The 121,896-nt window shown below is 25.7% G+C and overlaps 4 protein-coding genes across 14 annotated transcripts; 1 reads left to right on the plus strand and 3 right to left on the minus strand.

Moving 5' to 3' along the window:
• Positions 1–18,907: 18,907 nt before the first annotated feature.
• Positions 18,908–33,784, minus strand: LOC113556125 (protein BCL9 homolog). 3 transcript variants are annotated; one of them, XM_026960892.1, is made up of 10 exons: positions 33,103–33,784; positions 26,948–27,290; positions 26,783–26,875; positions 26,416–26,729; positions 26,070–26,333; positions 24,035–24,248; positions 23,482–23,967; positions 22,011–22,799; positions 21,750–21,948; positions 19,586–21,197 (listed from the first exon to the last, which is right to left on the minus strand). In XM_026960892.1, the coding sequence occupies exons 2-10, from the start codon at positions 27,252–27,254 to the stop codon at positions 19,586–19,588; spliced, it is 4,278 nt and encodes a 1,425-aa protein (XP_026816693.1). In that variant the 5' UTR covers positions 27,255–27,290; positions 33,103–33,784. The 3 variants fall into 3 exon arrangements, with proteins under 3 accessions (XP_026816695.1, XP_026816693.1, XP_026816694.1); XM_026960893.1 differs by having other exon boundaries at positions 33,093–33,784; XM_026960894.1 differs by lacking the exon at positions 33,103–33,784 and having other exon boundaries at positions 18,908–21,197; positions 26,948–27,254.
• Positions 33,785–47,257: 13,473 nt separating this feature from the next.
• LOC113559327 lies at positions 47,258–86,380 on the minus strand. Of its 3 annotated transcripts, none has more exons than XM_026965013.1 (43): positions 86,262–86,380; positions 85,994–86,149; positions 85,532–85,882; positions 85,382–85,459; positions 85,225–85,320; positions 85,037–85,162; positions 83,677–83,866; positions 82,583–82,943; positions 81,141–81,264; positions 80,767–81,040; positions 79,998–80,685; positions 79,628–79,936; positions 79,443–79,566; positions 79,160–79,380; positions 78,761–79,078; positions 77,999–78,080; positions 76,980–77,369; positions 62,184–62,445; positions 61,380–62,108; positions 61,140–61,321; positions 60,543–60,725; positions 60,278–60,482; positions 59,595–59,814; positions 59,441–59,534; positions 59,144–59,344; positions 57,704–58,032; positions 57,458–57,639; positions 56,576–56,810; positions 56,317–56,509; positions 55,235–55,358; positions 54,997–55,163; positions 54,376–54,769; positions 54,054–54,300; positions 52,525–52,955; positions 51,742–52,338; positions 51,151–51,283; positions 50,873–51,076; positions 50,618–50,807; positions 49,858–50,161; positions 49,584–49,792; positions 49,257–49,516; positions 47,949–48,387; positions 47,258–47,878 (listed from the first exon to the last, which is right to left on the minus strand). In XM_026965013.1, exons 2-43 carry the CDS (start codon positions 86,108–86,110, stop codon positions 47,414–47,416), a joined length of 11,028 nt encoding a protein of 3,675 aa, XP_026820814.1. In that variant the 5' UTR covers positions 86,111–86,149; positions 86,262–86,380; the 3' UTR covers positions 47,258–47,413. The 3 variants fall into 3 exon arrangements, with proteins under 3 accessions (XP_026820814.1, XP_026820812.1, XP_026820813.1); XM_026965011.1 differs by having other exon boundaries at positions 56,311–56,509; XM_026965012.1 differs by having other exon boundaries at positions 56,311–56,509; positions 85,994–86,348.
• A 16,219-nt stretch (positions 86,381–102,599) lies between these two features.
• Positions 102,600–107,594, minus strand: LOC113556863 (U3 small nucleolar RNA-associated protein 6 homolog). Of its 2 annotated transcripts, XM_026962062.1 has the most exons (11): positions 107,281–107,594; positions 107,011–107,195; positions 106,795–106,921; positions 106,586–106,738; positions 105,355–105,719; positions 105,163–105,294; positions 104,882–105,104; positions 104,593–104,817; positions 103,626–103,899; positions 103,417–103,564; positions 103,264–103,315 (listed from the first exon to the last, which is right to left on the minus strand). In XM_026962062.1, the coding sequence occupies exons 2-11, from the start codon at positions 107,082–107,084 to the stop codon at positions 103,264–103,266; spliced, it is 1,773 nt and encodes a 590-aa protein (XP_026817863.1). In that variant the 5' UTR covers positions 107,085–107,195; positions 107,281–107,594. The 2 variants fall into 2 exon arrangements, with proteins under 2 accessions (XP_026817864.1, XP_026817863.1); XM_026962063.1 differs by lacking the exon at positions 107,281–107,594 and having other exon boundaries at positions 102,600–103,315; positions 107,011–107,084.
• A 4,623-nt stretch (positions 107,595–112,217) lies between these two features.
• Positions 112,218–120,722, plus strand: LOC113556205 (dual specificity protein phosphatase CDC14C-like). 6 transcript variants are annotated; one of them, XM_026961020.1, is made up of 13 exons: positions 112,218–112,317; positions 112,748–112,791; positions 112,891–113,070; positions 113,129–113,337; positions 114,945–115,028; positions 115,091–115,170; positions 115,232–115,364; positions 115,429–115,516; positions 116,345–116,686; positions 116,748–116,886; positions 117,001–117,229; positions 117,290–117,654; positions 118,566–120,722. In XM_026961020.1, exons 3-13 carry the CDS (start codon positions 112,989–112,991, stop codon positions 118,663–118,665), a joined length of 1,851 nt encoding a protein of 616 aa, XP_026816821.1. In that variant the 5' UTR covers positions 112,218–112,317; positions 112,748–112,791; positions 112,891–112,988; the 3' UTR covers positions 118,666–120,722. The 6 variants fall into 6 exon arrangements, with proteins under 6 accessions (XP_026816821.1, XP_026816820.1, XP_026816822.1 ...); XM_026961019.1 differs by having other exon boundaries at positions 112,271–112,317; positions 112,888–113,070; XM_026961021.1 differs by lacking the exon at positions 112,218–112,317 and adding an exon at positions 112,329–112,628 and having other exon boundaries at positions 112,748–112,795; positions 112,888–113,070.
• Positions 120,723–121,896: the final 1,174 nt, after the last annotated feature.

Consider the following 121,896-nt stretch of genomic DNA (forward strand, 5'->3'; position numbering starts at 1 on the left):
CGTTTTTCGTTTTGTTTTACTCACAACTTCCATTTTATACAGAGAGACAGAGAGACAGAAAGGGAAATAATTGGTTAATGAATGTTTTACTTCTGTGCAAACAAGTTTTGGGAAAAAAACCACGTAAAAAATTATGCGTAATCAATGTAAACCCAATAGGAATCCGTAGAACTGAGTTCGTCATTATGCTCATAAAGTAATAACCAAATTAAGATACAAATTAAACCAATAGTAAGTGGCATAGCGAAATTTCGTTCATTAGAAATCGATTATGTGTTATTAATTTTAGTAATAGAATGGGGCCTATTATTAAATTTGATAGCATGGCCAACATAATATGTGCTTAAACGTTGGGTTTTTCGATATTTTAAATTTTAAGCTAGATATGAGTAAATAAAAAATCACAAATTAAATATGAGTATGTAAATGAGCGTCTTCAAATGCCAACTAAATTATTTCATAATAAAAATACCGATCCGCGTACACAAATCTATCAGTCTATCTTTGAATACAATGCTGAAGTCATGTATTACAAGAAAAATAAATTATAAAATCTATTTATATAATTTAAATCGTTTCATTTTGTATTTACGGACACGTTGAGTTTTCTGATCTATAGTCGACCAGACATAAATCACCATTATTTGTTCGTTATTAGCCATGTTTATTGTAATTTGTATCAAAAATGGTATTACTTTCATATAAACGTACGATATCGTGATAAACAAAAAACAATTTTAAAAATTTTAAAACATAAAAATATATTATGACAGATAATAAATTGACAAGCTCACAAATTTACTGCACGTGCAGTTATCTTTAATATAATGACTGCACATTGAATAAATCAATAAACTCTATGCTATTATATTACAGCAGCCCAGAAGCCAGTATTATATATTATATATACGTTCAGTGGCGATAGCGCGACGCATCAGCTAGGGGATGATGTATACAGACATAATTGGCTCTCCCAAAAAATCGAAGTATATTGTACCACTTTTAAAACAGAAGGTATCTTTGTTTTCCACATAAATTTTCATTTAAAATCGTATCGAACGAATTCATAGGTAAAAAAATAAATAACCTATTACTATTGAGTAAGTATACATATATATATTATTGTAGTATCAGTGTTATGTCTTACGCGTGGGTTCTATATAATATAATACTATACCATCCGGACCTTTATTATACCTATATTAATACTATATACTATGCTTACTTGGAAACAATCTGCAGTCAATAAATAAAATAAACTTTAACCCCACCCCCACAAACATTCTCTTAAAATGTCCGAAACATTTTATAAATGTATATATATAGGCATCATCTATAGTAATAAGCAGGCAATAATAGTCGATTTTGCAGCAAATATAATTCAATGTTATCACGAATTTCTGGATTATTTCGTGATACCTATTGAGCGACGCGAGAGAAACATAAACGCAGCGCACGGAGTTGGGTATTTCGGACACGTCTTGTCCGTCATCTGCGAAATTTCAGTCGGTTATAATATAGCGCGTGCGTTATTTACACAAGCGAACAGTATTCATAAATATACAATCATTTTATTTTCTGACGTTGTAAAAATGATGGTCGTGTTGAATTTCATAATATTTACTTTGGGCACAACTATAAGATAATTAAGTAAATAAAAATTAAATCAATAACCCTAATAAAATAAAATAAACATTATTTTAAGTCACACATCAATCTTTATGTATGAAGTATGAACGTCTTCGATGAAATTATCATCTCTGTGGTGCAATTTTCTCATGCCACAACTGTTAAATAACTAAATAAGACATCACATACCCGAAACTCGAATTTTCTCATTTGTAGTATTATCTACAATATTACCAGGATAGCTGAAAAATAACTAATTTGGAGTGTTATGAGAAACTTAATGATTGGTACATTACAACAAAAGCTTATTTTATCATTTCAAAATAGCCAAATCGTTTAATAATATGTAACTGTAGATTAGAAATAAGTAAAAAATATATAAATAATGTATAAATAAAAACTCCAAAGTCCAAAGTATAAAATTGATTTGGGGTTGAAAAACTATATTTAGTTATATACAATAGGAAACACAAAGAAAAATATAATTTACCGAACTGTTTTTAAATTATATAATATAACTTATTTAAGTGTCTACCTCGGCTACAATCATTGTTTCAAAAACTTAAACATTTTGAAAGTATTATTTTTGAATTATAACCATTGTTTTTACATAATTTTGAAGTCATAGAAAAACAAAATTTTTGAAATTAAAAAAACTAAAAAAAAATTAATTTAAATTTAATTTATCATTTATGAACTTATGATTGATATTATTTTTTAAGTTTTTACTTTTTTGACAACATTCATTTTTAATTTAATAATCCTAAGCAAATTATTTTTCGAAGTATTTCTGTACATAAAACTCGAATTTCGTACGAGGAATTCAATAAATAGGGTTAGGGTTATATAATATGCACCAAATATGCTAATAAAAATGATTTTTAAGAAAATAAAAATAAAAATAACTGTTTTTAAATTAATAAAAAATAAGTTACAACAATATTAATTTATTCATTTATTATTGTATACTTACCTGATTATAATCTCCTAAAAAATTATATAAAAATAACAGTAAAATTCATAATTAACATCATTTGGTATAAAATAATAATTGAGTATAAATAAACTTTGAATTTATGTATTTCCTTCAACTGACAAAACTATACTTACATTAGTTACATTTTTTACTTTAGTTATGAAGTAGAGTAATACAGCATAAAACAGGTCAAATATGATCTTAAAATTGTAAAATATGTTATAAAAACTACATCATTTTAAAATATGCATTATTAATAATATGCTCTAAGAAAAAAATCGTATTTTCAATCACACTTTCATGGCACATATTTTGTTCTTACTTAGCATATAGTATGAGACCTGTATAAGTATAAGTATGCAAATCCGTACAAATCCAAGCCCTAGTCATAAGTATTTAAAATTTAAATGACTAAAGTAAAGTGTCACGATGATAGATGTCTCGCAAAGTATGTTTCATGAAAATGTGATTGAAAATACGAATTTTTTAGAGCATATTATTATAATATATGTTTAAATATTTTACAATTTTGAATCAAATTTAAATACTCAAAAAATATTCTACTTGGGAATATAACATTAAAAAAAGTGAAAGTAGGTGACTACGAGGTTGATAAATAATTACATAGGAAAAACGATTCTGCGCGAAGGAAATCTGTCAGCCTATATAACTATATGATACATTTCTTATTTCTCGTATTGCTAGGTATATTAAATAATGTATTTTACTATTTTTTACTATTAATAATACTGCAAATTAAATTGATTTTTGCCAAAAACATTTGAAAATGTCAATATGTGTGTAATATATTAAAATATAAATTATATAATAATATACTTTATAAGTTTCAAGTAATCGTGAATTATATTTTTTAATTAAGTATAATAGAACAACTAAAATTGGCATTATTTGTATAAATATCTAATTTCGTTCAAATTTTAACTTGTGTTAATATATTTTTTTGGATTTTTTTGTTATAATTTAAATTTATTATGTAGTACTAATAGGAAATGGGAACATGGACGTTTGACGAAAATTTGATTTATGTATTATTATAATTCATTTTTAAATTATAACAAAATTAGAAAATTGTTTGATGAGAAATTTATATAAAGTACTTTTAAATAATTAGTCATACTTATACTATTTTTATATTTATTAGTTATATTATATATTGAGCTAAATATGCATGAAAGGGAGACCGCTTAAACATTAAGTACCTTGATATTATATCAATTTAGTTACCTTCAGTCAATAATTAACAGAGATTTACCCTTTATTAATTTCACAAAAAGTTTAAATACAAATTCCAATTTTTGTTTATTTCACCGATGGTCTGACTAAAGTTATTATTGCCTATTACATAGACCCTAGCTAATACATGGTATACAACTAAAACATGTTTAATTACAGTGGTAGAGCTATGTAGATATATCATATAAGTGGTTTACATCGATACAAATATTTAGTTAAAATAAATTGTGATATTTCCAATTTCCAAAAAAAAACATCATGGTGAACTACATTAAATATTTTTTGATATTTTTAATGGAAAAGGTTTTTCTAGATAAGCAGATGATAGGCACGATTTAAACATTAGTGACATGAACTACTTTAAACGTGTACCAATTACTTCAGTCAGAAAAGTTTTTCCGCATTTAACCACATTTAAGAACCTTCTAACTGATTGACGTTGCCATATTTTGTTCAAAAACTTAGATGAATAATAGTAAGAGGATAAAAACAATTTCTTTTTATATAAGTTCTAAAATGTATGAATAGTTTGTTATAATTAAAAATATATTTTCTGAAAGAAGTGCATAAGAAATTTGAAAATAAAACTTATAATTAAAAAGTGAGTACCGTTCTGCTGTACATTAGGTGACGTGGATATAATTATAATAGATAGATTTGTTAAATTTAAATTCAATGATATATTATTCTTTTTTGCAGGATGATCAGAACGTATTAAAACTTGTGGTGGTCACTATCAAATAATTTACACTACAGAATATCTATTAGAAACACAGACAATTGATGACAAAGGTTTTGTTAAATTATTTATAAAATTTAAAAATAGATCAACTCATTGAAAATAAAATATGTGTGTGTGTAATAACCACACTTTAAAGTGCTAATATTATAGGTATGTACAACAATAAACCAATAAAACCATTGAAAAACTTAAATTAATATTCAAGTATGAAATATTCACAAATCGTTCAGAAAAATATATTAAAGTTTTATAATATACATACAAACATTTTATTACTTTAACTGTGTACACCACGAGAAAGTTGCCTATATAACTTACTATATTGTTTATAGTTTTCTTTAAAAAACTTAAAATCACACTATATTTAATTTTAGATTCTAAAAGTTATACTTTCGTGACGCTTATACACGTTGTTGTACAAAAAATATATTAACTATAATAGGGTATATCAGTTGTAAAAATGTAATTAAACATTTTTAAATACGTTTTCCAAGTCAAAATAAGTATTGGTAGAATAATATTTGTATACGGTAGTGACAGGCATATTATTATTGTTGTACATATAGTGCTGCTGCACTTTACTGAAATCTAATAATTTTCTGAAAATTCCATAGGTACTGTTATATATTTTAAGTGGAAGTGGTCGATAGTTTAAAATTATTGTTCTCAACATTTTACATTTACACATATGCATGTAATGGAAACGACAACGACTATATCAGCTGGATTAAGTGCCTTTCTGAAGTCGTGGCACGGGTGACGGGAGCTAATAACGTTAGAGCAACTATATGCCATCCTATCGTCTGCATCAGACGGTAATATTGATCCACTGCAAGTTATTATTATATACAGGTACATTTCATGTATAGCTTTAATTACATCAACGGTGTGACATAGAATAATTGTGTATAATATGATTATACATTTACTTAGAAATATTCGCGCATAATAATAATACAATTATATTAAACTATCTCACTTTCTCACGAACATGTCACACCTAAAATCAACAATTGTACTATTTTATGCAAATGTGAGTACACTTATATTTACGCCAATCGGTGGGCGGAATACGTACACGTGTACGAGTACTCGATGGTGAGGCACTGGTGTGCCGCTTATACTTGTTACCGACAATAGTATAAAGTGACGAATGTTATCTGCATCAGATTTCAAAAATATTTTATGTTACCAGAGGTTTTTTTAAATAAAATTTTTTTTCCATAATTTATCGCTTCACGTGTCAACGTATCATTTCGAAATTGCGATCAATCTCGATATTATTATACAAGCATAAACATAAATGGATTCCTCTGAGACAAAAAAATATATAAATATTAAAATTATTATCAGAATGAATAACTTGGGTCTTGGGTAATATTATAAATGAATGAGCTTTAATTGATTGCAGTCGGGTCTTAGAAAAAAATTGTAACATCATATGATATAAATTCGTGACAAAAAATTATCCAAATCAGATATCTATTTATATGTAGGTATACAGACAACAGAGACTGCATGTAGTTTGGTATTAATATAATAAAATCTCTTACATATATATTAGTATTTGCCATTAAGCACGTGTAAAAACCAGGGCAGGATATAGTGATGTACACTGTTTAAAATTTGAAATTCATGATAAATCATTGCGATTGAAAAATGATTCCGAGCCGGCTCAGTTTACCATATTATAATGTTTATACGACGTTTCGAAAATTTTAAATTGCGTACAAAAAATTAAATTACCAAGATTTTTGCAAAATGTTTACAATATATTATATCGTACAATGTATACAATAATGAATAGGATATTATACTACAGTAACCTTGCAGTGTTTGTATACAGTCAGTAGTCTTGAAAGCAAAAATCAAACATTACATCATACCTAGATATTATATGGATATGATATTATTTTTTAAAAAAATGTGAGTATATATTTGTATTTATTATTTAGTCATAATATATTGTGATAATATAATCATTTCCGCTTTTATTCAAACTTAAAACTCTAATACAATATCTTAACTAAACGCAATCAAATGATTACGAAATTAAGTAGTTAATTTAAAAATCATATAGTTAACTATGAAAATAATTGAATTTAATATAAAATTTTTAATTACGTCTACATAAATATTGTTGACTAATGATCTTTAGAATCCCCACGTACGTATGTATATACCTAATAATATAGTTATAGAATATCATATGAAAAATATGTATATTTTACATTTATGAGATAAAAATGTAAATGGTCAATTTTTTGGAAATAAATCTGATTAATCTAAATGAAGACAACCCGTTTATTTAATTTTTGAAAATATTTTTTTGACATTATTTAAAATTATTTCGCACCTCACAGTGAAATATCTAATAGAAGCAAAAATGTGAGTTTTTATAGAATTATTATTATTTTTTCTAACTAAAATAAAATGACCAAAATTGATCCTGTTAAAACGGGTTGACTGTATATAAATGTCACAAGTTTTTCGCAATTTGTCGGTAGTTTTCCCTTACACGTTCAGTGAAGCTACACTGAAAAATGACCTCGCCAAAGTACCATCTAAATTAAATTTGCCATCTAAAAAGTTGCCACATAAAACTTTTGGAGCACTACTCCTTCTGCCCTAATTCCTAAATAGTATATTATAGTGGTCTATGCGATGCTACTACAGTACTACGCGCATTGTATATGCATAATTAATTACTCGACTGACTAAAAAATGCATGCACACACAAACACGCTCAAGTACATTACCCGCTCCCTCGAGAATGTAAAAAAATTTATCCTAAATACCTATTACTCAATAATTAATTAAATGTAATTTGTATTAATAAATAAATAAAATAAATTGTATTGCGCTGCAGCGCTTTAACTTAACCGACATACTGTGCAATACATGAATCGTAAGATATTTACCATTTAGTTGCTGATTTTCCAAGTCACTTAGATTGTATGATTTACATTTTATTATTCTGTTGTCTATACATAATCCAATAATCGTAACAGTTTAATAGCAATTTAACTTATTTCACTGTCGCGCACAGCTGCGCAGTATTATATATATATATATATATATATATATATAAATTTGACGGGGGACATTATTATTTTTTGTATCGATAAATTCGTTCATCAGCTTGTACAACAAAATAGAGTTAAATTTGAAGGCAAAATAAAAACCTAAGTATCTGTAACAACAAAATAAATTGGCAGTTTTTAAAAACGTAAAAATAAGTCACCTCTCAGTTCAGTTCTCTTGAGCCATCCAATTAGTTCGTAATTATTTTTTTTTAAAACATTTATCAGGCACCTATTAAAATATAACACGCTGCACAGTATCCAAATAATAAAATAGCCAGTAGGTATAAGTACTTGTCACTCATAATAATATATGTGTGCATTATTTAGTGAATTTAAACGATCGTAGACAGTCGTTTGTGAACAGACATAATATAATGTCTCCTTACAAGTAATTATATTGCAGTGAATCACTAAAAGTTTCATTATTATTATTTTTTTTTAGACATTTTCCACTCAGTTATTTTTATTTATAACTAAACTTTTAACATTTTTAAAATCAATTATCTTGTATAATCATTATTTTTATAGGTTTTAAGCTATAGTGACCTACTCCAAAAACTATGAATATTGCTACTGCAGAATACTTATATCTAATAATTAATATTAAGTTTATTTTATAAAAACTTATTTACCAACTAAAATAATTAAAACTATACGAGTAGTTGTTGAAATTAAAAACTAAATAATTAAGCAAATGGATATTTTTAAATTATAAACAAATTATGTCAATAAAAGAGTAGAAGTACCTACCTACCTAATACATTTAAAAATAATCTATACATTTTGTGCTTTGAAATTTTGGATGATAAATAACTAATATATTTTGTATTTTTCTGTAAAAAAAAATATTATTTAATATTTTTCTTGTTTTTCTATGTATAAACATAATATCTAATAACATATGAATATATTTCCAAAAATGAATGAATGATATTTACAAATTAATAATGTTTTTACACTCATAATTCAATTTTTTTTTATCAAAAATATTTTAAAATAATTTTTTATATTGTCATAATTTAATTTTTCTTCCAAAAAAGGCGATGACAAAGGCTTGGATCATTAAAATTTAAAATTATTATATATTTACAAAAGAAGTAACATAAAATATTAATAACTTATTTTAATGAAAACATTGTAATAAAAAAACACCTATATATTATTTCATAAGGATATTTGAAAAAAATTAATTTTTAGTTTCTTCACCTATAGCTAGGTGGCAATGTAACACGAGGTTTATTCCGGATAAAAATACAAATTTTGGATCTTTGTTACAACCCGAATACCTGTCTATTAGATATAAATTATTATACACAGACTATACATTTTTTAATCTTTTTTCGTATTTTACAAGAAGTATTCTGCGTCAAGAATAAAACGTGAATAAAAAGTATTATAACAAACGTAATATTTTTCTGAAAATAAAAACAGATTACCCGTAAAATATGTATCAAGGCTTATCTCAGAAGTCAGAATACCACAATGGAGGAGGTTAAATTATTATAGGTAATTTTTATAACTATTTTTTTATAGGTAATTATTATTGCCCTAAATAAACAATAATTATTAATTACCTAGTACCTATATACCTATATTATATACCTGTATTATTTAATTTTAATTTAGTGCTGATCTAATGAACTGACAATGTTATTCATTTATTGAATATTACAAATCAAAGTTGATGATATGATTGATGAACTTGCAAAAAAAAAAAAACAGGAAATTACAAAAATTCTTATTACGGATTAAATAAATATTAATTTATAAAAATTAAAAATTGACTTGTTTAAGCGATTTTTTTACTCGATTTTAATTTTCTTTATACATTGAACAACATTCAATTATTATTTAATATCAGCTGTTCCTTTGGCGCCAAGTCCTGAATACGCCATTGTAATAATTTACCGTACGGTCCGCAGTCCCATAGTAAATACGGACAATGGTTAATAATAACGATGGCAGCGGCGAACGGTGTGCGCAACCGATGGCGTGTTTATGCGTACGGAGTTGCGAGCAATCAGCGCCGGCGCTGGGAAAATTAAACCAAAAGAATAAAACCAATTGGTGTTATACAACAGAGAAAGCGTCCCGGGTAAGTAAATCGGACCGGGTGCATGACAATTCTGCCGATTACTTTTAACCTTTTTTCGTATAAATTCCAATTTTATTCCGTTTTTACACATAAATAATAAATGTAAACTTTTATTTATAAATTATTTTTTTTAGAATCAAATTGATTTGACCAGAAGACACTACGAGACGGTTCACATTAACTTCAAAAAACTTTAAATATTTTATCAACTTTTACGAGCAAATTTATTATAGATGCATATATAGTTGTAATATTTTACAGTAATTTAATAAAAAAATGACAACGATTATGAATTGATAATTGAATAAAATTAAAAATGTAGATTTACAACGATGAGATGCAGATTAACAGATTAATCGAATCGTATCACGATATTTTTGTAAAGTTATATCGTACGATTGTATACGGAACTAATAACAATTCTGGACACTTTTTATTTTCGTAACACCGCTTTTCTTCGCCGAACTTTTAGTTCGTTTCATACTTTCATCGTTTATATTTGAAACTTAAAAGTTATTTTAACAAAGCAAAACTATCCCGCGTTCTCTGACTATTCGTTTAATGCATTCGCCTTGAATTGTTCTACGAATAACGAACTAAAATTACTACCTAGTGAATAATAATTTTTCATAAACGTTCGCGGTATCGCGTTTGACATTTATCAGTCGGCAATCACAGTGGCGGTTCTGAGGTGAAAATCGCCTACCTGAAAATCGATGGAATTTACAATTACCCATAGAGCCATCGAGACACGCGCAAATACGTCGTATATAGGAGGGATGAGGGTATATATTCTCAGTTCTCACGAAACCCTAACCGAACGGTGTAATAATTATAAGTATTATACCTAACTCACTATTTAAAAACAACCGATGTCGCATATTATTATATGGTTTCCGGGTGTATATATACGTGCGCGCCACGGAAAATCGATGAAGTGTGACCGTCGATATACTGTTACGTTATTTGTATGAATAATAAACTATTCCATTGTTCAATTGTTGTTATACACAACCATTACCGCGTTAAAAACGGGGTTGGAACAAGTGGTTTTGTTTAAAACATTTGATACCTAAGCAGCGCATAAACGTGAAAAACTATTTTCCTTGATTGGCTCGACAATAATTTTTCATACGCCTCGAGACTCGCCGGTCATCAACCTAATATTGATGCCGCTAACACTGCACACACGAGCAACTTACAGAATATTATATAATAAAATCAAATTGGAGAATCCGTGCTTTCGTTAGATACTTATACAGGCCAACAGCGCAACCAAGATTTATTTAAGAGGGATAAGAAGAAGGCTTGAATGGGCCTATACGTGAAAATGTCTTCCACCAACGCCCGTATACTATTGGACGGTACCTATCTAAATTAAATATAATAATATTACTAATTAGTAGGGTTCGGATTTATAGGTGATATTATTAATAAAAAAAAGCATTTAAAATATCAAAAAAGGCAAAAAAATATTAAATATTTAAATAATAAAATGTAGGTAATAAAAAAAAAATTCGAATTACCATTTTTTTTTTTTTACATTTTGAAGATATGATTTAAGGTGTCCGGATCCACACCATGTTATTCTGTCTCATTGGCAGCTCTTATTAAGGTGTAAAGAAGAAAAGTTGGAAGCAGTTGTATTACCTTACATAGACCGCACAAGACCAAAGTAAATTATTTTTGTTGAATTTTCAATGTCAATGATAACTACCAAATGACACTATACTGAGTATACTGCCTAGTGCCCATTAACTTTGAAACGGTCAGTTTCCAGCATTACAAAATTGAAAATTATTTAATTTATTATATGTTAATACAGTACTTTAAATCTGCCAATAGATGTAATATTGAACTATAATTCTTATTATAAAAGTTAAAATATTAAAATTTAAAAAACATTTTCCTTATAATATAAAAAGTACAATACATTTTCAGTAATTTAAAGAAATGTTTCGACCTCATTTGTGTAATGTAAATATAACAATCTTGTAAAATTTCAATCATAACGAATAGTATATATTCATTTTGAAATTTCACTCAAATAATGTATGAAAATTAAATTATGATACGAGACGTGAAAAAAGTGTTCAGAACGAATACTTATTAATAATTGTAATAAAGAATTATTTTATTTTATTTAATACTATAAAACGAGCCAATGAAAAATGTATAATTAGCACATTATACAAGTTAAGATAAGTATATCATTTATTATGTACAAAATAATAATTTTTTAATACATTCATTTATGCAATAGATTACAACATGAGAATGGATTAAATATTGCCGATGATATTGTGTCCTATACAGGTATCACGGGGCAAAATATAAAAGTTAAACATTTTTATTTTTTACACAGAAGATTTTGCATGTACGAATAGGTTAGGTACCTAGTGAAATACCTAGTGAACGCAATGAACGCTGCATATTGGACTTAAAGTTGCCTGTGAAAATCGGTTATAACTTATAAGACTCAAATTTTGTAAGAAAAATGGTATTAAATAAACTTGTTTGGTAAAAATTGGATTTGAAAAATTAAAAATTTGTACTTATTTTAATATATATCAACATGTCGAGTACGAACAGTTTATTTCCGGAATCAATGTCTAATTGAAATTCAAAAAAACAAACGAAAATAACTCATTTTTTTCTTAATAAATATGTAATATTAATTAAATTATAAATTAAAATAATTATAAAATTAAAATCGTAATAAATTGTGTTACCCACACATCTGATTTATATTTATAATAAGTTAAAAATTTAAAATATTAATAAAAGTTCTGTAATAATATTCATGTATAATTATATTTATTTATTAATATTTACGTAAGTAGTAAAAGCAAAATAAAATTAGTAATCAATATAGTCAATACAGAGTTTTGTTAGTTTTTTCCTCACTTCGCCTTTAAGATTCATTCGATACACGAATCACTTTGTGAATCATAAGATTAAGCGGGCCAGAGGCGTCCACTGTAATAACTAGGGCTCGGATTTATATGTATTTATGAAACCAAAATACGTATTTACGTTAGCAAAATATGGACATAAATATGTGCTAAAAAATCAAAATATGTATTTTACTAATATGATTTATTTATTAATATTTAATTATATAATATATCCATATGAGTTTCTAATGAAACAAATTATATTTCAAATAGTAAAATTATTTAAAAAAAGGTGTTACAAATTATAAAATAGAAATAAAAAAGTGGGTATCGCTCTGCTGTACAGTAGAGATAGAGAGTAGGTCACTGGTCACTATAATGGATGACGTGTTAAATTTGAATGCAATGACGGGTACGAAAAACGATTCTGAACGGAGATGATTTGTCAGTTAATGATAATCAGTTTGATATATTATATTATTACCTATATTTAAATTGAAATATATTGTTATTTTACGCGACTTCGTAAAAAAATTATGGCAAAATATGTAAAAATATGTAAAATAAAATACAGTTTATTTCATTGGAAATCTTTTGAAACGAATTTATCACTCACTTAAATTAATTTATCAAGTCACAGTAAAAATATGTATTTACATATATATCCGAGCCCTAGTAAAAACATTTTCAAACATTTAATTCATACTTGTAAATTTGCGATTTAGATTCAAGAAAACATGGTTTTATCATGAAATCTTTTCAATTTGTTCTTATATAGTTGATTTATGAAAGATTTAGTAACACTATTGAGGCATTTACTGATAACAATACGATGCAGTTAATAAATAATACATATTATTTTTTGTTTTACGCATTTATATATTTTATAAAAATAAAATTTCCGATTTTGACTATCAATATTTCTATGAAATGCGATTTTAGTTTTTTTCGTTCCAATAATATATCAGTAATGTAACTAAACAACATTCTCAATTAATTTTTTTCTGGAAATTTTTTTTCTTCTGGTTTTGACGCTGTATGTAAAAATATATATTAATTGAAAAAAGAAATGATGAATTATTTTTATGCAATGCTCATCGTGCTAAAACGTATAGGTTAATTACCATTTGAATAATTAGTGAGCTCAATGTAAATAGGATAAGATGATCAGGTCCGGAAATAAAACATTCTAAAAAAACTTGGCTAAGATGCGTTAAACATTTGACCGCTCTATCGTTAGTTTCCGTAAGTAATTACTCACCCATCAGCCAAAGATTTTGTACCTAATATATTTAATATTGGCTCATATTATAAACAAGCGGTTCGTGATCAATATTTGATATAGGTACCGTCGTACAAAGCGTTTCTGAAATAAACGAGGTCATTAGTATAAATGTACTTGTGGTCCAAAGAAGATTTTTTTGGATATTTTTCTATCCCCAAAATCTAGTTGTGTGTAAATTATTGTTAGAAAAATATCGTTCATATAAAAATAAACATTAAAATGGTATTTTTTGTAATTCTTACACAAATCGAGATGTCATCGTTATTGAGCTCGACGATTAAAAAAAAAATAGTAGTGTGATACATCGACTAGTATGAAAAATCTGCAATATAAACAGATATATCCTACATCGGTGAAATGCACTCTTTATAATTTAACATGCATGAATAATTAAATTGTCAAATATTAATATAATAAATTGTTTACAATAAAAAAAGATGAAATACAATTAATACATCAATAAATAGTAAAATAATTATAGTGTTAAAGGTAGATTTTTAAAACTAAAAATTTTAACTTTTTTTTTTAATTTTCGCAAAATTAAAATAGATATCCAAGTTATTTAATTTTGTAATTTTGGTTTGTATACATTTTTTTTGGTTATTTCCCGAGAAGTATTAACTATAGATTGAATTTTTATTTCATCATTTATTTGGCATTGTTTCAAAATTTCCAAAACTTCTAAAAATTGAAATATACTTGGATGTGAAGTACCTATAAAATAGTAAATAGAATTTTGAATGAAAACGTACACACGCATTCGTTGTCAAATACATGCTGGAACTACAAGTAGCCCATATTTAAGGTGAAAAATCAGAATTCGTCATAAATATATAATATAATATTAATAATATAGCCAGGTAGGTGTCTACTAAATAATCACAAAATATTTGTATTTTAGCCGTTGAAGGTTGTACAGAAGTTAAATCTATGGCAGCACCAAATTACCACGTCGAATATTGGTGATCGTGTGAATCGTTTATAACCAATAGTTATAACTTATAATTATATCAAAATACGTATCGTACGCAATCTGGATATTTATTTAGTTTTGATAACAACTTAAATAGTATTTCCTACCTACTATGTACGGGCCGCAATCGGGATTGGTGAAAAGGTTACTTTTGGCCGCAATCGGGTGACGCCCATTAAAACAATGTTTTATATTCTTAACTAGTAAAAGTAATGAAATAATAATTAAATAAATTAAGAATAGATATTGAAATGTTAGGATTTATTGATATACATTTAAGGTGTGTTTTAGCTTTATTGTTTTCTGTGTTTAATAAAATGTGGAAACTTCTTTACGTAATATCATAAGTTAGAGATAAAAATAACTATTTGCTTATTTATACTGGAATTTAAGTAATTTTATTATTAAAGTAACATAATTATTTTGACTAGATAAGATAAATATTTTATTTTATATTTATTATTAGTATGCTATGATACTTTTATAATTAATATTGAATTCGCCGTACTTCATAAATAAACAATATTAATATTAACTTGATTTTATTAAAGATCAGTCCGACACATATACCTATATTGAACATTTTAAATTTATTTTTAAAATCTAAGTTTTTTTGTTTAATATAAACCTATTCAATTGCATCAGTTATTAACGGGAATCGTATTAAAAATAATTCTTACTGTAGATAAAGACTGATTTTCAAAACAAAGTGTATTTATTTGATTATGATTATTTTCCAATGTAAAGCACTGTGTTAATTAATCATGTATGTTAAATTACAACAAATACATTTCACTATCGATTATCTTGCAGTTTTCAATGTGCTACCTACACCACTTTTTTTAGCTGTCGACTTGAGTGTGAAAAACGCTCGACAAGCTCAAAAACGGTGTCACAACTCACAGCAGGTGTTAAGTATGTACAATTCAATGATGTTAATATGTTTTCTTTTGTAAATTATTTTCCAATTTGAAATAATTATTATCAAAAGTTGATTTACAATTTATACTTAGTTTCCCCAAATATTTTAGATTTGTAATATTGGATGAAAATATTTAAACGAATATGTAAACATAATTTATTTGTAAGTAGGTACCTACACTACATCACTATAATTAACCCTAGGGTTATCATAATCATGACAATTTACATAATTGTTTTTTATTTTTGTTATATTAAAAGTATAACTGTCCTAGCACAGAATAAATTAAATTAATTTCAATTTTGTAACAGAGGCGGCTCCAACAACTTGGTTAGGGGGGGGGCTTAATTTTAATTTTTCTTATTACTATATGTTTTTCATAATATACATAATATAGATAGCAGGTACATACCGTCATATCTACATACTTGTACGTGTCTATGATAGTCGATAGTATATGTTTTTAGCTTATAATTTTTTTTTCAACAATATACAATTTTTTAGAATTATAGGCCTAGGGGGGTGGCCCTTAGGGCCCCCTTGCTTTGTAATAAGTCGTTTTAAAACTATTGGGTAGTTGTGCCATCTGCTAGTTATTGTCCAAGTGGCTAAGTATCTATTAAATCTAAAATAAAAGGCTCCTTTAAAGAATCTGAGGCGGTCTAAAGCGGCATACCGGGTGTCCCGTGAAAATTTCGGTATCACCTGAAATAATAGAGATATTATAATTTTGATTTTTTAATACAATTCACAGGGACATAAAAACTGCAAATATTTCATGTTTTAATATATTTTAATGTTTTGGTAAAAAAGTTTAAAAATATATTTTTTTATTTAATTATTTTCAAAAAAATTGAAGATGGCCACTTTGTAGAGTTAATATTTTTGAAAATATTGATGTTTCAACATTTTAATTTCATTAATCTCCTGATTTTTAATATTTTTTCTAGTTTCGAGAAAAACTGTGAATTACACTGAAAGCGTTCACCAGCCGTACGAGCACGCGGGCCACATGTTTGATACATTGATACCACTATTCGCAGTTTTTTTCGAAACTAGAAAAAATATTAAAAATCTAGAGATAATGAAATTAAAATGTTGAAACATCAATATTTTCAAAAATATTAACTCTTCAAAGTGGTCATCTTCAATTCTTTTGAAAATAATTAAATAAAAAAATATATTTTTAAACTTTTTTACCAAAACATTAAAATATATTAAAACATGAAATATTTGCAGTTTTTATGTCCCTGTGAATTGTATTAAAAAATCAAAATTATGATATCTCCATTATTTCAGAAGATACCGCAATGGGTAAATCCTCACAGGACACCCTGTGTATAGTGACGATGATGTTATAACAATGCTTGATGTTTGTGGGGGCAATCATAACAACGATGTAGAATTATTGTGAAATCGCCAAATATTCATAGTTCAAAAAGAAAATTAAAATATTATCTGTGGTAAATTGTTTTGAAAAATAATAAATTGATTCTCAATATTTTATTATACAAAAAATATAATATTAACATATAAAACTCACTAACAAAAATTTGTCACACTTAAGCAGGATTTTATTCTATTTTAATTATGAAAATTTAGTGATTTTTGTACTGTCGAAGTTTCTATGGTATATAGAATATAATACAAAATACAGGTGGATAAAATAGTTTAATTAGATTAATTTTTAAAGATTGTCATTTCTGTATTGAAATATACATTATGTATGTAGTTATTATATTACGATAAGATAATTTTAATTATGAGTAGATTGTATAATTTAATAATATAGATAAATAAGTAATAATTTTGAGAGAATAAAAAATTAAATATCAGGTGTTGTTATTGTGACTTATTACTGCTTAAATTAAATTTAGTTATAATAATGCATACCAAATACATGTACTTTCAACATAGTTATAAAATTGAATGTTTAAATATTTAAAACAGAGCATTTGCAATTTAATAAAAATATTTTCAAAACGTTTACATTTGTAAAACGATAAATTTGTTGTTTCAGAAATTAATATTAAGTATGTGCTTATTTCGGTAAGTTGAGATACCGTACTACATTATACAGTTCTTACTAACAAGCATGACACTATTTACAATAAATCAAGACAGTATAATATATTATGATTGATATTATACATGACAGTAAATAACAAGATGCTGTGAACATTTATTTGTTTTAATGTGTTCAAGAAATACTAGCTATTCTCATTTGAATACTATAGTTACCACTTAAAAAATAAGACTTTCATTTTGCACTTTTAATTTTGTTTTAGTATAATAAAAATTATAGTTTTTTTTAAATAATATCTGAAGTTACAGTTTTAAACATTGTAATACATATTTATTTAAGATTTTATGAATAAAATAATAATTCATAAGCATTTAATAAATTTTTTTAAATACAAATGAAGAGTAAATCCTAAGTCAAACTACAAAATTAATTATCATTACTTGCAATTAAATGTTTAACATTCAATTTGAATACAATAAATTAATGAGTTAAGTATGATATTTTATCAATGCTATAGCAATGAGAATCAGAATCAAAATAATAAGAAATACTCAACTATTAAAAAAAAATCAAACATTTTAAAACAAATGTGTAATTGAACAATAATTAAGTATGTAATAAACAAATAAGGTAACTTGTTTTACCTTCTGATAACATTTTTATAGTTACGTAATATACCGTCTGTGAATATAGAGTATATATTATAAACATTTATTAATATTTAGTAGCCATAAAAAATTAACACTTAGTAAAGAACATATTAACTAAATAGTTAACTAATATTTCTGATTATTAAATAACTACCATTTATTTTTATCACAAATACTTAGCACTAAGTTTTTGACAATTCTTGATTATTGATCATTATTTTTTTCAATGTTTCTCAAAAAACGCACTATTTATAAATATTTATTGTTATGATCATAACCATGGTAATATAAAGGCCATTATTGCAGTTTTAAATTTATTATACTGGAAATGTATTCAATTATTACTAATAGATCAAAAAATTAACCACAAAAATTATTCAACACATGTTATAATATTATAATAATCATTTATATTACATTGGAGTGGCGTATCATCATAATAATCATAATAATAAAATGTACAAAAAAAATATATATCATTGAAGTTACACACTTACTCCTTCATTATTGCTGCTGTTGTGTTCAAGTTGGTGTACAAAATAAATCATTTACGATAATTTTATATTAATAATAATATAATCATATAATAATGTAATAATAATAATAATAATAATAATAATAAAAAATAATAATAATGATCATAATAATAATAAATTATTAAATTGTAGTACGTGGTGATGGAGATGAAACATTCTTTATTTTTCAATTATAAATGGTCACGTCTATACAGTTTTAGTATATAAATGTATATTATATACATATATATTTTAATAATACTTACATTGTATACACGCACAAATTAACTATTTTTTTTTTTTTTTTACATTATTTTCAAACTTAAATTTCTGGGTGTTATTTGAAAACAAATTGAATACACATAAAAATAATTATCTTTAAGGATTATCAGTCTGCTGTTAATCTTATACAATTGGGAGGCAGCTTAAAAAAATATAATTAAAAAAAAAAAAAGGAGAGGATTAATAATACAACACACATAATTTGATAATATAAATAATTGTTATTGCTTTGGAAAAGTCAAATTATTGTTATTTACTTGGAGACAAAAAATTGTTGAGGCCCTCCTCCGCCAGGTCCTGATGGACCTCCTCCTCCTCCACCTCCACCTCGAGTATTAGTGGCATATAATTGTTGCTGGAAATTATGAAATTGTTGGGCATAATTTGGATCCGCTGTAGTTGGACCAATGAATGAATTTGCTGCAGGTGGACCCCCTCTAAATCCTACAGGACCACCACCGGGTCCTGGACCTCCTCCACCACCCATTGATGGTGGTAAAGGTTGTGTCGCATCTGGAGGACCTGGTCCACCCATCATTCCTCCACCTTTATGTTGCTGAGGCGGAGGACCTCCTGAACCACCTCCCATCATCATCATTTGCTGTTGTTGAGGATGACCTGAAGGTGGATGATGAAGAGGACCACCACCACCACCAAACATGTTATCCGAAGGTCCTCCATTATAGTTACTACCACTCATTCCCATTCCATTGTTGCCACTTCCTAGTCTTATCATACCTGCTGAACTACCACGCATCATTCCTCGGCTATTATTTGGGCCACCAGGTGGCATACCACCCATACTACCTCCTCCGGGAGGACCACCACTACCACACATCATATCATTAATTCCAGCGCCGCCATTACTATTATTATAACCACCACCACCAGAATTTGGAAAATATTGTAAATTATGAGTAGGTACTTTTCCATCAAGATTAGACAATGGATTTCCACCATTACCCGGTCCACCAGAAAACCGTTGCAAAAAATCTAAGCCAGGTTGTTGCTGTTGTTGTTGATTTTGAGGAGGGGGAGGAGCACCTCTAGGACCTCCTCCTCTAGAATTGTTAGGTAAATATTGTATTGTGTTCGGAGCACTAGGTTTTACCTGTATATTAGCACCACCATTATACAATACTCCAGGTCCACCTCCTGCTGGTATTCTAGGCATTAATCTTTGTTGCTGTTGCTGTTGATATTGTTGCTGTTGCATCATTGATGATGATTTTGGTGATAATGGACCACCACTAACACAGGAATTCATCATCATACCACCATTTCTACCTCCACCTATTGGAGGCATTCCCATTGGTAATCCACCTCCTGGTCCCATAGACATTCCACCTCCATTAGGACCCGGTGGTGGTGGTCCTTGTCCAATTCCTGGTCCAGGTCCATACATCATTCGACCACCACTTCCAGGAGGGCCACCCATTCCACTGTCATGCATTCCACCACTACCCATTCCCATTGGACCACACATAGGATCATTATTACTACCCATCATGTGCATTGGTGGACCACCTCCTCCACCGAAAGGTGACATCATTCCACCTCCAGGATGATGATGCCCGGGACCACCAGGGTGGTGTAAAGAAGGTACTCCACCACCATGGTTAACAATCGGAGATGACCCTCCACCAGCCACATTATTAGCTAATTGTTGGTTCATCTGAGCCAAAGAAGATATTGGATCAAAATGTTTCATTGGTTGATGTTGTGATGTTTGAAGACCAGCTGCGACAGCAGCTGCTGCAGCTGCAGAAGGGTTTAAAGGCATATCACCAGGACGAACTATGTTATATGATTTCATATTAGAATCGGTCATTATCATGTCCATATTGTTTTGAGATGTAGGGACTCTAAAACAATAGAAATATAATCATGTTAAAATTATTTACTACAATTATATAATTTGTTTAAAATAATATTGCTAATCATGTAAAATAACAATTAGTTTTATTAGATTTATCAGTTAATAATATAAATTTGCTTCAAGTGTATAAACATTACAAACTTATCTGTGTATATTATTGTTTTACAAAATGTATTTAAATAAATACAAAATAAAGTGATTATAATAATTAATAACTAACAATTAATGCCCTAGCGTTACAATTACATTTTATGGTCTCGAATCCCATTGATAAAAATTTAATTTAAAGTAAATTAAATATTTTTAATAATTATTTTTAAATCTATATCAAATTAACAAGTATTCCAAAATTTTGCATTGGAATTATATAATTCATATATTTCATAATAAAATATGTGAAATAATACACTCAACACTAAGACAAATAAAAAAATAATAATATACCAATTATAGAATTAATTTTAATGAATAATAATTGAACATTTGATATTGTTACAAGGATTTTATATCATAATTAAATTCAACAAGATTGACTTACGAGGGAGACATTGTTGAAGTAGTTGTAGTAGTAGAGGACGATGAATCTTTTAAACCAGTATTAGGTTGTTTTTGAATGGTAAGTTCTTGACCATCGAATGTATTCAGGTACTGAATGTGTTGAGGAGAAGGGACAGGCATTAAATTAGGTTCATCTCCTCTTTTAGATAGCTGTTTATTGCTGTGACAAAATAGTCCATCTAAAAAGTTAATAACAAATAATTAGTTACAAATCAACATTTTATTTAATTGAAGTATATACCAGGAGATTGCTGACCACCACCACTAGGTTGACCTGGAGTAGCAATGTTAGATGAAGGTGAAAATTCATTAGACATCGGTCCTTTTTGTTGTTTCATAGATGAACAAGAATTGTGGCCAGGCGACATATGAACTGGTGTACCTGGATTACTGGATTGTAGTCTTGACCCATTGCTACCAGGAGATCGTACAGCAGTAGGGCTCATATTCGATGATGGTCGACCACCAGCTGGAGAATTGAGTGCTGAACATGTGCGAGGAGATGGCAATGACAAATTGCTATTTGTTACTCCAGTACCATTGCCAGCTAATGGTGAATTAGGGCTACAACTTGGTACAGAAACAATAGGAACACTAGCAGATCGAGCTACTGTTTGATGGTAAGAAGGTGGTGGACCACAACGCCCTCCGTCTTTCTTCTTCTCATCTTCATTGCCAAACATTGATTTTGGCCAATCAGATGAGCATGATGTTGGTGTTTTAGGTGGCAACAAGAGATCACCTGCAGAGCTAGTTACTGCTGCAGCTGTAACAACAGCATCTACATCCAAATCATCGTCAATGGATGGCATTAAGTCGTCCATACCACCACTTCCACTGCAATTATCTAATGGACCTCCAACAGAAGAAGACGATGATGTAACAGGAGGAGGTTGCTGTTGAGAAGTTCCTCCACCACTATTTGAGTTTTCGGGAAATAATACTAGTTGAAGTTTCCGTAAAGTGGCTTGTTGTTCTTCACGATGTTGTCTTTGTTGTGGAGTTAAATTTTCATCAGGTACTTGAACACCTAATAAAATAAAATTTATATAAAATATGTATGTTAAAAAATAAAATAAAAAAGGGTACTTAATAAATTAATTTAAAAAAATTGATTACATAGTTGAAAATAAATTGACTTGCAACAAGGAAAACGAATAAATTACTTAAGAGGATATCAGCGCAACATTTGTTTTCTCTCTCAGATCCACGCGTAACATAGACAAAACGCTTTCACTTAAAATAAAGGATATTTTTGAGAGAATGACATATCAGTTTTATATTTTATTGTTATTTAATTTTGTACTCAACTTTCATAAAAAAAAAAAATGTAAATTTAAATGATATTTAAATTATTCTGAAACAATATTTAGAAAGATCGATAGGACATACTCTCAAAATATTATTCTCTATTGTTTTTGTAATGGGTAATTTTACTCTAAGATAAAAAAATAAATCATTCTGCGTAAATGCATTTTACCTGTTGTGCATGGGCAAAAGAAAAAACAAACAGTTTTAACCTGATATCCTCTTAAAGCTTATTTGTAATATTTTTTCATTATTTTAAATAAATTAATCATCTTATTTTTTAGTAACTTTAAATTCTGGTAAAGCTTTTTGTACTTTGTATTATAAACATAATAATTGTACTATAATGAACTGTAAAATAGTTTTATGCATGTGGTATGTGTAGTTTTTAAAGAAATGCTTACCAGTTAATGAATGGTGCGATGTTGCTCCTAGAGATGAGTTTCCACTACCTATAGGATCATCAAAGTCTAAAGAAGGCATCATAGAGGCTAAAGAATTATGCCCCCCTGGTGAATCACCTGGACCAGAAGGTACTGATACTGGTGGTCCACCAGATGATGACATAAGACTATCCATAGAAGATGGTTGACATTTATTAGGGCCACCCATTGTCATCATGTCAGACATACCATGGTGGTGGGGAGGACCACCCATTCCAAGAGAACCTCTATGGTGAAGTGCACCAGAGGGATGATGAGGAGGTGGATGATGAGGATGATGTGGACCACCACCCATCATTGGTCTATGACCACCATCCATCATATTAGATGGGTGATGTGGATTTGGATGGTGTTGTTGATGATGTGGATTGTGATCCATTAAATCTAAATCCATACCGTTCATGGGCATCCCACCACCGCTACCAGGCCCCATAGAACATAAATTTCCTAAAATTGAAAATAAACAGTAATTTTAGTAAAAACATTTAAATATAAAATAAATTAAAATAAATACCATGTTGATTCATCATTGATCCAGGACCTGCCCCCATCATTGATTGATTTGAATTATTGCTGTTCATTAACATTCCAGGACCCATTGATCCTCCACTACTATGATTTGACATACCCATAATACCATTATTACCAGGACCACACATTGATCCCATCATATTATGATTTGAAGAATGTTGTAGCTGTTGAGGTCCAGAATCATTGATATTATTTCCCTAAAAAATATAATAAAAATTAAATTGTAATTTTTTAGTATTCAATATATGAATAATACAAATCAAGTGGATTATAACATTATTTACAATTTAACAATAATATCTTTCCTAAAATGAGTTAGATATATGAGTTGTTATTCTTTTTATTCATTCAATTATGATTTGTTAGTTATTCAGGTTCATAATAAACCTATAAAATAAGAGATCAGATCATTTAACCTTTCGTGGTCACACATAAAATGTGATTATTGTACATTATATAATATTTATTTTACTTATTTTGGTGTTATGATTTTCTATGTTAAATATTTTTCCTCTACTTTGATATTTTTATCATACATATTTTATTGTTTTTTACAATATTTACTATATATTTATGATATAATATTTTAGAACATTTAAGAGTCATTCGAGTCTCAGTATAGAATTAAATTTCATACTATTAAGTAAATAGCGAAAGAGAAATATCTTGATTTATAATTTATGATACATTCCACCAGTTTACTGGTATACCAGTAAAAGATTAAACACTATTTTAACATTATATTTAACACAATGGATTAAAAAAATTTGTAAGTCACGTGAGATAAGTGTAAGAATAGTTAAATTCCTTAAATTATAAATTCAAGTTAACATATTCAAGACTGTGCAATCTATGCAATAATAAGCCCTACTCTCGCTTATGGTTGTGAGATATGGATAACGACAAGTAGAACAAAACTTAAAACTGTTGAAAACAAAATATGGAGTGGATATTTGGGCCAGTTTATACAGTTACATAATAACTAATTAACGGAGAAAGAAGTTCAATAAGGAAATCTGGAAGGAACTAGGTTTAGCACCAGTTACTAGTTAATAAAGGGACAATGAATATAATGGTTGGATCATACCATGAGAATAGGTCAAGAAGAACTATAAGAACAGTTATGGGATGGGAACTAGAGGGGAAAATATGACTAAACGTAATATAAGAAGACCTTGAGATTGTAAAAAAGCAAGATTAGAAAGAAATAATTTAATATTAAGAGAAATGAAGGGATATAGTGATGGTGGCAAAAATTCTATCATAAAATTAGATAATTATTTTATGATGAATGATAATAAACAAGCCACACCAAAAGTGTTTAGCTAATCCATATTGCCGGTACAAATTAATTTTACCATAAAAAAAAATTACCAATTATGTACATACAATGTTCTAAATCAAAGTTAGTATGAGAAATAAATTACATTACGCTTAAGTGTAAGCAATTGTTGATAATTTTTATTTTTATTATAATTAATATTTTTCCCAGTAATATCTATTATTATTTATTTAATTTATTAGTATAATAATTTAAGATGATTAAAATATGTTTCACAAAATTATTAACAACATTTTAAAATGAATAATCTTGTGGCATACAATATCTATAGCAAATCAGAAGACAGAAAAACGACAATATAAAAAAAAGATATTATTAAGGAGAGTCTTTTGTAAGACATTTTATTTTTATACTGAACTAAAAATATTTATTTTTATGATAGATAGATTCTCTATTTCTAAAAAATAATTTGACAAACATGAGCAAATTGATCCATTATATAGACTTACACAATTCAAAAAAAAAAAAAATGATTTTTCTACAAGAAAATTAAAAGTATTTTAGTTTGCACTTTAAACATTTCTGCGCCCTTAGCAATTGCCTACATTGCCGACTTTTCGATACACACTGCATAAAATATTTATTAGTACCATTATTAAGATACATTCATATTTTTATAAATGTAAATAAACTAAACTATTGCACATAAATTAGATATGCATTATTAAAACTATACCTGGTGATGATTCCACATTGGCATTCTTGCTCCAGGTTGTTGTTGCATAATGGGATTTTCTATTGAGGCACCTGATGGACTATTGCTGTTTTTCATTGATCTTGAATAAGGTGTACCACCCCCATATTTTGGTTGTCCACCATGAGGAGCCATACCTTTGTTAAGTTGTTGTTGATGTTTCATTTGTTGTTGGGATGCAACCACATTATTCATCCATTGTCCAGGATTCTGTCTATTAAACTGGTTTACTTTTAATGGGTGTTTCTAATAAAATTAAAAATGTAAGATTTTATTATTAGATAATTAGGCATTTTCACAGTGAACATTTAAAAATATTTCACTATACCTCTAGGAATTTTTTTGTCCGTGGTTGAGCACAATGATAAGCTATAATAGTAGGATATTGGCCAGCTAATACAGATTCAGCTGATTTATTTGCTAAGCTTGTGGAAAATACAAAAATCTGACTTTGTTGTTGCATGTATTGCTGTTGTTGGGCATCCATATTTCCACTAGTTGTATTTGCTTGTTTGTTGCCAGTAGCATTTGGGCCTAAAACATTGCTCATTAATGGTTGCACTCCACCAGAACCATCAATTAAATCTGATGGCCCTCCACTTCCACTATTCATTGAAGATAAAACAACTCGATCACACGATTCTAAAAAAATATAGTTTAATATTTAAAATTAAATTAAATAAAAAAAGTCATACCAAAGTCAGATTCAACAGTAGTTGTAGTTGTACTTGTAGTATTGTTATCTTCTACTTTAATGCCACTGTTATTACTGGTATCTTCGTGCTTAACTGAAGAACCCAAATAATTATTTTAGAAATGGCATTTTTTTTTTTAGAAAATATTGTAGAATTATAACTCACTTTGACTAAGGCAAATATCATTTGACATTAGCTGTTGTTTTTGGTCAGCGTTAGAAGAACCTGGAGAAGTATTGCTAGTAGCATTTCCACCAACACCACTTTTATTATCAGCTACATCCCCACCAGCATTATCTATTAAAGCTGTCATATCAGATTCGGTTTTGATAATTCTGTCCAAATCGTGATGAAGTTCACCACTATTATTATCTGGTGTTTTGATCATTTGGTTAACATCCCCAATACTAGGGTCCCCTTCACTATTAAATGATGAAGACTTTGTTTCGATGTATTGCTTCTCCTTGATCATCACACGCGTGAGCTTGTGATTATAATTCTTGTGGAGCTGTTTAAATAAAATAATAACTAAATTAATTAAAAAGATAGGTACTAATGATAATTAAACAACCAAAGCTGTTTATGATAATTTAATAATATAATAATTTAGTATATCGATTAATTATATTAAATATTATATTTAGTGAAGTTTGATTCTAAAACCACGCCCATTAAGATAGATTTGAAATTGTACTATTTTTGACCAAATCTTATATTGTAAGAGAATTGATTTTATTCAAAAAAAATGTTTAATGCATATTTTGTTGTTTATATTGCACATTTTTTTGTTTTTAAGCATTTATATATACCATATTTATGTGTACAGAATATACTTATCTCTTAAGTTTATACTAGATAACACTTAACACCATAATAAATCATTATTTATACAATTTAACATGAAGTTATGAACATATTAAAATAATTGATAAGACAAAATATATATTATGAACTTATTATACCATCTATATACATTACTTATTATAAAGTTAAGGTAATGAGGCATTTTGATAATTTATTTATTTAAAGTTTAATGATTCATATTTTAAGTATTCCTGGTTTTTACAATATCTATGAAATTATGTTTAAATTAGAATAAATTATTAGAATAATCCGATAAAAATTATTTATACAATGTATAGATATAAAATAAAGTTTAATAGTTTAATGCATATAACGGGGCAATTATATACAGGTATCAAATATTAAAGCAATTAAACAAATGTATGTGATATGTGCCGGAACTATTTGAAATAAAATCATGATTCACCATAGAATTATTATTCAAAAACACAAATCAAAAAGTGAATTATTAAAAAAAAATCGAGGAATTTTTATATACTACCTAATATAATAATATATAATGTTAGTTTACTTATATATTATAATCAGCTAATTTAATAATCAAATTATGATTATAATGATTAAATATATAGGTTCTTATTAGGGCTTGACTTTATTGCATTTGCAATATTTTAGTACTATGAATTATTACTTTGTAAGTTATAAATGTGTTTTTAAACTTTTTTTTTTATTATCAGGTATTTTATTTTTCTTGTAAATAGTAGTTTAAAATAATAATTTTTGATATTTGTGAATAATATGTTTAGTGTGACAGAGGTTAATTTTTTATTGTTGTTAAATTAATAAGTCAACATTCTATTTACATCCAGTTTCACTGTAAATAGAACAAGGTATAGAATTTTAATTATTTTAATCATCTAAACATTTTAAATAGGTACCAGATGACGTAATGAAACAAATAAAATAAAAACCATGCAATTAATATGTTGTGTCTTAACTACATAAAGTGAAAGTTATTTGTAGATGAAATAAAAAGCTAATTTACAGTTAAATTTAGAATTCATATTATATCTGCTTATATTATTACTATTATTACTATTAATACTATGAGATTTATAGTTTTATTATCATAAGTTAATGGCAAAAAAAATTAACACTCTTTTCCTGCATGCCGTATATTTAGTTAATGGGGGACAATACTTGGGTTCACATACAGTTTTCTATTCTACTGGCACATTTCTAAGGGACATTGGCAGTATGGCACAAATATTTTAATATTATTTTTTTATTTTCATTATTTTTTAATATTTTCATATAAGTACAATATTTATTTTTCAAATAATTTTAATATCTAAAATTATTAATGATAATGAAACAAATAATGAATAACGAGATGAAGTTGACAAACAACGTTAATCCTTTATATTAATTTTTGATAAAATATTACTTATTTTTAAGGATTTTTGTTCATCATTAAAACCAATCTTGCATTATCCACTTATTACGAGAATATATTTTCTAAAATCTAAATATAGTTGGAGAATGATAAAACATGGTAAAGCACATATTGCAGTCGCAATGTTCCCGGTAAAGCGCATATGACGAGATATAGCTTTGGTTATTATTATGTTTGGTAAACATTTAGATAGGCTATTATCAATATATTTAGGATGATTTTACTTTATTTAAAAAGTTATTATCTTGATATATTAAAAATATTTTACTACCAATTTTAAATACTTAAGATTAATTCGTTTTTGAGAATAAAACTGGAAGATAGATAAAGATAAAAATTAGACACTATTTATTGTCTTTACAACAGTTTAATATAATTGTTGAATTTCATTCATAAAAAAATTTACTAAAGTGCTCAATTTTTAATAAACTATCTGCACTTAATATATATATATGATATGTATTGTCCACTTATTAGATATATAATCAGGTAAATCAAAAAAAAATATGCAAATGCATGATTCTTTGTTCTAGTTCAAGTATTTAAAGTTTAGGTAAATGGAGTGGTGGTATGAGAATACTCCACAAAATGTAAATTTTAAATACTTATATAACTCATAAACTACTCGTCCGAATTTCAATTTTTATATATCGATACCCTGAAAATTATTCTGCTTCAGAATATGAAATTAATAAAGGTATGTTGTCATTAAAAAAGGCAAGAACTTAAAATATTATAATGATAAAAATACTGTAAAAATATTTCGACTGGAAATTATGTAAAAATAAAATACTTTCAAAAACGTTTATAGACTAAAATAATGAATGTTCGATTAAAAAAATCATTGAGTATATACAAATATTAATTATTTGTTTACCCAAAATAAGTACATTTATTTATATGTTCATGTAGCAGCATACTCATGGAGAAAAAAGATAGGTCAAATAAGGGATAAATCCATTTGGGCTTTTTTTATTTTTAGCTTATATAATTGCTTGTTATGATATACTTATTGTGGTACTTTCCTGTTATACAAGACTACAGATATTTTTGCGACTACTACCCAAGGATACCTCCATTACCGCAACTACCACAATAAGCTGAACGATATCACAATTGTTATATCCATAATATTGTTATATATATCTATCATTATCTATATTATTAGTTTTTGTAATCTGATGTTTCTTAGGGGACAGAAAGTATTGTTTTGCAGTAATTTCACAGTATTCTAGTCTAATGAAAGTTGTGTGTTTACCATTTAATTAATTTTGATATGGTCTCTACCTAACCATAGCCAGGTGTAGCTGTAGCCCCTGTGGCGTGCGCCGTGTAAAATATATTACAAATGATTACTGGGTAGTTAAATATTTTATATATATAATTTGAATGTGGCCATCCTTGCAATACATACAGATTAAAAAAAATATCAAAGAATTAAATATGATTAAATTGTTAAGAGGACGTTGTACATGCAGGTGCAACGTCCTCTTAATATAAATTAGTCTGTGATAAGAGGAAAGTGTGCAAATTTTAGTAATCTTAAATAAAAGAGGTAGACTTGGGTGGTAGTTACGGTTATAGCAGTAGTCTTGTATAACATTAAAGTACCCTTATTGTTTATTTTATTATACTTTGTACACTTTAAAGAATTAAGTTAATAACTCATATTTTTCTCAATACAGGACTAAATGCACTAGAAGTATGTAATCTAAAGAAGATAAACCTGCATGTGTTTTTTCCGTCTTACAAATGTAAAACATAGCAATAATGTAAATTACAATAGCAATCAATCAATGATGGGGGCAGGTCCTGGTTCAATGATGAATCAGCATGGTATTTATTTTAAATTATTTTATATTTGAATGTTTTTACTAAAATTACTGTTTATTTTCAATTTTAGGAAATTTATGTTCTATGGGGCCTGGTAGCGGTGGTGGGATGCCCATGAACGGTATGGATTTAGATTTAACGAGATAGAGCCACTCAAGCTGTAGTGATAGTTTAAATTCCAAATTGATACACAATATATGTAGTTGAGAACATTATTTGAGAAATATCGTTTTTACTCTTATAATATCAATTATACAAAAAAAGCTCTTATGGTTCAAAAAACCATTATTTTTTTAAATTGAATAACTATTTTGTAGTTCCAATGATAAAAAAATAAAAATCTATTTCACAGCCAAAGTTTTCTTTTTTATGTGATGAAAATTTTATTTCTTAGTTATGAGTTTATGACTGTAACCTTCTAGATTTTTTCCCAGGCAAATAAGTTTTTACTATGTTAAACATTTGTACGACAAAGACAATATATGCGTGTGTAGTCTTCTTAATCAGGACTTAAGACTTCTAACTGTTGCTAACTTATTTGTACATAATAATTTAAAAAAAATTAATTTCAAAAGTTTATAATTCATATTTATATTTAAGAATTTTTACTTTTATTTCTGCTATTTTTTTATTTATATACATTTATTTTAGGTAATTAATAACAATAAAATTATATACTTATTCTATATGTACATAGGCAAATAGCAAGCTTTGTATAAATTACATTTCTATTATGAAAAGTAAAATATTAAACTGTATATACAATTTGCTCAAGCAGGTGTCTGTTATTTTATTTTTAAATTTTATAACTTATAAAATACACTAAGTACCTATACTAAATTATTTTACATTTTTGTAGAACTTATTATAGTACATATTTCATAATTTATTAGTGATTACTTCTACCTATTTATTTTCAATTTTGACTTAACAACTATAACTTTAAATCAAAATTAAACAAATGAAAACCATTGAAAAAAATGCATTAAAAAATGTATTATTTTAAATTTCATACAAGTTTTTAAAAAACAATTTTAAGCATTTTTTGTAACTGGTTAATTTGTATCGTACAATATTTATAAAACTGGCATAAAAGCTAAAACGGAAAAAAAATGCCGTGAAACTGTTTGAAAATAATGGAATTAATACACATAAATAAAAAGTGTAGCAATATTCATGAAACTAAGTTATAGGTTTATTTCTGTCTGATTTCAGCAAAGAAAATAAAAAAGTAAAATATTTATAATTTAAGTATAACATATAATTTGTTGGTGAACATATTAAATATTCACAATCCAAGGTGGTTAATAGCTAACAACTATAAAATTGTTTGTAAAGTCTAATTATGTGTTATATTATATAAGTTATTGAAGTTAAAGATTAAATAGTAAATATTAAAAGAATGTGGTTGATTAGACATGGATAACCCATATCACAAGTAGTCTAGGACTATGGTAGGTATTTAATAATGGTATCAGAGATAACTGATGAGATAATCAATAAGCACCGAATTAAAAAAAATCATCAAAATAAATCAATAATCATTACTACATATTATAATACTGCAATTAGGTACATACATTAAGATAAAATATGAAAAGTAAGCTACCTAATCAAAAATAGAATTAATTAATGTTTAACTAGACTTTAACCTTTGTCCTAACCAATTCTACGAAATAATTCTTGAAGAATAGATACTAAAAAGCTTAGTATAATTGTTATAAAAACAATATTGAAATGATTGCATATTAAATCAACATTATATAGTCTTTATTTTACTTAAATAAAACTAAATATATAAGTACAAACACGGTACATATATTTCTGTTGTCTAAAACTATAAAGTGATCTACATCATTTCTTGAATCATTTAACTTTTCTATAAGATGGTTAAAAATATAAATAGGTAAAATAAGATTTATCAAAGGCTTTAGATTTAATATAGTAAACAAAATGAATGCAACAAAGATAAATAATAGAAATATGCACATTACTTTTTGTCTCTTGGAGGCATAGGGAAGTGAGTAATTTGACAACTAATATTGGACAATGTAATCGAACAACATTCAATTTAAAATATAATTTGGTATGGACACAAGACATTTACAAACGAAAACCGATTAGAACGTATTCAACACAAAGCTAATATAATACACGGCACGCTGTACCAAAATACTGACATGACATAACGCTACTTAGACGGGTGTTAAGACTCACGTGGACCAACCTATAATCACTGCGGTGTTAAGTCGGTACTAGACGATTGCACGGGTAGTCACTATGTGTTATGGGACGGTCCTACGTTTGCTTCGGCCATTTCCATCGCCACCGCCAGTGTCATCCGATTGCAGTTGGGCCGTTTCTTGTGGCATGATCTTCACAGCCAGCCAACTTTGAACGTGCACGTCAAGACTATTAGCAGTGCGGAAACTGGACTAGCAGCACAGAATTGCCTACCTCACTGTAGAACGTGCGCGACGGACATCGAGCACCGATGGGGTCAAGGCGGTGTGCGACGGCGGCTACAGCGTCAGCATGTCGCCGCGAACGTTCGGTGCACGGAGATCGGCGTGCGGTGGACGACAACAAACGGCAACGTAAACGCGCGCGCGCGTCCAATCCAACGTGATCGGAACGAATGACGGTCGCGGGCGCGCGCGCTCGCTCGTTGCAGAGACGGACCGGGAACGCGGGATAACGTACCGACGACGAAACGGTGCGCGAACCGCGGACGACGACGGTTAATGCTGCGGCCTGTTGGTTGCCCGACACCACTGAAAATTAAGCGACGACGACGAAACACAATTTATTACCGGACGAAATGGCACTGATTCTGGATCGACGGCGGTGTGTTGGTTGGTTGATGTCGCTGGTGACAATAATAAAACCCAATGTTACACACACACATATACACACGCGCCCGCGCGGACACACACACAACGCACACGCACGCGCGTACGGGCACGCACGCACGCACGCGCGGCAACTCTCGCGCACACGGACGTACGCACACACGCACACGCGATAATAACACGCGCCGGCACGGTGGACGAGGCGGCGGGTCGGCGATGGGTGAGAGAGGGGCGGCAGAGGATCGGTCTCCGGCGCGGAGTGGGGTAGAGGATAAATAAATAAAAACACGGATACGGCGACGGCGCATCGGCCATTTTGACGGTAACACGGTGCGTGGAGGTGAAAACGGTGCGCCACCGTTCGATGTGCGTATTCGTTACCGTCCGTGGAGGCACACTCCGTAGTCTGTAACCATCACCGTCATATCGCGTTCTGTACGACAAAATTCGACGTGATGAAATGATGTTGGAATAAATTATTAATAAATAGTAAATATGTAGCGATATTCAAATCACGAAACTATAATACTCTGTATTTTAATGATGGCCACAGTGCTATATTTTAACAATATTGTTATGGGTTTTATATTTTGTATATATTAATTATTGTTTTAAATCTGCACGATATTAATCTTTCGTACGCACGATACGTAACAGTGGTAACACGTAAGCACCGACCCAACAACATTATGAATGATGTGTTGCACGATAAATTACTATTTTCATTTATTGGCCGAGTATATTAAACAATCAAAACATTTTTCATCGTTACCTAATGGCCAGTGGCCCTTTAAATTTCCTTCAGTGCATAGAGTAATTTTAAATGCTAACCGATATGCATAACCGCGTTTATACCTGTACTTTGGTACCTACTGATTACTGATAAGAAGCGGTTTCGAATTCCGATAACTTAGAATAATAGGACAAATAGGACATAGCCACATAGGTACGATTATGGTATTATACAATGCGTCAGTATAATTTATTGCAACTATTAGCTAAATCAAATAATAAATGATAGGTAGTTTTTATTAAACCCTTTTGAAATAAATAGAAAATCATTTCCTAAACGATTAGGAATGTCTATTCAATAGGTATTTTTTCTAAACATTAATATGTTTTTACGTCAAATTGTTTATACAATATTTATATTTTAACTACCCATATTATAATTAAATAGGTGGAGATAATAATAACCAGTTATGACTTAAAACATGATCTGTTTACATAAACTTGACAGAATAAAATTAAAAATAGTTTTTTCAAATCACTACTTTGGAAACTTACAAACTGCTCTAAATATGTTTTTTTATTTTATCAAAAGTATCTAATATAGTAATATCTATATTCTACATTAAACATATTACTATATTCTATAACAGTTAAACCTTAACCCACGTAAAATAAACTAACAATAATTAAGTAAAATTTTTTTGAAACAAAATGAAATCAAAAATGTTTTTAATAGCTTTTTAGATTTTGAGCCGAGTGATAATAAATGTATTGATTTTACAATGTACCTATGTGTGTGTGTATTTTTTATTGGAGTGATGCAGTAAAAACACTTTGATTTTCAATATTAAAAGTTATATTATAGTTCCTAGTAAAAAATTGAATTTAGTTGCTACTTTGAGTGTAAAAGGTTAAAAAATCTTAGCACTTTTATAAATATCTAAAAGGGATAAGGGAAAAATAAATAAGGAAAATCCGGAATACAATCAGTGTTCGACAAAATTGATTTTGTTTTTTTTTTGTTGCTGTAATACAAAAAAAAAATCATAGGGATTTAAAATTTTCATTAAATATAAGTATTATAGTTTTCTATGTGAACATAATATTTTTAATCTTTTAGGATATTAACCTATATGGCTTATATATATTTAAAATGTTCACTTGGTCAAAAACTTTGAAAATGTAATATGAAGTTTTTATTAATAATACTAAAAAAAAAAGTTAAGTGTTTAAAGTTAAAGTTTTCACAAATGTCGTGAAAATCATAAAAATTAGCAAATTATTTTGCAGTTAAAAATTAATAACATTTTAAATGTTTATACCTAATATTTCAAAATTTAAAATTTAATACAATGTTCTTTATAAGTTTTGCACCCATATTTAAAAAAAAATATACAGGAAAATCAGTTTAATTTTTTGTGAGCATCTGAAGCTTACATTTTTACGGCATTTGATATTAACCTGTAAAATAACTATTTCTCCTCAAACATTTGTTATTTGTTATTTATTTATTTAAAAATTAATAAATATATAGTTGATATTATTTTAAAAACTTAAACGTCATCAACTATAAGTAGGTATATCTATTAAAAATTACTATTATTATTAGAGATATTCCGGGTAGGTATTAGATAATTTGTTATAAACTTATAAACCGGGTACCGAATACTGGCCGAGTAAAAATGCAAATTATTAATTCTAATTAGAATCTAATAATTTATTAACCCGTTATTTCTGACATGTGTATAGCTTGCTCATAGTTGTATTTCCCCCAAATTCATAGTACCTCATACGGAAATAATTAAAAATAGATTTATCGATAAACAGCCACTTTACTATTCCGATAAGGAAAAATATTGCATTGCGAAAATTAGTTGTGTCGTAATGTCGTGTGCACGAATCTCTCTATCGAGTCTACCGAGTAAGAGCCGGGTAAAAATGTAAGTATTACGCCGGTACCGAGTAAATGCCAGGTAAAAATTTAGTATTACGACGGCTACCGGGTAAGAGCCGAGTTTTAAATGTGATATCGAGTAATTGCCGGGTACTAGTAACATCTCTAATTATTATTATTATTATTATTCATACAGTAAAAACTCTTTATAACGAAACTCGTTACAACTAAAAACTCTATATAACGTAAATAATACATTATAATGGTTGGTTTGATTCATAACTTAGTATATAATTTTTATACCCTTTCTATTACATAAGAATTCTTTTGGTCCCTTCAAATTCGTTATAGAGAGTTTTCACTGTATAAATATAATGTAAGTAGGTACTAAGTTTTAAGTTTGTAACATTCAGACATCAGGACACATTGGAATTAAAGTGTAATTAAATGTGCAATAGCTTATCAAGTTTATTTTAAATGTATAGGTAGTTTAACAGTTTTATAAATCATAATCATTACCTAATCATAATATTAGGATCCTTAATTATAAAATATCAGTTTGTGTAGGTAGTTATATACTACTAGTATACTAGTCGATATTCTGAAAATTTCAAGTATAGAATCTACCTATTACAATTATTATTAAACACCAATACATCATTATAATGAATGTTGTCACAACTCGCAAAGTCGCAATCATCACACATTTCAGTGTAATTAACGTGTGTAATCTTATCTATTAAGAATAACAGTCGGCTATTTTATTGCTATAATAATTATTAAAATTTTAGAATATAGTTTTATAAATAAATATATATTCTATTTCAGATATCAATGTGGTATGATTTATGAGATATTAGGAAAAAAAGTCCCGGTAAAAAATTCGCACGGAAAAAAAGGCTCCAAATTAATATTTGATTTAAATTCAGTCTTTTATCATATAGGTATTTATAATCTATATAGATAGGTACATTATAGGCTATAGGTTACATACATGTTACATATTTTGTTGAAGATAATTAACAAACAACTAAATAAAATAGGCACAATATAATAAAATAATTAAAAATTTAATAAATTATGTCTTATAATATTATTTAAAAAATCTAAAAATGCAATTATTTAGATATATACCCCTCGTTACGAGGGCCTCATAAAATAATGACCGATACATGACATTTTCACCATTATTATTTACGAACATTTTCAGTTTTAAATTCAGTTTTTTTCTTATAAAAATTTAAAGTTCGTATTTTGACATAATTTATAAAATTTAAAAACTATTTTGTGGCTAAAAATTTATAAAATGTTCAACTTTAACAGTTACTTATAAACTACTTATAAATTATTATAATAATAGGTAATGCAAATTACCTTCAATAACAAGTTATTGTAGACTATTTGGTTTTTTCGGGTTTAAACTGCTTCTTTGATTACGAATACTTCTTTTTATTGAATCTTCGGATGGTAATTCAATTAATACCTTCTTTGGTAAACTTTATACAGCTTGGGCAAACATTTGTCCTGGATTGTTACAAGTCTGAAGCAAACATTCCTTTATCTTTTATTTAATTTTCATAGCTCCTATTGCACCTTTATCAGCACTATGACAGTGTTCTTCAAATTATATGATTTTTGTAATTTCCAAATCAGTAATTAATATTGCTGGGCATTTCATGGACGATTTTTTGGAACATTTCCATCGGATTATACTTTGGCATGTCTTTTTTATAGTATAAGTATACCCGGCTAGTGCAATTTTATCATTTTCCTTGTTTGATTTAAGAAGTTCCATGGTTAAACACTTAAACTACTCTCGCGTACAAATTATAACGTATAATAGGTATACCGTATACCTGTATATGGTATTGCCTGTAACTGTCAAACTATAGATTTTGTCAATTAATTTTCATGTACTATCTACAGATAAAATTTGTCAACCCAATTTATTTTATAAATAAAATAACAAATATAATGGAAATATCGTTTTATTTATACTGCAACGGGAGACTTTTTTTCCGGGGACTTTTTATCCGTTTACCGATTTATGATGAAGTTAGCGTTAGCCCCTTCTTATCGCTAAAATAAATCCAAAACAATGAAATTATTATGCAAATTACTACTATATAAGTACCTATATTTTTCAGTTTTATAACATTTTAGCTTGGTTTCATCAAAGATCTAGTATTCAAATCTACAGTTTAAACTTTTGTTTGCTAGAAAATTGTTGTACTGTGTAATTGGTTACATTTTGATTTCTATACATGAGGAATGAGAATAACAGTTTCAGTTTTTTCTCTAGATAGTGGCTAACTGGCTTGTCGCCTTTACTTAAAAAGATATGAGAGGACGACCGGTTCAAAGTAATGATGTTGCAATTGTGCAATGATAAAATTAATCTAAAATAGTACATAATATGTTCAGCAAATGAAATGAAAATAATTGTAAATTACTTTTTAGAATTTGTAAGTCATGCAGTGCTGCAAATTAATTTTTATGTTTAGCGGGAGGCAACTTCACGGAACTCCCATTTTTTCCGATTCGTTTTATAATGGCGTTTAAAAACATTTATAAACTATATAGTACATAGGTCATAGGTACTACATATTCTTCTTCTTCATCTGGCCCTTAATAATCTTTAAGAGTTAATCACCGCCATAGGTACCTACTACATTTTAGAGTTAAAAATTGTAATTTTTTCGAATGTCTTGCTAATTTCTGATAACCTCTCCATCACACTCTATTAGTCTCAAAATTTGTGGATTTCAGTTGATTCACTAAATGTTGTAGAGCGAGGGCCAATTAAAACTGACAAACAATTATTTAAAATTATAATTTTGATTAGCAAATGTCAAAACATAATTAGCTATTATTAGCAATTAATATAGATTAATAGATTAATTTTAGTGATAGGAGGAGATAACTTTATGTCTCTAATAACTTATAACCATTTAGCATATAGATACAAAATAGATATTTATAAATAAATATTAAATTTAATTATCCAAGCAATTATTATAGCAATGAAATAACTGATATTTATTTTTAATATATTTAAAAGAAATTGTACACAAATTAATTGTATTACACTAAAATAGTGATAAAGTTGTGACAACATTCATTATAACTATATTTAATAATTATTATAATGGTATAGTTGACATTTTTTGAATAATATTAATTATCTATATATTTTATAATTTAAATACCTAATTATTATGATAATTAAAATGTTAAACTACATTTATAATAAACTTGATAAGCCATTACACATTAAATTACACTTCAATGTGTGCTGATTGTTACAACTTACTTCGTATTACTGATATAAATATATAATAATATTTAATAATTATTAACATAGTCTGACACATAAATGATAGATAACATATTTAAGATAATATCAACTATATATTTTATAATTTATAATAATTGAGGTAATTATGTTAAATAAACAGTTTAATTTCTAACACATTTGAAAAGATATTATTGGTACATTATATTATTATTTAGTTGGACTGTAATTAATATAAGGTTTAAAATGCGTATAGTCTATATAGTAAGTATATTACATCGGTTTTAGAAAATAAAATATAAAGTCGTATTGTTATTTTTGATTATCCTTAAGAAAGTTTGGAAAGTTTTAAGTTTTAAGTTTTTTAAGTATTCCACATTAGTTTTTTTATAAAATAAACCTTAATTGATTTATATTTATATGAACCATATACGACGGCATTCGTGTAAGGCGTAACTAATAAAATATAAATTATATTCATGAACATTTTTAACAGTAAAAAATAAATATTAATAATTATTCCTTAGTTTTTACGAGGATGTTTTATCCACAGAGAGGGGGATAAATTAGTTATTCTGAAAACGATGAAAACACGCATCATATTTTAGGCGGTACACGGATAAAAGATAATTAGTCAAAACACTCAAAATCACTAATTTTTAGGAAACAAAAAACCTTCGAAATAAAAATTTACAAAATACAAAATCAAATATTTATTAGATAATATAAACATTATAAACTACCTAGGTAGTAGGTACCTATAGAATATATGGTACCATAAAAAAATAACCCCGGAAATTTAGTCCCCGTATGAGGTTTTGTAAGAATTTTGCAAATTAATCTAAATATTAGTATTATGTCATTGTGTATAATACAATTTATAACATATATACGTAAAATTTTGATATCCTCACAAATAATGTTAAATTTGGATTCAATGATAAATTATTGTATATTTAGTACCTACGAATAAACGATTTGGAACACAGTGCCGCGGTCTGTCTGACATATCGATCAGATATATATATATATAATAATTAGACATATTATAAAAGAAATTATTAATTGAAAAAATTGATTATTTGTTAAAAATTATTATATTATTGAAATTGTATTACACATTTATAATTAGATAGAAACAATCATTTTTACTATAGGGCTATTACTTTTTCGGCAAATCAGAATAAATATTGATAGGACATTTTTTTATGAGTAGATTTATTTAATATTGTAGTTATAGCAGTACAGTATATACGTAAGTATCTAATAATCGAAAAATGGCCAAATTAACTTGCTCTTACTTGTACGACTGTACACCGAACACGAATAACATGTATTATAACATTTATTACTCAATATTCGATAAATGACGTGGGTGGTTGATCTGCGTACAATTACGTACAATGTACAAAGTACCTACATTTTTACATAGGTACTATACAATCCATATGTATATCGGGTAGATATATACTTTTCAACTTATAAGAGCCAGATTTAGAGCTATATATGCATTATAAGCAGTAAGCACTAGGTACAACTTATATAGGTAGATATATCATATATTTACACTATAATATACTTTATATATACTATTACAATACAGTGCCTTTCATCATTTTTAAAACTTTAATTATCTATACATACCTATTGTTATATATATTTTATTTTAACGATATTGTATATATTATTCTGTGAGAATTGTGTGTTTCACAAATAATTGTATTCGTACATAATAAAATAGTACGGAGTTGCATATTATATACACGTATATAGATACCCATTTTGCATGTAACAATATAATATAGAAAGGATTATATGAGTCTGCTATAATATATACGTGTGTGACCTCACTACCTACCTCAGCAACGCTAAATTTGAATAACCTTGACGGTCGATTGTACCTTTATGTATGTAAAATGTACATACACATTACCGGTGTGTGTATATTGTGGGTATAGGTATGTATATTATATTATAATCGTACAGTCTATATATTGTACAGCCATCGTAGTCGTCGTAACGATATATAATACATAATAATATCCGTAAACGTGTATATCTGGTAAATTATACACAATACGTATGTGCACACTGTATATATATATATGGTATAATATTTTATTATACACATTTGCATGATATTAAAAAACGAGAAATGCAACCCAACCGCGTGAAATGTGACATTTCCTATATGTATATCTTCACAGTCACGGCGGTTTTGTGGACCTGAATGGTTAACTACACGTTAACACATATAGGTACTCTACTACTTGCACAATAAATTTATGTTAAAATCTATATGTTCAAAAGAAGTGAGTACTATTATATAGCAACATTAATGTGCATCATATTACGTTCATGCATGAGGCGATTTATTTATTTTTATCAGCTTTACAGCAAACAGTGCAGAAAAACATGTCAGCTAAATTATAATATAATATTATTAAAATATTATAATATATACACTATACACTAATGTAGACAGTTAGACTATATCCAATGAAAATTAATTACCGTTCTGCTGTACATTATATAGCTGGTGTCGAGTTGTAACTGTTAATGTAGGTATATGTGTTTATATAGTCTGAATTAAATGATATACCTACTAGGAGTAATATTACATTGTATAGACACGAACAATGACTCTAAGCGAAGAAGATCGGTTAGTCTAGAGCAGCGGTTCTCAAATTGTGCTCCGCGGCTACCTAGGCATATCTGTAATTATTAAATTCAAATTACTATTATATTACTTAGTTATGTCTTAGTTATTGTTGTCTCAAATAGACATTTCTGATTTTTGGAGCTTCGTAATTTTTTTAGGAATATAAGGGCTCCGCGAGAAAAGCTTGAGAACCACTGGTCTAGAGCAATGGTCGGCAACCGGTGGCCCGCGCCGCTAATGGATACGGCCCATTTTACATTATAGAACGACATTTTTTTTACACATTGCATAATTTTAAAGTTTTAATTAGTATTTACTTAGTTATAGTAAATAGATTAAGAATATAAAATTTTTATTTTTATCCGGCCCATAAACTCTTTTTAATTCGTGAATGTCAGAATGTGGCCCGAGAGTCCAAAAAGGTTGCTGACCACTGATCTAGAGTATTTCATGATAATAATATGATTATTGATATTTGATATTGCTATTAAGATGATTTATTTTACAATTTATATAATTATATTAGATACGTTAGGTTGTTGAAAACGTTGCATTTTTTAATTATTATTTATACTACATGTCTACATTGTTAATTAGGACACTTAGGTAGGTACCTATATATTATTAAATATTAATATTGTTATTGTTATTCATTTTTGAGTCAATACCACTGTACTGTAAAACAGTACGAATAGGTTTATGGTAAAATAAATATTATCAATAATGAATAAATTAATCTACATATTTGAAAATTTCATTGCATATAAAATTCATAAAAAGGTATGTACACGTAGAAGTGTCGAGTTCCCACTCCGCGAGTATGGTTTTTGAATTATTATAATAAAATAATTGACATAGTTATTCATCGTTTATTTGTGTAAATATGTGATTTTATATTATATAAATCATTTAATTTATAATAATTAAAGTACCTAATCAGAGACGGATTTACACAACTGCCGCTGCTAGACAAGTTTAATTTTGCCGCCACATTAAATTTATGAATGAAAAAACATATTTTTAAGTATTTATTTTATTATTTTCAAAAATTATCGGTTATGTTCATTAATTGTTTTAATCAAAAAAATAGTATACCAATACAATATTTATTAAAATATTCTCTATCGCCACGTTTTCGAATAAATTTGCTTTACCAATTAAACATAATTATTGTATAGATATAATTAGGTTCCTTAAACTAACTTATATATTCAATCAAATTTAAAAATTCGTACTTATTGTTATTATACAACATATTGTAATGAGTTAAAAATATGGCCTATAATGTTCTATTTTAATATTAGTATATGAAAATTAATATATAGTATATAGATTGAAATTCTTAGCTCATTACTTTATATATAAACGTTAATAAACGTGTAAATTTAATTCGGGGTGTGAATAAGAGAGTTTTTCTTTTATGGAAAAAATGTGTATTTATGAATATGCGTAGAGTATATGTTAATTATAAATATATTAACTTAACTCTTGCAAATCGTGTTGTTCAAACTGATCTTCTAGAGTTTTGAAGAAATTAGGAATTATTGAAATACAAAATTAATTGTGAACAATATTTTAATTTAACAAACTAAATATAATATATGAACTGTGACAGGATATAGACCGGGTATGCGACTGAGCCGTTAGGCCACTGAATGGTGGAGCAACTGAGCACCTTATTTAGTATGTTATGTGCTTTTATATAAGAAATTGTGGGATGCTGTCTATGCTATTAAACAAGGCATCTTACAAAGCATTTATGTATATGACATTTGATATTATATTATTTATCTACTTAATCCTAAATGTAAATGTTAAATTAAGCAATATATAATTTGTACACTTAAATTGTTAAATGTTAAAATAAATTACATTTAATTAATTAATTAATAATGATATATATATATATCATTAAAGCATTTATCTATATGACATTTGATAATATATTATTTATCTACTCAATGCTAAATGTTAAGATTAATATTAGAAAATTTTAAATTAAATTATATATAATTGGTATACTTGAATTGTTAAATGTTAATATAAATTACATTTAATTAATTAATTAATTAATAATGATATATTATATATATATCATTACAATATATAACAAAAAAAGCTATTTTATTTGTTTGTGCCTTACTTTTTTTTCTGCAAAAGTATGTCTTTAATTTATGTATCTTGTGTTATTTCATTTTCAAGAAAAATTGGATATTTTTTTTATTATATATTATAAAATAAAGAAGAAATATTAATTAAATTAACAAAAATGTGTTATGTTTAATTATTTTACATTTTTATTTGCTATTATTCAGAGTAATCTTACCCTACATTACACAATCTAAAAAATCCTAGCATTATCAATAAAATATTAACCTGAAATTACAGCTCCTAAAAATTTGCCACTCTAGACAACTGCCTACTTTGCCTGACGTTTAATCCACCAATGTACTTAATTATAGGAATACAGTAGGTAACTGATTTTCTTTAAGACCATTACACATTTAATACATTGAAATGTGTGTCGATTGTCATGATAACTATTAAGTAGGTTAGTAGGTATATTGATTTTTAAATTTAAACATAAATATAGATTTATTTTCTAAATTATAATCTATAAATGTTTACTTATGTATTATGTATAAAATATAAAGTCGTTGAATTTATTTAATTGGTACATACTTGTTATTTCTACCTACTTTATTTCCCCTCAAATTAGTTATTTTTGATTTTTCAGATTAAATACCTACTTATCTACTTGATTATATATTAACAATATTTAACACTTAATGAGTTTCTATAGAACTATAAGTAATATAACCATAAAAATGTGTAATTGTAAAAAATTTAAATACAAAAATAAATATTTGCATTTATAAAAAATATAATTTTGTTTAAATTAATTATTTATATGAAATATAAACTTATAAACCTCTTTAATTAGAATGTTCAAAAACATACAAAATACAATTTCAGCTTTAAATTTTTGGTGAAAAGTACTCTATACTTTTTACTTTTGAGTTGTTTTTGTCATTTATAGGTTATAATACATTCTGTACAAATATACCTAATAATGGACAAGTTTAAGTACTAAAGTAGCTACCTATCATAAAATGTAATTGTATAATTGTATAATGTTTAATACCAGCAATACAATTAATAAATGTTTAAAAATAATATATACTATACATATTCTATTATAAAAAGGATTATCAAACATCAAACACATAGGTTCAACATGCTTACTCAATCTCTAGAAGAATATTGCCAGAGTATTATACTACTTCTTAAAAGATTTAATGTCATATTCCCTCAATAAAAATACAAATAAAATTTAGTTAATTGTGCTCATACCATCACAATTTATTTTATAATAATATCAATAAAAAATATTAATAGCATTTTTCAAGCTATTTATTATTTTTGGACATAAATGTTAAAGAACTTTAAAAAGAAATAAAGTTATGGAAAAATACTCGTAGTAATTAAAAAAAAAATTATTTTGAGTTCTTTACAATATTATTTACATCTAGAATTTAATAAAAACTAAGCTAATTAAATAAAATATTTTTATTTTTTGGGTAAAAAACATTAGAGTTGAATTTTATAAAAATTATAATTTTGATAAAACAATTTTATAATGCTCGATCATTCTTACGAAATTACAAATTTATTAATAAAAAAGTATACCAAAGTACTGTGTAATTCTGAGATTTTTTCATTTTTTTATCTTTAAAAAAACAAACAAATTATTAATTATTAACACAATAAAATTTATATAAGTATTTAGCAGTTTGAATTGATTGATTTCAACGTTTTTATATGCATCAAAATTGTTAGAGATAATCTTCAAATCACCTTAACCAAAATTATGGTTTGTTGACAAATTTAGGTGACCCTTGGTATTTAGAAGTTTCTCTGAAAAAATATTTAAAAATTATTATTAAATATTTAAATGCTAACAGTGTAACAGTAAAGCTAGGCTCAAAGAAATTATAGTTAGAAAACAAATCTTTCTTACTTAAAATAATAAAAACAACATTAACAATGTTTTGCAATAATTTTATTATAATCTTGCTTTTGTAATAAAATGCTTAACAATCAATGTATTAAAAAAAACAAGGTAAGTTAAAAAATTATTTTAAATAGCACAGTCGGTACATATACCTTGTAATAAATTCTTAAATATAAATAAATTACAGTTTAAGTAATTTGGCTAACTGTTAATTTTTATGTTTTATACAATCAAATTTTGGTATTTGTTATATAATGAGATTGAATTAAAAAACTATAACTTAAATAAAAATATAATAACAAGGTCAGTTCAATAATTATTTATTATAAAAGATAAAACAATAACCATGTCAGTTACATAATATTAATAAATTAAATAACTTAACTAAGTTACAAAAGCTGGTACATTCAAATAAAAAAATCTTACTTAGTACCAATAATTCAACAAAATAATAAAAACAATAACATTGAGCAAAAGTAATTAATTGTAAGATTTGGAATTTACCATTTTATACAAACATTCATATCAATTGGTAACAAAAAGATACAACAAACATAACAAGCAATTTAACTTTATAATATTCAATTTGTGTATCAACAGTCATTTAAAAATAAAATTGTACTATATGTTTGTAAATAATCACGGTTGCATAAAATTAGCAAAATTCAACATTCTTTACATCAGACTTTGAGTAATAATAGGCCTATTCACTTATTATAATAATTTAGAAAAATATAATTATTCTCAAATTATCTTGATTATTAAAATGTAATTTCACACTTAAATTAAAAACATTGTTTTTTTTTTTTTTTGATTACCAAGGAGTATCATGTTTTATTATATAATATAAACTATAATGAAAATTGTTAGAAAAAATTAAGTAAAATAATATTCATTAGTTATTATATATTATTAATTATAATTGGTGTTGACATTTTTGGAAAATTAAATGACTAGACTCAATAATAATATAACTATAAATGGCACAAAATTATAATAGATATAGTTTTATATTACTAACAGATTTGATCTAGAGTATTTAAGATTTTCAACAAGATTGTGTAACAAAACTATAAAAACTCTGATATTTATTTGATTGATTGCCAAATAAGATAACATATGGCATCTCCAACAGTTTCTACTAGAGCAGCCACCTCATCAGATCCACTAACATTTCTTCTAAAAACTATATTTACTAATGAATCGGACGAAGAAACAAGTTTCTCTGTTGAATCAATTCCATTATCAATTATTACAAATGCATCAAATTCATCAAATTCTGTTAGATTTGGTAAGACTACAATGTATTGATTTTCTGATCTATTACTATTATAAATACGACACTGCGGTGGCAATGTGGATGTCGTCTCCAATAATAATGTCGATTGCCCAGAGATCATCTTGTGTAACGAAGTAAACCATTGCGGTTGTTTATGAAGTAGTTTTAATATATGGCGGTAGTTAATGTCATATTCACATAATGATTTTACAAAAACAGCTGTATTCACTAGTTCTTCTAGTTGATTAAATGTAACATCAGTGATCCCAAGTTTCTAAAAAAAATATAAATTTAATTTTAATCCACTTATAATAATAGATCAGTCATCTTTCCTTATTATTTACCTGTTGATCAATTGGTATGCCAAATAATTTCCATAATAAATGTATACGACAACGATTAGCTGCTGTATCTACAGTATGTGCGACCAATTCTGCTGCTTTTTTCTCATAGAATTTTATAAGGTTTCTTTTTTTAATAGTTTGCTGATGATGTTCATTCAAATCATCATAGACATATTCATTATTTTTTTTATATTTTTTTTTGAAATATGGTAAATGATTTGGTGGTAATTCAGACCAATTTTGGAAAGTATTGTTTTCATCCAAACTACCACCACAAGTAGTTGATTCAGATGTTAGAGAATTACCAACACTATTACTAGGTACACTAGCAGACAATAATTGGTTATTAGATTGATTAAATCTACGATCAGATGGACGAATAGGTGTGCTATGCCTTTGTTGCGTATTGTAGATGGTTTTAAGTGAAATAGCTTTTTGTCTAGAATAAAAAATATATACAGAGTAAAAAATGTGTGCATTTAAATATATAATAAAGCATTAGCGGAAAAGTGTAGGTAGAAATAACAGATTAAATTAATTACATTGCCAAGACTTTACATGAAATTAACTCATAGAAAAATTGTCAAAGTATAAATTGTGAGTATTTTAATTTAATCTACTGAACTATACATGAGGCGCATGATGCCAAAACAGATTATTTCAAAAAACTATTATTTTAATTATTTCAAGAAAAAGTATAAAATAAAAAGTAAATACTAGGTAGCTATAATATAATTTAAATATAATGCTTTTTTGTTGACTTGCTTATTTTATATAACAGTGATATGTTAATAGGGTTGGCCGATTAGGTCTAAGCCTGTCTAATTTTTTTGACCAGTTACATATTTGTTTATCACATGCAAATATATATTTGTTAAAATACAACAGATATGGTCAAGGTTTATAGATAATTAATATTTAATAAAAAATAGATTAATGTCTTACTTTTTAAATTATTATTTTATAATTTTGTTACATTTTTTAAGTTGTTTTCTTTAAAATTCTATACATAATAAAGACTTAAGTTATATTTTATTTTCACAAATATTTTAATGACAAAACTAAAAATATTAAATTCTGCTATTTACTTGATATTTTATTTTAGCTTTGCTTTAAAATATTACATTATTTTAAAATGTTTAATGACAGAAGGTTAAATTATTTTTTTGGAGGTTAAGCTATTTTGGCACTATGTGTTTCATATATCTACTACTACATATACTACTTAAAAAATGAGCAATATCAAACATATTATCAACATTAAACACTTAACCACATACATACATAAAAAATAATCATTAAACATACTTTTTCAAATTATAATTTTCATTATTTGTCAACAGCACATAATACGATAAAGTTATTTCATTACTAGTGTCCAATAATAGTTGTTTTACTGATGATAATGTCATAACAAGTGTTGCATCAAATAAACCACATACTTCATACTGATTATCAGTAAAAAAATCATCTGATTCCATTCCCAGTTTACGAGTATTTGAATTATTTTTCAATTCTTGTCTTCGTTGTATATCACTACCAGCCATATGATGAACGAGAATGTAATCCTATAAGAAATTTGTATTATTTAAGTATTAGAATCATCTAAAAAATATAGGTATTTGTTATTCTTACAGTCAAATCATTTCCAAAAATATGTTGAGAATCTAGAAATTCATGATCTTCAAAATCATCAAATAGAGATGCTCCATCATCATCTTCTGCTGATGAACTATCACCTATTTTTAAAACAGCCATCCCTTCACAATCTTCTGAACAGTTTTCAACTAAATATTCATATAATTGGAGGCCGGTAACAGATATTTCACTGCGCTTAATGACACCTACAAATTAAATAAAGTAATTTAACCACTAAATTAATATACATTTGATATATAAGAAGAAGTACCTGCTAGTACTAAACAATTAGAATATAATGGTGGTAAGGTGTAATATTTCAAAAAATCATCTAGAAATCCAGCAATAGCGTTTTTTTTATTGCTATTTCCTGTTTTATTGGCACTATTTTGTATAGAGTTTTTATGATCCAACAACATTAATATATCGCAACCATAATTACATCTTTTTCCAGCCTTTTGTTTTTCTACTAATTTACTTAGTCTATCCGATAGTATCCTTACATGAAAGTCGTATGTAAATGAATGTAAGTGCATATTCTGAATAATGTTTTCAGATTGTTCAAGGAGACAATACTAAAGAAATATAAATTATTTAGTCAGTATTGTTTAATATAAGTAAAATCCAATGCATTCGATTAGTGCCTACGTCATACACGTTATCAAATCTTATATATTTTATCAATTGGACCATTTGGATACAAACAAATTAAGATGCCTATTTAAAATGTATACAAAATTTGATAATTTATTTTGTTTGTTAAAACAATTTAAAACAGTTACGAGCATTTTTTTATTTTGCATTTTTCTTTTGTGAATAGATTTAATAGATTTAGTTGTTTTAAAAGACTAACTAAAGAACTTATTATATTTTAAATGTGTATTTTGTTTTGTTTGAATCCAAAATGAAATTTTGATTAAGTTTGATAACATATATGACGTAATACTAATCTTCCATGTATAAATATAGTTAGTGTAATAATATATTTTTTCTAAAATATATTTGAGATAAATTAATATTTAAATCTTTACCGGTTTGCATTTATCCTTGTAATTTTCTACAAGACTTGTTATTCGAGCTCTTTCAATACAACTAAGCTTAATGTAATAAAATGGCTGACATACTCCAATTTCTATTAAAAGTAATCCTCCAGAAGCTCCGGGTATAGTTTTTTTGTAATAACGAGTTATGGATTTAGTGCAATCCAGATCCATTATCATACTATAGTATAAATAAAATCAATTATTTTAATTATTATAATAGTTTTTTTTAACAGATTAACTCACCCATCATTATATACACGGGATTTACCAATTTGAATTGGTTGAAATCCACTAAAAAGAGGATCAGTCTCAATATATTGGGCATAAGCAACTGTCAATCTAGCACATAATCGTTTGTGCCATTGCGGAGCATGCGAAAAAGTTAAACTTCTTAATTTAGATGCATCCACTAAATGATCTCGGGTAGCAGCTGATTCTAACCGCCACCTAGTAAAATAAAATTATTCATTAAGATATCAAGAAAATTATTTAAAATAACAGTGGTAGGTGTTATTATTTACCAAGGTAAAAATAACAATGGTGTTAAACAATAATGAATTAATCTACTATGTTGATAAAAAGTGCGAAAAGCTTCTTTGGTAACAACTGCATCCACTTGAATCCACATATCATATAACAATTTTTGATACATTTCTGAAATAATTGACACAAAGCATAATTAAATTATAAAATTTTTATTACCATTGAATTTTTATAAACATTGTTAAAAAATAAATAGAATATTAAAATACAAGTTGCTCAAAAAATGTAATTTAAGAAATAAATAAATTTTAATTACTCTGAAAAAAATATTTGTTTCAAAATAACATAATTTAACTAAAATATATTTTAAGTATTTCAATTTACATTTAGAATAAATAATAATCATCAAAATAAGAAAAATTATATTTTTATGGTAAAAACTATATTAGAAACTCTCATAGATTTAAAATAGTCATTATTAATATTTAATTATTATTTAATATTAATAACTCAATAATATATGTATAGTTTAGGATTTGTTAAATTTAGGTAAACCATGAAATATTTTTTTAAAGGATCATGCCTGTTAAAATTCTAAAAATAAAAACCCTTAAGTATATAAGTCTTACCTGTGCGACGTCTTTGTTTACTATTTCTCACCAATCGCTCAATATATGAATCCAAAACATCTTTTTTGTAGTTTAAAGGTTTATTTTTTTTATCTTCAATATCATTATCAAGTGGTTTAGAACCACGATTATTTATTCGAAAGTTTTTTTCAACAAAAATTTTCTCATAAGTTTCATGTTCTCCTACAACAGCAGCATAAGTCTTGTAATCCAATAATAAATCTAGGTTATTATTTATTTTTGATGATTGGTTTTTAATTTGAGTGCTTCCAAATTGGCCATATATTTTTGAATTTCTTAGTCCAATCATGTGATATATAGTTGATGTGAAAGCAATGTTTCGCCATTCTAACCAGCGACTTAAACGTTGGATAGCAATAGGTTGATCTTCATTTTTGTGGCAACTATATGATAATGAATGAACTGATTGACCAGATATAGCCAACAAAAATAATTTACTAATTTTTTCACAAGTATTAACTTTTTGTGGTTTTTGGTATTTATTAGTATCAGTTACGGTGTTTTGTATTACATTTTCATCTCCATCATTGTTTAAAGTCACTGGTTGGTCATCGGTTACTAATGTTTCAACATTATCTGTAAAATATAAATGAATATTAACAAAAGAAATGTATTAAAGCATTTTTTTTATTGGAAACAATTTCTGAACTATATTAAATTAATTATTAAATAATATCATATACCATAATACTTGTACTATAACATTTACTGAAATATTCTTTGAATAATAATAATAATAGATTACTATAAATAACTATTTACCTTCAACAGTATTTATGTTTTCATGATTTTCTGGTACAACAAAACCATTATCAGCATCTGAATCACTATGTTCATTACCCATATTTAGATTTTGTTGTCGTTTACGTTTTTGTTTATTCTTGGTAGAAGTTACAGATACAACTATTAAGACACATGCGGCAGGAGGTGGACATACAAGTGAATCAGTATCTGGTACTTGCCATTCATAAAACATTAAATTATTCAACGAAGAATCATGTTCTTTTTGCAGTTGTAGAGGGTCAGCTGAATCACTTATTACATTGTTACTAACACAATCAACTGATGTCTCGCCGTATTTTGTGCGCGGAATATAAAAGTAACGAACAGAAATGGGCAAATTATTAGATGATGATAACCAAGACCAAGACAAATGAGTCTTAAATTCTCGAAGCACGTGACTTATGTGTATTCTAAAAAAAAGGATTTTAATATTGTTAAAAAAAAAAAATGTAAAGATACATAGAATGTATATTATTAGCAATTGCATCACGTATTGTTATTATTTAAAGTTGATGAGTATTTGGCACTGCTATATATTTAAATATACGCTATATACTGATTAGGAACTATGAAATATACTTCTAAAGAAATATATAAATAATTATATAAATAATTTTGTAACTTTTTTATAAATTATATATAATGCATTTATATAATATATATATATTATACGTAAAATAGAAAATCATAAATTAAGTAAGGTTTTATTTAAATTTTAGTATTTTAGTAGAACATTAAAAATCAGTAAAGCCAGTATGACATGACATTCAAAGAAAAAAAGAAATTAGATTATTTCAATAGTCATTACCTATAACCAAATTTGTCCATTTTTAATCACTAAAATAAAATTAAAATATTGGACGGTGATCGCCGCAATACCGATGCCACGCATGCCCACATAATATTTATTTGATAAATATATTTTTATTATATTTTACGTATATTGCAGAATAAACTTTATTATTTTATATTTATACAATTTATTTTTGAATAATTCTGTTATAATAATTCTCTACGTCATATTGCATAGGATGTATCTCACATTTTTATTATTTTATGCTTAAATTATTATTTAATCTTAAAAATTAAAAAAAATTGGGGGGCTAAAATATATGTTTAGGAGGCTAAGCCCTCCTAAGTACCTCCTAGTTGCGCCAATGATAGTAGCTGTTAACTACTAGTTATAAACTAACTCATATCAAAGCTAGAGTTCAATAGGGATTAGTACGTTTTTTTAGTATATCAAATATGTCATTCATAGAACTTTGAATTTTAACCGATACAATATCAGTATTGATATACTAAATTGTCTTCTTTGATAGCAACCTTCTTTGTTTGCTGATACTAACATATTGCATGATCTACAATTGTCACGCATTTTAGAATGGTGATTTGATAGTAAAGTCTGATAATTCTATAATGAGAGCTATGTGTCACCTGGTATATTTCCTATTGAAGCAGTTTTAAATAAATAATGTTTATACTATATGAGTATAAAATATACTTACCGACATAATATTTTAGAATGGTATGCCAACGGAACTGATTTGTGTGCTCCAAATGCTATCCATTTTGCTAAAAATTGAATGCATAATGGATTCACATATATTTCTGATGGCTGTTCAATTATAAGAGGTTGTTCCCACAGAAATCGTTCAATATAAATATCCCACAAAGAGTAAGTTACGGTGGAAGTCAATTTTTGTTGGAGAACTTCCATATTATCTCGACCACGCCACCATACAAACAATTTAACTAAACATATTAATTAGTAATTACATCAGTTACTTTAAATAAACACAAATACAAATCAAAATTTATAAATCTTACTATAGCCACTATATTCAGTAGTTGATTTCAAATCATCAATACATGTTGCATATGTATGTCTTTCAAATAACTCAGGATCAGTAGGATAGTCATATAAATAATCTATTGAATCATGATCTTCATTTGAATAAATGTCAAATAAAACACATGCTAGACCTCGTTTACCACTTGTAATACGTTTACCACCAATTACACTAGTACCAGCAATTGGCTGATTATACATAAAAAATGAACGAATAATAGGCTTTTTTGTTTCGTTTATCATATCATATGCATAGTTAAATCTGTGATGACGACTTGCATATTGTGGCGGGAATAGCAATAAAGTTGCAGCATTACGTTTTAGATTGTGTATAAACAATTTTGTAATTTTTGTTTCAATTGGCAAAGATAACTAAACAAAAAAAAACAAAATTAAATAAATAATTGTTTTATAAGTAAAGTTAAGTTTAACGTAACCATGTTAGTACCATTTATATTAAATGTTATAAAATATAAAAGAACAAATTGTTAAACTCAATTTATTTTTATAATTTGAAACTTACATGTACTTTTATAAGAAACAATCTATATTATTAAATAAATATAATTAAAATGTGTAATATTAAATGAAATAATTACTTTCATAGTATAATCTGGGTGACCATTACTTGGTTGCACAAAACGTACATCATCTGGATACAATCTACATAACGGATTTCTATATAACATAGTTGTCAGCAATTCTAATACACCATCATTTAAACGGTTCTGTAGAACTCTTACTAAATCAATGCGAATTTCATCACCTAATATAATTAAAATAGTAAATTAAATTCTTTACATTTTTATATTAATTAATTAAATGTATACTACTTACCTACAGGTGATATTCCATGTACTTTTAATGTCAAATCTTCTACGTCTTTTGAATCAACGTCACCCCAATAGCCACCTAAGGAACGCGTTCCAGGATTTTGAATAGATTTATTATTGTCTATGTACTAAATTAAATAATTAAAATTATTAAGTGGTCATGTGGTAATAAATAAATTAATATAAAAATATGTATATATACATATACAAATTCCAAATTATGATTACATATTTAGTTTTTTGTATTGTATATTTTTTTTTACTGTTTACACAATGTACACATTTTGTCTTTGTTTTTAATTAGCTATTGAATATGCAGTTGTACAATATGAGTATTATTCATTCGAAAAAAAAATTGCCGAGTTGAATATATTTGAAAAGCTAAACAATCTGTAGACATAATTTTTAAGTGATAATATGAAGCAGTTTTTAAATGTAATTATTAGATGTACGACAATGTTCTTCTGAACTTTTGCAATCAGTTACATACATTTAATTATTATTTTATTTAAGCCAATTTAGTCCTGCTTTAGTATTCTTTTGATATTTAATCTTATATACAGATAGTTTAATGCTGCCGAATTTAAAAAATGTATAAATGACTAAAATTCAAGATATAGAAATTATTATTATATAAATATACATTACTTTCAAAGTAACGAAATTATATTTGATTTTAAGTTTAGTTTTAAATAATATGGATTTATAATTTTACTATCATTATTTAATGCAAATTTTTATTGCTAATTCATATTCATTCTCATTTAATGTTAGTAATAAAATGAAAAATGTATTATTTCCCGAAGAAATTTTGCAATTTAATAAAATAAAAATAGCTTTAGTTTATTTAATTTTTAATAAATCAAATTACATTATCATCAAAATACATTAACATTTAACCTATATATGAGTCATATTTTAATAATATAGGTTCCCTTTAAATTTGTAATTTGATTTTACTATCACAAATCGTTTATACACTCATCGATTTTTCTAATTTATATATATTTTAGTGATATCTACTGACATATATAATTTGAAAAACTCTGTACATATCATATATATGTATGATGATATTACACAAACATTTATATCCTCAGAGTATTTGCGTGAAAAATTTGATTGGTTAGAAGAAAATATTGTGGATGTAATTGTTGTTGAAGTAGCAGATGAGCATCTTGATATAGTATCATCGTCATCAGAATCATATTGCAATGGATATACTAAATTATTATTAAGTTTTTGGTCTTGTTGCTGTTGACTCGAATTTTCATAGATTCTATAAAGGAAATAATATTATAAACTTAAATTAATTAATTAAATTAATTAAATTTTGAATAATTACCTTAAATAAAACACAGAACCAGACGATTCTTTATAAACAAACATATTTCGACGATTTCGAACAGAAAACCCTTCAAGCATAGTATGTAAAACTTGTATACCAAGTAAACCCATAGCTGTTGCTCGCTGAAGCCTAGGATGTAGTGAAAATCTAGTAGACCATACAACTGGGCACTTAAATTGGCCAAGAGTAAAATAATTTATAATTTTTTTTCCTTCACCAACACCATTTTCATCTATGAAAATATAAAGGTTAGATGTTATTGTAATTACAAAACATCTTGGGTATTAGACTAGTAGGCAGAAGTAGTATAGTATTTATACATTTACATGTATCATTTTTTTTAGATAATATATTTAAAAAGTATTAAATTTTAATTTATTCGGAAAATCATGTATTTATAATATACAGCAATTTTAAGTTAGACTGTAAGTTATTTCTTTATTTGATACAATTTATTTTTTCTTATAATTAATTTAAATTTGTTATTTTTTTATTCCGTTAATATTATTTTATCTTAAACAAAACTATAATAAGATGTAAGAAATATGATTAAATTGTATTAACTTTTTTCAAGAAGGAAAATAATGTATATAAAATATACTATAAATCAAAAGATATGTTTTAAAGATTTATAAAGATTATAGTTAAATTAAGTAATTTATAATCTTTTATTATTTATTTTAATAATTAAACATAAAAAAAGTCAACAAACTTTCTTAAATTACACTAAACGATGAATAGATAAATTATCAATTGATTTATGAATTATTTTACTTTTTACTAAAATAAGTTTGTTAGTTTGGTTACATTTTATTAATTTATCTGTACGTAGAGGTTATACTGTTTTGTTATTATTTATTTTAAACTAAAAAACTTTACCACCATCATCTGAATGATCATGATCTTCAATAATAGGCTCTAATAATGGATCACAAGTCTTTGTTTCATATAAACGACACAATAATATAGTTTGATTAACAACAGTGGCTGCTTGATACACATTTTGTTTTACAATTTCCATTATCGCAGAATATTTTCCTTGTACATTTGATTCAGAAAATCTAAGCAATAGTAATGTGCATTAGAGTTAAGATAATATTCCCATAAATTTAGATATTGATTTACCTGCAATGGAAGTATACATTTACTACTAATGTGTTGACTGTGTTGTTATTGTCAGATTTGTGTTCTTTTTGACATTGTTGATCAGGTTGTATTTTTAGTATGATCCAAAAATTTGGTAATATTGGTTTAGAGTCATTAGTATCACTTAAAAATTCGTCTGAATCAGGACTGTTTTCAAGATCATCACTATTACTTTCAAAAACTGTACTATCAGGACTAGGATGCAGATATTTTTCCACAACATAAAATGTATCTTTTGTGGATTGTTCAAGAGCATAATGTTCACTGCCATTATCATTATCTAATATAATATCAAATTGATCAAGTTTCTAAAATAAACAAACAAACAAGTACACATTATGTAAATTATATAAATTAGGAACATTATGTCAGTTCTAAGATCAAAAAACTATAATAAATTCTAATATAAAAAATAATGTTTTTTATTATAATAGTACATTCAATGTAATTACTTATATAACATACAATCATTATAATGATTTAGATATTCTATATTGATTTGTTCAGAATTATAATTTATTTTAATGTTACAGTCAAACATTTTTTTATTGGCTTCTAGTTTTTATTATGATAGCTTACAATAACATTTATATACTTTATAACTACTCCCCTAAATGTCGATCACCAGGGACTTAAAACTTTTAAATGTAGCTAACTTGTTTGAAAAGGTTGGCAAGGTAAATAACTAGGTTATAGCCTAGGAAATATATTTTATAATAATTATATAACAAATATTACAAGATAAATTTTACAAAAATAATATTTTATGCACATTTTGAATATCAATAAGTTGGTTAATATTTTAATTTATAGGATTTATTTTGCAATTGGTGTAGAGTGGTTAATAATTAAAATGTTCATTTTAAACAATTATGTGTCCAGCACAAAATAATTGAGTAGACTTGTTTTGTTCTGTAATGTGTACAGAAGTGTATTTACAATTTTGGTGTCCTATAGATGCAAAAATATATTGGCGTTCTTTTTCAAACTTAAAAAAAAATTGATCTTAAAAATTTAACTTCTAGCGCGGTACCTCTTTAAGAGGCTTACAATTTGGTGTCCAGGGCGATTGCCCCCTTTCGCCTTTCCCTAAATATGTTTTTGAGTGTGTGTGTTTATAACTATTAGGGAAGATTGGTCCTATCACATGGGACATGGTCTAGTTGGCCTACCATGTAAACACGTCACTGATTTTAAATAGTTGCATTTATTGTGTTTATCAGCTGAAGTTAAATTAATTTAACAGCTTAGTAAAAGTAAATGAAAATATTAACATATAAAAATATGAATTTTCATGATAACAGTTTCTGAATAAATCAATTTATTGAATATCTATCCCGCAAAAATTATTTTGTGTGGTATAACGTCACTTTAAATTAATTTTAAAAAATAAGTAATAACTATTAGATTATAAAATACCTGTAAGAAAAGTGAAACACTATTATATTTAGAAGGACGTGAGGAAGGTACAACAAAATGAACAGGTATTTGTTGGTGATCATTTGATGGAGATTGTGGTGAATTTGTAACATGCTCAATGATCTTTTCTAATGAATTAGTAGTTACAGTTGGATATAGTAAAAGACCGGCTGCCATTTCATCACGCATACACCATTCCACCTATTGCAGAAAAAGTATATAATTATATTACAAAATAAAGAAGTTTAATTATTTTCTAAGTATTATACAAGTATGATAAGTGTTAACTATAATTACCTCAGCTAAAAATGCTGCCAATCCTTGAGCATGTCGAGGTGGTAGAGAAGAACTCAAATAAACAAATGAGTTTTCATGATCATCTGTCTGTTTCCTAAAAATAAAATATACTTAAAAAAATAAATAATTAGTAGATATTTTAAGTTATACTAACGATGATTGTAGTATTGTAGATTTATTATTTATTGGAAAATGTAATTGTTCTGAACTATTCATTGTAGTATATTTATCAACCTCATCGTCATCATCATCATCATCATCGTCATAAACATTAATCGGTAACATTAAACAATACACATCTAATGATACTTTTATGTTACTGAAATCCATATTTTTTGAGGTTTCATCATCATTATCTTGGTTTATTAGTTCAACTATGTACAAATATACATATGATTAAACATAAAATATTTTAGAGAACAAAATAATATCTACAAGAGAAAATTGAAAATCAAACTTATACATTAATCCATATTAATAATGTTCAAATGAGGTATTTCAAATATTGATTATAGAACTTTTTCATTATTTTTATTTTTCGATAAATAATTAAGATGAAATAATAATTGAATTTAATTAAAACCCCCCTACTCTAACCCTTTATTTGCTTAAAAATTAAAATATTGTAAAAAAACTCATGAGAATACATACATGAAGATCTCATCTTTAAGTTTGATCATACTACTATTAAAGCTTATTATATAAAAATGAAGCTGCTTAACATAAATTTGTTTTGTTCTATAATTGTTAGACAGAGACAACACATGAGGTCATACCATACTGCCTACTTAAGTCCCTTTAAGTATGCCACAGATAGTTTATGCTATAAATACTTACGAATACAAGTAGGTAAAGAACGAACAGACTGACTTTTTGTAACAGTATTAGTTTTTATAGTACAGACTAAATGTACAAATAGAGGAAATATATCTTGTTCATCCAATTCATGTGTATCAAAATCTGTTTTATGATAGGTCTCTCCTAGTAAAATATTAGTAAGATATTTTTGTCTTCTATTGCTATTAGTATATTCATCACAGTCCTAAGAAAAATTATAAATTAATTGATAATTCAAATAATTAAACAAAAATAAATTACTCACTAAATCGTCAATTAGATCATAGAAATAATAGTCTTGGTGATTGACTACAGGCTTCAGCATATGGCGATCTAATGTAGCTGAAAATTTAGAGTGTATCATATCATGATGCGATTTTAATGTTGTATTATCAGCAGGACAAATAGAACAGCTATCAGTATTTTTCTTGAAATGATCACATACAACCTGTATAAAATAATAGCCAGTAGTCAGTTGTATTACTTAAGATTCTTATTAGGATAGACGAAATAATAATTGTCTCTCAGATTAATTTTAATTAAGTTATGAAATATTTTTACATTTTTATAATATAAAATATTTAATATTAGATTACTTTAAAATAAATAAATATATATATAAGAAAAGAATGAATATTTATGTATTCATTTAAATAAAAATAAAACGGTATTTTCTATATTACTATATTGTACATTCAAATTTAGTTTAATCTACAACAATTACATATGTAATAGTGTCATGTTACTACAAAGATGTTAAACTAAAAGTTATTACAAAGATAGTGATCAGCAAAGTTTGGTAGCATCTGGTATATAATGTCATAATTTATAATATACTTGTATAATAATAAATTTATTTTACCTTTATGTAATCAGTGATGTCAAATGAAATTAGACGATGCTGACATCTATCGACAGCACGTTGAATGTCTACATACCGAACATTCAATCCCAGGTGTAAAGCTTGAAATACTGTTGTAACTAAGCTGCGATCATATATAACTCGAATTTTGTATAAATATTTTTCCAAGAACATTGGGTCAACTGAAACAAATGTTTTAATTTTAATAATAAATCAATCCTAAAATACATAATAAATTACCTGGTGGGTCATCATAAATTATTTGTTCTCTGTTAGAAATTATATTTTTTTCTTCTACTTCTTCATCACTATTTGTCTCAGTACTATCGTAGGAACTACTTTCTTCTGAATAATCATCAGTTAATGAATGATCAAACGAACTACAGTCAGACATAAGAACATTTTCTACGTCTTCTTGTCGACAATCATAAACATCAATAAACATATGTGTTGGGTAATCTTGTCCATCAGTTCCAATATCACTTAAATAACTGGTATGTTTAATTTCAGCAGTAGAAAAATTTTGTTCAAGCCTGAGTTGAGCCCAAGACAGATCTTCAGAGTCTTTATAGTACGGTTTGGACCCCACAGACATCGTTCGATAGTAATGTGTAGAATTTTCTTGGGACTGTGTACTCAACAATGATTGTCCTGTTCCTCTTTTGGTGTAATGCCATGTATTAGCTCTTGAACGACCAAATGGTTGAAGGTTATCCTCAGATGAGTTATCTGTTATATTACATTTTTCTTCTATAAGGGATGGACCAACAGTTAAAATTAAACGAGTATCATTAACGCGTTTAATGAAACATTGGCCAATTTCTTGATCATTCAATGTCTGATTCATATCTACTGATATATCTGAATCGTTGACATCAAAAGATCTATTATTGTATGTCCGTAAACGTGAGTAAAATGAACGTTCCAATATGTAATTCAATTTTCTTTCATCTTTAGCACTATTTAATTCTGATAAAATTTGATAATTTAAGACAAATAAAAAAATTAATAACTAAATTATTTATTATGGAAAAATATTCTTACCAGTATCATTATGATCTGCAGTGAAAAGATTAAATGTCATTGAAGAATGATGTCTGCATTTAGGTAGTAGGTTTACTAAATTAAATGTAAAAGGCAATTTATATATGCGACCAGCATCAATAATAACAGTTTTACTCTGTCTTCGTTTTTTATTCAAATCTATATCTGGATTAGAAACTAAAATATTTTGATCCATACACATATGTTGCATATGTTGAAATGTAAATAGCGAGCCAATACAATCGGAGTCCACTTGCCACAACTAATAAAAAAAAAAAATTTTTATAGTTTTTATATAATAAAATAAACAATATGTAACCCGAGTTTTATCAGTAAATATTTTTAACATATTAATTAAAATAGGACATAGGTATTAGATAATTGTTTAAAATAAAATGTTAAAATTCAATTTATGGTTATATTACTTTTATATATAAAAAGTTATAGCTGGTGTCTTATCTTAATGTCTATGAATTTTTTCTATAATGTTTTTTATAGATTTGAAATTTTTCTAGTAAGTAATTTAATAAGGGGATTTTTAAATTTTGTAATAGTTTACCTAAATGTAAAAGAAAAATTAATGTTTTTTTTTTTTTTCGAGAAAGGGTTCTTCCAAATGTACAACATAGCAATTTTTGTTCAGCAGTTCCAAATTTCTTTAGGTAATCCTTAAAATACAATTAGTTGACCTCAAACTTAAAAATAAGAAAATTATATGTGTTTTTTCATTAGTTTATTAAGATATTTAAATTTTTAAACAAGTTATGATTGTGTAAAATATTAAAACACATATAATACACTAAGATTTTAAATTATCTTAATAAAAATTACAAGAAAAAACAGATAATTATCTAACTTTCAAGTTTGATAATAAGTCAATTTACTGTGTTATTAAGGTTACATATACAAAATTGGAACTGCTGATCAAAAATGTATGTGTTTGTAAAATGGAGATATGACATATGGGTATATATATTATGATACTATTCATACTCTTAACAAACTTTTTTTTTCATTCAAAACATATAAACCAATGGAAACTGTTTGTCATAATACTGCCACTCACTCTTTACAGTCTATAGCAGTGGTCGCTAACCTTTTGGACCTTACAGACCACTAAAACCTTACTCTAAATTCTGCGGACCACTTATATCTTATAATAGCTTTTTTACATAAATGCCATTCCACTACTGATTAGTCTTATACCAAATTAATATAAAAAAATATACATATAAAACAATAAAAAAGGATTTATATAACAACATAATACAATTATACTTTGTCACAGTGATTATACGACATGCACTCGCTGGAAGATTAATAAAATAATATTGCAAATAATGTTCATATTTTTTTGCGGACCACCGGTTGGTGATCGCTGGTCTATAGCAATTATTAATTAACCACAAAAAGTAGTATGAACATTGACTAAGATTATTAGTATAACAAGTAAAATTGATCACCTTGTGTGAAAAATGAATATTGAAATATAAAACAAATTGAAAACTATGATAACTAAAACCCCGAAGACTCAAATAGATTAGAAATATTCAAATATAGTGCATATTCATACATCTATAATATAGTATATACATTATACAATTGGATTTTAAATTATGAATGGAATAACAAAAATCCTAATAACTCTTTTGATATTTTAAATTATTATAACAATTTATTCAAGTGTTTACAGCTGACAATAAGCTGGTAAAGATATTATACAAAATGTATTTCAAAAATATAAAAAAAATAAAATAAAAAACCTGAACTTTAATAACATTTATTTATATCATATTTATCAAGTTTTAACTAATAAATTGATTGATTTTACTTAATTGAACCATGAATCATGTAATTCGTAACTATAAATAAATGATACATAATTGTATTATTGTAATAAATAAATTCATTAAAAAAAAATTATTGTTATTTAAATAACAAAATTAATTCCTGTAATGATTGTAATATTATTAAATGCATATATAAATAATATTATTTTTTTTTATATAAAATAATAATTTGTGTGTCATATAATAAACAACTAAAAATGTTTGGACTAAAAATTAAAGATTGAATAGTTAGGTTGAGTTCTTGAATAGTTTTATTGTTGATTTTAATATCAAACATTAATAAATTGATAATGAAAGTAAAATAAATAAATAAATAATTATTTTTACACAATTTGCAATAAACTAATTAAACATACTTTTTAAATCACCTTTGATGAGTAATACTTAACAATATAATACACATTATATTTCAAATTTCTATAAAACATATTTGTGTAAACATTATTGTTAACACTATAAAGATGGATGAAAGGATTATACCACGAATTAGATTATGATTTTATTATTTAGGTTTTCAATATTGGTAAACAGGCATTTATTATACTGTACTCATTAAACTAATGAAGCAAATTAAAACCTGTACAAGTCATTTATTTAAATAATCAAATCCTTATTTAATATTCTAGTATATTTTGTATTATAGTCCATAATATTTTGAATAAATCCAAATGATAACAAGAAAACAAATAATTTTAAATTTCAAAAAATTTTACAATCTAAAATAATATTTTTAACATCAACATCATTAAACGATACATTCTATAGTTGGAAAAATCAAATTATTTAAATTACAATACATTTTGATACTAGTTATAATTTATAGTAGGTACTAATTAAGCAGCAGCCATCTCTGTAGATCTTCGAAGTGCGTAGTGACTGAATTAAGTTGGAGGAGTTGAATCTCACTTTGTGCGTATTTGCAAAATATTTTATTATATTTAATAAATATAGTGAACAGACTACTTCTCCACTTAATTCATGAATTCACATGTTCTGTATATAATATGTATTGACACATATATATATATAATTTAGGCCGCTGCTACTATAACTAATTTAAAAATACTTTACAATTTCAGAGCAAACTTATATAAATACTGAGGATGGTACACATTTCATAAACGACTAAAATAAAATAATAATAATAATAGTGATAAAATAAATTCAATTATTAATGAGGAATATGAAAAAAAAACGCTTAAACAATCTTGGCCTGATCTAGATGAATACATTATAATGTCTTCAGGCCAATCTTTTGCGTGAATGAAATGTGTAAAAAAACTATCAAAATATAAATACTTTTTACAAAAATTTCAATACCTAAATGATATGAAATATGATTACATTTATACAGGTTCATTGACACTAAAATATAATATCTATATTATATTCTGTACATTTTTTTTACTCTTATCTGTGAATTCAATTTTATTTAAATTATTATTAACTTGTTCAGTCAAATTTTCAGAATATATTTAACTTTTGATATTGAACTTGAAACGTGAGAATTTTGACTTAAATTAAAACAAATACCAATCAAGGGTTTTATAATTAATTTCATTAAAAATTTTCTGAGAAAAAAACTATTTTAAAATGTTAAATAATCAAATAAGGTATTTTTATAATTTTATAGTTGAAAGATAAAAATTTAAATACCTACTCACCAAATAAAAAATATAAATATTTATATGTACTATTTAAAAAAAAATGTACAAATAAAATATTTACAGTGTTGATGTGTAATTTTGATGTTATACAATTAAGAAATAAAATTTCAATACAACTATTTAAGTAAGAACCATGTACCTATACGTTTTATACAAATATTAGAATTTACATTATAATCAATATAAATATAAACTACATTATTTATTATAATACATATACATTAATGTTTATAATCAAAAATAAATAAATAAAACTAAGACAAGAAATCGATTAAATTTATTGAGATTTGACATTATTTGTGGCTAATAATACAAGAAAAAACCTCACTTTTTGAATTAATACTAAACAGTCGAAATGTACCGAGTCAAATCAGCTGGAAGAGTTAGATCTGGCACAGTATGATATTAAAAAGATAATTTTCTATTTTATACCAAACGTAAAACATAAGACATGCCTTGATCCAAACTTCCAACTGATTGGACAAACGGTTGTTAAACCACATGACAGTGTTGTTGCGACAAACGAACGAAAAAGAAATGGAAACGATTTACACATTACGAAAAAAAACCCGAAAAATCATTTTTACTTCAGAAAATAACTCGCGTCCTCAAAGCAATAAAATCAAAACAGAAAATAAACGACTGAACGCGGTTGGTGTGTGACGATCCGACACCAAATGCGCTATGAATCTACAATTGTTCCGTATGACGTATTTATACCACGAGCGCGCCGTTTCAAGAGCGAGGCTCAAACAAGAGATAACGTACCAACAAATAAAAAAAACACACACCGGTTGAGTAATACGCACGATATTTAAGTAAGTGCCTGCGCGTTATCTTTCGAGTGGTTGCGCTTAGATACAGAGGTAAGGTACGTCGTAGACGAACGCGTATAACGAAATGTACAACCGTGTAATAATAATATAAAACCTTCTACTAAATAACTGATAGCGATTGTAATACTTTGACGAAGAATAAACAAATTATGACGAAATGTAGATAGGTATTAAATATACTCGACAAAAGAACAAATAATATAAAATATTAATATTACACGATCAGAACGCCGGTAAGTCGTTCAAGACAACGTTCGGTACATTAAAATTCCACGAACACGAAAAACATTGGCTCAGATCAAAGGCGATTTAAAGCGCGTGCCTCAAACAAAACACTCGTTTTCCATACACCATACATATATATATATATCACACCAATTAATCGTGCAATAATAACTATAATAATATGATCGTATTGATACGTATTTTATTTTGTACGTTGTATTACTATATGCATATTAGTGAAATAATAACACCTGCTGTATGTTTATGGATATTCGAATTGTATGTATAAATCGGTTTGAAAGACACTATGGCACGATAAAGATACGGATAGATCATCACATAATTATATAAACTCTGATCAGACGATAACGAATAATCATATTTAAAAACAAAAATATTAAAAAATAATAGAAGATTATAACTAATAGCATTTAAACTAATATTATAATACATCGCTATGGATATTCAGATGTCAATATTAAATTTCAAATTTGATAATACATAATATATATTTTATTATTTTAATGTAACACAATACAATTTTAATATTAGTATTTTATGATTAATTAATTGTTTTTTAACTTTTACTAATTGCAATTACTTATCTATTTATATAAATCTAATATATATATATGTGTGTGTGTGTGTGTAATATGTATAAGAAAAGGTGTTAATTCATAAAATATTTGGTTTGTTTGTGCTTAATATTTAATTGTACAACTACATCCTAGATGGCTAGATGATAATACCTATTAACAATGATATTGAATAGGTTGAGATATCATTGAGGTACACTCAATAATTTTTTTTTGCCTACACAGTTATACCTAATTTTATATAGGTAATTAATTTTTTTTGACATAACATTTTATTATTATATTAATTTATCTACAATATAATTAACCTTGAGTGAGTGATTTTTAAAAATATTTTAAATTAACATTTTTATTTATCACAAACCAATCGTAAATCATTATTATATAATATATAAGTATTTACTGTTAATTGTATAATTAACTATATATTTTTCGAATTCTTTCAAATTTAAAAATGGACTGTCTACTAAACATCAAGGTAAAGATAATAATATATTTAATTTTTATTATATTTATCTAAATTATTATTAGAAGTGTATTATATTTTATGTACTATTCTTTATACCATTAGCTACTTAAATATAATATTAAACTTAACGATACATTATATTACCTATTAAAAAAATAATAGTACCTACCTATTTACCTATTTATTAATAATTATTGATTAATGATTTATCTTGTATAAAATGATTATATTATCATTAAAATGTTCTTAATTTATTAGGTTAATCTATTTTTTGTCAAAATACTGATTACAACTAAAACTTAATCACATAAATGAATATATCGAATATATTCGTTATATAATAGTGTAATAAGTTTGTATCTAGGATTAATTTTTTAATATATTAAAATTTTATTGTGTATATAATATAATAATTTTGATTGAAATATTGAAATTTATTTTAAAACATATACAAAATAAACTAAAATCATTTTTTGTTTAATTTTCCAATTTTTTGAAATTAGAATTTTAAACACATTTACATGAAAAATATTATATACTAAGTTGATTTTTTATTGTATGTTTCCTAATAATAGAGAGGAGCAAAAAAAAAAAAAAATGAATATCACTGCTATTTAGTAGATTTTGGGTGGCTCACTGCAATGGATATATTAAATTAGAATTCAATAATATATCATAGTATACGAAAAACGATTTTGAGCGAAGACTGTCGTCAGACCGTCAGTTAATATCACTAAGTGAATTTCATGATATGACGATATGTTGATATGTTATTTGATACAGCTTTTAATGTAACTTATTTCACTACATATTAGTATTACGGTAGGTTAATTCAATTTTTTTCAAAAACAGAATTTATCCATAAAGGATCCTGCAAAAAAACATTCCGTACTTCGCATTTCATCAATGCGTCAACATTTTAACAATGAAGGACTAATTTACCTAGAAATAATATGTTTAAAAATAAGTAATTCAAAATGGCATTGTATTTTTTGTTAACAAAGAAAAGGATTTATCCTGTATCTATGTATGTTTGTTTTTAATTAACTTTTAAAATACGAGAATCTTTTTTTTGGACACTGTATTATTAATATTTAATTAATATAATAATAATAAATAAAATGTATATCATATTATTGTTACCAACTTTTGAGTTAAAACAAACTTATCGTAAACAGTATAAATAGATAGTTTCAAGATAAATATAGATAAGTACTAAGTTGTATCTTAAAATGAATCTAAATATTTTGCAAATGCTAAAGTAAAATAAAACTCATAATATATAAACATTTTAAGTCCATAAGAATGATAGTTTTAAATTATAACAAAATAATCAATATCATTATTCATCATTAAGTATGTAATTTTGTTCAAATTTGTACATAAAATGTTAATAAAAAAATAATTATGTTTAAATATAATTTAGATTTTTTAGTTCTATTGTGAGCTTCTTATGAGGAATATTATATTAAATTTCAAACTTTGACTATAAAAATTGAAGATTTTATAAATTTTTTACTACAAAATAGGTACTTGTAGTTAGGTAGTAATTTCCGTGATTTTAACTTAGAATGCATATAAAAAAAATTACGCCTATAAATATTTATAAAGATATAATAAGAACTTGTATTAAATTTTCGAAAATTTTAACCGAACAAACAATTTTTTTAACAAATTTTATAAAAGAAAATCAAAAATTTCTTATGTTTATAAATAACTAAAAAACGGTAAAAATATTTTGAAAATTATAAATTAATTATTATTAATTTATATATTTATATAAAAAGTACTTAGAATTTTTAAATTTAACCTCCTGAAAGTACTAACTGGATCCTTGGATATTTCATTAAAATTAATAATTAAAGCATTTTGCTATTAGATAAAGTTTCTTTAGACAAAATAAAAAAAAAACCTATAACCTTAAATCAATAGTACATTCAACGCATTAAAGTGATTTACAAGTTAATTTTTAAGTTATTTATTTATTTTATTTACGCAAGTCGATGAATTTTATCACAATAAAAAGTTACTTATTAAAGTGGTTAATTTAATTTTTTCATCTTTTAAGTAACTATAGTTCACTTACAACATATTATCATATGTTATACTTATAACTTATAATACATTATGGATATTATACCTTATTTTTAAATTCGTTAATGCCTATTTCAATATAATAAATTACATTTTATGTTTAAAGGGGAACTATTAATAAATAAGCATTATTGAAGTCTTATACGTAAATAACCTACGTACATATTGTAAATTATTATAAAATATGTCTATACATTTGAACAGTATCTATAAACACCAAATATTTTCATACAATCATAATATTAGGTATATAATAATTTCAATGGCGTTTTCTCTAATCTTATCGCGATATAAATATTTTAAATCGTTATTATTTAGCGTTCATTGTAGTTACAAAATACTAAACATCAAATTAAATTACATGTAAATACTTCGATGATAATAATATGGATACATATAGATTTATATAATTTTTAAATGAGTGAAGCCTTGAGTTTTACAACTAATTTGCAATTTCCTTATGAAAATTGATGAAAAAAAAATTATCACAATCATCGAAACTAGAATAATAGTTTTTATATAATATATAAGTACATAATATGTACTGCTGACTTACCAAATTCTATTTTTTTTCTTTTTTTTTTTTTAATATATTTTACGGAATAAAATATTTTTGTACCAAAATATAGATAAAATGAAATATTTTCGGATATTTTACGCACTCCCATATTTATTTATCCAAGATGGTCTTCGTTTAACTGGTAAATTAGGTTAAATATTTTATAAATGTACCTACTATAAAATAATATACAAAAAAAATTTAATCCTTCATACATACTACATATTTACTATAATTACATAGCAGTCAAAAGTATTTAAATTTAAGCTTATACACACTTTTCTTTTTGTTATAATCCAAAAATGAAAAACTTAATTAATTTCCTCTTATAATTTACTCAACATATATATTTAATGCAGTTACTGTATAAAGATTTAATGGCAAAGTTATCAATTATTAAATATTTAGGTATTATAGTTGTTAATTACTTATCATTTTTCAAGTGTTTTTCTTATTGAATAATAAAATTAATTGAAAATAATACATAATCGAAGAACTTCGTTTTTTTAGTGCTTTATAGCATTTATATTACTACTTAAAAATGTTTTTATGTTTAATTTAATTTTTTACTTTTTATCAAGGTAATCATGCGACGTTTATTTGTTATTTAGTTTAGTCATAATATAGTACCTAAGTACTTAGAAATACATTTTTATGAATAATTCGAGTATAGAACTTATTTACAATCATCTAATCTAAATGGTAAAATGTATAGTGATGGTTTTAATGCTAGTAGGTATACGCGATGGCTGTTCAATTCTTTGTCGGAGTTATATGCAATATTCGTTTTATTATAAACCCATTTCATACATTATTATTATTATGAATAAGTAAAAATTCTCGCACATTTTAGTATACTTACAGGTGCTAAGACTCTAAGAGACATAAAAAAATATATTTTTTGGCCTAGTTTGATTACTTACATGATTTTCGTATAAAATTTAAGTCTAAAATAAAAAAAAATATATGAACAACTTAATGCACTCCTTAATTGTAGCAGTTTTGATTTTACGGATTTTGAAAATAAAAACATCAAGATATTTAAAATATTAAAAATAATTACTAAACTTTTAGATTATAAATCTAAGATCTTATAAAATTATTTTAATGTATAGGAGCTTTTTTTAGGTGATAATTTTTTTTTGCGTTACCTGCTGTAGGTTTTGAATTTTCTCGTCATCGAGGTGTAAGTCACATAATATGTGTTCATAGATAATTCAATTATTACATACGAAAATGGTTCTGACTATAGAGGGCTAGTCTATAATTTATAATATATTTATAATGATATATTAAAATAATTTATTTTACTATTAAATAATATGGTAGGTAGAATACATTTTAGCCGAGTATTGCATTAAAAAATGTTTGAAATTTAAATATAAATGAATTGATAAACGAAAATTAGAAGTTTTTAACAATTATTAATTACAATAATATTATTATAATTTTATCTTATCGTCTATCGAGGTCCACAGTACACACACTGTACCTTTTCTATTTTTTAGTAGGATATCTATATTGCAAGCAGCTATTGTTTTATATATGTTATTAAAAAGAGATTAAAATGCTAGAACGATCGGGTGAATTTCAAAAAATCCTGGATTTATTCACAAAACCTCAGAAATATGGAAAAATTAGAGAATTTTATAAAAATAAATTTCTAAGAAAACCCAAAACTTTCTGTAAATTAAAAAAATGTATTTACACTCAAAATAATTTAAAGGAAAAATCAAAACGTCATTAAAATCAATATAATTTTTAGTAATAAATTAAGATATAATATGATATATAAAAGTATAAAGTACGGTCTAATTAAAAATTCTAAATTCAAATCTAATGAGTATACCTACTACCTATGATAAATATACTATTGTACTGCTGTTCCCAGTAAATTGTAAAAAAAAAGCACTTTCAAATTTCATAATTGAACGTGTTGTAACATGACATACACTTCCATAGCACTCTGCTACATTTTAAATTAATCCATAAAAATAAGCAAATGGTTTAAGTCCCGAGCCCTGCTCATAAGCCATAACATTTCAAAATTAAAATATTAAAAAAGCCTACATGAAGCCCAATTTAATATTTTTAGTTTTAATTTTGGTTAGAAGTAATTTAATTATAATATTAAAAGTGCTAAATTAAAATGAATTATATTTTGAGCGAAAATTTTCTACTTTATGCGTTTTTATAACAGGAACACAACACATGATGGTATGACGTCATCTTAAATATTATTTTAATACTATTTAATCGATTTATTTTACTTTTTTAAATGAAAATTAATTTGGAATTAAGAAATATAATAACTACACAGTACTAGACAAATGAACCATTTTAGAATTTTGTCAATATATCCTTAAGTATCGATGAGTATTGATGAGATGAGTCAAAACTCGAAAACTATGGAAATTCATCTATGACATAAATATTACCAATGAATAAACTACCTAAAGTGAGAATACAAAAATCTTTTTATAGAACATACTCAAAAATATTTATAAACAATGTACATAATATGATATATTTTGATGAACATATTTTGGTATTATTTCATCAGTGTAATATTCAAGTTTTTATTTTTTCACATATTATCTGTAAGTGATATATATTCTAACACACGCGTGGATGACGGAGTTTATACACAGCAAACAAGCAGTTATCCAATATCGCACCTCAGTAGGAGGGTCGAAAACCTGGTATTGTTATCGATGAATAAATATTTGTTTATTTGTTTAGTTATAGAGATAATAACGCGATGACAAAAAAAAAATAAGGTGGATTAATGAAATATATCTTCCTTCCTCTTTCGTACTATTAGATACACAGCTTATTATAATCTATTTCAAAATTGCTATTAATATCAGATGATATAATATATTATATATATATACATAGGAGTATATGTATTATATATTTACATCTACCTATTATCGATTTATATTAATTCCCGTTTAGTGATTAGTACATTTGTCCATGTTTTTTTATATAATCCTGCATATCAACTCATTTTTATAGGTAGGACTAGGTATTATAAATAATAACTTAATCAACAACCATATAAAACATATGTGCAGACAGGTTTTAAATCCTCAAAACAATATATCTGTTTTCTTATATTATATCCTACAGTTCTATACAAGTTATAAATATATGATCACATTATCTATGTCTAAATGTCTTAGACACACAAACAATGTTTACAAAGCACTTCTAATGTGTTATCGTTTAAAATGAATATAATAGTAAATATGTAAATCTATTGATGATGTTGTAACTATATAGGCTATATTATATTAAATGATTAGATATTAAATTTATTTTTTACTATTACTAGGTAACCATATATTACAATACGATAATAATAGTTTTTTTAAATAATAATATATATATTTTAGTATATTTAGTTTATTTTGAATACCAAAATGATAAAATGTAATTTATAACAATATTTCACAAATTTAGGTACATCCATAGGCGTGCACACGGGGGGTTCCGAGTGTTCCTGGGCACCTCCCAACATGTAATTGGTGCCCTAAAATTTAAGTCTATAGCATATACATAGGTCCGTAATTTAACTTATGTTACTAGAATAAAAATAATATATTTTTCTAAAATATGTTGTAAAAAATTATGTTTTGAGATAAAAAAAAATTATACAACATGGGTCACCAAATGGCGGCACATGGGCCGCATACGGCCCGCCACCACATTTTATCCGGCCCGCAGACAAAGAATAAATAACACATATTACAACAAAATTATATGTGTTATGATTGTAAATTATTATTTTTGTTAAATATTATTGGTTTTTAAATAATGTAAATATGTACTTAGGATCTTGATGGCCTACAAAAAATTTTTAGAATCCTTATGTGGTCCTTCAAAAATATTAATTGTTGACCCCTATTATACAACTTAAAATATTTTAAATTTGCGTGGTAAAACTTATTATGATTATAAAAGCTAGATATTATTGACTACAAAAGTAAAAATAATAAATAAAATATATTGCAATTATCTTGAAAATAGATTTTAGATCCAACTATCTAATGAAATATTATATAACTTGGCCCAAATTCAGGTCTGCGCGCGCCTATGGGTACATCTTATAGTTTTTAATTCTAATTGTATTCAAATCCTTAATAATATTTATAAATAAATATTATACTAATATAATATTTATATTTATATAATATAATTGATTATAAATAAATTAATCTATAGTTAATCTGTGTTTTTAAAAATGATTTTTTTGCTTGTAAGGTTCCTTATCAATACATTGTTTCAAATATTAATTCATTCACTAATTGATAAAAAAATATATGACCATTTGATAACACTATAAAATTTTCTAATATTGATTTTATTACTATTAATAATATGTGTTGTATGTTGTATGTAGAGCAATGAAACAAAGAATAATCATTAATAAGAATGCTGAGCTGGATCTATGGAATAATTAGAAAGGATAAATTAAAAAAATAATTAATTAAGGATGTAGCCGTTTAGGAGTAATATAGGAATAGCATAAACTAATGATGAAAAAGATATGGTTTGGTCATGTTTTGAAGAAAGATGAATTAGAAGCAATGAGAGTAAAAAATTAATATAAATGTAAAAAGGGAAAGTAAGATCAAAGATGAGATGGATAGACAGAATGGTGAATGACACAAAAATAATTGTTATGAGTAAAGAAGTAGGAAACTATAGAAGTCTAAAACAAGGGTGGCCAACCACATATAGTTGGGAACGAAAAGTGAATAAAAAAGTAGAAAAAGAATAGTGTGGCACATATAAATGTATAATATATTCACCTACAATTTTACAGTGGATTATTTATTATTTATGCGTACTGAAAAAAATACAAACTAAATACGTTTTTAATTCTTAAAAATTGAATGCAGAATTATTGAGAAAAATGTATATACTTCAACAATAATATAATAGACCTATAGATCATAAAACATACATACTTTTAAAATAAATGTTTTCATATTTTTAACTATGATATTATTATAACTCATTATAAATTATAATATATTATATTACCCAATAATTTATGTAAAAATGATATAATTAGTGGTTTTATATATTTAATATCAAAATTACTATCAAGGACATCACAAATACACATATACTACTGCTACTTAAAACCAACCATGGCCAGATTGGTCTGGCGAGCTACTGAGGAAAACTCAGTGGGCCGCTCAAAATATGGGCTGGTTTTGAGTGTTTGGTCATATTTTTTTTTATTTTTGTGATAAATTAGTACAACCATTGGTAGAAAATATAATTGATTTGAATTATTTTAACCATACAGTAGTTGTAGCTGTAATCAAACGTTAGAAATTCCTAAAACTCGGTAGGCTGATAGCTTGTTAATTAACGGTGCAACCAACAGTGACATATGTAAGTAAAACAGGGTATTACTCAATAGCTAAATTTTGTGAGAAAAATGTATTAATATTTGAACAAAAAGTACTCTAGAATATATGGGCCAAGCTTCAACTGACAGACAAATATACATGAGAGAAGAAAATAATAATTGTAAAAATTATATAATACAGTAAAACTTCCATAAGACAGAATTTCGGTAAAATGGATACCCTGATAATACAGAAAATTTCTTTGGTGCTTTTTTCAAATTTCATTTTTATGAACCCTGTCAAAACGGAAAAAGTGTAAATTGAAAATATAAATAGACTCAGTGGATCACAATGGATCAATGTACTTGCAGATCTATCTGAGAACAATTGACCAGAATATGACCTATAAGTCAACTTTTAATACAAGATGACGGAGAAACTTTTTAAAAGCATCAATAAATCCTTAATCGATAAGCTAAGAAAAACAAGTATCCACACTGCATGCAGATACATCAATACATGTTTATATCTTATGGCATTATTTATTAATTTTTTTTTTTTTTTTGGTGAAGAGTAGTACTAGTTTCGTTCATGACTTCATGGTAAAGCTATCTGTTTCTTACAAAAATCAGAATGATCCCCAGCTATTCTATGTACATGTTAATATTCAATATAATAATTTTATTTTAAGAGGACTTAAATATCATATTTAAAGTTTATTATTCCCCACATGTAAAAATTATAACGACTTTTAAAATTAATAAAATTAACACTTCTTTATGTGCGGCCTCTTCCATGAGCAAACATACCTATTTAGCTATATAATCAAGTTACAAAATTTAAATCATAATAATTCAAAAACCTTAATAACTCAAATATGCTCTTGATGTGTTAATAAGTTATACTTAAGGTATATTGTATAATTAAAAAAATACAATAAAATGTATGGTAATTTACTAATTTATCCCCCTAAGATTTTAGTTATTGATACTTGACTATACATTTTTATTATTTTAATATAAACTATTAACGTGAAATTTATTAAAAATAATAGTTTGTAATTCTATCTACTCAAATGAAAATAAATCAATAATTATAAAATTAAATAAACAATTATTATTTACTTACCGCATCTGCTAGTTGTTCATACATCAATCCAGACATATAATTATAATTTTGTTTTTCATTAACTACCACTGTTCCATGTTGTGGCTCAATCCAACATTCTGTTATTAATTGGTATTCGTCTTCCATTTTATGTTTTGGGCAACAATCATTATTATCACCAGCAAAAGAAACTATATGTCTCCCTTGTTTTTGACGCTTATCAAATTTTTGTTGCTCTTCAACTGACATTATTGATGAACTTTCATCGTCATTATTTTCCATGTTTAATTGATCAAAAACACTATTATACTCATAAGTTTTTGGTTGTTGTTTTTGTAGTTTGTTAGGCGGAAATAAAACATACTGGATAACACAATGACTTGTGGGCGTACTAGGACAATGTGGTGATCCCTAAAATATTATTATTATTATTATTTTTATTCATTTACTTTTTATAAAATACAAAATTAAATTTTAAAATCTTTAACTATTATTATTTTTATAAGGTTAATATAATATAATTAGATCGCTGAAATTATTTATTATCAAAATTTGATATAAGTAATAAAAAGTCATTGAGTATACAATGCACTTAATTTTTCTTATTACATATACCTAACCTATACATTTTTGTATTAGAATTAATTATAATTGTATAAGACAAATTTTCACAATATTAGAAAATTATAATCGAATTCCAGAAACAACTTGACTCATAATTCTAAAAGATTCAAAAATATTACAAAATAATCTAATTAACACAAATTATACTAATATTCAATAAGCAAAATATACATTTTTTAAAACCTTTATCTATACTGAAAAAAAATTATCTTATGTTTAAAAGTTTTTACTGAAATGTATTATACACTTAAATATATAACTGTTAAAACCAATATAAATGCATAATAAAATGTTTTTCACTTATTAAATTATTGTGTACTCAATTACACTTTAACTCTACATTAATTGATGAGTAAAATAAAATTGTTTTGTTATTTTAATTAACAGAAAATTGTTATGAAAATATGTATACTAACTTCTATCATGTCTACTTCTAAAACCATGTTTATAATACCAGCAGATGAATGTGCAAATTTGAAACCTTCTCTCAATCGTATTCTAAAAATTAAATTAATAACAAATTAAAAATATCTTAAAAAGATACTTAACAAAAATATTTATTATTATATATGTATATGCATTAAAGTCTAAGTGTTAATAACAAAAGAAATTATCAAGTATGTATGATAAATACTTCCTTATCAACTGAAGTAATATGAAGAAAAAATATTTTATAACTTTTAAAACATTTAATCAGATAGAATAATTCTTCAAAAGAGACAAAAAGGTAAATATCTGATGTGAATTACAAATTACAATGAAAAGACCAATAAAAATTGTCTAAGATATTTATTTATATTAATTATAAAAACAATGTTTAAAAAATAAAAATAACTTTTTGAGTACAACTTCAAGCTTATAAGTTTTAATGTTTTCAAAATAAAATTAAATTCTTTTAACAAAGATTATATAAATAATACATTTAACACAAAATTAAAATCTAGAATATATTTTGTAAAAATAACGTATTTTAATTGATAAAAAGATGTAATTTACAATTTCTATGAAATCTTGGATTTTTTTTTTATGCGGAAATTTATGTAATAAGACCCGAATTTTATTAGATTTTCTTATCTTAAATGATCATTGAAATAATAAATGCATCAAGTGATTATCATTTTATGCAATATTTATTACATAACGATAACTAATAAATCTTAATAATATTTATACTATACCTTGTCAACACTGATAGAGTACGTGCTAATTGCAGTTGTAATTGTAATTTTTGAGACACACTATTACTACATTGACTATAGCGACTACATCCACTACTCCATATCCACCGTTTATGATACAAGTAACGTGAAAGAGTAGTAGTGGTTGATACAGGTTTTGATTCTACTCCAGTTGATGACTCATGAACAGTATCATGAGGAAGTCCAATGTTTAATTTAGACCTTGACTTTTGTATATTTATTGTTGTTATAGCAGAAGAGGGTTGTGAACCATCAGGGAATATAACAGTGGTGAATTCTGAAGGAATCCGCTCATATCTTAAAATTAAGTAAAATTTAAAAATATATTCCAATTCTGAACATAAAAATGTATTAAAATATTTTAATTTATCACTTTACCTAATTAAAATCTTTTCCAGAGGTTTATCCATTAAATACACATATCTTTGATGTTTTGAAGGTTTATTTGGTGCTAAAGATTCTTCAATAGTAATTGTTTTAACTTTTTTCTTGTTATTTTCTTGATCTTCAGTAACCTGATTGTTATCTTCAAAAGAAAACTGTTCTACTGCAGTAATTGAATCCAATAGTTCAATATTTTTCTTTAAATCATCCATAATCTAAGAATAAAAATAAATGTAATTAACTATTTTAATAATAATAATCAATGAGGTATTTAAACCTTATGGTGGACTGAGGCTGGTACACAACTTTGAAATGCTAAATGCAATACTACACAACAGCAAGATGGTGGCCTAGGTGAAACTCGTGCAATACAAAATGATACATCATCAGTGTATGTTTCACTATTAACGAAAACAAAAGTTCAATACAACAAAAATAATAAAAAATTGCCTGCAATTTTACCTTTGGTCTAAACATTTTACATAAGAGTGTTCATCAATTAAAACAAATGTGCACCATTGCTTCAACAAAGTGTACAGGGCTACAGATGATTTATTGCAAGTTAGTGTTTGATAACTATCAATATCCATATTTTCCTTATGAAACCACTGTGGTAATGGCCGATCATGTCTCAACAATAATACACCACCACCAATTCTATAAGTAGAAAACCATTTAGGCCACTGAGTATCGGGGTCTAAGGTACAAACAGGTTTCCAAAAATCTACAAATCGTTGATGTTGTTGATCAGTGTAACTTTGTTGTTGATCACTAAAATACATTTTAGTTATAAACATTTTTAATAACATCAAAAAAGCAATACAAAACTCACTCTGTTTTAAATTGATTCTGCTTTAAGCAAAATGATGTGTTTGAATTTGTTACCAAATAATAGAATAATGGTACACCATTATGTAAAGGACTTTTATTTGGAACTTCAGATGTCAAAAAACTAAGCAGGTTTGCTTCTGTTTTTTCAGTACTAAACACTGTATCTGTTTTAGAGTTGCTACTATTTAAATTACTTGGAATCACACTAGAATCATCCAATTGTAAGATTTGAGGTGTTTCTAGTACTTGGAGGTTTTGTATCACTTGTGATGTTGGTTCTATTTGTACTGTTTGTTGATTTTCTTGTTTCTGGAATTGTTGATCTTGAGTTTCATTCTGTTCTAATGGTTGATTAAAATTTTCAGAATTCATTAAATGACCTGTGCTAGGAGAATATGCTTCCAAATGTTTAATTAACAAATCAGTTTGTGCTATGGAATGCATAGTTGACCAAAATCGAGTAATCAAAGCTTGCCTATACTTAGAAGAAACTTTCTTTTCTAAACTACTGTATGATCTATCAGTCAGCAAATTCAAATTTCTTGTAATAGTAGTTGTAGCAGTAGCAACAGAAATTGATGATGATCGGCAGGATGACAAATGAAATTGGCATTGTCTAGGTATTTTTGACAGTAACTGAGATTTTTTAGTTCTAGTGCATGTTATGTCATGTAAAAACTCATATGGACCTATAATTTATAATCATATCAATGAATAAAATATACAAATAATAATTAATATGTAATAATAATAAACTACTATTGTTGTACCTTTGACTGAAACCGTGTAATAAATATTTAAACTGTCTAGTTGTATAGATGCAGGTGGTTGCGATGTTGATGTTGATGGTTCTACTAATTCTGGTTTTTCTTCAATAACTATTGGTACGATTTTTTTTTTGACTGATGGAGGCCACTTTACAGTTATATCATACTCAATATATATATGATTAGTCCACGGCAAAATTAATTTTAGTTGTAGTTTACTTGAATTGTTCATATAAGGAACAACAGTTGAACTTCCTGCATCTTTGAATTGTATATCCTAAAATTATTTAATTATTAACAATATATATAAAAAACTCTAGTTGTAAACAGTAAAATAATATTAAGCTGAAAATAAAAAATTCAACTCATGGAAATACCTCAATAATAAATCCTTCGCGCAAACGGCAACACACTACATTATCAAGGTTTGCTTGAATATGATCACTAAATTGTTTTTTAGTGACTAATTGTGTTTGTCTGTTACCATAAAAATTTGAATTCCTAAAACAAATTATTATTTTCTTGTTAAAATTAATTATTTATTAGATCTTTACACTATCAGAAATGTATACAATAGAAATGGCGAAACCTACAATATTAAATTTAAACAGTTTTCATAGGAATACATTTTTTGAAATGCAATTAACAAAATTATCAAAATTAAAATTGAATAAAACTAAATAATACTAATATAAATAATAATAACATTACTGAAACAATGATTGCATACTTTCAATTTAGATTCTGTTCAAAGCAATTTTACAGTATTTTTTTTTTTTTTTTTTTTGTGGTGTTATATATAAAAAAGAAATGCACTATCTTTGACTTACAGAATCTCTAAATTTACAGAAAAATTAAATCTAGTTGATGCTCTGGGGAGAATTTAAAATGATTAAAAATAATAATAATAAATACATTAAAAAAAATGAAATAAATGTTGTTTTTTAATTCGAAAGAGAATAACTATAGAAACTATACATTTCACCAAATACCTTTTAATATTTTCATTTTCTAGACGTGGTATTTTTAAAATAGCTCACCTCAAAATTGGTAAAATAAAAATGTTATGATAAATTTATTGAGAAAATGAATTTTAATTACCAATAATGTTGTAGTTATACAGGTAGATAGTTTTATTCAAAAACTAATTTAGAAACAAAACATTTTAATAAAAAAAAATATTTTCAATACTTAACTACATTTTTAAAATATTTAAACTAGTTTAAAGCTATGTAAAAATATTTAAAGTTTTCTAATTAGTTAATTTTTTTTCTCATATGTTGATCTTAATTTTTTTTATATTAAAATACTTGAAAATGTAATACAAAGATGATTATAAGTTGTTAATGATATTTGAAAATATATAATATTATGTGTTATAAATGTTATAACTTATAACTGATAATATTATAGTGATTTATGAACAAAAAAAAACTCTTAAAGGTATTATTTATTAAAATATAAATACATTACAAGTTATGAAGAGAAGAAAATATATGGATATTATATTATAATATTAATATTATACTTAAAAAACATCAAACAAATCTTGTAAAAAAAATTTTACTGATACTTCATACTATACTGAAGTATCAAAAAAACAGATTATATGATCGCTTATCTCTACAATTAGTAAAACTTTTTACCCTTTTAAAATTATTATCATTATCTACTTCAAAGTTGTTTTTACAATAGCTATCTTTGTTATTTGAAAAAATTATACTATTTATTTTTTGGTAGGTTACGCTCTTTCTTGACAATATGATTCAGTAAAATATTAGATATATGTAAGATGTGCATATAAAATAATGATTAATACCTCACTGTCCATTCACCAGGGCGAACACGTGGAGGTGTGCAACTAAGGTTTGTTGTATTGTTTGAAGACTCATTATCTCCTCTTTTAAATGACCACATGATGAATTTATCGTGATAAAAATTAACAACTAAATTAGGTGTTGTTTTTGGAAATGAGTTTAAGTAAGTACCAGATGTGGCTGTTGCTATAAGCTGCATCAACTCAGAATATGGCACATTCCCATGGCCTGAATGTGGGTGAAATTGACTAGATACATGCAAAAATGAGCATGCCACACTTATACATCTTAATTGATTTAAAACTGAATCAAGCACTTGTATGTCAGCCAAAGTTATCATCCCATCAGTAATAACAATTAAATCTAAAAATCAAATATTGTTACACTACATATTTTATTCAAATCAAATACAAATAATATTATATACAAATATGATTGTAATATTAATATACTGACATACAGTAAATCATATACCTATTTATTCAATCATTTCTAAGTAACTATAAATATTTAATACACGTGTATAAAATTTAAATACTATTTTAAGTATAGTAGCTACAAAGAAAGCTATATGACTTTAGAATAGTATTATTTACTAATTGAAAATTTGGTTGAAAATGTATCACATTATTATGGATATATATATTATGAACATGATTAAGTAAAACAAAAAACCTATTATCAATATAGATATAAAGAATACACAAAATAAACCAGTCATTAAAAATATTAATATTTTATAATTTATTGAAATATTTGAGAAAATTATAAGAAAATTGAAAATAATATAAAGATTTTAAATTACTTTCTGTGTCAACTTTCTTATCAATAAATATGAATTCAAAGATTAAAATGTAATCTAAACATAAAAACATATTGTTATATAACTTTTCATAATATATTGTAATGATAATAATTTTAATTTTAATCAGTTGACATGAAAACATTTTTATTTGATACTAAAGAACAATTTTCACACAAATTTTTAATTACAGAATTATTTCTCAAAATTGTTAGCAACATTTGATTGAATAAAAAAATTACAATTACAATAGTACAAATTTAAATAAAATAGTATTTAAAAAAAATAGCTTACTTGATATGCTTGATTGGGGTAATAATCTAACAGCTAACATGCCATATCTTAAAGTGTTTATAAAACCTGAATCAGGATTGTTATTAAATGTAGGCCTTACATTTGAATCATTATTTATCAAATTATGATGATTTGTATTTGAATCATCGCTCACTGGAGTATTATTGCTTTGATTTTCATCAATAAAATGCTATAAAAGAAAAATAATATATCATACAATATGTATAATACTTGCCAGTTATATTTTTTTGTTATTAAAACTATTGGACATTTAAGAGCTGACATTCATTCAAAGTACTATTCAAAGATAACGCATACAGTATATTAAATTTACTTTAGTTATTAGAAATGTTTAAATATTCTGATCAATTCAAAACAATTGGTATCATTAAGAGAACACTGCATTCTCATGTGTTAAGTCTATCTTACAAACAAGAGAACTTGAGTTCAGCAGAACAAATTATTAGAGTTAATTCATCCATTACCAAACTTAAAGGTAAGAACATTAAATGTGTTCTCTCATACATTGTATAGCATGTAATGAGTAAATTATTGAAATATAAATATGTATAGTTTACTAAAAATTTTAAATATCATAAAAAGTACAGAAAAGAACACAGATTCCCTTACCATTAAATTTGATAATAGGTTAATTAATTTTAATATTAAAAGCTAACAATACAAAATTGATTCTCTCGAATACCAACTTAGTACATTCATAAGATGAAAACTACACATGCAAGTGAACGTCCTTTTATCAAGATATTAAAATGTATTGATAAATATATTATCAAGAAGTGAGTTATAAACAAATTTATTAGAAAGAAAATTGGCTAAGGGAGTCCGTAGTTTTTAAGTCTTTCATCAGAAGCCCATGTACTACAAAAGTTTAAGAAGCATTGTTATAGAGTATAGCAGGGATGGGCAACTCAAAGTAACTAGCGGGTCACTTTTAAATACTTTAAAATCTAGCGGGCCGCAGTGCATAGGAGAAAGCAAAAAAAAAATTAAAATTTTATTTTTTATATAGACAATTTAGTAAAATCCACTTCTATTATATGATATGAAATTATATGAAGTAATTTGAAAATGTAGCACGGGCCAGATAAAAAAGGTACGCGGGCCGCCAGTTGCCCATCCCTGGAGTATAGTATTAAATTATACAATTTAACCTGCAAACGTTATACTTGCTAAGTATTTTATTTTTTAGTATTGGCAGTGCCTAACTAAAACAAAACCAACGGTAGCAACAACCAAACCAAATATAGTAATATAACAATATGGCTCTGATAGATTTTTTTTTAATATTTAGTCTTGAAAAATAAACACACAAGGATAAACGTATATTTATGTTACCTACCTTAGGTTTTCGAATAGTTCTTTTAGTCATTGCTAATGAGTTTTCTAGACGATTCATTTCTGTTGTGATAGTTTTAATAAACTCTTGAAAGTTACGATTATTGATAAGCCATCCTTGTACCAGTACCTATATATATTTTTTTTAATTAACACATATTACAAATATTTATTTAATAAAATATTTCAAACCTGTTGAGCTGGTGATGTGTAAAATGGTGTATGTACTATAACTGTGACATACACTTGTGGTTCAAAAACAATCTTATCAGATCCAGGTACAATAAACTATCAGGATAAAAATAAATGATAAATAAAAATAAAATAATGATAAATTAATATATCATACAGGCCTGATAAACCCTTCAATACTTCTACGCAATGCCACAATCATCTCATCAAGCATAACATGACATCTCTGAATATCCTAGACAAAAATTAAAACCAAACCAGATGTAATACTTGTACAATAGTAAATAAGTATTTCAATTATTCTTACAACTGAACAGTTAGATGGACTCATGTCTAAGCAATATACCATATTGTATACGGCTGTCAAAAAATAAACACGAGTATATGCATCCATAACAAAAATAGAATTTGCAAAGCCATCTTTATCCAAATTTTCTTCTCTGGGTATAAATGACATTATTTTACATTGCTCTGGTGATTCGACGTCTAGATCATCGTCTACCATCTGTATGGTCCCCAAACGTTTCAAATACCACATGACTCGCATGTCTGCACTCATCGATCTACCTTTGTCAATTAGTACATATACGCATGAGGCAAGAGCATAGGATCCCACAGGTAGTGGTGCAGCATAAGTAAACGTCTCAGGTCCATCATCCTAAGCGCCACAAATGTATGTTTGAATAATATAAAATAGTAAGTATGTGATGTGAGTATCGACAAGAGTATTAAACATTACAGATAGAATAACTAGAACTGACAGATTTACCTGCGTCTGTGTGGGATTGAGAATTACAGAGAGCACCGAACCGCAATCGGAATCAGTCGACGACGTTATTAAACTACTGCAATTACTGTTATTATCCCAATCGTCCGTTTCCTCCATCGCGTATGTGGTTGCCGTATAATTATTCCGTCATGTATGCTAAACGATATTACCACAGCAATGAATACTGGTCATTTCGTTTATATTACATGCAATTAATTACATAACATCGGTATCTACCCGTATGTAACTATTTGCATTGCACGCCTACCTGTGTGCGTTTGTACATATAATTGGTATGTGTTGTGTTACGCGGTCAGTCGTCAGCTTGCTACCCACAGAAAAGATTATTATTGTTATTGACGTATTTCGTCAGCAATCATCACAAATCATACAATACGCGCAAAAACTAAATAATTGTTATTATTACTATCGCCGTGTGAATTTGTGATAATGAACGGTTTTCCGCATAACAATAATTTCGTTTGATACGATAATGATAAGGCAATGCCCGACCGCACGACAACGCACGTGCCCGTCGTAATTATTATTATTATTTATTTAAAACCGCCGCGCAGCGATGATGCAATAGCCAATGCTACAACAACTGGTGGTGGTGGTGGTGTTCAACTGTTGATAATGAACGAAATAACACGAAACAACGAAATAATTGTAATAGCCATCGGGACGTACAACTGTACAAGTGCATATAATTACTGTACACTAATATCGAAATGGCGCTTAAGACAGGTTGAAACGACCGTGACCACAGCGGGAATCACAATAATACACAAGTGGTTTGCAAGACACGACCGGTGCGTGATGGCGAATAGAGAGGTACCTCTACTCGAATGATTCGCGAACCGTACGGGTACAGCCGCCGCACAACAACAACATAATATTAATATTTTGTCGTCTAAACTCTAATTTTTAGAGTCTCTAAATTATAATAATAGAAGTCAAACGTAATAACATGTAATTATATTATCTACTTGATCGGTCGACCGTAAGTCCGCAACACTGCCGCCGTCGTCCGCGTTCATTGTTTAGATATTTGTCTGTAAATACGTACGTTTTTTTTTTCTATCGTAGTGCGTAGGTATTATACTGTCAGAAAAGTATTATTTAATGAATACTTAGTGAAAAAAGCATTTATCCGTGACATTAATAATAAAAACTTACTTAGGAAGTCTTTTGCCGAGCGTAAAGCGAAGCGGTGGCTTAAGAGGGTAATTTGGTTTTTAATATTTTATTATTTTAAGAGAAAACAAAAAATATAATTGTTGATTGAATTACTCGTGTATTAAAATATTATATGCGAGCTTTTGTAACTGGCGTTATTATATGTTGAAGTACTTGGTTAGGTTATATACTAATAAATACTAATTAATAGGTATTCAACTTTATAGGTACCTATAACTTTTTTTTAACAAATTATATTCATTATTTTAGTAAAATGAAAAAAAATAAAGGAAAAAATTATCCAACAAAATTAAAATCACCTCTGAGACGCAGTGTTAAATGATTTTCAAAGATTAAAATAAAATACCTACGTCCCTACTTTATAAAAACCTATAGTATTCCTAAAATATATTTTAAAAACGTTCTTATAGTAATATACTCGATATACGTGCATCTTACGCAACGGAGTCAGTTACTCAATAATCGAATTAGCATAAATACTTAGATACTTTATTTAACGTGATCCGGGGAGGAAGGTGGAAGGTCAAGCGCCTCAGTACACACGATACGATGCCGGTGCCTCGTTTGACCGGACTTGTATATTTAAATATTGTAATAACACTCATATTATAAGCCACCTGTTGTATGCACAATTTAGACCGTCAATTAACTACATGCATTTCATGATTTTATTCAACGATTTTTTTTTTATAGTAATATGTTATTTAAAGCTTTGCAATAGTATATCAGACTATATCTATCAATAAATGAGATAGATATTACAATGCTAATTACTGCTATTAGCATCATAATATTATGATATGTTTTAATATACTTACTAAGTAAAGATATTGCGCGTAATCGCCGTACAGAATATTTAATACACAGCAACACTACAACAATGTTATAGCCTATAACTTGTAAGTAGGTTTAGTAGGTAGTAGGTACAACTCATTTTAAGAGGTCACTGATGATATCCCAGAGTAATAATTATTGGAAAGTAATCATATGTGAATACTGAATATCGTCGTGGGTTTAATATATTTATTAAATCGGTTGGTTTTTCGGATGTACCTACTTATACTTAATAGGAGATAAAGCTTACATTATATGACTACAGACCTGTATATTATTTATTATATTTACTACTTAGGTTCATTTTCGAAATAAAATTATCCTTTTCAAGAATTAGAAAATTATGTTAAAAGAAAAATGTTATGAGTTATGATTATACGAAATTATGAAATATTTCAAAGTGTATACAATATTATGATATATGTATATAGAAATTTTTTAAATACTTATCTATTATATTATAGATTTTATATAGGTCAATTAACCAAGCATGCTCTCCCGCTATTTTCATGTAATAATGTAGTTATTCAAAATAATAGCAGATAACGAATAAGTATTAAGAACATGAATAAACAATTAATATTAATTAAACATATAATTTAATGTACTATAATATAACAAAAATACCATATCACAAACTAGACTAAATAAAAAATAATACAAAAAATCACAATTATTTAAAAATATAGACTTTAAGTACACTTATAAATTCCTAAAATAAGATTTTGAATAACTATACAGTATTATTAAAGAAAAAAAGGTGTGAGGGTGAGCATGTTTGATGAATTATTCTGTATAATTATACAGAATTATATATTATTTGTATTATTATTGTTATTATTCTGTAGGTACATATGCTACAACAGAATTTGAGTAATAAATCGAAGATTAGCGAAAATATTAAGAACATTTTCATCATTACCATGACAATAGCTATTCTTAAATATTTTTAATGTACCTAAAGTAAAAAAGTTCTTTAAATATTTTATCAATCATAGTACTACAATATAATTTACCATGGTAGTTTTAGTCAAATTTGAATGCCTATAATATAGTTTAACCTATACCGGCTACCCATTTAATAAAATAAATAAGATTTATTTTATTTTTTTTACAATTCCAACTGTTTATGATTAATATGATACGCATTTCAATACAAAGAATTGTTTTTACACGAATCATAAAATGAACTGATCTACTTCGATTTGCTTATTCGCTATGCATAAAATATTTAATAATTATCATTTTTATGATATTTTTTTTATCGTTCAGAATATTTTCTTCACACCTTCATGGTATCATTGCATGATTCATAAATAATAATAATATAAAAAACGTATATTTCGTAATATTCCTCATAATTATATGTATCAAGTATTCAAGCACTTATAATGCAGAAATAATCAACAGACGCATGTAAATAACTTAAAAGTCGATATTGTCGTATAAGCACTACAAACAGTACAAACTATAAGCTATAGTGATTTTAATTTTAAATACAATTAATAAACCGTATAAACTGGTTTGAATTTTACTGAATGTACAAGAATAAGCAAATCTTTCACAAATGTTTGGTTAAATTAGAATGTCGATTAACTTAACTATATTGGCATTCAGTAAAAAAACTAAAACCGTAGCCCATAGATAACAGTTTTTTTTTATGAATTATCACACAAATAAATCTAGAGTAAGATTAGGCTTGCGAACTACCATCGCCATGTATATATATAATATATACCGCAATAATAATTATTAATTAATAACCATTAATCAATAATAATCATGTATACTGCATAAAAGATATAACATTAAATACTATTTTGTTATATACAGGTACCGTATTTGGGAAACTTTTTCTGTAGAGATGAGTCTTCAGAAATTTATAAGTGTATACATAAGATACCTACTTAATTTAATATTGAATTTTTAAAGCCTGATGTAGTAAAAAATTGTAATAGAATTTTTAAATGTACCTACATTGTGCGGTTGTGCTTAAGTACACTTTTGATAACCGGTAAAACAACTAATACTGCAGGATTAATTCGAAAACAATTTAAAAAAAATTATAAATTTGTTTCGAACACTCAAAATAAATTATTTTCAACAGCACCTAATGTTATTGATTTATTTAAAAATAAGGCTAAAGAACTAACAATAAATGTTTTTCTAAACATCATGTTATTTTGAAAAAAAAATAATGTTTTTCATATTATGATAAATATTTCAATAATATAAGAATTTATAATTTATTCAAAGTACATTTTGGCATTTTGCCATACGGCATAACTGTATCTGCATGAATATTTAAAAATAGGTTAATATGACATATTATAATTCTTTATCCTAATAATAATAATAATAATAATAAAATATGTTGTTATATTCAATACACATGTTTACTTTCACACCAAATACATTTACAATGATAAATATAAGGAATCTAAAAATTTTCCCTTACAATTCGACAGTAATTACAATAATTACAATAGTTATAAAATAAATTCCACTTTTGTCGAGGGAAGAAATTTATTTATACTAACTCTTTAAAAACCCACATAGTGAATTGTGAATGTGTCAAATAAATTGTTCTTTTTACAGTATTGATTTTTTTAATCATTTAATAAAAAGTGTACAATTCTAAAATAATCACGAACTGCTTTAAAATTAAAATATCCAAAAAAAATCCTACACGGAGCTTTTTAATAGTAGGTAAATTAACTACTATGTAAAAATGACAAAGTAAAACAGATTATTCGGAAGATGAAATGTATTGACGTAAATTTATAAGATGGAAATAACACATAATATACGGTAAACGTATCATAATGTATAATGCGTTTTATCGTTTTAATCTCAAGTGAAATTGCATATCTTGTTTTATGTTAAATATCATAACACGTTTAAGTAAAATGAACTTCTAAAAACATAATACATAATAAATTACATTTTGTAGTATTAATTATTATAATTAATTTTTACTGAAATATTATGTTTCATTTATGGTTAATAACCTCCACACACACAAAACATTGCCAATTTATTAATATTTTCTTATTTCAGTAAATAAATGTAGTTACTTATTATACCATTTTTTTTTTTTTTTTTTTAATTGTATTTTCTTATTTTATAAAGTAAATTAAATATTTTATAAATATTTTCTATATTCCTCTAAATAATATTTACTTAAAACAAATACAATACAATTTTCAACTAAGCAAGTTGGAAAAAAATTACATAAAAAATACAAAGTTTTCTATTTTACTATAAGGATAGATATAGGTAGGTATATAATAACTAATAAGTATCTTTTATTGTAAATTAAATTTAAAAAGTTGAAAACTCGACAAATTCTATATGAAGATAATTTTCAATTTTTAATAAATAATAGGTCTGAGTCTTAATATAAAACTATCCAAATCTGTTAAAAATATAGTCACAATATTTTTTTATAAGCGTTTAAAGTTGACTTTTGATAAAATTCGATACAATCGCAAAAAATTTAAAAATTGTTTTGTAATTAAAATTACAGTGTTCAATTCACATAGTTGAGATTTCCAAATAATAAAAAAGTTTTTATAAGTTTAAATAGATAATATAAACACAATTAGTTAAAATCCTGACAAAATTTAATAATTAATTAAAGAATTTATAATTTAATTATTTTGTTGTAATTAAAATATATTAGATACCTATTAATTTATTCGAGACTTTTATGTAAATTATTTTATTATACTTACAATAAATTATACGCAATGACATTTTGAAAATATTTAGGTTAATTTTAATCCTATTTTTACCGTAAAACGCCTATATTTATACTGTGTTGCAAATAATAAGATAAATTATTATAATAACAAAATAAATATATCATAAAATATGCTAAGTATTTAGTAATATATGCTGACGAACCATCTTCACTCAAAATCGTATTTCGTATGCAATGATTTATCATTGAATTCAAATTTATTATGCAAATTACAGTGACTCAATAACAATAGGTATACTAGGTACACTCTAAACCTGGTGTACAGCAAATTTGTTATTTACTTTTCCTCTTGTTACTATTTTTAATTTTATATATTAATTATTAAATACTTAAGTAATTACTAATTTATACACTGACGAATATGCTATGTTCACTGTTGTCCATTATTATTATTTTTTAACATATTTCATTAAGAGTCAAGAGAGCTATACTTTATAATTTATGTATTATATATATTACGAATATTACGTATATCTACTTGAATATATATTATACGCATCACAGTACAGCCCATTTTCTATCATGATATTACTATAGAAAGTTAAGTATCCGAATAATATTATTAAATGCAATAATTTATTTGTACTTTGTACAAGGTAAATTAATTATTTTTATTTTATACAACAACTATCATATATTTACCAGGTGTTCAAAAAGTTTGGAAACTCTTAATTACTGTATGCATATTTTATTACCTACATAGAGTAATTAAGGATAACACTGCTGAAAATGTATTATGTAAAATATTTAAAAACCTCATTAATTACCTACATCATATTATCGTTTATCAGTCTCAATTAGGCTACTGCAGATCATTTTCAAACTTTTTGAACATCCTATATATATATATATTATACAAGGCATTATTAGAGAGGTGTAAAACGTGTTTTAAACACGTTTAAAATTTAAAAACAAAGAACGTCGCTAGTTGCTACGTTAGGTTAGTAGATTATGAGTTTAGGTACTTTGTCATTCAGTAGGTCACTGTAATAGGTGTTTTCAAAAATGTTAAAGTTACTAAGATTTATATTTTTTTTGAATTAAGTACTAAAGTAGTTCAAGAGGAAAAAATCGATATTTTTCATTTATACTTGTCTACCTATCATATTAAACTTATTTCATTAAGACTAGAACTTCAAATGTCTAAAAAAAATAATTAAGACTATATTATATTTTCCTTAAATATTAAATATTTAAACTTTTTGACCAAGCATAAACATTTTTTTATCATTTGTAATAAAATCGTTATAAACATTTAAAAATATTAAATGCTTAAATACCTTAAAATTTGTTTAAAAATTTCAAGTTTCTAAGGTTAAATATCTATAGGTTAATATAATTTTTTGAATTAAAAAAAAGTTATATTACGTTTAATTATCTATATAATATATTTAAATATCTTTCTACAGTAACTTTAATCGTTTATAAAACAGTTATGCGGCTTTATGACAAACTTTCTTAACGAAATAATTTGAAATTCTTATAATGATGACGAAGTTTATAAAACATATGCCGCAATTACTACTTCACTAAATCCAGCATGATTTGATTCAAACTACTATTTAGATTATAACCATGACATTTTTCAATTTAATTATTGACTTAAAAGAAACGTTTAAAAACCTACCTACATTGGCAGGTACTTAAAAGTTAAAATGGCATTTGTCTTATGTAACCATAAACCATTGTTTAGCAAAGTAATTCTTGTATAAATATTTATTTATTGATTCGTATGGTTGTAGAAACAAATCAACGTTACAGCAAATTGTCTAAATATGATCTAAATAAACACAGTTTTAGATAAGAAATCTATCTTTTAGTATAGGTATATAATATTTATATATTATATAATATTTTATAGTTTAGGACATAATAGGTACTTAAGTACTAATTACGGTCAATAACTCGTTAATGACCAATTATAATGATATAGGAGACAATTTTAGACTCGTTACCTAATACTATCTATAAGTAGTCTATAATATTTTACGTGCAAGATAACTTCTATAATATTATATTTTATTGTCTTATTAAACTTAATTATACAGATAAAAATTATAATGCGCCCAAATATCTATTACATCCAACAAAACATCTGATTAAAAGTGTAAAAGTTTTAATTTTAATGGTGAGATGATCAACAATATTTACTTAAACTATCTTATGTATTGTCCACTTTTCCGATAGACATGTATTTGAAATGGATAAATAAAAACAATAACAAATTTTAAATACATATTACATATTATATCTAATGCAAGACACATTTACTCATAGTCTAATTTACTGCATTATAAACTTATAAATAATATATATAAAGTATAAACATTTCATCGTATGTGATAAATGTATTCCACAAAATAACTCTTCACCGAAGTATTACGAAACGTGATTTTGATTAGTTTTCCACGTGATTATACACTAATTACCGATAATACATTATATTGGTAAAGTAGAAAAACATTTTAATCTACTTATTTTTAAAACCATTTTAATACTTCGTGATAATATTTGTTTTCCTCATCGTATAATCCAAATTAATCGTAATTCTACTATGTAATTTTAAGTATGTTCATATTACTCAATATGATCGTAAAATGTATCGTTATTCACCTTTTTAGATTTCATCTACTTTATCATACCAATTACGATTTGAAATCACTTATTAGAAATCCATTAGAACTTCAATGCTGTTGGTTATGATTGGGTATTTAGGTATTGTTTCAGTCACATACAAATTTATGATATAAAAATATAATTACATACCTATGACCTATGCCTATGGCTATTAAAAGTTATCAATAGACTAAAATTTAAATGGTATAAGTTAAAATATGTTTAATGAATATTTTGTAATAATTTTATTTTATGTTTCGCATTTGAAAAATATGTTTATTTATAAATATATATTGCAAGAAATAAAAGAATTTATTTTATTTTAAAAATACCTATACCTGTTAGGTATGTTTTTCATTAGTAAGTAACAACCGTGTATCAGGTATACCGGAAACTGGAATCTAATTAGCGAATACTGGATACCTATTATATATATCTTATGTAGTTATGTCAAATAATGTAGCTCAATAATTGTAGTAAAGCTCGTTAAAGTTTTATATATATATATATATAAGTTATATACTTTAAGCAAGTTTGGTAGTATAGTTACCTTATGAAATTATTATTATAATTATTTTTTATATAAAAATATTTGTTTAATAATATTAAGTAATAGCACGATTCAGGACAAACTTTAATAAACTATAAATTGTAATAATAATTTTATTAAACAAAATAAAAATAATAAATACAACAATTTAACACAATTATACAATAATTATGAAATTTATATTCCATAAGTTTTTAATAAGCTTATTAAAAATATCTTTACTGTTAATAGCATTTTATATATTTCTCTCAATAAAATATATGGTTCCCAATTTTATAAACTTCTCTAGTTGAACGTAAACATTACTTGACTAAGTAACATGTTTGATAATACTGTAAAATGATAATAAACTTATTAACTGTATGTTTTGTTCAAAATATTTTACTCTTTCTTGAAGCAATCCTTCGCAAATCATAATCGAAAAAATGTGGGATAAAAATCAACGATTAAGAGGACTAATCTACGAATTAAGTTGAGTCAATAAAGACTATATTTTCCGAAAATTATATTCCTTTATTTAAATAACACAAATTAAAAATTAAAATGTAAGCACATTTCATATTAATATATTATACAAATAAGTAAAATAAACACTTATATAAAAACAAAGAATTTCACGACTTTTCAAATAATAATTAAAAATAAAATACTCATAGGGAATATTTTATTGAACTGTAGCTGCTTGGCTTAAATCACTGAAATTAATTGCTAACTATAAATGAAATACGCTAACGACAGGTACATTGTAACATAAATTACCTCTGGATAATTAATTTTTTTAGATTTGATGTGTATTTTAGAATCTAAGCAGATGAGTGATGAATGTATTAATTTTACAAAGACATGTGTGTTTTTTATGTGTCCGCCATCAAATTTTGGGGCAGTAAAAATGTTTCAATTTTCAACTTAAGGGGTGATTATTGCAGATCACAAATAGGATCTAGTTGGTATTTTTTTGAAAAGTTTTCGACCAGTTTTTGAAAAAAGTAATTTCTATATAAGTTCAAATTTGGACAAAATTAGATATATAAGCAATAAATAATATTGTTCATTATTTTTTCATAATTATTTAAAAACATTATTAGTGAGGAATTTAAAATGTTTAAGTTAAATTATATGAATTTTAATTCATTTTTAACATTGAAATTCGCAAAATATGGTTTTCTTATGTTGTTATTTAATTTTTAAACAGATAAAAACAATGACGGCATATTTTTGAAAATAAAAAGATTTAAAATACTAAATGACTGATTGAATATAAATTTTATTTGATTACTGTTAATTATTTAAAAGAAATTAATATATGTAATTACAGGCGTTTTATGAAAATACGCAAATATCAAGTTTAAATATCTACATATAACAGATTTATTTGTGTTAGATAAATCAATTATAAAATAAAGTAGGTAAATTGAATTCATTTAGCAACATAAGCATTAGAATTGATCTTAAAATAAAATTTCAAGTATTTTCCTGTAAATTCCATGGATACAACTCAATAAGCAATAACAAATAATATTTGTCTGTTAAAAGATTCGCTTTGTGATGCGTGAGAACACTGTTATGAAATAAAAAATATCAAATAAAATGTCGATACAGACCAAACAGACGCAATGCCTGTCAATCAATTTTGATTTTGAATTTTTATTTACTTAAATATTTACTAATCATTCTCTATATAATCACCAAGTGTTTCAAATCAGATATTGAGTTAGTATTTAGAAAAAATGTAATGGATTCATTAATCGATCGATAGCCATGATAAAATTGATAATAGAAACATAATATTATCTATACTATGGCTGTCTGGGCTATATTAAAGATGTTGGCACAGACTTGAGAAATCCTATTCTGTTATTCAGCTTGTAGTCCAGCAAGAAAATACGTCGGTCTTAACTCTTAGTGGTCTTACAATCTTGCGTATATATTGGACATTGGTATACACTTTACGGCCGTATGCGGCTTACAAGCAACTTAACTATCGGTCGGACTTTATTTGCCAGGGCCGCATTAGTGATGTGTCGCCTTATACTTAAATCTTTATTTTCACATTAACTTGTCAATAACATTTTCTTGATTACTAAACGGATTTTATTGTAATTATACATAATTTTATTGGAATGAGATATTTTAAATCTGATAAAAATGTGTACAATTTAGAATTTAGATCATTCTAAATGAAATTTATTTGACATATTTTGGTATAAATACATATTTTTGCATATTTAGTAAATAAGTACACATTTTAGTATTTTTCGATTTTTTTCATTGATTTTTGATGACGATAAACATCATTTGCTTTGTCTAAAACAACAAGACTAGTAATTTTTGACGACAACCAAATATTATACGTTATTCAAATGGCATTACGTACTACGTACTTAATTACCCTACCCGTAACTTATTATGGCCAAAATAATAAAATGTATTTTTACATTGACATTAACCAATACTACTCCTTATGTGATTAAATCTGGAAGTATTTTCCCTAAACTAATTTTTTTTAAATGTTTGGTCAAAAAGAAATTTACCTATATAATTAAATAATTGTAAAAATCTGAATCATTCTTTTAAAATCATTAGAAATGTTTTAATAGAAAAAAATCAACAAGGACTTTTAACACTGAATTCACTTTTTTGATATAATAAATATGAATTTACGGCCATATCACATCAATTTACATGGAACGTTCTTTGTTGTTTTAATTAATTTATTTTATAAGAATATTTTGACCAAACCGTTCAATAATATTTTTTTCTCGTTGCTTTGTTTTGGAATAATACTCATTGTAGTATGTACCTACTTGTTTTATTTCATTTGTATTACTTTTATTTGATATTCATATTTTAAAAATTCAATATTTCTTGTTGTAATTAGAATTATATTGTAATTTTCAATTCTAATAAATTTTTTTGAAACATGTACTGATTTTCTTGTTAAAATAAAATCCGTTTCCTATTATTTACTAATATTTTTCATCATAAAAATCGAAAAATAATTTTATTTCACTACCACCAAGAAACCTATATTTTTCTTTTCATTTAGCTTCTAACTTTAAAAAGTACTAAACGTTTTCATTAACACAATAAATAATGACAAGTATGTATATTTTTATTTGTATATCATAAAGTAGGTACTTATGTATATTATAAAAGTTTATTTTAGTATTTAAATGTTAAAACTAAAATCATATTTTTTTCTGTTGCTTATTGTTGTAAATATATGGATAGCATCTAATCTACATAGTCGACTTGTTAAGGAGATTGGAAGCGGTGACTTTCTGTCTTTGTTTAACACACGTGGAACATAGCTATACGCCTGACAAAAATTAAGGTACTTCTAGTTGTTCGATTTAAAATATGTAAAGATGTTTTAACTGGTATACAAGTTTATTTTGCATCGGTCGAAGCACTTTTTCGATTGTTTTATTTTTTTAAATAAATATTTTGATGAGAATAAATATTTTAAATTTTATAAATTTGTCAATTTTTGTTATTAAATATATTAAAAATATTAAAAATGTGCTTCAACCGATGCAAAGTAAACTTGTATACCAATTCAATCATCTTTACAAATTTTAAATTGAACAACTAGAAGTACCTAAATGTTTGTCAGGTGCGTATAGCTATTTTTCCTATATTCCACTTGTGTAAGACAAAGACAGAAAATCACCGCTTCCAATCTCCTTAAGTTAACTTGCATTCATTATTTAATATGGCTAGACTATGGAAGCTATCATTTTACATACTTAACCTTAGTCAAGTTTTTATCCTTTTTAATGTTTAAAATGACCTTTTTGTTGAATTAATTGAAGCTAAGTTACAAAGAAACATGTGCAATATGTGTAAGATATTAGGGAATAAAAGGGCTTTTTTTTAAATAAAATACACGTTGCTTTTTAAAATTAATTGGTAAAATGAAAGTTGTAAATATAAATAATTATTTTATGTACCTAAATATTTTTCTCTGCAATATCATCAATTTTATTAACTCCACCTAATGTATTTTGTTTGAATTTGATCATACAGTCTGAATTGAGCAACAAAATAGCCTATTGAAAATGTATAAAGATATAAACAACTTGTGATCGATTCATCAATGACCATCAATAAAAACACAAAATATTTAAATGTCATTTCAACACAAAGGTCACCTAAGGAAAACCTAAATCTAGGTACTTATACTCGTAATTTTTGATATGTTTACAAAATTAAATTAAATTTATAATAAATGCAAAGTATATAAATTTAAAAATATTTTGACATTATATATTTTTTATTACCTATACAATATAATAAGTCTACCACTACCAGCAATGTATCTCGTATAAAATAAATAAATACAAACATAAATTTACGTTATAAGGTATTCAAAGCTTCTTTAAGGCCGTTCTTACCATCTTACGGTTAAAATATACCCTTATTAATGTATAATAAACCTATAGGTTTAGAATATACATTTCTTACCAAATAATTTTTAATGGTAACATATAGGTTTTTTGTCTAATCCTCCAGGTTATCTTAACAGCTAATTGTTTCTACCATTTAGTCGCAAACTACATGGTTAATTATTATTATAACTTAACTATTGTAATAAGTTTTGTATAGGTAATCACATTTTGTTTTTACATTTTTTGTTGTGTTGTATATTTGTTTACCTACAAACTTTCTTAAAATGAACATGGAAATTCAAAGTATTCTTGACCTTATTTCTTCAACTAATAGTTCTGACGGTTGCACGTCATTTCGTCCGGTAAATTATATCCGGTAACAGTTGATTCGCAATATTTGATCCGGTTCAAAAAGAACCTGTACCAAAAATATCCCGCGTCGGATAACAAATAAATATAAAATATAAATATTTAGAAATTAGAATTATTATTTTATTTTCATAATTTATAAAAACGTCAAGTAAAAAAAATAATAATTAGTTAATAAATAAATTATGAATTATTGTTTAAGGAGTAATAATATAAAATAATGTAATGGAATTATAAAAGTAATATAGAATAAAAATATTTAGATATTAAAATTATGAGCGATACTCTTCAAATATGTATTGATATTTTTAGTTTCATAGTTTTTTGCTGTATTTTTAGACGTTCTTCTATGTTTTTATATTTTCTTTTTTGTAGAGCTATTTTCACCCAGAATATTAATTTCGAGTTTTGCTTCTTGGAGACCCTGTTTCTGCTTCTATTAAATTGTTATACTGATTTAAGCACATACCTGTTTCATATTTTGTTGTTGTGTGACATCAACTTTTACATGACAACTTTTTATACTGGATACAACGTCATGCTACTTTTGTTTCGTATACTCATCATGAATATTATATAAAAAAAAACCTTTATTTATAAGCATATTTATGCCTTTTTGGTTTTTTATGAATGTATGTGGCATTATTATATACATAATTATGAGGAGGTAACGTTACTTATACAATATACACGTTCGCATACAGCTAGGTACACCTGTACTAAAATCGAAAAAATGGATATTACACTATCTTCGTCATAATAATAATTTATATCTGATAAACCATTGAGAGCTGATTAGATTCGTTTATTCGTGGCTTTTTCGACCGTTTTCTGTATATAAAGTAATCTTTATGTAAGGTGGACTATCCGCTTATTACATTTTATTATATTCTACAATATTACAGATTATTTTTCTAAAATTATAATTTCTATATATTTTTATTTTATATTTGTTACCGCACTTTTTTTAGCAGGATATTTTTGGTACAAATTATTTCGAACCGGATCAAATGTCGCGGATTACTGGTCACCGGTTATTATATAGGTACCCCGGACCAAATGATGACTCACCAGATGACTTTCGTCATACTTAGGTCCTCTTGTTTATCCATAATTTAAATAATATTTATTTTAGAATTTAAATTAAAATAAATATTTTTTCTTTTTATTTAATTAAATGAAAATAAATTTAAACTATATTGTCAATATTAAAATTAAAAACAGTATTTTACAGTACTTAAATATCCTCGGATATCTAAGAAATACTCGAAATGAATAAATAAATAAATGATAACAACAAAAAAAGTGATAACAAACATTGTTACTAACAACAATACTAAAATTTCTGTGTTAATCTAGAGGTTGCCCAACCATGAAGGTTTAAAAAGTTTGTGAGAAAGATATTAGTTTAAGTGGTAGGTTTATACTCTAGTTGACCCAACCTATAGGTTAGGGTAACCATCAGATTAAAAAAATTAACTCTCACTTGCTAAGAACGGCCCTTAAATTACTAGATTCAGCATTAAAAATTTAATACAATTCTGATAACGTTCTTTGATTTAGTTATACATCAATTTTTAAGCTCGTAGAAAGAAAAAGTGGAGATATTATGCATTTGCAAAAAGGATTTTTATTTATAAAACGGGTTATCAAGTCTTTATTAGCATGATTTTCAATAATAAATTATTACCCTTGAGAATGTTAGTTATTAATTTTAAAGAAATAATTTGTATTTGTTGTTGCCTATTAATTTGATTGTCCTTGATTGAGTTTGAGAATATTATAATATTGTATTTTTTAGAATAAGACGCTATGAAGTATCTTTTTTATACTGTCATGGAAAATCATGTTTACTGCATTTGAACAGAAAATAATTATTATATTATTACAGTGAAAAAAGTATTAATTCTTTTTTTGTTAGTTGTGTGGCATATGATAAATTATACCTAATTCAGTTATTAATGTATTTAACATTAGTATTTAAATATCCCATTTGAAATTTCCTAAAGAATGTATTAGAAGTATCATAGTGTTTTATTGTACTATAGTTTATTAACTTCTGTGATAACTATTTCACTTGTACCTCAATTTAACATTTAATATTACACTTACGAAACATTAAATTGGCTAAATTTATTAAGGTATGATTTAATTAAAGTTACAGTTTGTATAATTAAATTTAAAATTAAAAAAAAACACTCACAAAAGAATGTAATGGTGCCTAAAATATTTATAATATCCATACATTAGTTAGATTATACCTGAAAACTGATAAAATATTTTAAGTTAACTCATAAAAATATCTTATTATTTACATAGGAATATTTTTTTTAAATTTATCCGTCAAAAGTTTTTGATCATTTTGGTTATCAATATTAAAATATATGATTAAACAGTTTCTTCAAAATGTTGACTAGCTTAATAAAAATAAACATAGTGGAATTATTTTTATAATTTTGTATTAAATATTATATTTCTTGATAGGTATTTTACATTTTTTTTTTGTTTTTTTGTTGAACTACTATATTTGGTAGGGATTTAGGTTTTAACTGTACACTTTTATTATACATAATATTAAGCAAATAAAGCAATTTCTATCAAAAGGTTGGTCTATACTGGGGTATCATTTTCCAACATTTGTGTGTGTATTATGTAAAATTATGACCCATGAGTCATAAAAACACTGAAGATTTTTACTAGCCAGTTATACTACTATAAATAATCAAAAAATGAACTATTTATATTATATAATTTTTTTATGAAGTATAATATAAAAAATTTTTAATTGAAATTACAATATGTACATTATTTTAAGTTTAAGGATAATAAACAATGCTAAATTTAATATTAAAACAGCATGCCATACCAGATAAAACGTGCACTAGTTTATTATATACATTGCATTTCTATTTTTAATACTAAATAAAAAAAATTAGAGATAACTGTCAAACATGAATGCAGAAAAATACAAAAGAGCTTGAATTTCATTACATCGTAGTGTGGCAAAACAACACACAATCAGATTATAAATCACATACTCATCATATTTACGTAGGACACTTGTTAGGTTTGAATACATAGACGTGTCTCTTTCTGACAGTATTGAGCTAACCAGATTTCTTCTCTCTATCAATTTATTTCTGTAAAAGTCTATAGTTTGAAGTGAAAAGTATTAATTTATCAAAAAAAAAATTTAACTTCAAAATATACGTTGCATTTATACATAAAATAGAAACATACATCTATTTTTATTATTAAATTTGTACTTTATTTTGATTCCAAGCTACACTTTATAAAAATATTCATAGTAAATCATTAATATAGTCATATTAATTATATTATACTATTATGAACACATTGTTGGCTACACTTAGCATCCTGACCGATTAATAATAAAAATAATATTGTCAATTTATGCATATGCCATTTAAAAAATAGGCAAAATTAATTACAAATAATAAACATACATTAACTTAACATCAGAAAAAAAAATAATGTGAACAAAGTAGTAACTGAAGAACATAAATATAAATGTACTAGAAAATTATTCATCATCATCAATAACAATAACTCCTCCATCTTTTGGATCATAATCTCTAAAAAAAAAAAAATCATCAGAAAATTAAATTTGTAATTTACAAAAAAAATAATTAATAATTTTTTTTTTAATTATAGTAATTAAATAATTAATAGTTACTTGAATTCCTCTTTAATTTTTTCAAACTCTTCTACCATACCACTCTTTAAATTTGAATTCAAGTTATTCAATGATGCCTTATAAACTTCTTTTACATATTTGCGAGAACCATACATGTACTCAAACCGGATGCAGTCAATCCATACATCTGTATTTGAAACAAATTTAAAATCAGCTTCAATAATATTTTAAAAAAAATTGATACTCACCAATATCTGTTGCACCAAAAGAATTGCATAAAGTGTTATGCAATTTTCTAATAGAACCTAATTTAGCAATTCCTGCGTTCTGAGTGAGTTCAAATGAAATCATAGACTTATACAACTGTTTGCATTCTGGTTCTACATTTTTAAGTTTGTTGAACAATTCACGAGTTGAAAGTATTCCATTATGAACTACATTCCATTCCAAATATTCAGGCCTGACTATACAATTGACTTCAGGAAATGGATAATATGAGCCTTCTTGGTATAATTGTTGGAGCTAAATAGAAATAAATACTGTTATGAAGCAGCCATATATTTTTACAGAAAGAAAATAATATTTATAATTTAATCTTTTTATAAAAATCAAACTCTTATAGGCAAGCATTGAATATTATTTACTATAGTATTTGTTTTCATATTAACTTAAAAGTAAAAAAAAATATATGCACCACAGCGAATGGCTAGGACAAAAAAATATTGAGTTAACTTCTACTAAAATGTGTTAATTAGTACAGATTTCACTATATAACATTTTAAATTTTAATATTAAATAAAATGTATTTTACAAGGATATTAAAACAAAATGACAGTAATAAGTAGAAAAATAAAAAAATAATTATAGTGAAGTTTACATTAAGTGACTAAAATATTGAGAAAAAATCATAGTTACAATGCATTTGCATATTATTTAATAGTCAATACAGTAAGGTTAAAATGAGCATATAATTGCTAGTAGAAATTGAAAAAGAATTACGGAAGTATAGATTAGACTATGTATGACTTACATGTAATATATGTAATATATGTAATATGTAATATTTTTTTATCATTATGTTGGTCGAAAAAATCTACAAGCATAATCTACATCATGTATAATTGATAAGAGACAACTTATGTAAAAGAGTTAAAACTAATTTTTTTTAAATGGCTCATCACTGAGAAATAATTAAAATATTAATACTTATTTTACCAATTTTGGATGAGTGTTTGCCATATATAAAATAAGAATTTCCCATAATGGCATCGATTTATTTGTTAAAGCCCGAACACCGGCTTGAAAAGCTTCAATACCCATTTCAAGACTGTCATTGCTTAAATAATACGATATTAAATTAAACCAGAGTTCAACACTATCTTTTATCACATTAACTGCTTGTTTCATAATCCTATAACAGTCTTTATTTGTGTTTTCAGTCTAAAAAAAAAAATAAAAATTGTTATTAACATTAAACAGAATTACTTAAAAAAAATTTACCAACCCAATAAATGTAATATTCAGCTTTACATAATGCCCTATTATCGTGAGCTTCTTGAAAAGCTCGCTCCATTGTTTCATTCATAAAATTTCTGATAGTTTCTTTTTTCATGCGATAAGATTTACGAATTTCTATAATATGATCAATATAAAAGTTCCATAACTTATGTTTATTTTCTAGTGGTAGATTTTCTTTCAATCCGTTTTCATAGGTTTTAATGCAGTTTCTATAAAACAAATATATAAATATAATAAATGAATTTTTTAAGACATTAGGATACTGACCTAATACCATTAATATAATTTTTATCATAGTGTAATTGTTCAGTTTCCTGATGGTAGATAAAACCATCAAAATGAATTTTAGCTAATTTTTGCCACATTAGTTCACTATGTCGATACTTTTTAATCATGTCTCTAAATAAAAATAATATACTTATAAAAATGTACAATAAATTGTTAAAAAATTATAAATACCTGACTACATTGCATTGTAGTTCTCTAACTGCACTTAATTTTATTGCTCTGTCCAATAATATAAAATGAAATTCAATATCACCCTCAAAACGTTTTATTAGGTTTCTGTATTTTTCAATGGCAATTGGAAGTGAGGCACCTTCAGTCTTTTCTAAATGTTGTACTTCTACCCAAAACTCTTCTACATATAAATTTTTACAATTTTCATGATGTTTCAATCCTTCTGCAAAATATCTTCTAGCTGAATCAACATTATTTCGGTCATCAAATTCATATGTCGCTGCAGTAATATACACTTCAGGGTCACTATGGTATCTCAACATGAGTGTATCCAACATGTTACTACATTTAGTAATAAATAATGTCTGAAATCAACAATTTATAATGGTTAAATAAATATTTCATGATTAATAATCAATTTCATTTTAAAATATAAATATTCAAAACATTTTCAATAAAATAATTAGCAATACAGTGTAACAAATGTATTGCAAACATTCAAATGTCTGTAATAATTGTTTAAAAAAGTTATTAAAACTAAAATTATAATAAAAAAAATTGTATAATATTAACGTCTTTAGTTATTTATTGTTTAATTGTTCAATGATTATTGATGGTCCAATATAAGACTGACCTACTATTTATAATGTAGTCTTATCGTGTTCTATTATATTACATTTTAATGATCTCATCATTTATATACAGAAAAAAAGGTTATATTAAGCTTTGAAAATACAAATATTATGTTGTATATGAGACGACAATTGAAATAATATAAACTGTTGAATTATTGTCATACCTATATTTATATATCCTGTGCAACTAGTATAGAATTAAAAATAATTTTGGTAGTCACAATAATTAATATGTATGTATACTCATCGGGGAATAAGAACGTACTTGGACCGGGGACCAAAACAGGTTCACTGCGCGCAGGGCGTCGCTAATTGGCCAACAAAAACAGAAAGGAAAGATATATACAGCCCAACTATGACAAGGTTGTGGTGGATAATCGGTCTGCCGCCTGTGCGACGAGGTACGTTCTTATTCCACGGCAAGTATAGACATCCTTTATTATTATTCATGAATAATCGCTCATCATAAACTTAAAATTATTATATATAGTAGGCTTTAGAGATTTGCCAAGTTTTTAAGACTAACAGAAAAATTGAACAAACACATCTGGTATATTCAAATTTAAATAAATTAATGCTGTTATTTGATTACTTACATTATTTGAGCAAAACTCAATATATTCTGACAGTGAAGTCTTTTCAACAGGAAACAGTAAAAACATATTGTTATACATATCATTTATACGATTTGATAAAATTGTAAGTATTTCAGTGTTTATATCCTCGGTATTGTTTTCTTTCATTTCTTGCTATATAACAAAGATAATAATAAGAATCGAAATAATATCAACTGACATAGTCTTACTTCAATTTTAAGTTGACACGTGTCCAGCATATTTAATTCAACTTTTATTTGTTTCAAAAATTCCTCTCTGGTGGCCAACCCAAGTGAAACTTTCTGGGTAAGCGATTTACGATCATTATTTAGCTTTCTTAAATGTAAATATCAAGTAAAAAAAATTAATTAATGTATGTATTAAATTAAATTAAAAAAACACTAGCTTAAGAAATGTATAATTACGTTATTTCGTCCCATTTTATTATACTATAAGTTTTCATGAAATGAACTTCAGATTCCACTTCATCTGCTGACATGATGAAAACAATTTCTTTTTAACAAGTCAAGACACAAGACGATAATGCTTCTGCTAACTGCCTGTATTAAAATACTTTCGGAGTATTTGCAGTTTAGTTATAAACTCAACACTAGTACACAATAAATTAAATTGTGTTTGTTTATGAGAAAATTTATATTTTTTATAATCAAGTAACAAACTCTTAAGTCGTATACCTGTATTAATATGTTAATTGATGATCGTCGATGATGAAGAAAAATAGCTAGCTGACGCTTCATATAGTCAACTCATAATCACGACAAAAATTAATAGCAATCAACTAGAACACAATAATTATTATTATTTCGAGTTAGATTCCAGTATAATCGTCATCTTTCGCGATGTTTTAAAAATTTTGAATTTACAATTACACGATACAGCATCAACAATTTATAATATTATCATTAATTAAATTATATTTCATCACGTTTTGAATGTTTTGTGCGGCAGTTCAGTACTTGGAATAGGAACGCCGAATGCGTGTAGCGGCGTCGCGATAATGTTGTCGTTGGCTACCGCGGTTATCTACAGATTACAGCAGAAGTGATAACCTTGCCAACTGCAAAACAGGCTACGGACGTCAAACAACGAGAATCGATATCCAGAGGTGGATATTGACTAGTTAAAAATTTAATAGTTTAATTAAATTTTTTTTATCTTTTTAACTTAATTAGTTAACTCATTTTCTAATCGAAGGCAGTACCTACTTTATTTATTTAATAAAGCTGGTTAGGCTAGCGTGTAACATAAAATTCCCGTACATGAGGTAGGTTCATAATACATTGTCATATCATTATAATATTATCTGTTAAAACCCGCGTCTCTTTTCACAATCACGAATTATGATAATATAATCATATAAACGTATTTAAGTAGGTACTTCAGAAGTCGCCACACCAACATTTGTTTTCTCTGTCTATCTCACACATAAATTGGTCTATCTCACATTACCTATATAAGAACAAAGATCTTTCGTATTTCTGTGACAACGACTCTCTGGTTCAGTTTAGGGCAAAGGCACCTGTAAAATAATGTGTTGACCGGATATCCGGATATATTTTTAATATTTTAAGTTTTGAATAAATTATTAATGGTCAAATATAATCGAAATTGATTTAAATTAAAACATGGCACATGCTTATATTTATATATATAAAAAAAATAGAATATTAAAAATCTATTTAGTCAATGCACAGGAAATATTTTTCTTTATAAAATATTTAATAGGTGCCTTTGCCCTAAACTGAGCCAAACAGTTATAACCGTGGAAATACAGAATAATATCTTTGTTACTAAATTATGTGCGAGTTAAACAGTCGACAGAGTAAACAAATGTTGGTATAGCAGACCTGAATAAAATCATAATAGATACCTATATGTGAATAATGTGTTGGTTGTTATCCTTTTTTAGAATAAGACGTAAAATATATAAGTTATTTAGTGCGGTTTGCACGTTAGTTTTTGTAGGTATTTTTTTATTCCAAACACGTATAATACGTTTCACTTGAAAAATAGAATTAATTAATTCTTTCTAAAAATACACTGTTTGCCAATCTAGGTAGGTATATGGGATTTTTGTTAAAATTCCAATTTCCACAAAAAAATGCTAAAATTTAATTCGTTAAAGATGTTCAAAAAACAGCGTTTTAAATAATTTATATTTTTTAAATACTAATAATTTGAAAATTAATTATCGAATTTTAATATTTTTGTGATAACAAATATGGGTATCAAGAAAATAAAAAGAAGTAAAAAATTAATGGTAGGAAATGCAAAATTAATAAGTGATTCATCTGTTAAAATTTTTATGGAAGTATCTATCAAGTATTCCCCGAAGTTTACTCGCTGAATAACTTAATGACAAATATAAAAAAACAACAATTTGAAATAGAACATTTAGCGATCCACCTAAACGTCCTTAACCAATTTGTGCAAACAAATAATTACCTATTCTAGATATTAGAAATTGTATTTTAGATTCTCAGTGATAATGAGAAATAATAACTTTTAAAACAGTACCAAAATATCTAACTACCATATAACGATTTAAGAATATTCATTATGAAATAATAAAATTATTTTTGGTTTTGTTTAGATATTTAGATATTTTATCAAAAGTCGAACTTCAAATATCTATAATTTCATTTAAAAAATAATAAATAATATACTTGAATTTTCCACTAAATATTTATGTTAGCATTTTCTAGACGTGCAGACTACACAAGTGTTGAAGTGTCATATTGGCAATAACACATACTTGCCGAATGCCGATAATTAATTCATATTTATCCTTATTAGCCCAGTCTATAATATGTACCTAGTTGACAGAAATTTTGGCCTTGTTTATGAATTTTTCAAACAATTAAACGTCATAAATAAATTCAGTAATTATCACTGCAACATCTATATTGCATTCTATACAATCTACACATGAATCAATATTTAATATTATACTAAAATAATGTCATACTCGAGATTTATTCTCGGATCCAATATTTTTACATTAAGACTGAATAAGTTGGTTGTAAATATGGCAAAAAATATTTTTGTAAACGATTTTACGGTTAACAGTTGTTTTTATCAAAAAAAAATATGGAAATATGGTTTGTCGTTTGTCGGAAATATACAAAGATCATGATTTTCGTAAATATTACGGCATGATTCTTTACTTAGCTTTTTTACCTCTAAATAAAATACTGGACGCAATGACGTGTTTAAAAAAACTGAAGAAATCTATATTTTAACATCATCTTAATCTACTCATAAAATACTTATTTATTAATATTTTATGTACGAATTTTAAGATAAGTTTAATAGGTATAATTATGCTTGTTTTTTAGTAGAAATGGCACATTGGCACGAGAATAAATTCTAGGACATTTTGTTACTGTAGTAAAAAATAACTATTTATTTTCATATTAATACGAGATACCTTTCTAAGAACCTAATTTTTTGTAATTGCGAAATTTGCAATTTTTGAAAATTGAACATGGTTTAAGTAAAGGTATTAAAGGTTTTTTTTTTTATTAATAATTTATTATAAATTGTATACCTAAGTCGCTTTTTTCCCATTTGTGGTATAAATAGGTTAATAAGGCAAAATTAATGGGTGATTGTAAGTTCCTTGTAAAAACATATCCGATAAAAATACATTATATATTAGTCGATATAGTTGTTACACAGTACACATGGTAAAAAACAAATGCAGATGTTAGGAATAGTTAGGATACTATTAAAATCATAATTTCTAATATTTGTATGTAGTAAAATTATGTTTGGTTAAATTTTTTATGTATGTTAACAAGTTAATGATACGAACTCATACAATTATTATTAAAAAGCCCATACCCACTTACAGTGGAACGGTGTCAATAAGTTTATGTCATTCATAGACTCGCGGTACAATACTCATAAATAAATTAAAATAATTAATCGAAATATTAAGATATTAAGTAAATGCCAATATGCAATGTGCTTATAGTAAAATATGTACAATAATATACGTTAGCTTCAATTTCCCACGAATAATGTTTAAATTTTTTTTTATTTTTAGGAGAAAATATACAATTATATATATGATATATCATAGCATAATAAGTAGGTATATGTGGGTTAAGAAAAAATATAACATTAGTTGCTTAAATTTGAGGAAAGAAGCCACCCATTTATGACACTCAATTTGATTTAGGTTTTGTGTATTTTACTTTTTTTTTTTATGTACCTACTAAATCTCTACTACATTTGCGTTTAAATCGCCTCCGAAGGCTACCCGTGATTGTGAGGGCTAATAAGTTCTTGATTAGAGGTTTTGAATGAGAAGTAGATGGTTATAAAATTTCTAAAAAAAAATTAGCTTCATCGTAAATTGTTTTAAGTTACAATCTATGTGTAGAGTAATAGAGTAAGGGTATGGTTTGAAAATAATGGAGGGGCATTTACTAATTTTCTTAAGGAGTTTTGAAAAGATTGTATCTTATTTAGATTGGATTTTTTAGCATTTTCTCATAACTGGAGTCTGATTTAAAATTAAAACAAAATTTTGGTGCTCAGTAAAAATTGCAGAGGAACAGTGTATTACATTTTCAAGTCTTAGCTATAAAAATTAAAACACCTTTAACTACAAAATAATTTTTCAATTTCCATAATTTTGAATTATTTTTGATGAATTTTGTTAAAATGTATAACTTAAATGTTTATAGATAAAAAATTGTTTAAATGTATTTTTAATACGTTTAAATTACTAAGAGAACAATTTATGTGGGATATTGACATAATGTATTGAATTTTAGAACGGAAACGTGTTTTACAATAGTGATTTTCTTTAAATTAATTACTAAACACTGTACAATTTAAGTCTTGTTATCGCCTAATTAATTAGTTGTAGATATTAAAACAGTGGTTGACGATAAATGCATATCTACCACACGTTCGATAGTATATTATCTGACTACTAACATAGTATACCTAATTCTACAACAAATATATAAAAATTTGAAATAGGTATGTATAATTAAAATACCATTAAAATATTCAGGATCCCCTAAAACACATTTCCCACTTAGGTACCGAGTTATAGGTTTGTTTTATAACATAAAAAAGAAATGACAATATATCAGATTTCCAGCACTAGCTGTTAAATGGTTTTAACTATTAATACATTAGTAGGTACTATGTAATAAAAATAAGTATTTCATTTTTCACTAGCGTATAAGACTGTCAATGGTAAATACAAATGGCACCACAAATGGTGAACATTAAAAAAGCTTTAGTAAATAATGCTCATAGTATGAAGAAAATAGAGTTTGAACAGTAATACTTGCAGGAGTATGGATTTTCTAACATCGTTTATTTATGTTAAATTATTTTAGAGTAGTACATTTATATAAATAAGAATCTCAATTTATTTTACACGACCAAAATTTAACTTTTTTATGACGCCCTTACTGATTGAACGAGTGCGCTTCTTTATGTTAACACCTAAGTTTACATAATATACTAATTTATGAGTGACGGCAAAGTTGTATCTATTAAAAAAATTTTATAAAATCGACAGTAGGCTGGCGTATTTTGCTATTCGTTAGCCACCCACGGTAACGCCCGTATAATAGTGTTTTTCAGACGTGTTTGGGAACCCTGCATTTTGTTATCAGCTAATGGAACATGCGTATAATAACAAGATGTTGATCTACCTCGACATTATGTACATCATGTAGGTATGTATGTAAATTTTAAATAATAAAAACAATCAGGCAACATTTAATAATACCAACACCGTATATGATACCATTAATGAATTATTATCTGTGTTTATTATTTGAAATTTTTAACTGTTGATATTATATCGGTAATAGTAATTGGTAACCAGTGTGTAATGATTATTAACTTACTAATGTCAGGTCGATTTTTGTGTACCTTTCAAAAATGTTATTTTTCAGTCTAATGTTCCGATATAAATTCCTATTGCTCGTAAACTAAATACATACAAATTGATATAGAATGTGTAAAGTATATAAGTATGCATAATGTAGGTACCTAGTTGAATTGTCCATACATTTTGAATATGTAATCTGCTGGTTTTTAGAATATTTTTTTTTTCAAAATTGTTTGATCAATCAATTTATTTGTTTGTTTTTGTTCTTTTAGAATACAAATTATAGAACTCGGAAGGCGCGCCTACGTTAATAGGAGTAAGTAGGTGGACATTTAACCGACCAGAAAGTTGTATATTATTAGTGTAGGTGTTTTAATCATAATTTGTTATGTGTGGGCTTTCATTGTATTAGCAGTGTAGGATGGATAGCGGAACGTCAAACATCTTCAATGCTTGTATTATGTCTGAATATTGATATCACTTAGTTGAACGGAAAAAAAAACCAATTTGAAAATGTCAGTTGAATTCAACAATCTTATGGTTAGTGATAGTGCTAATAAATTGGAAGTTGCCGAACTGTCAGAATTGATTGAAAGTAAGTTTAAATTAAAGTTTTCAAAAACATTTTAATCTGACTAATTTTTCATTCACAGATCGGTTATATTTCATGGTATTATCTAATCATAAGGGTCCAACAACGCTTCAAACTTTCAAAGATTGGAAAAGTTCATTGAAAGACAACAATATATTTTATTTGAATGTTGATGACAATTTGGTGTATGATGGTTTTTATAGTGATTTTGGTCCTTTAAATTTAGCAATGATATATCGTTATATTGGTATAGTACGAGACAAGTTAAAAGTGAGTCAGAAGTTTTATTATTAAAAATAAATTAAAAGTACAATTTGTACCTGCATGTGTTGAGTATTTTACAAACAGTTTTTTTTTTTTTTAATATTTTAATTTTTAAGCAAGTTATTAGCATTGTAAATAGTAAATCTTCAAGTTACTTTAAATAATATTGTTACATATAAATTTGATAATAGGTAATTCTCTTGCAATATTAAAAATTAGTAATATAAATTTTTCTTAACTCTTTGACTGCTGACGCCAACAAATTGTGTTCTATGCAGCGGGTGTCGACGCATTGTCGACAACCTGTATTACTTTCTGATCTCAGCCAATATCTAACACCAGCATACAACAAGCTATTTGTGCTCGCGCTACCGCACAGATAAACGGTTGAAATAGTTTAATTTGCGGTGGTTTGAGATTCAGGGTATTTTTTATATTCTTATTATATTTACTACTATTATTACAAAAAAATTTCCGCACAAGGGAATTGCTTAGGTAAAACCATGCTGCAGTCAAAATGTTAATGTAAAATTTGATATTTTAAGTGATATGTATTAGTAAAAATTAAGCAACACATGCGAATATAACATTTTCTTAATAAACCACTGAGAGTATTAGATATTAAAATTGTTTAGCAATAAGTATAGATGATTTTTAAGCAATTATTCACATTGTCATAATATACATTTTTTTTATACATAACTTTAAATATTGATGTTAGGAGTTTTGTGAATATATTCATTACCCATAATTTTTCTTTAGTTCTATGTTTATTAATATAAAAATTATTCTTATTTATTTCTTGATTATTTAATACCTAAGTATTTTTCATCACATTTCTTATTACTTTTATATTAAAGATCCATTTTATAAATAAACTGAACGTGTTTAGTCTATTTTGTGTTTACGAAAAACTATTAAAAAATATACATACTTTATTATGTGGATACATAATTACTTTTTTGGTCAAATAATTTTTAGGATCTTTTCTTTATTTATAAACATATTGTATCATTGTTTAGTCATTTTATAATATGGAAAAAATCATATTTTAAAACTAAAATACATAGTTTTCTATTCTATAGTAATATTTTTTAAATTAAATATTTTTAATTTATTAAAATAAATAATTCAATTAATAATTTTTAAAACTGTTATAAATTCACGTTATTATTCTTCATTTTTTAAATTCTGATTTTGTTTTATTGTTATGTCCTTTAATATTTAATAATTAATATATTTTAGAATTTAAAGGACCATGAATTGTTTATGTAACATATTCTGCTTCAACAGTGCATTATGTCTTTTCTTGATAGTCTATCATATTATTAGTTTTTAAAATAAATTATACTTTTGCTATTTTAGTAATATAGTAATAACAACTAATAACTATTACAAATACACAGTTTTAAAATGGTTGTTTTTATTTATTGTATTGAAATTAATATACTACAATTGTTAAATTTTTGATTGTATCAAAATAAAATAATTTTCAAAAATAATTTGGTATACAAATTTATACAACTAATCTGGTATTCTTGATAAATTTTTATTTGCTGTATTATCTGTATATTTACTTTTTTTAATCATTAATATTTCGAATTATTTTTTAGGTTTTTAAGAGAGTTGTTCACTGTGCTCATATTGGTGATCAAAAGAAAAGGTCAAATGCTGCTTTTCTTATTTGTACATATTTGGTCAGTTTACTTATATTAACTAACAAACTATAAATTTTTACGTTCAGATATTATTGTTTTAGATAATTGAAAATAATTGGACAGCACACCAAACATATAATATATTATCACAACAATATAAATATAAATATTTACCATTTAGGTAAATATGAGGTTAAAAAAATTTGCATTTTTTAAATCTATTAATTTGTTCATAATTTTAGGGACGCATCATGCTTGTTGCAATCAGAATATTCAGTTTCAGTGGAAGAATGTGTTAATGCTTTATATAAAGCTAAATGGTATGGATTTTTTAATATGAGTGACTTTGATTTGGATGAATATGAAAAATATGAAGTTAGTAGAAATTTTAAATTGCTATATATGTATATTCATAACTAAAAGTATTATGTTTCTTTAGACTGTGAAGTATGGTGATATCAATTGGATTGTACCTGCTACCTTATTGGCATTTTCATCACCACATACTCGAGATTATATTGACAAATGTAATTAATCTTATTATAGTTTTATTCAGTGCTCAAAATGGACCGGAATGTATTGAAATAGCGTTCTGCTTTGTAATACAGTAGAATCAGTAGATTCAAATTTTTTGTTATCTTAAACTACATTGAAATCTCCTCGAAATTACCATTACACTTTATAGTGTTTTTGTCTCAATAACTCGAAATAAAATTAATCATTTTTGGTTATCCATATACACTAATAATATTTTTATTACGGTAAGAACTAAAAAAATAAGGAGTAGTATTAGTATTTTAAGCATTCAAATTATTTTCTAATTTTTTCAATTTTTTTTTAAGAATTTTTAATAAAACTAGATATCTCAAATTGTTTTCTGTTCCCCTTGACATAACAAGAATCTACTGTATTAGTTATTGTGTCAGTTTCAACTAATTAAATTAGAATTTAAGGGCTTCCGGATCGGAAATCTATATATATAAGTAAATATTGAAAAAAAAAATAATAAAATTACTACTTGATTTTATGTTCTTGATATCTTCACATTCAAAGTAATTACAATTATTAATAATTTTTTTTATAGAAAATAAAATTTCTTAAAATGAAAATACCTATGGAACAATTAAACCCGTGACCACAATTATAATTTATAATGTATGTCTAATAATTTTAATTGTAAAAACTGACAATATAAAAAAAAAAAATAATAAACTATATTATAGGCATGCCTGTACATGGCATATTAATTTTATGAGTGTTTTGGTTTATGACATTTTCCATTTCGAGCACTAGTATTATTTAAATAAATGATCTTTTAATAATAATAAATTATTGTTTGATATTTATATTAATAGCTGGCTATCAGATACATTCTCCAGCTTACTATTATCCGTATTTTAAAGAAAATAATGTCAAGCATGTAGTTAGATTAAACAGTAAAAAGACATATGATGCTAAACGCACTTTTGTAGCAGTGGCTAATATTCAACACACGGATTTAGTTTTTACCGATGGTACACCCCCTTCAGATTCTATACTCAAATACTTTCTACATCTTTGTGAGCAGTATATTGATGATAATTGTGATGTTGAACTCACAAATGAAAAAAGTGAATCAAATGAAATCTCGAATACAATTATAAATAGTGGAGATGTTATAGCTAAATGTGTAGGTGCTGTGGCTGTACACTGCAAAGGTAAAAGGAAATCTTGATTTAATACATACTCTCTTAGATATTTATTTTTTATAATCTTTAGCTGGATTGGGAAGAACTGGTTGTTTAGTGGCTTCATATATTGTGAAGCATTGGTCATTTACAGCAGTTGAAGCTATTGCGTGGACTCGTATATGTCGACCTGGATCAGTAATTGGTGTGCAGCAACAATGGCTAATTGAGTAAGAATCTAAATTCAAATTAAAAGTACCTAAAAATCACAAACTAAATACATAATTTATACAGCTCAGTTATATCATCAGTATTTTAATTTAAATGAATAATTTATTACACAGTAAAGAAGAGTATCTAATCATACTGGGTAAACAATGGCGACAAAGAAGAAAAAATGCCGTTGACAAATATAAACGCTTCATAAATGGAATATATAGTGCTAAACGACATAATTCCAATGCTAATGCATATGAGTATGTAGATCCGCCTCCTCATTTAAACATTAGTAATGAAAAACAATTCACCAGCAGTAATAGTGGTAATAGTGAAACATGTGAAGAATCTGAAGAGGTAATTAATTGAGTATTTATGTATAAAATATTTTTTTTAATTATATTTAATTACTTACAGTACAAGCAAAGAAGATTATCTTCTGTCTTAAAAAGTAAATTGAAGACAAACAACCAAGCACTTCCTAATGTTCAAAATGATGTATATGTACCAAACCTAAGACAAAAAAGATCTGCCTCAAAAATCGAGGACCCTAAGCCTAAAAGTACATTTTCAGCATTAAAAAGTATTCGTAGAGTTACAAATGCATCTATTGGAATAAGTATGAACAGTCTGGTGAAAAAAAATAATACTACATCAACAATTACTATCACAAGAAGTAATTTAAAGGCTTCTTTAGTTGGGAAAAAAAATACAAAACCAATAACTGTATGTAAATCTAGCACCAAATCAACAAGAACTCATACATCAGAAACTGACACAAAGTAATTTATAATTTTATAATTGGTTTTAATAATGATGTATAACATGTTCTAAAAATGGAAGTAATTCCTAATTATGGGTAGAGTAATTAATACTTTTTTGTCTGATTTTGAAAACACATGACCATAAAATTATGATAATTTACTAATTACTTTAGAATTGCTAAATATTTTGAATATCATAAAAAATTTGTATTCATTCAGAGTTATTACAGTATTTTTTTTTAATCATCATTTTTGGACAATAATAGTTGTGTATTAATTTATCAAACATTATTGTATTAATTCCTGTCATTTAAGCATTTATTTCGAAAATGTAACAAAATTATTTATATTGGTATTATGTGTATGATTGTAAAAAAAATGGAATTAAAAGATATATTGTTTAATGTAATAACTTTGACCACTATAATATGTATTAAAGATAAAAAAAATACTGAAATATATACAGTAAGTGTTTGTTGTGGTATTAAATTTTTAAGTAATGGTCAAGTTGTATCACTAATATGTATGTTATTTGTTGAAATCAAAAATGTTGGTATTTTAAATACGAATTTAATATCTAATACAGTCAAGTTGCTATAACTCAAATTTTTTTTTATTCTCTAAAAATATAAATTATATATAATTTAATATAAATTCAAGTTAGATATCTTGAAGCAAATTTTTATCTCCCTTCAACTTTGAGTCATCACGACTTGATTGTATTGGATTTTGTCAAAATATATCTATTTTAATTGAAATTTTTATACAACATTCAGTAAATGCTTAATGTTTACAAAATGGTGATATTGAAATTTATAACTTACATTAGTAAAAAGTAATTTTTCAGTTTTAGAACATGCTATATATTTAAGATATATATATATTTTATATTAAACATTTAATATTTACTTATTTATTTATTTGCATAGAATAACTGACGAAACAAAACCATCATATGCATTAGCTACTGTGGCATCATCTGCACGTGTATCAAGGCGTCTTCGTAATCAGAACTGCATTACTAAATAAAATTATGAATATATTCATAATTCTGAGTTATAAAATTAATGAAGAATGATAATCCTTTTATAGATTGAAGCATTACATACATACATACATACATACATACATACATACATACATACATACATTAGAGACTTAGTTCTTTAGAACAATTAAAATGATCGGATAGATTTTTAAAGGCTTAGTCTTGAAAATGTTTGGAAATTTCATCTTGAGTTTGATATTGATTAATAGTTTATTAATCTTATTCAAATTAGATATAAATGAATTTTATTTTCCGTAGTATTATTTTAATACTAAATACTGGACATAAATTAAGTTTGTATTTTTTTATTGACTGATAGAAATTTATTGTTAATTTATTTTATTTTTTTTTATTCATTATCTGTTTTTTTACAATAATTGTATATGGAAACATGTAAATGCATCATTTTTAAAGGGTATCATCTCTTTTTTTCCCATTTTATGAGGTCAAGGCTTATGTATGGATGAGTAATAAATTATTGTTAATATGTTTAGATTTTCATTTAGGTGAAATTCTTAAATTTACGTATTGTTTCAGAGAATTTATACATATTATTTAGGTGGGATTACATTTTTTAATTGGCTGAATTTTATATGGATAGCCAATATGTCTAATACATTTTCCAGTTTTAGAGAATTAGGATTCTCTGTTAGTTTTAACTAGCATGGTCAAAAAATGTTTCAACATAATTTTATTTGTACAGTTGACTCTTGATAATTCGAAGTAAATGTTTGTTCACTGGAAAATCTTGCAATAATTCAAATATAAACAATTAATTTAAGTAAATTCGGTAATTCAAAATTAAATTTTGGGAAACTGTCTTCTAACACGTGAAAATTCGAGGTTTCATCCTTACAACGCTTGGTAATTTAAAGTATATTCACTAAATGTATTTCTTATAATGTTAACTACATTCTTTACTATACATTTTAAAAACATTTTTCATTTTAAAAACGTATCGACTGTATTGATATAATATGCTATTATTTATTTAAAACAAACTGCAAAAAATTAAAATATTGTAAAAAGCTAATGTTCAAACATAGATCATGTTCTTAACTTTAAGTTTTATAATATTATGTAAAATGTTTGGTCAATTTACTCTAATATTAAACTAACAACACAAAATTGGTTTTATTAAATTAAAATTTACTATGATGCAAATGGGTTAAGAGCGAAAAAATAGGGTTGATATTCTTTTCAATAAGAAAGAAGTATTTTTATTTTTTACCAAATGATAAAAGTATACTTTCTTTGCTTTGGTAAATTTTGGGTCATTCATCTAAATGAATTATGGCCCTGTACTTTTTAATAATATATTCTAAATAAATCTATGTATATGAAATAGATATGACAAAAATGTATGTAATACTCATGGTTTTATTGTAAAAATCAAATAACTTAAAATTATGAATAAGCCAATTTTATATTTGTCGGAGCACCAATATTTACATTTTTGAAATTGAACCATTAGGAACAAGTACCTAATTTTACTGTGCTTGATAATTAAATTAATAATTGTTAGGTTTACAGAGGCCTTTATAAAATACTATGTCTGAACTTAATGTTTGGTGTTAAATGGCAATATTTTATAATGATTGAAATATCAGACCATTTATGTGGACACATGCCAATTTATCAGTATACAATTAGTTAGAATAAACTTTTTACTAATACAATATAATAAATAGTTTAATCAAACAATTTTATATAATTTAAATACATCTAAATCAGAAGGTTTTCTTAGTGGTCAGATAGTGTTTTAAATTGTTATACCTAGCTTCATACAATGAATAGTACCAATCAAACATTTATTTTGGATTTAATATTTAACTGAGCATTTTTTCTATTGTATTATTAGCTAATCATTGTTATTTTATTTTAGATTCTAGGCAAAGTTTATAGTTTAGCTATATATTTTGTAGCAGATCTTAGGTTATCTGAATGTTACTCAAGATCATTTGAAATTAATAATAATTAAAGAAATACAATTGAAATGTAGCATTGAATAATGATAATAATAATTTGCATAGATTTAGCTAGGTAATTAATTTTGATTGTTTTTTTTTTTTTTATCAATGAATAATATATGTTTGTAAATTATTGACAAAAAATCAAGAATTACTTCTATACATAATTTATTATAACATTATAAATATGTGTATTGTGATATTAATTTCATATTTATTTTGAATAATATAAAACAATACATACTTGTCCTATCTTTCAATTTAATTAATACTTTTGTTACATGTATTTATAGTGATCTTCCGAGGTTAATAATAACAATAATAATAATTCAGGATGAAAATTTATTTTTTATTCTCCTCAAAATTTAAACAGATTTTGTTATTATAGGTATTTATTAATAATACAATTTTTAAACTGTATTTTGCTGTTTAAATTAGTTAATATTTAATTTTTTATAATATAATTTTTATTATATTACTATTAACTAAGTGAATATTATATTGTACAATTCATATAGGATATCCCAATACCATAAGTATATAAGTTATGTACTTGACTATTTTGTATTATATTGTATTTATTTTAATACCAAACTTAATGACACATTGATATATATTTATTATTTATGTAATTAATCTTAATAACTACATACCTATTGGCTGTTAAGATGTATAAAAATTATTTTATGATTAATGAACTAATTAGTTAATCAGACGTTAAAGTAGATTTTCATTATATTTGTGTTTTATTATTATTTAGTATGTTTGATTAAATAATATTGTTCGATTAAATCAAGATAAAGTTAATGTGTAAAATCATTTAAATCCATTCTAGTTGTGGATAGTGTCATGATTAAAGCTTGTTAGAAACAAATTATTTCTATAGAGGAATGTATTAAATGGTTTTTTTTTTAACAATTCATGTATATGAGCAATAATATAGTATATTTACTTACCGTTATGTAATCGTTATCTTAAATATTTCTATGAAATAAGAGTGTATTAACTTATAACATACTAACATACTAATGTTAAGATGAATAATAGAAAACAATAAGTTTTACAATAATGTGTTTTATTTTTTGCGCCTAATTGCACTTTTAGGATCTGTAAATTTGCTCCAATTTTAATGTTTATGGATGATACCTGATAGAAGTTCAAGTATTTTTGAGTGGAAAAGAAGAGAAGTCAAATTTAAGAAATTCCCAGTAGTTTTCTTAAGATTGAAAAAAGCTAAAAAAA

The sequence above is a fragment of the Rhopalosiphum maidis genome, chromosome 3 (genome assembly GCF_003676215.2).
Source record: "Rhopalosiphum maidis isolate BTI-1 chromosome 3, ASM367621v3, whole genome shotgun sequence".
Lineage (NCBI taxonomy): Eukaryota > Metazoa > Arthropoda > Insecta > Hemiptera > Aphididae > Rhopalosiphum > Rhopalosiphum maidis.

Excerpts from the sequence above, each read along its gene's own strand:
- LOC113556125 (XM_026960894.1), bottom strand. The coding sequence starts at position 27,254 with ATGATCAAGGAGAAGCAATACATCGAAACAAAGTCTTCATCATTTAAT. Across the intron at positions 26,730-26,782 it reads TACTGTTGAATCTGACTTTG|AATCGTGTGATCGAGTTGTT; the intron begins GTATGACTTTTT and ends ATATTTTTTTAG. Across the intron at positions 24,249-26,069 it reads CAATGTGGAATCATCACCAG|GGAAATAATATCAATGATTC; the intron begins GTATAGTTTTAA and ends TATATTTTTTAG.
- LOC113559327 (XM_026965011.1), bottom strand. The coding sequence starts at position 86,110 with ATGGAGGAAACGGACGATTGGGATAATAACAGTAATTGCAGTAGTTTA. Across the intron at positions 79,567-79,627 it reads GTAAAATGTTTAGACCAAAG|TGAAACATACACTGATGATG; the intron begins GTAAAATTGCAG and ends TTTCGTTAATAG. Across the intron at positions 61,322-61,379 it reads AATTTATGATGACCCACCAG|TTGACCCAATGTTCTTGGAA; the intron begins GTAATTTATTAT and ends CATTTGTTTCAG.
- LOC113556863 (XM_026962063.1), bottom strand. The coding sequence starts at position 107,084 with ATGTCAGCAGATGAAGTGGAATCTGAAGTTCATTTCATGAAAACTTAT. Across the intron at positions 105,720-106,585 it reads TTGAGTTTTGCTCAAATAAT|ACATTATTTATTACTAAATG; the intron begins GTAAGTAATCAA and ends TGTTGATTTCAG. Across the intron at positions 103,565-103,625 it reads TTTTGGTGCAACAGATATTG|ATGTATGGATTGACTGCATC; the intron begins GTGAGTATCAAT and ends TTTCAAATACAG.
- LOC113556205 (XM_026961020.1), top strand. The coding sequence starts at position 112,989 with ATGTCAGTTGAATTCAACAATCTTATGGTTAGTGATAGTGCTAATAAA. Across the intron at positions 115,171-115,231 it reads TATAAATATTTACCATTTAG|GGACGCATCATGCTTGTTGC; the intron begins GTAAATATGAGG and ends TCATAATTTTAG. Across the intron at positions 116,687-116,747 it reads TGTGGCTGTACACTGCAAAG|CTGGATTGGGAAGAACTGGT; the intron begins GTAAAAGGAAAT and ends TATAATCTTTAG.